Genomic DNA, 144179 nt, shown 5'->3' on the forward strand with positions numbered 1-144179 from the left:
CTAGAAAAGTCATCACTAAAATCAGCAGGAAATCCACGGACCTCAGCATTAAACAGGGTCGCCAAGTGGTCGGATTTATCCTAACCATGAGAAGGATTTATCTCGTACAATGGGGGGGCACCATGCAAATTAGCTGGATAAGACTAATGAATCAGATCCCCAGAAAGGATAATCTCCTTAAAGATTAAAAATCAGCTTTTAAGACTGATATTACTCAATCCTAGAGATTGACCTTAAAGATTGAGAATTACAAACTCATGGAATTCGATGATATCTAAACTCAAGCTTAAACGAGAAAATATTTTGATCAAAATTATAAACCGATTTGTTTTCTGAAAACCCTATTTTCAATGCGTTCATTACCATTGAACGTAAAATCCTAGGAATTCACCTGGAATTCATTAGGTCACCTGAACTAAATCGGGTGTCAACCGTAAGAACGGTGGTTGCATAGTGGTCAAAGACAGGACCTTGTGCCATACCGAAAAATTATAAGGGTGAGCTTTACTATTGCTCCTACCAAGGATAGTAATTGCGTCCGACACGTTATAGACCATAATCAAAAGCATGTCACGGGACATTGCCTTAACAGTTGCTTGTTCAACGCTTTCCTTTCAACCGGACGGTAGTTTGCCGAAAGGTAATATACGGAACAAGTAAACTGGACGTGTTGCTTTCCTAATACAAGGTTAGCAAGTGGGTGACACAAAACCATAAGTCTTGAGCTAAAATTTTCTCATCTGAAACCCACCAAACCCACAAAAATATTTTGCAAACACCGGAAAAGGGTTATCCCGGAAAACTTATCTAGGGTAAAAACTAGATTTAATTTTCAAAAGATCAAATGTTTTCATAAAGATCCAATTTCCTTAATGGATCTAAATTTTTATAGTCATGTGGGACTGTAAACCATATCGTTACTACCATTGTTTATACCGCCGTATAGAAATCACTGATGTACAAAGAGTGAAGAATAAAGAAGTGATTCTAGTATTTCAAGACAATATTGCTTGAGGACAAGCAACGCTCAAGTGTGGGAATATTTGATAATGCTAAAAACGAACATATATTTCATAGCATTATTCCTCAAGAAAGACAAGCTTTTAGTTGCAATTGTTCTATTTACAAGTGATATTCGTTTAGATAATAAAAAGTGAAGACAAAAGACAGATTCGACGAATTGAAGACGCAAACGACCAAAAAGCTCAAAAGTACAAAAGACAATCAAAAAGGTTCCAATTATTGATAAGAAACGTCTCGAAATTACAAGAGTACAAGATTCAAAACGCAAAGTACAAAATATAAAATTGTACGCAAGGACGTTCGAAAATCCGGAACCGGGACCAGAGTCAACTCTTAACGCTCGACGCAACGGACTAAAAATTACAAGTTAACTATGTATATAAATATAATATAATATATAATTAATTATATTAATTATATATATATTATATATATAATAAAAACCGTCGGCAGAGAAAGACTCCAAGATGTGAGCTGGAATTTCAAACTCCGCGACTCGCGGAGTTTGAAGGAAAAATTCACCGCGAGTCGCGGAGCCCCAAAAATCGAAATTCCCTATAAAGCCAACCGAATTCTGATCACAATTCATCATCTATTTCTCTCTTCTCTCATATATACGATATATATATATATATATATATATATATATATATATATAATTTATATTTTAATTTTAATTATAATTATAATTCTAATAATAAGGGTATGTTAGCGAATATTGTAAGGGTGTAAGTCGAAATTCTGTCCGTGTAACGCTACGCTATTTTTAATCATTGTAAGTTATGTTCAACCTTTTTATATTAATGTCTCGTAGCTAAGTTATTATTATGCTTATTTAAAACGAAGTAATCATGATGTTGGGCTAATTACTAAAATTGGGTAATTGGGCTTTGTACCATAATTGGGGTTTGGACAAAAGAACGACACTTGTGGAAATTAGACTATGGGCTATTAATGGGCTTTATATTTGTTTAACTAAATGAAAGTTTGTTAATGTTAATATAAAGATTTACAATTGGGCGTCCCTATAAATTACCATATACACTCAATCGGACACGATGGGCGGGGTATTTATATGTACGAATAATCGTTCATTTAACCGGACAAGGGAATGGATTAATAGCCACTAGAATAATTAAAACAGGGGTGAAATTACATTCAAGGGTAATTGGTGTAATTGTTAACAAAGTAGTAAAACCTTGGTTTACACGCAGTCGATAACCTGGTGTATTCATTAAACAAAGTATTAAAACCTTGTTACAATTCGAATCCCCAATTAGTTGGAATATTTAACTTCGGGTATAATAATAATTTGACGAGGACACTCGCACTTTATATTTATGACTGATGGACTGTTATGGACAAAAACCAGACGGACAGATTAAATAATCCAGGACAAAGGACAATTAACCCATGGGCATAAAACTAAAATCAACACGTCAAACATCATGATTACGGAAGTTTAAATAAGCATAATTCTTTTATTTCATATTTAATTTCCTTTATTTTATATTGCACTTCTAATTATCGCATTTTTTGTTATTTAATCGCACTTTTAATTATCGTACTTTTTAATTATCGCAATTTTATTTTATCGCACTTTTATTATTCGCAATTTCATTATCGTTATTTACTTTACGCTTTAATTTAAGTCTTGTATTTATTTTATATTTTACAATAGGTTTTAACTGCGACTAAAGTCTTAAAATCGACAAACCGGTCATTAAACGGTAAAAACCCCCCTTTATAATAATAATTATGGTAACCAAGTGTTTAAGATAAAAATTTTAAAATCCGAAAGAATTTAACCCCATCAATTGTGATTACAGTCCCGGTCATAAGCATTCAACTAGTAAAGCAGTAGTTGTATTAGAATCTAGTGCTCTCTGATAAAAAAGAACAGCCCTAGTCTTATATACTGACTACCCAATTCTAGTAAAATTTTTCAAAATTTTCAATTAAATGAATTCAAAATCATGTTTATACATATTTATGAACGGTAAAACTAGGTTTTAACACCGAAATTATTGTTACCTCGGAAAGGACATAAATTGAGAAACAAACCAAAATGTTAAAATTCATTTAAAATGGAATAGAGGACGATAAAAAGGAAAATAAAAGCCAAGTGTGGGAAAATTTACCAAGTTATCTTAAAAATATGTCACATATATCTGTAACAAATAACTGAAAATACTTTTGCTTTGGACTAAACTAAACTGTTTTTACCCGATGAAAGAAAAGAAGAGATGGATCTACACGATGAATCAATTCCATCATTAAAAGGAAGTAAAGTCTTCCGAAAAAGACACGCGCTTCTTGATTTAGGTCATGAAGTTGTCGTCCAGACCAGCTGTAGGTTGAAAAAAAATCTAGAAAAGTCATCACTAAAATCAGCAGGAAATCCACGGACCTCAGCATTAAACAGGGTCGCCAAGTGGTCGGATTTATCCTAACCATGAGAAGGATTTATCTCGTACAATGGGGGGGCACCATGCAAATTAGCTGGATAAGACTAATGAATCAGATCCCCAGAAAGGATAATCTCCTTAAAGATTAAAAATTAGCTTTTAAGACTGATATTACTCAATCCTAGAGATTGACCTTAAAGATTGAGAATTACAAACTCATGGAATTCGATGATATCTAAACTCAAGCTTAAACGAGAAAATATTTTGATCAAAATTATAAACCGATTTGTTTTCTGAAAACCCTATTTTCAATGCGTTCATTACCATTGAACGTAAAATCCTAGGAATTCACCTGGAATTCATTAGGTCACCTGAACTAAATCGGGTGTCAACCGTAAGAACGGTGGTTGCATAGTGGTCAAATACAGGACCTTGTGCCATACCGAAAAATTATAAGGGTGAGCTTTACTATTGCTCCTACCAAGGATAGTAATTGCGTCCGACACGTTATAGACCATAATCAAAAGCATGTCACGGGACATTGCCTTAACAGTTGCTTGTTCAACGCTTTCCTTTCAACCGGACGGTAGTTTGCCGAAAGGTAATATACGGAACAAGTAAACTGGACGTGTTGCTTTCCTAATACAAGGTTAGCAAGTGGGTGACACAAAACCATAAGTGTTGAGCTAAAATTTTCTCATCTGAAACCCACCAAACCCACAAAAATATTTTGCAAACACCGGAAAAGGGTTATCCCGGAAAACTTATCTAGGGTAAAAACTAGATTTAATTTTCAAAAGATCAAATGTTTTCATAAAGATCCAATTTCCTTAATGGATCTAAATTTTTATAGTCATGTGGGACTGTAAACCATATCGTTACTACCATTGTTTATACCGCCGTATAGAAATCACTGATGTACAAAGAGTGAAGAATAAAGAAGTGATTCTAGTATTTCAAGATAATATTGCTTGAGGACAAGCAACGCTCAAGTGTGGGAATATTTGATAATGCTAAAAACGAACATATATTTCATAGCATTATTCCTCAAGAAAGACAAGCTTTTAGTTGCAATTGTTCTATTTACAAGTGATATTCGTTTAGATAATAAAAAGTGAAGACAAAAGACAGATTTGACGAATTGAAGACGCAAACGACCAAAAAGCTCAAAAGTACAAAAGACAATCAAAAAGGTTCCAATTATTGATAAGAAACGTCTCGAAATTACAAGAGTACAAGATTCAAAACACAAAGTACAAAATATAAAATTGTACGCAAGGACGTTCGAAAATCCGGAACCGGGACCAGAGTCAACTCTTAACGCTCGACGCAACGGACTAAAAATTACAAGTTAACTATGTATATAAATATAATATAATATATAATTAATTATATTAATTATATATATATTATATATATAATAAAAACCGTCGGCAGAGAAAGACTCCAAGATGTGAGCTGGAATTTCAAACTCCGCGACTCGCGGAGTTTGAAGGCAAAATTCACCGCGAGTCGCGGAGCCCCAAAAATCGAAATTCCCTATAAAGCCAACCGAATTCTGATCACAATTCATCATCTATTTCTCTCTTCTCTCATATATACGATATATATATATATATATATATATATATATATATATATATATATATATAATTTATATTTTAATTTTAATTATAATTATAATTCTAATAATAAGGGTATGTTAGCGAATATTGTAAGGGTGTAAGTCGAAATTCTGTCCGTGTAACGCTACGCTATTTTTAATCATTGTAAGTTATGTTCAACCTTTTTATATTAATGTCTCGTAGCTAAGTTATTATTATGCTTATTTAAAACGAAGTAATCATGATGTTGGGCTAATTACTAAAATTGGGTAATTGGGCTTTGTACCATAATTGGGGTTTGGACAAAAGAACGACACTTGTGGAAATTAGACTATGGGCTATTAATGGGCTTTATATTTGTTTAACTAAATGAAAGTTTGTTAATGTTAATATAAAGATTTACAATTGGGCGTCCCTATAAATTACCATATACACTCAATCGGACACGATGGGCGGGGTATTTATATGTACGAATAATCATTCATTTAACCGGACACGGAAATGGATTAATAGCCACTAGAATAATTAAAACAGGGGTGAAATTACATTCAAGGGTAATTGGTGTAATTGTTAACAAAGTAGTAAAACCTTGGTTTACACGCAGTCGATAACCTGGTGTATTCATTAAACAAAGTATTAAAACCTTGTTACAATTCGAATCCCCAATTAGTTGGAATATTTAACTTCGGGTATAATAATAATTTGACGAGGACACTCGCACTTTATATTTATGACTGATGGACTGTTATGGACAAAAACCAGACGGACAGATTAAATAATCCAGGACAAAGGAGAATTTACCCATGGGCATAAAACTAAAATCAACACGTCAAACATCATGATTACGGAAGTTTAAATAAGCATAATTCTTTTATTTCATATTTAATTTCCTTTATTTTATATTGCACTTCTAATTATCGCATTTTTTTTATTTAATCGCACTTTTAATTATCGTACTTTTTAATTATCGCAATTTTATTTTATCGCACTTTTATTATTCGCAATTTCATTATCGTTATTTACTTTACGCTTTAATTTAAGTCTTGTATTTATTTTATATTTTACAATAGGTTTTAACTGCGACTAAAGTCTTAAAATCGATAAACCGGTCATTAAACGGTAAAAATCCCCCTTTATAATAATAATATTACTTATATATATATTTGTATTTTTATAAAAGTAAACTAATATAGCATTGAGCTTTGTTTAAAGATTTCCCTGTGGAACGAACCGGACTTACTAAAAACTACACTACTTTACGATTAGGTACACTGCCTATAAGTGTTGTAGCAAGGTTTAAGTATATCCATTCTATAAATAAATAAATATCTTGTGTAAAATTGTATCGTATTTAATAGTGTTTTCTGCTAAAATTAATAACTATTTTATATACACCTCGCATAACATCAAAATCCATGGTAATGTTTTCCCATTTCCATTCCGGGATTTCGGGTTGTTGAAGTAGACCTGATGGTTTCTGATGCTCAGCTTTAACCTTAGAACACGTCAAACATTCTCCTACGTATTTAGCAACGTTTTTCATACCTGGCCACCAAAAATGTTTCTTGAGATCCTTGTTCATCTTTCCCGTTCCAGGATGTATTGAGTATCTGGTTTTATGAGCTTCTCTAAGTACCATTTCTCTCATATCTCCAAATTTTGGTACCCAAATTTTTTCAGCCCTATACCGGGTTCCGTCTTTCCGAATATTAAGATGTTTCTCCGATCCTTTGGGTATTTCATCCTTTAAGTTTCCCTCTTTTAAAACTCCTTGTTGCGCCTCCTTTATTTGAGTAGTAAGGTTAGTGTGAATCATTATATTCATAGATTTTACACGAATGGGTTCTCTGTCCTTTCTGCTCAAGGCGTCGGCTACCACATTTGCCTTCCCTAGGTGGTAACGAATCTCAAAGTCGTAATCATTCAACAATTCAATCCACCTGCGCTGCCTCATGTTCAGTTGTTTCTGATTAAATATGTGTTGAAGACTTTTGTGGTCGGTATATATAATACTTTTGACCCCATATAAGTAGTGCCTCCAAGTTTTTAATGCAAAAACAACCGCGCCTAATTCTAAATCATGCATCGTATAATTCTGTTCGTGAATCTTCAATTGTCTAGATGCATAAGCAATTACTTTCGTTCGTTGCATTAATACACAACCGAGACCTTGCTTTGAGGCGTCACAATATATCACAAAATCATCATTCCCTTCAGGTAATGACAATATAGGTGCCGTAGTTAACTTTTTCTTCAACAATTGAAACGCTTTTTCTTGTTCATCCTTCCATTCAAATTTCCTCCCTTTATGCGTTAATGCAGTTAAGGGTTTTGCTATTCTGGAAAAGTCTTGGATGAACCTTCTGTAGTAACCAGCTAGTCCTAAAAACTGGCGTATGTGTTTCGGAGTTTTCGGGGTTTCCCACTTTTCAACGGTTTCAGTCTTTGCTGGATCCACCTGAATACCTTCTTTGTTCACTATGTGACCGAGGAATTGAACTTCTTCCAACCAAAATGCACACTTTGAAAACTTAGCGTACAGTTTTTCCTTTCTTAACAAATCTAGCACTTTTCTCAAATGTTCTTCGTGCTCTTGGTCATTCTTTGAGTAAATAAGTATGTCATTGATGAAAACAATGACAAACTTGTCAAGATATGGCCCACACACTCGGTTCATGAGGTCCATGAACACAGCTGGTGCATTAGTCAATCCAAACGGCATAACCATAAACTCGTAATGACCATAACGTGTCCTAAAAGCAGTCTTCGGAATGTCATCCTCTTTCACCCGCATTTGGTGATATCCGAAACGTAAATCGATCTTCGAATAAACCGACGAGCCTTGTAGCTGATCAAATAAGTCGTCGATTCTCGATAATGGGTAACGGTTCTTGATGGTAAGTTTGTTCAATTCTCGGTAGTCGATACACAACCTGAATGTACCATCTTTCTTCTTGACAAACAGAACAGGAGCTCCCCATGGTGATGTACTTGGTCAAATGAAACCACGCTCTAAAAGTTCCTGTAGCTGACTTTGTATAATTCTTTCATTTCGCTGGGTGCGAGTCTGTATGGAGCACGAGCTATTGGTGCAGTTCCTGGTACAAGGTCTATTTGAAATTAAACGGATCGATGTGGGGGTAATCTCGGTAATTCTTTCGGAAATACATCGAGAAATTCTTTTACAACGGGAACATCACTGATGTTCTTTTCTTCAGGTTTAACTTCCTCGATGTGTGCTAGAATGATGTAACAACCTTTTATTATTAGTTTTTGTGCCTTCAAACTACTAATAAGATTTAATTTCGCGTTTTTCTTTTCTCCGTACACAATTAAAGGTTTTCCTTTTTCACGCATAATGCGAATCGCATTTTTGTAACAAACGACCTCTGCTCTCACCTTTTTCAACCAGTCCATGACAATTATTACATCAAAACTTCCTAACTCGACTGGTATTAAATCAATTTTAAACATTTCCTCCCCCAGTTTAATTTCTCTCTCCCGACATATATTATCTGCTGAAATTAATTTACCGTTTGCTAATTCGAGTAAAAATTTACTATCCAAAGGCGTCAATGGGCAATTTAATTTAGCACAAAATTCTCTACTCATATAGCTTCTATCCGCACCCGAATCAAATAAAACATAAGAAGATTTATCGTCAATAAGAAACGTACCCGTAACAAGCTCCGGGTCTTCCTGTGCTTCTGCTGCATTAATATTGAAAACTCTTCCACGGCCCTGCCCATTAGTATTCCCCTGATTCGGGCAATTTCTAATAATGTGGCCCGGTTTTGCACATTTATAACAAACAGCGTTGGTATTACTTGCTCCGACACTATTCATTTCGGCATTACTTGTTCCGACATTATTTGTTCCTTTAGTTCTGTTAAACTTTGGTCCATATACCTCACACTTTGTCGTGCTATGACCATTTCTTTTACACCTGTTGCAAAATGTCGTGCAAAACCCCTGATGATTTTCTTCACACCTATGACATGGCTGTTTTTTGGTTTTTGTTGCCGTTGTTGTTATTGAGGTTGTTGTTGGGATTGTTATTGTTGTTGAAACGGTTGTTGTAGTTGTTGTTGTTGTTGGGATGTTTGTTGTAGTTATTGTTAGGATTGCGGTTATTGTTGCGATTGTTGTTGCGGTTGTTGGGATAGTTGTTGCGATTGTTGTTTTAATTGTTGTTGTTGTTGTACTGGTGACTCTTGTCACCGTTTTCCTCCCACTTCCTCTTGAGTTGTTTCGTGTTGGCTTCTTCGGTCGCCTGCTCTTTAATTCTTCCCTCAATCTGATTTATGAGTTTATGAGCCATTCGACTTGCCTTCTGTATAGAAGCGGGCTCGTGTGAACTTACATCTTCTTGAATCCTTACTGGTAACCGTTTTACAAACGTGTCGATCTTCTCTTCTTCATCTTCGAATGCTCCCGGACACAATAGGCACAACTCTGTGAATCGTCGTTCATATGTGGTAACGTCGAACCCTTGTGTTCGTAACTCTCTAAGTTCTGCCTTGAGTTTATTGACTTCGTTTCTAGGACATTACTGCACGTTCATCAATTGCTTGAATGCCGACCATGGTAGTGCGTAAGCAGCAGTTTGTCCTACCTGTTCAAGATAGGTGTTCCACCACGTTAACGCAGTACCTGTGAAGGTATGCGTAGCGTACTTAACTTTGTCCTCTTCAGTACACTTACTTATGGCAAACACCGATTCGACCTTCTCGGTCCACCGTTTTAATCCAGTTGGTCCTTCGGTTCCATCAAATTCCAAAGGTTTGCAGGCAGTGAATTCTTTGTAGGTGCATCCTACACGATTTCTTGCGCCGTTAGCTGCATTGCTAGATTTAGAGTTATTATTGGTATGTAGTGCAGCCTGTACTGCAGCTATGTTTGCAGCCAGAAAAGTACGAAATTCCTCTTCGCTCATATTCATGGTTTGTCAAGTAGTCGGTGCCATTTCCTTCAAAATAGTCAACTGAATCGAGTTAATCATACAGAATATTAAGAGTAGTCAATAGTATTTCGTAGCATAATATGAACTCATTTATAAAAGCTTTTTTTCATATTAGCGTTTTATAAGTTTAAATTCGGGTACTACCTACCCGTTAAGTTCATACTTAGTAGCTAATATACAATTCAACTACTACAATTCTATATGAAAAACTGATTATAATAATATATCACATACAAATATTCTTCAAACTTATAACTTCGCTATATTACATATAACATGAAATATATTACACTTTGATACAGGACAGTTTTGAAGATAAATCTAGTTAATATGCAAGTTGTTCAGCAAAGGAAATAAAGACACGTAATTCATAAGTCCAGAAACAAGTCATGCATTCCGGTTTTACTAAGACGACTTCCCATCCTTGGTCTTGTGGAAAATAACCGTTATGACCATTGGCTAGGCAGCATGTTGTAATGTCGTCAAAAGGACGAGGGTTTCGTAATGTCCAACAGCCCCGTAATAATCTAAAAACCTTGTTTCTCACCCCAACTACCGAATCCGTCACTTGTGGAAAGGTTTTATTTAAAAGTTGTAACCCGATATTCTTTTTCTCACTTTGGTAAGAAGCAAACATCACTAACCCGTAAGTATAACATGCTTCTTTATGTTGCATGTTAGAAGCTCTTTCTAACTCGCGAAATCCTATGTTGGGATATGTTGAGTCAAAATAGGTTCTTAACTCGTAGCGTAAAATTGCATTTGGGTTCCCCGCATTTAATGCTTTAAAGAAAACACGGCATAACTTACGGTCTCCCCAATGTGATATACCCCACCTACCAAAGGAAAGCCTTTTATAAACTAAGGCATTTCTGGAAAGTCTTTCAAATGTTTGACAAGTTAATTTCGCCATAACTAAATGTGCTGATGAACTCTGACCGACTCTAGACAAGATTTCCTCAATCATATCCTCTGGTAGGTCTTCTAAAATATTCGGTTGTCTACCCTTAACGTCCTTTTTGTTTATATACTGTAAAATAGACAAGGATTAGATTCATAAAAGATAATTAACAAACAATACAAGCAATTTTTACATAGAACATAAAAGTACAAGCACACTATAATACATATAATACACAACATGATTACAACTCCCTAATCTGAATCACTGGTTTCTTCTTCTTCGAACTTGGTTCGCTTTCCTAATTTTCCAGGGATATATGGTGTTCCTCTAATACGAACCATCGTTTTCCACAATGGTTTAGAAAAACCTGGTGGTTTAGAGGTTCCCGGGTTATTGTTACACTTTAAGAAATACGGATGTTGCCGATACATATAAAGCTCATCGGGGTTGGAATCGGGTTTCTCTATTTTTATACCTTTTCCCTTATTATTTTCTTTTTCTATATTAAATTGGGTCAAGGTGATTTCTATAACATCATCGGAATCCTCATCGGGATCCGATTCATCGGAAAATTGGTAATCTTACCAGTATTTTGCTTCCTCGGCAGAAACACCATTGACCATTTTTAACTTTAGTCCGTTGGTTGAGGATTTTCTTTTATTTGAATGATTTACTGTAGGTATCACTATTCCTTCCTCCGGAACCTCTTCTTCTTCAGTTTCCTCCTCTTCCGATTCATCCTCTTCTGGTTCCTCTTCTTCCGGTTCCTCCTCTTCCGGTTCCTCTTCGGGAATTCGTGAATCTTCCCAAAATATATTCGACTCTTCATTATTATTAGGTGAATCAATGGGATTTGTACTAGAGGTAGACATCTATCACACAATATCAAACACTTTAAGAGGTTAATATATCACATAATATTTACATGTTAATAATATATAGTTTCCAACAAAAGTGTTAAGCAATCGTTTTTAAAGAAAACACAGTCGAAGTCCAGACTCACTAATGTATCCTAACAAACTCGATAAGACATACTAATGCAAATTTCTGGTTCTCTAAGACCAATGCTTGGATACCAACTGAAATGTCCCGTTCATATTGATTATAAACGTTCCATATTAATTGATTTCGTCGCGAGGTTTTGACCTCTATATGAGACGTTTTTCAAAGACTGCATTCATTTTTAAAACAACCTTAACCTTTATTTTATCTATAAAGGTTTAAAAAGCATTACGTAGATTATCAAATAATGATAATCTAAAATATACTGTTTACACACGACCATTACATAATGGTTTACAATAAGAATATATTACATCAAAAATAAGTTTCTTGAATGCAGTTTTTACACAATATCATACAAGCATGGACTCCAAATCTTGTCTTTATTTTAGTATGCAACAGCGGAAGCTCTTAATAGTCACCTGAGAATAAACATGCTTAAAATGTCAACAAAAATGTTGGTGAGTTATAGGTTTAACCTATATATTTATCAAATCGTAATAATAGACCACAAGATTTCATATTTCAATATACATCCCATACATAGAGATAAAAATCATTCATATGGTGAACACCTGGTAATCGACATTAACAAGATGCATATAAGAATATCCCCTATCATTCCGGGAAATCCTTCGGACATGATAAAAATGAATTCGAAGTACTAAAGCATCCGGTACTTTGGATGGGGTTCGTTAGGCCCAATAGATCTATCTTTAGGTTTCGTGTCAATTAGTAGATCGGTTTACTAATTCTTAGGCTACCAAGCAAAAGGGGCATATTCGGCTTCGATCATTCACCCATATAATGTGGTTTCATTTACTTGTGTCTATTTCGTAAAACATTTATAAAACTGCATGTATTCTCATCCCAAAATATTAGATTTTAAAAGTGGGACTATAACTCACTTTCACAGATTTTTACTTCGTCGGGAAGTAAGACTTGGCCACTGGTCGATTCACGAACCTAAACAAATATGTACATATATATCAAAGTATGTTCAAAATATATTTACAACATTTTTTAATACGTTTTAATGTTTTAAGGTTATTAAGTCAGCTGTTGATGTCAAACGAGGTGTATATAAAATAGCTTATATTTTACTAGGAAAAACTATTAAATACGATACAATTTTACACAAGATATTTATTTATTTATAGAATGGATATACTTAAACCTTGCTACAACACTTATAGGCAGTGTACCTAATCGTACAGTAGTGTAGTTTTTAGTAAGTCCGGTTCGTTCCACAGGGAAATCTTTAAACAAAGCTCAACGCTATATTAGTTTACTTTTATAAAAATACAAATATATATATAGGTAATATTATTATTATAAAGGGGGGTTTTTACCGTTTAATGACCGGTTTGTCGATTTTAAGACTTTAGTCGCAGTTAAAACCTAATGTAAAATATAAATACAAGACTAAAATTAAATCGTAAAGTAAATAACGATAATGAAATTGCGAATAATAAAAATACGATAAAATAAAATTGCGATAATTAAAAAGTACGATAATTAAAAGTGCGATAAAATAAAATAAATAAAAGTGCGATAATTAGAAGTGCAATTAAATATAAAATAAAGGAAATTAAATATGAAATAAAAGAATTATGCTTATTTAAACTTCCGTAATCATGATGTTTGACGTGTTGATTTTAGTTTTATGCCCATGGGTTAATTGTCCTTTGTCCTGGATTATTCAATATGTCCGTCTGGTTTTTGTCCATAACAGTCCATCAGTCATAAATATAAAGTGCGAGTGTCCTCATCAAATTATTCTTATACCCGAAGTTAAATATTCCAACTAATTGGGGATTCGAATTGTAACAAGGTTTTAATACTTTGTTTAATGAATACACCAGGTTATCGACTGCGTGTAAACCAAGGTTTTACTACTTTGTTAACAATTACACCAATTACCCTTGAATGTAATTTCACCCCTGTTTTAATTATTCTAGTGGCTATTAATCCATTCCCGTGTCCGGTTAAATGAACGATTATTCGTACATATAAATACCCCGCCCATCGTGTCCGATCGAGTGTATATGGTAATTTATAGGGACGCCCAATTGTAAATCTTTATATTAACATTAACAAACTTTCATTTAGTTAAACAAATATAAAGCCCATTAATAGCCCATAGTCTAGTTTCCACAAGTGTCGTTCTTTTGTCCAAACCCCAATTATGGTACAAAGCCCAATTACCCAATTTTAGTAATTAGCCCAACATCATGATTACTTCGTTTTAAATAAGCATAATAATAACTTAGCTACGAGACATTAATGTAAAAAGGTTAAACATAACTTACAATGATTAAAAATAGCGTAGCGTTACACGGACAGAATTTCGACTTACACCCTTACAACATTCGCTAACATACCGTTATTATTAGAATTATAATTAAAATTAAAATATAAATTATAAATATAAATATATTTACGTATGAAGAGGAAGAGAAAAAAAGATATGAAATTTGATCAGAATTCGGTTGGCTTTATAGCCAGAGTTGAAAATTGGGGCTCCGCGACTCGCGGCAAAATGCCCTTAAAACTCCGCGAGTCGCGGAGAGGTATTTACAGCTCACACCCTTGGAGTTTCTTGCTGCCGACGGTTTTTAATATACATATATAATATATATATAATTAATATAATTAATTATATATTATATTATATTTATATACATAGTTAACTTGTAATTTTTAGTCCGTTGCGTCGAGCGTTAAGAGTTGACTCTGGTCCCGGTTCCGGATTTTCGAACGTCCTCGCGTACAATTTAATATCTTGTACTTTGTGTTTTGAATCTTGTACTTTTGTAATTTCAAGACGTTTCTTATCAATAATTGGAACCTTTTTGATTGTCTTTTGTAGTTTTGAGCTTTTTGGTCGTTTGCGTCTTCAAATCGTCGAATCTGTCTTTTGTCTTCACCTTTTATTATTTAAACGAATATCACTTGTAAATAGAACAATTGCAACTAAAAGCTTGTCTTTCTTGAGGAATAATGCTATGAAATATATGTTCGTTTTTAGCATTATCAAATATTCCCACACTTGAGCGTTGCTTGTCCTCAAGCAATATTGTCTTGAAATACTAGAATCACTTCTTTATTCTTCACACTTTGTACATCAGTGATTTCTATACGGCGGTATAAACAATGGTAGTAACGATATGGTTTACAGTCCCACATGACTATAAAAATTTAGATCCATTAAGGAAATTGGATCTTTATGAAAACATTTGATCTTTTGAAATCTAGTTTTTACCCTAGATTAGTTTTCCGGAATAACCCTTTACCGGTATTTGCAAAATATTTTTGTGGGTTTGGTGGGTTTCAGATTCGAAAATTTTAGCTCAAACCTTGCGGTTTTGTGTCACCCACTTGCTAACCTTGTATTTGGAAAGCAACACGTCCAGTTTACTTGTCCCGTATATTACCTTTCGGCAAACTACCGTCCGGTTGTAAAGGAAAGCGTTGAACAAGCAACTGTTAAGGCAATGTCCTGTGACATGCTTTTGATTATGGTCTATAACGTGTTGGACGCAATTACTATCCTTGGTAGGAGCAATAGTAAAGCTCACCCTTATAATTTTTCGGTCTGGCACAAGGTCCTGTCTTTGACCATGCTATGCAACCACCGTTCTTACGGTTGACACCCGATTTGGTTCAGGTGACCTAATGAATTCCAGGTGAATTCCTAGGATTTTACGTTCAATGGTAATGAACGCATTGAAAATAGGGTTTTCAGAAAACAAATCGGTTTATAATTTTGATCAAAATATTTTCTCGTTTAAGCTCGAGTTTAGATATCATTGAATTCCATGAGTTTGAATTCTCAATCTTTAAGGTCAATCTCTAGGATTGAGTAATATCAGTCTTAAAAGCTGATTTTTAATCTTTAAGGAGATTATCCTTTCTGGGGATCTGATTCATTAGTCTTATCCAGCTAATTTGCATGGTGCCCCCCCATTGTACGAGATAAATCCTTCTCATGGTTAGGATAAATCTGACCACTTGGCGACCCTGTTTAATGCTGAGGTCCGTGGATTTCCTGCTGATTTTAGTGATGACTTTTCTAGATTTTTCGTCAACCTACAGCTGGTCTGGACGACAACTTCATGACCTAAATCAAGAAGCGCGTTTCTTTTTCGGAAGACTTTACTTCCTTTTAATGATGGAATTGATTCATCGTGTAGATCCATCTCTTCTTTTCTTTCATCGGGTAAAACAGTTTAGTTTAGTCCAAAGCAAAAGTATTTTCAGTTATTTGTTACAAATATATGTGACATATGTTTAAAATAACTTGGTAAATTTTCCCACACTTGGCATTTTATTTTTCTTTTTATCGTCCTCTATTCCATTTTAAATGAATTTTAACGTTTTAGTTTGTTTCTCAATTTATGTCCTTTCCAAGGTAACAATAATTTCGGTGTTAAAACCTAGTTTTATCGTTCATAAATATGTATAAACATGATTTTGAATTCATTTAATTGAAAATTTTGAAAAATTTTACTAGAATTGGGTAGTCAGTATATAAGACTAGGGCTGTTCTTTTTTTATCAGAGAGCACTAGATTCTAATACAACTACTGCTTTACTAGTATTTTTAATGGTAACCAAGTGTATAAAGTAAAAATTTGTTAAAATCCGAAAGAATTTAACCCCTTCCCACACTTAAGATCTTGCAATGCCCTCATTTGCAAGAAATCAGTAACAATTTAAATTATTGAGGGTGATTTGTGTGAAAATGATTAAATTTTTACCAAAGTTTCCAAATATATTGGCGTTTGTTTGCTGAATGATAAATGGTGCACATCATTTGTTCATTCCGTCTTGTTGTTATTTCACATATATTTTGCATCTTGTCGTCAAAATTAGTTGCTTTTGCTGAACTTAATGCCAGTCTTTGAAAATGCGTTGTTTTACCCTGTTGTGTACATAAGATAAACTGCAAACATATATACATATTTTTGAAGTTTGGTTTATTACCCCACATTCAAAAATTATTAAAATCTAAGAATAAAAGTTAGATAATTATAAAAATGATTACAATATTAACAAAAAATATTAAATGTATCAATAATTACAAATTACAAAATAATAAAAAAAATAATAAGTAAACTAAGGATGATATTGGTACCAATAGGGGTTCCACGCATAACCATAAGTGCTATAGAATGCTTCGGCAGGGTCATACGTAGGATATGGTGGCTGCATCTCTATCGACCAAGGAGGGAAGACGGGTTTCGGTGTAGGAATATAGTTTCTACCTATATGTTGGCAATGCGCTATGATCTGGTTCTGATGAACTTGCCAATCTTCAAATGCTCTCTGTCTAGCATTTTCGTATTCCTGAGAAGCTATAAACCTATGCATTTCTTGCATCTCATTCCCCCCTCCTACATTACCTTGTTCCTGGTTTCTCTCTACCTGTGGATGTCTACCATTGTATCGTACTGCGGCGTTATTTCGCCGCTTCAAAACTTTCGCACCATGGTATACATTTAAACCTATAGTGTCGCGGGGTTCCGGCACTTCTAGTAATAATCCCCCCCGACTTATATCCACACCGAGATATTTACCAATCAAAGTAATAAAAATACCACCTCCTATTATGCTATGTGGACGCATCCCCCGAACCATAGCTGATAAATAATAACCCACACAATATGGTATACTTACAGCGCTCTGTGGGTCTCGAATACACATATGGTAAAACAAATCTTGTTCATTTACCTTTTCTTTGTTTTTACCCCTTTGTGTAATCGAATTAGCTAAAAACCTATGTATTACTCTTAATTCGGCTCTATCTATATCCAAATAAGAGTAGTTTCCCCCTTTGAAACGGTGATGGCTTGTCATTTGACTCCACACACCGTGTGTATCAAAATTTTCATCTATCTTTCTACCGTTTAGTATCAATCCTCTACAATCGGCAGACGCTAACTCCTCAGGCGTATATATACGTAAAGCCTGAGCCATGTCCAGTAAAGACATGTGGCGCATCGAACCGCCTAACAAAAATCTAATAAAAGAACGATCGGTTAAACTAGCTACCCGATCATTCAACTCTATACTACATAACAACTCTTCACACCATACTTTATATACAGGTCTGCGTATGGTGAATAAACATATCCAGTCATTAAAAGAAGAATTACCATACCTCTGTACCAGTAATTCCCTAATTGGCCCGGCCAATTCTACAGCTTCTAAGGGTCCCCATTCTATGACCCTCGGTACCTCAACAACCTTGGAATGAAGAGTATGCAAACCCCGTTGATATTTTGGATAATCTATCCAAAGTCTGTCAAATCTCAGGTTCGGGTGCAACTGTTCCAAGTGCATATCTGAAAAGGTCATGACTGGATGAGGTACATCCTGCTTGTAGTAGTTATCTACCTCCTGTTGTTCCAAATTCTCAGCAGGAGCATGGCGGGCTTGGGATGAAGATTCACCCCTTTCATTCTGCAAAACACATCAAACACAAATTTTGTGCATCCAAATATGCATTAGTGTCAGCAAAATCATCAATCAAAATAATTACAATGACATTATCAATTTATATCAAACTTAAGCTTATTTTCACATTTTTATCAAATCTATACTTTTTCAAATAAGCATATACGAAAATTTTCGCCAAGTTCATAAGCATTCAACTCAAATAACATGTCAAAATAATCATTACTAGCAAATAAACAAGTCTCAAATGGCATTATCTTTCAAAAATCAAGTTCATGAATTTTAGACTTGAAAAAGTTCACTTTAATTCTCAAAATCATGTTTAGGCTCAAAGTTTGGATCATTTAACTACCTAGACATGTTACACTACTCAATTTAGCAATAATTCATGACAAAAATCGGCCATAACCTGTTTATATCAAAAAGCCCCAAATTGCTCAAGAACACAAACCCTAGATTATTCAAAATTTGAAGTTTAAGGCTTCTAATCATGTTAAACAGCATCAATCTAGGTTATACAAGCATAATACATAAACAATTTAAGTCTAATTACACTAAAAAGCATCAAAATCAAATTGGGGAAAAATAGCTCAAGAACACTAAAATTCGAATTAAATGGTGTTTAGGTGTAGAAATTTACCGTTTTTCTTGAGTAGTTCTTAGATATCATCCTTCTCAACATGATTTTAGCAAAAAATTTGGTGATTAACGGTTAAAAATTGAGATTTTTGGAGGTGATTTTCGGTGGTTTTCGGGTTCTTTTTTCGCAGTATTTGGGTGTTTATGTGTGTGGGAGAGTGAACTGATCGTTCAGCTATTTTTTTTTTTTTTTTCTGGGTTTTGATCCCTCCGCGAGTCGCGGAGGTTTGCACTTAAAACTCCGCGAGTCGCGGAGTTTTTTTTTTTTTTTTTTTTTTTTATATATAATCTTTAACTTATAAAACAATTAAGTATTTAATTTTAAAATTTTGTTTCCCTTGTTATTTAGGACGAGGTCGTTTCGGATCGATGTCCTAGTCCGTCCCTCGACAAAATTTTAAAATTTGTCTTTTTGTAGCGATTGTTTTAAAAGCTAAGATTTTTGGGTTTTTTTGTTTTTGTTTTTGGCATACTTTAAATCAATAAGATTAAAAATAATGATAATAAAAGTTCTCGTCCCTCCCTCGGGTAAAGCAATTTCGGTTCAAAGACCTAGTCTTCAACTTACGACGAATTTTAAAAATCATATTCTTAACTTAATGAGATAAAGTAAATTTTTGTTTTTAAATTCACACAACTTAAATATAAAATTCAAAATTAAAAATTTAAAAATTAAAAATTCACACCAAACTTAAAATTTGAAATGCATAAAAATTAAAATTTCATATTTTAAAATTAAAAATTCACACCAAACTTAATTTAAAAATTTATAAATTCATATCAAACTTATATTAATTTTTTTTCAAATATTTATAATTTTAAATATATTGTTTTTATAAAGTTTACAATATTAATTTAAGGTTTAAATATTAAGATTAAAAACATGGTAAAAATAAAATTAAAAATCTTTTTGTCTTTTTATCCCACTTTAATCAATCAAATATTATCAAAAATATGCGCCCCTCTTTTCGGTAAAGTAATTTCGGTTCCAAGACCTAATTTAACTCATGACGAATTTTTGAAATATTTTGGGTTGATTGATTAAAGATATTTATACCTTAAGAATAAACGTTAAATTTCGCAGTGATGTAATAAATTTTTGAATGATATCAATAATTTCGGTCGCCAAACCTAATTTTATTTAATACCAATTTAATACTTTTTAGCGAACAAATTAGCGTTTATTATCAAAAGGTTAAAAATAAATAAAAATAAAAACTGTACAGACATACCTGTGAAATAGATTTCTTAGTTATATGATCTATTATATTCATAAGATAGTCGGTTTAATTGGTTTTCCATGGCTGCATAGGCGTAACCTCGAGCATTCATTGTCTTTTCTTCTAAACATATGAACGGTCCGTCTCTGCATAAAGTAACAAATTCGGTATTTGAATAGGTTTGATTATTTGAACATTTACCTCCATGTGACCATTTTCCGCATTTATGACATCGTTCTAGGTGTCGTGCTCTTCTTTTCGCTGCGGATTTTGATTTTCCTTTACCAAATTGTAACTTATTATCTTCGCATCTGGATCCTTTTCTAACTCCGTCCATTCTTTCTCTGATTACCGATACTAATTCGCTCGGGAGTATGTCATTATTTCTTTTAGTGATCAAAGCGTGTAGCATTAGACCATGGTTTAGTTCACAGGCAGTCTTCATTTCGTAAAAACCTAAAAAAAATAAAAATTCAGAATGGGGGGAGAAGACTAGTTCTTTAGGGTCTGCTAGGGAAAGACCATACGTGTTCCATTTTCTAGAACTACACGAAAACAGACAATCTAACTCTAACAGAAATACATATTATCCTTTAAAGACTTGATTCTCCCCACACTTAGTTAGCCGTGGTGTCGAAATTGTGATTAACTTCGTTGTCGACTTCCATCGGACCATGTATGTAATGTTTAACTCTGTGACCATTAACTTTAAATTCAATCCCATTTGAATTTATTAATTCTATCGTTCCGTATGGGAAAACTCTTTTGACTATGAATGGTCCAGACCATCTTGATTTCAATTTTCCAGGAAATAGCTTGAATCGTGAATTGAAAAGAAGAACTCTGTCTCCTTCTTTAAATTCTTTTGAACTTCTGATTCTTTTATCATGCCATTTCTTCGTTCTTTCTTTATAGATTAACGAATTCTCGTATGCTTCATGTCTTAATTCTTCTAATTCGTTTAGTTGACTTAATCGTAGACGTCCGGCTTCATGTAAATCAAGGTTACATGTCTTCAAAGCCCAAAATGCTTTGTGTTCAATTTCTACTGGAAGATGACATGCTTTTCCATAAACAAGTCTAAAAGGTGTGGTTCCAATTGGAGTTTTGTAGGCTGTTCTAAAAGCCCAGAGTGCATCCTCCAATTTAATGGACCATTCCTTCGGATTTGATCCTACGGTTTTCTCTAGAATACGTTTTAAAGCTCGGTTGGTATTTTCAACTTGTCCACTTGTTTGTGGATGATATGCGGTGGAGATTTTATGAGTTACTCCATATCTTTTAAGAACTTTCTCAAGTTGATTATTACAGAAATGAGTACCCCGATCACTTATTAAAGCTTTCGGTGTTCCAAACCTTGCAAAAAGACGTTTTAAAAAGTTGACTACAACTCGTGCATCGTTAGTTGGGAGAGCTTGTGCTTCCGCCCATTTAGATACATAATCAATGGCTACGAGTATATATAGATTATTATGAGATTTTGGAAATGGACCCATAAAGTCAATACCCCAAATGTCAAATACTTCACATACTTGGATGACATTTTGTGGCATTTCATCACGTTGACTTATTTTTCTGGCCCTTTGACATGCATCACAGGATTTGCAAAGAAGGTGTGCGTCTTTGTAAATTGTAGGCCAATAGAATCCAGCTTCATAAACTTTTCTTGCTGTTAGTTGAGGCCCATAATGCCCTCCTGTTGGTCCTGTGTGACAATGGTTTAAAATTTTACTAGCTTCATTTCCAAATACACATCGGCGTATTATTCCATCGGGACAACTTTTAAACAGATGTGGATCTTCCCAGAAATAGTGTTTTATATCACTGAAGAATTTCTTTCGTCTTTGGTACGATAATCCTTTTTCAAGGAATCCACAAACTAAGTAGTTTGCATAGTCTGCAAACCATGGGATTTCTTTATAATCTATCTTCAATAGATATTCATCAGGAAAGTTGTCTTGTATGGCCGATTCATTTAGAACTTCTAACTCAGGATTTTCAAGACGAGAAAGATGATCAGCGGCGAGATTTTCTGCTCCTCTTTTATCTCGGATTTCAATATCAAACTCTTGTAAGAGTAAGATCCAACGGATTAATCTTGGTTTAGCATCTTGTTTTGAAAATAGGTATCTAAGAGCAGAATGGTCGGTATAGACCACCGTTTTTGCTAGAACGAGATATGATCGAAATTTGTCAAAAGCAAAGACAATAGCAAGGAGTTCTTTTTCAGTAGTTGTATAGTTCGTTTGTGCTCCTTGTAATGTCTTACTAGCATAATATATAGGTTGAAATCGTTTTTCAATCCTTTGTCCTAAAACGGCTCCCATTGCAAAATCACTTGCATCGCACATTAGTTCAAATGGTAGATTCCAATTTGGTGTTATCATGATCGGTGCATTAGTGAGTTTTTCTTTAAGAATATTAAAAGATTTGATACACTCATCTGAAAAGATGAATGGCGCATCCTTTTCTAGGAGTTTATTCATAGGAGTGGCAATTTTAGAAAAATCTTTTATGAAATGTCGGTAAAAACCGGCATGCCCTAGAAAACTCCTAACTCCTCTAACATTTGTGGGATGTGGAAGTTTAGCAATTACATCTACTTTAGCTCTATCCACTTCAATTCCTTCTTTTGAAATTTTATGTCCAAGAACGATGCCTTCTTTAACCATGAAATGGCATTTCTCCCAATTAAGTACTAGATTTGATTTTTCGCATCTAATTAGCATTCGTTCCAGATTAACTAGACATGATTTAAATGTATCACCGAAGACTGAAAAGTCATCCATGAATACTTCCATGCATTCTTCTATCATGTCGTGAAAAATCGCCATCATACACCTTTGAAAGGTTGCAGGGGCGTTACAAAGTCCAAATGGCATGCGTTTGTAAGCAAAAGTACCATAAGGGCACGTGAATGTGGTTTTCTCTTGGTCTTCGGGTGCTATTGGAATTTGAAAATATCCGGAAAATCCATCTAGAAAACAATAGTAACTATTTCCGGCTAATCTTTCCAACATTTGATCAATGAAAGGTAAGGGAAAGTGATATTTTCTGGTGGCGTCATTTAATTTTCTATAATCAATACATACACGCCATCCTGTTACAGTCCTAGTAGGAATAAGCTCATTTTTCTCATTTGTGATGACAGTCATGCCACCCTTCTTAGGTACGCATTGAACTGGGCTTACCCATGGACTATCAGAAATTGGATATATCAAACCTGCATCTAGCAGTTTAATAATCTCTTTCTTAACTACATCTTGCATATTAGGATTTAGTCTTCGTTGGCGTTGCACATACGTTTTATGACCTTCTTCCATAAGGATTTTATGTGTGCAATACGAAGGACTTATTCCTTTAATATCATGAATCTTCCATGCAATGGCTGGTTTATGAGCTTTCAACACAGAAATGAGTTGTGATTTCTCATTTTCAGTAAGAGAAGACGATATTATTACAGGTAATTCAGATTCACCATGTAAATAAGCGTATTCCAAATGGTTTGGAAGTGGCTTTAATTCTAATTTCGGAGGTTCTTCTATCGATGATTTATATCGATATCTGTCTTCTTCTTTTAGCATTTGAATTTCTTCTGTTGTTGGTTCATATCCATTAGCTATAAGTGTAGCTAACATTTCAGCTTCATCAATTGGTTCATTACCTTCTCCTAAAGAACATTCTCCTGTTCCTTGTAATTCTGGAAATTCTTCTAATAATTCTGCATGTGCATCTATAGTTTGAATATAATAACATGTATCATCTGCAGATTGTGGTTGTTGCATTGCTCTATCAACTGAAAAGGTAACACTCTCATCCTCTATACTTAGGGTCAGTTTCTTACCGAACACGTCTATCATTGCTTTAGCCGTGTTTAAAAATGGTCTTCCTAATATGAGAGGAACTTGAGAATCTTCTTCCATGTCCAAAACAACAAAATCTACTGGAAATACTAAAGTACCAACTTTAACTAGCATGTTCTCCATTATCCCTCTAGGATATTTTATTGATCTATCGGCTAGTTGTATGCTTATTCTGGTTGGTTTCAATTCTCCAAGGTCTAGTTTAGCGTATAGTGAATACGGCATTAAATTTATACTAGCACCTAAGTCTGCCAATGCTTCTATTGAACTAAGACTACCCAGAAAACATGGAATTGTGAAACTTCCTGGATCAGATAGTTTTTCTGGTATCTTATTCAACAGCACTGCTGAACAATTAGCATTCATAGTGACAGCCGAGAGTTCTTCCATTTTCTTTCTATTCGTGATTAGATCTTTCAAGAATTTAGCATATCTAGGCATTCCTGAAATCACATCAATGAAAGGAAGATTTACATTTATCTGTTTAAACATATCCAAGAATTTGGATTGCTCGGCTTCAAGTTTTTCTTTCTTCATTTTACTTGGGTAAGGAAGCGGTGGTTGGTATGGTTTAACATAAGGTTTATCCTTAACTTTGTTATCTTCATTAACCTTTTCAACTACCGGTTCTTTTTCCTTATCTTGATCAGGTTGTGGTTCTTGTAGAGTAGGAATAGTTTCATCAGAAGTTACAGGTATTTCAGGTGGTTTAAGTGTTGTACCACTTCTTGTGGTAATGGCTTTAGCTGTTTCATTCCGGGGGTTAGCATTTGTATCACTAGGTAAACTTCCCGGTTTTCTTTCACCTATTAACCTTGCTAGGTTACTTACTTCTTGTTCCAGATTTTGAATAGAAGCTTGTTGATTTCTAAATGCTTGAGCATTTTGTTCATTGGTTTGTTTTTGAGATGTGAAAAACTGCGTTTGAGTTTCAACTAGCTTCGTCATCATATCTTCTAAATTCGGCTTTTTATCATCGGTTTGTTGTGGTGGTTTGTTTTGAAAATTAGGTCTTTGTTGATTATAAGTATTATTGGATACTTGTTGATTGCTAGGACCTTGTTGGTTGTTGTATGGAATATTTCGGTTATAATTCTGGTTTTGATTGTAAATCGGTCTTGGCGGTTGATAATTATTCTGATAATTATTTCCAGGCCTTTGGTTTATGTATGAAATATTCTCTCTTTGTTCCATTGTTAATTCAATACTGAGACAATCTTTTGTCAAATGTGGTCCTCCACACTGCTCACAACTAATTCGTATAGCATGAATATCCTTAGTCATCTTTTCCATTCGTCTCTCGAAAGCATCTATCTTTGCGGAAATGGAATCTAAGTCATGGCTAGAATCGGCTCTAGCTGCTTTAGATGATCTAATGATATCTTTTTCTTGGTGCCACTCATGTGAGTGGGAAGCAGTATTATCAATAATTTTGTAAGCATCAGTTTCGGTTTTCTTCATAATAGAACCACCAGCTGCTATATCTATGTCTTTTCTTGTAGTGATGTCGCATCCTCGGTAGAATATTTGTACTATTTGACAGGTGTCTAAACCATGTTGCGGACATCCTCTTAACAACTTTCCATATCTTGTCCACGCCTCATATAGAGTTTCATTTGACTTCTGTGTGAACGTAACAATTTCTGCTTGAAGTCTTACGGCTTTAGATGCAGGAAAGAATTGTTTAAGAAATTTGTCAACTAAAACATCCCATGTATCAATCGCCCCTTCAGGTAACGATTCCAACCAATCTTTGGCTTCTCCCTTTAAAGTCCAGGGAAATAACATGAGATATATCTGTTCATCCTCCACTTCTCGTATTTTAAATAGTGTGCAGATCCTATTAAAGGTACGTAGATGTTCATTTGGATCTTCTTTCGGCGCACCACTAAATTGGCATTGATTAGTCACCATGTGTAGAATTTGTCCTTTGATTTCATAATCTGGCGCATTAATGTCTGGATGAGTAATTGCGTGACCTTGGCCAGTGCGTTTAGCTCTCATTCGGTCTTCCATACTTAAAGGTTCCAGATTCTCCATAATTGAATTTGTTGAATCGGTATCACTAGATGATTCTGATTTAATGGTTCGTTCCTCAATAATCTCTGTTTGAATGATTGGTGGTTCCGGAGGAAAGTTTAATGGTTCAGGATCTACGAACCGTTCCTGAATATTCTCTGGATTCTCAATTGTGAGGTTTGTTTCAAAAACTGGATTATCGGAAATTTGAACTGAAGTACTTGGTCGACTGGATGACGATTCTAAAGAAAAATCAACGGCGGTTATATTTGTTAAACGATGTCTTGATCGAGTTACAGGTGGTGAACGTACAAAAGGTGATGAACGTCTTGCTCGGTGCATTCACTGAATATCCTATTAGTTTTAAAAAGGAAAGAAAAATTATAATAAGTTATCCAATCAATAGACTTTTCTGATTTTGCCCACGTTTCGAATAGCCAAAAGATGCAGCAGAGGGGCAGGATTCGTTTGGTCTCAATATAATTGAGGACTGTTTGGCTCCAATAACCCGGTCCACGTACAAATCCAACTATTACTACGAACCAGAAAATTTTGATGTCTATTAATTTAACTACTTAAAATAAATTTTCGTAATTTTAAGAAATTTAGATAAGAAGTAGAAAAAATTCTAAGTCCTAAAAACTAGAATGGCGAGAAATAAGAGAGAAAAAGAGTTCGTCGAAAAAGGTTGAAAAAGAAAAAATGGTTGAAAAATAAAAGGTGACGGAAAAATAAAAGAAACTTATCAAAACTTAAAAATACTTAACTAACCTAACCTTATTACTACAACTAACTTAAAATTATAATCGCAAATTGAAATTACTAATTGGAATGATAATTGATACATAGTAAAAGGTCTAAAAATATTAAAGCTTACAGGAAAAACTAAATCCCAAATGGAAATAACTTAAAAAGAAACTAAAACTTAAAAAGGCGTCGCAAAATTCTAAAGCACTTAAATCTTAATCTAAAGAAAAAGCACTTAAGGAATTCTACGGCAAAGCCTAAAAATATAGGAGTAAAAATAACTATAGCAAAAACTAAGTTTAAAATTAAATATGAGCTAAAAATACAAATATTACGCTACAACGATTAAAAAGGTACAAAATATAAAAATATACAAAAAGTTGTAAAAAGTACAATTTTTATAAAAATATTATTTTTATATTATTTATTTTATAAAACTATTAATTTTACAATTTTAATAAAACTAATTTAACTAAAATATATAAATAAAAAGTAAAAGTAAAATTAAAACTAATAATAATAATAATAATAATTAGGTTTAATTAATAATTAATATTAATAATATCCCGTAATTAATGCTTGATTAGGGCTTCCTTGTCGCCTGTCAGAAACCCTCCGCGAGTCGCGGCAATTAAAGAAGAAAACCCCGCGAGTCGCGGGGTTCAGGAATTCAGTTGACAGCTTTGTGTTTTTACGCGTTTTTTTTTTATTTATTTTTTTTTTGTTTTTAATTTAAATAAACGATTTTAAAATAAAACTTATATTTTTATAAACTAAAATAGAAATAAAGAAACTTATAAAACTTAAATATTTAACAAAATCTTAAAAATGCTTATATTTTTGTTTTTCTTTTTATATTTTCGAATATTTAAAACGTATTTTTACAAAAACTACTTTTAATAAAAGTAACTAAAAATCTTTTTTTTTTTTTTTATATTAGCGTTGCGCTTCCGGCTTTTAAGATATTCCCCGGCAGCGGCGCCAAAAATTACTTGATGTCGAACGAGGTGTATATAAAATAGCTTATATTTTACTAGGAAAAACTATTAAATACGATACAATTTTACACAAGATATTTATTTATTTATAGAATGGATATACTTAAACCTTGCTACAACACTTATAGGCAGTGTACCTAATCGTACAGTAGTGTAGTTTTTAGTAAGTCCGGTTCGTTCCACAGGGAAATCTTTAAACAAAGCTCAACGCTATATTAGTTTACTTTTATAAAAATACAAATATATATATAGGTAATATTATTATTATAAAGGGGGGTTTTTACCGTTTAATGACCGGTTTGTCGATTTTAAGACTTTAGTCGCAGTTAAAACCTAATGTAAAATATAAATACAAGACTAAAATTAAATCGTAAAGTAAATAACGATAATGAAATTGCGAATAATAAAAATACGATAAAATAAAATTGCGATAATTAAAAAGTACGATAATTAAAAGTGCGATAAAATAAAATAAATAAAAGTGCGATAATTAGAAGTGCAATTAAATATAAAATAAAGGAAATTAAATATGAAATAAAAGAATTATGCTTATTTAAACTTCCGTAATCATGATGTTTGACGTGTTGATTTTAGTTTTATGCCCATGGGTTAATTGTCCTTTGTCCTGGATTATTCAATATGTCCGTCTGGTTTTTGTCCATAACAGTCCATCAGTCATAAATATAAAGTGCGAGTGTCCTCATCAAATTATTCTTATACCCGAAGTTAAATATTCCAACTAATTGGGGATTCGAATTGTAACAAGGTTTTAATACTTTGTTTAATGAATACACCAGGTTATCGACTGCGTGTAAACCAAGGTTTTACTACTTTGTTAACAATTACACCAATTACCCTTGAATGTAATTTCACCCCTGTTTTAATTATTCTAGTGGCTATTAATCCATTCCCGTGTCCGGTTAAATGAACGATTATTCGTACATATAAATACCCCGCCCATCGTGTCCGATCGAGTGTATATGGTAATTTATAGGGACGCCCAATTGTAAATCTTTATATTAACATTAACAAACTTTCATTTAGTTAAACAAATATAAAGCCCATTAATAGCCCATAGTCTAGTTTCCACAAGTGTCGTTCTTTTGTCCAAACCCCAATTATGGTACAAAGCCCAATTACCCAATTTTAGTAATTAGCCCAACATCATGATTACTTCGTTTTAAATAAGCATAATAATAACTTAGCTACGAGACATTAATGTAAAAAGGTTGAACATAACTTACAATGATTAAAAATAGCGTAGCGTTACACGGACAGAATTTCGACTTACACCCTTACAACATTCGCTAACATACCGTTATTATTAGAATTATAATTAAAATTAAAATATAAATTATAAATATAAATATATTTACGTATGAAGAGGAAGAGAAAAAAAGATATGAAATTTGATCAGAATTCGGTTGGCTTTATAGCCAGAGTTGAAAATTGGGGCTCCGCGACTCGCGGCAAAATGCCCTAAAAACTCCGCGAGTCGCGGAGAGGTATTTACAGCTCACACCCTTGGAGTTTCTTGCTGCCGACGGTTTTTAATATATATATATAATATATATAATATATATATAATTAATATAATTAATTATATATTATATTATATTTATATACATAGTTAACTTGTAATTTTTAGTCCGTTGCGTCGAGCGTTAAGAGTTGACTCTGGTCCCGGTTCCGGATTTTCGAACGTCCTCGCGTACAATTTAATATCTTGTACTTTGTGTTTTGAATCTTGTACTTTTGTAATTTTAAGACGTTTCTTATCAATAATTGGAACCTTTTTGATTGTCTTTTGTACTTTTGAGCTTTTTGGTCGTTTGCGTCTTCAAATCGTCGAATCTGTCTTTTGTCTTCACCTTTTATTATTTAAACGAATATCACTTGTAAATAGAACAATTGCAACTAAAAGCTTGTCTTTCTTGAGGAATAATGCTATGAAATATATGTTCGTTTTTAGCATTATCAGCTGTCCTCGTTAATAACCTACAACTAGTTGTCCATAGTTAGATGTACAGAAATAAATAAATATAAATTATCTTGGATCAATCCACGACCCAGTGTATACAAGCCTCGGGCTAGATCACAACTCAAACTATATATATTATTTTGGAATCAACCTCAACCCTGTATAGCTAACTCCAACATTACTGCATATAGAGTGTCTATGGTTGTTCCAAAATATATTATATAGATGGGTCGATATGATACGTCAAAACATTGTATACGTGTCTATGGTATCCCAAGATTACATAATATATATTAGAATACATGAATAATACAATATATGGTTTGTTAAGTTATGATTTGTATAGAATTGTTACAATATTTCCCGTAGCTACAACAATCAAAAAATATCCAATCTTGTTTTACCCATAACTTCTTCGTTTTAAATCCGTTTTGAGTGAATCAAATTGCTATGGTTTCATATTGAACTCAATTTTATGAATCTATACAGAAAAAGTATAGGTTTATAGTCGGAAATATAAGTTACAAGTCGTTTTTGTAAGAGGTAGTCATTTCAGTCGAAATAACGACGTCTTGATGACCATTTTGAAAAACATACTTCCACTTTGAGTTTAACCATGATTTTTGTATATAGTTTCATGTTCATAAGAAAAATCATTTTCTCAGAAGAACAACTTTTAAATCAAAGTTTATCATAGTTTTTAATTAACTAACCCAAAACAGCCCGATGTGTTACTACGACGGCGTATATCCGGTTTTACGGTGCTTTTCGTGTTTTCAGGTTTTAAATCATTAAGTTAGCATATCATATAGATATAGAACATGTGTTTAGTTGATTTTAAAAGTCAAGTTAGAAGGATTAAATTTTGTTTGCGAACAAGTTTAGAATTAACTAAACTATGTTCTAGTGATTACAAGTTTAAACCTTCGAATAAGGTAGTTTTATATATATGAATCGAATGATGTTATGAACATCATTACTATCTCAAGTTTAGTAGGTAAACCTACTGGAAGTAACAAGAAATGATCTAGCTTCAAAGGATCTTGGATGGCTTGAAAGTTCTTGAAGTAGGATCATGACACAAAAACAAGTTCAAGTAAGATTTTTACTCGAATTAAGATAGTTTATAGTTATAGAAATTGAATCAAAGTTTGAATATGATTATTACCTTGATAAGAAAGATAAAGTACTGTAAATAACAAAGGTTTCTTGATCTTAGATTATTACTTGGAATGGATTAGAAAGCTTGGATGTAAACTAGTAAACTTGAAAGGATTTTCGAAGTGTTCTTGAAGTGTTCTTCATAAGATGATTATAGCTTGATTCTTGAAGTAATTTTTGATTAAGATGATGATTAACTACTGAAAAAATTCGTTCATAAGTGTGTGTGTGTGTGTGTGTGTGTGTGTTGAGAGAGAATTAGAAAGAGAATTTGAAGTGAAATGGAATGAATGATGAGTGATAAGTGGTGAGTGATGAGTGGGGTTAAAAGGAGTTCTAGTTAGTTGACTAGTTCATGGTAGAAGTTAAAATTGATTAGTCATACATGACATAATCAAAAGTGGAATCTCATGCTAGTTCCTATTGGTATATACCCACAGTAAGTACGTCTAGAAGTTGTGTATAATACGGATATGAATACGACTAGAATTCTTGATGAAAAAAGAATGGGAATGTAATTGTACCCATTTTCGTTAAGTATTAGTGTTTTGATATATGTCTTGAAGTCTTCCAAAAGTATATTAATACATCTAAATACACTACATATATATACATTTTAACTGAGTCGTTAAGTCATCGTTAGTCGTTACATGTAAGTGTTGTTTTGAAACCTTTAAGTTAACGATCTTATTTAATGTTGTTAACCCATTGTTTATTATATCTAATGAGATGTTAAATTCTTATATTATCATGATATTATGATATATTAATATCTCTTAATATGATATATATACATTTAAATGTCGTTACAACTATAATCGTTACATTTATGTCTCGTTTCGAAATCCTTAAGTTAGTAGTCTTGTTTTTACATATGTAGTTCACTGTTAACATACTTAATGATATATATAATTATCATTTTATCATGTTAAATATAGTGTAACATTATCTTAATATGATACATATGTATTTAGTAAGACGTTGTAATAACGATAATCGTTATATATATCGTTTCGAGTTTCTTAACTTAGTAGTCTCATTTTTATGTATATAACTCATTGTTAATATACTTATGGAGATACTTACTTATCATAATCTCATGTTAACTATATGTATATCCATATATATCGTCATGTCATTTTTACAAGTTTTAACGTTCGTGAATCGCCGGTCAACTTGGGTGGTCAATTGTCTACATGAAACTCATTTCAAATAATCAATTCTTAACAAGTTTGATTGCTTAACATGTTGAAAACACTTAACCATGTAAAAATCAATTTCATTTAATATATAAAAACATGGAAAAGTTCGGGTCACTACAAGTGGTTCATCCGGAACTACTAAGTTAACTTTTGGAGGAATCCGGGATTTGATTCTTAGCGAAGGTATTCGTAGGAAAGATTCGAATGGGAGTTCGAGTTCGGTTCTAAGTGTTAGTCGGGGAAGAGCTAGGTCAAGAAGTCCATCAAGGAGCAAGAACGTGGTGTGTTGAAATTGTCAACAAGTTGGTCACTATAAGTCAAAGTGCCCGAATCATAAGTCGGGTGGGAGCGTATCGACTATGGTGATCAAAGATGCGTTGATGTGCCAAAAAGAGTTTCTTGACGAATCTTGGGTTTTAGATTCGGGTGCCTCGTATCATGTTACCCCATACATGAACGAGATAGTGAACTTTAAAGAATACTTCGGTAAGGTTCGAGTTGCGAATGGAAGTACACTTGATATTGAGGGGTATTGGTGATCTCGTGGTTAGACACTTGAATTATGCTTGGATCTTGAGGGATGTGCGGTTCGTTCCAAAGCTCAAGAGTCGGTTGATCTCGGTTGGGCAATTGGATGACGATAATTGTCATGTCCTATTTGGAGATCAAAAGTGAGTAGTGTTTAAGGGAGATTATGTAGTCGCTCGCGGATTTAAAAGGGGAACCATGTATATGGTTGAAGTTCCTAAGGAGGAATGGCTAAGTGATTTTGTGGGTGTTAAAATTCCTAACGTGCTAATGCTTTCCGGTATTGTTGAGAGGTCTTGTTTGAGTGGGAGCTCAAAGGAAGTTGAAGCTAGTGGAAATTCGGGTCGAATTGGGTATACTAGAGTCTTCGTTACTTCGGGTAGATCTTCTCCAATGACAACTTTGTTGCGGTCGGCCGAAGAAGATGAACAAGGGATTTTCATGAGAGTCACTGTTAAAGATACATCCGTACAGTGGGAGTTGGCTCGGGATGAAAAATTGGGTTTGTCAAAAGACGTGCGCACGTATGTGGTCAGTGTTCCAACGGTGAAAGCTAAGGCGGTTATGTGGAAGATCAAGGGTGTGATTGCGTTCTCACACTGCTGCCTTGATGGTATTATCCACATGTTCGTTCTACCAGCGGGTTTATTCTTTGTTGGAAAGATAAATCGGGTGGATGGAGTTTTGTACGGGTGGATCGCTTGGGCGATGGGGTTGATTGGGTCGGCTCGGACTCAAACGACCCGTGATCTCCTAAACTAAGGAGACAGATGTTGTATCCAAAGAGAAGTTCTTGGTCCCAAGCTAGTAACATAAAGATCGAATTATAGTTCAGCGGTTTTTTTTTGTGTCAAAAGACTTCACTTACTCGTGGGTTAACGAGTGAAGTGCGGCGTGATTCGGATGTCTCATCCGACGGTATCAAAAGGAGGTGTAATTAGCGGGTCGGGTTGTTGCTGTGGGATGAAGTCAGGTTAAAATGGGTTTGTTTAAATGTTCCTTTAAGTGGGAGATTGTTGAAGGTAAAGTAAATTTAAACAAGAATAAAATAAAAGGAGAAAAAAGAAAATACGGATTCTTGAGCATGGTTACAAACGTGAAGGTTTTTGTCACCACGTGAGAATTAAGATCGAGGCATTTGAAGTTCAAGAAAATTAACAAGTCACGTATGGGACTTGAATGTCACCATTGGTGACATTATCTTTAATTATAAAGTCTTTACGTACATGATGTGTTTTACTTCCACGGCCTTATTTATGAATTATAATAGGAATTAGGATCCGTATACGATTTGGAGATGGTTCTAGAATATCTTAGCTTGCTCCATAAGATATTGTTTTCTCCTATAAATACTCCCATATGTAATCTGTAAATTATTACCTACAAAAATAATAAGAACTTCTCTTTGGTTGGCCGTGGATTAAACCAATAGCAATATTGGATATAACCGCGTTATATTCTCGTGTTTTTCGTTCTTGCAATTTATTTTCTTTGTTCACTTATATTATTCGTTTATTGTCTCGTGGGTTGATAACTTGGGGTTATCAAGTTCTTGTTGGGCCTCACTCAAATTCCTAACATATGTGAGGGAAATAGCATTAAGTGTGAAATATTTGTTTGGAAACCAAAGTTTCCATTTCCATACACCATTGAAGGCATCTTGCAGGCATTGCAATAGCGCACACTGGAGGTGCAATTGCAACATACCCTCCAACCCAAGGCATGACATCCGTTCAAGTTTTCCAAGTCATACTTCTAAAAATGGAATTAATATATGTGAAGATTTGGCTTAGTTAATATAGGAATTTAAGGTTACAATTGGTTGCTTGCAAGTTCTTTAAAGGAGTGATCAAGATTTTGTTTACTCTACTTCTTATAAAGTGCAGAAAATTGAAATGTTAAAATAAATGATTGCTTAAAACACAACATTTTCTGTCATTTAATGAATTGTAACATTTATAAATGCTTTACTTATATACATTTGACGCTTATATATTTCACTTGACTTAACTCGGTCACCCACGTGTTAAGCTCTACCTCCGTGCTTGAATTCATCTGATCCAAACACTCTTTTTGACTTTTTGTGCTATTGAAACAATGAAGCTGCTTCCAAATTCTAAACGAAAACCTACAATTTGCCTAAGAAACTATGATGGTTCCTTCATAAATTCAACAAGAAAACTGTTATATCCCACTAATCATCAACGTTATTCTTCACCATAGTCCCTAAAAATAGGGTATATTATATATTTGTACAGTTATTCATCGAGCATCTAATTTCTTCTTACGTATTACATTTATGATCATGTATAGTATTATACTTCTTTGGTGCAGCGACTTTGTTTATATGTACGGGAAGAATAATTAATATGTTAAACGCGTTACATCCCATTTTCTGGCAGCAGTGATGCGTGCCACGCAGTTGGCCTAAATTTTGGACAGTTTTGACAACTTTGATTATGAAGGGATTAAAGGTGTAAAATCATTATAAACGTAATTTAACCCCTATTTTGGTCTGGAAGCTTCTCATATATCTTCAATCCATTTTCAGCAATGCTCTCCAGGATAGAGAAAGATTCTAGAGAAAGGAAGTCATGCTCATGTTGGAGAATGAGCAATTTCGACTCAAAAGGAGTGTGTTCTTGTTCTTGTTCTTGCAAGCTAGGCTTTCCGTTCTTCTCATGTGATAAGTCTTGAATCCAATTTTTTATGATTTTGATTCTTTGATTAGGAGTGGGTTAGTGTTTGTATGTGTTATAGACCCCATTTCTATGATTTGTGGGTTTAGATTGTTAGTAGATAGTACAAAGCAAGCACCAAAGTATGGGTTCTAGATTGGGTGATTGTTTTGACTTGAAATGTGGAATTAGAAGGTGAACTAAGTTGTGTATTAATTTAATAAAGGGCTGTGATTTTGTAAGATTGTGTCAAAATTAGTAATTTTGGTTAGGGTTTTGAAAGGTGGTTTTAACTAGATGTCTCTATGTGATTAAAGATAGGCATGGGATGATTTGGGATTGAATCTTCCGTGAATTTGTTAGACAAATTTGAAATATGACTTTTAATTGGTGGAATTAAGGTTTGAGTCTAACTTGATAATGTAAGTGTTGAATTGGTGCATAATCACTGTCTAGTTAGTGATCGTGGGTCAAAACCCTAAGTTGGTCAAATGTGGTCTCAGGTACAATTTGATAAAGGGTGTGTTTGGCACACAATATTTTAGGAGCTGATGGGAGCTTAAACTTCTTTTTTTTTTATAAGCTCCAGCTTCTAGCTTTGTTTGGTAGAAAAATATTCCAGAGCTTATAAAAAAAATAAGCTCTGAAAAAATAAGCTAGTTGAAGTAGCTTACGAAGTTAAGCTAGGAAACTTATGGAAATAAAATTACATTATTAGCCCCTAAATCATTATTTATCATTTATTTTTTGTCCTTTTATGTCATTTTACATACATAAGCTCTAAATAATTTACTAAACACTTATAAAACATAAGCTCCAGCTTTTAGCTTAAAAAATAAGCTATGGCTTCAGCTACAAGCTAGTTTCATCCAAACACACCTAAAAATTGGTACTTGCAAATGTGCGTTTGAATTACCACTCGAAATGGTAATGATTATGTCCATTTAGTGTATAACGGGCGGGTTTTGGTGAATGTGATCCCTTGGTTAAGGAATGGTAATGACAGATCCTTTCTTGGGGAATAGGTTTCTATGTATATGTTATGCCCATGTGTTATATAGGTGATTGCTGTCTCAAATATGTTGACAGTGGTTGTGCTTTCATGTCACTTGTTGCGCGTTACGGAGGTGAGTTTAATAATTGTATGTGTGTGTGCATAAATGTGTGACTTTTCGGTTAAACACGCAGGTTTGACCATTTAGTGTGGTGACTAACTAAGTATAGTTAGTTCACTTGGCATTAAATGGCTAACTAAGTATAGTTAGTCCATTTGGTGTTTGACTAACTAATTAGGGTTGATCATTCAGGGATTATGGTTAGACAAAGTAGGGTTGTCCATGAAAATTTGTGATTAATTCAAGTAGGTTTTAATCATAAGGTGTGGTGTGATTTTGGTTCAATATGGGACTTTGTGATTAAACCAAGTAGAAAGTGGCTTATGCTTATGTGATAAAACATGTTGTACTTGCATTTACATGTTTTTTTGGTGGCATGCTTTTGTGATTGAGGTGACATGTATACTTTATGTGTGTATGCATATTATTAACATACTCACTAAGCTTTGTAAGCTTACTCGTTGTTGTTTATATCGTTTTATAGAATTTGGTGCGGACAAGGAAGAATGTAAGCTCGGTGGATAGCTTACTAGTGTGAAGTTGCTTTTGGGATGTAGGAAGACTTGCTGTTTTGGTGGATGATTTTAGTTGGGTGGTTATTCTCATTAATCATGCTCTTGTACTTGTGTCGAAAACGTTCGGTTTGTAATTTGGGTCATTTGAAAATGGATTAGAGTTGTTTCAGCAAGTGCAAGACTACTCTGCGCGGTATAAAGTATTTTTGAAACAGTCAGTAAAACTATTACAGATGTCCGTTTTCAGTTGTACTACGCACCGTTCCATTTCTTGAGTGCCGCGTAGTATAAGGTAAAAAAACAATTTGGTCGTTTTTCGAGTCGAGATTCGTTTCATAAATTGTTTATCATGCATATTTGATTTCGACAGCAATTATGTTTAGAAGTTCATAATTGATTTTAAAAACCGCCATTTTAACCCTGTCTGTGGATTCAAAAATTGAAATAGTAAAATTAAAGAGTATAAGTTGAAAGAAGAGAAAAGGAGAATGAAAGAAATAAAGAAAGATGATACAAATTAAATTTTAAATTATGAATTTTGGAAGGAAAAAAAAATGTGAAAAATGAAGAAAAAGATAGTCAAAAGGAAAGAAAAAAATGAGAAAAATAATAAAAGGCAAGTGAAGAAAAAAAGAAAAAAAAAAGAAAAAAACAACGTGTGAATGAAAGATAAAAATAAAAGGTTGAAAGAGTAAGAATTAAAAATATTAAAAAAGGAAAAATGAGTGGGAGGATAGAACCTGCGCCTCTCCATTTGATAATACTCGTCCGTCTCATAAAAAAATCATTATTACTATTAATATCTTTTTCAAAATAAATATCATTTACTCAAACAACACTAAAAATTCACTGAAATTCTAATTTTACTATAAGTTTATATATGAAAGTCATGAAAACATTTACTTACAATTTCTTTTCTCACTTATGTTTTAAAGGAAACTAATTAATTATAAGAAACCGGTTCAGGGCAGGAGCCAAGCGACATCGTCTCATATTCCAAAAGTTGTTCCTAGTCCCATAAAAGCTACTGTTAACGAGGGTTAAATGTATGCAACCAAAATTTCGGGGACTAAGCCGACATCTAAGAAGCTTAAAATTATGGAGTCTGATTTGGTTTCTGTTAAAGAAGAAAATAACATCTTAATGGCAAAGGTTAACGATTTTGGCTTGCTTTACACGGTGTATCGATTATGTTCGGCTGAAGGTTCCTTGGATTTTAAAATCCAATATGTTGGAGGCTATTGGGTGTGGATTAAATTCCCTTCGGCTGCGAGTTTACTAGCGTTTAAAGGTAATGCTAATCTTATGTCTTTATTCTCCAATGTAATTGAAGCTTCTGGTGATTTTATAGTGGACGAGAGGATCGTTTGGATTGAAATTACAGGACTTCCAACAAGTGCGTGGGGAACTAAAGCTTTTCAGAAAGTTACTTCACTGTTTGGACGCTTTCTGTTTTTCGAAGCTAATAGTAAAATGCCTATATCTTCAGGTCGAGTGTGTATTGAATCCTATGTCAAAGCTCCAATTACTTCTAGTGAGGTTGTTAATATCAATAGGAATGATGTGGAGGTGTTTGCTCATGAAGTTGGTATGTGGTCTTTTGATATCGAGTCGACTGTTGTGGATGTTAATAATGGTGATTCGGGTTCGATCCAAGATGATATCACAAGTAATCTTTCTGATTCTGTGGACGAAGAACAGTCTAACTCTTACCCGCTCAAAGAATTTGAGGGTGTTAGTCTAGGGTCTTAATCTTGAGTTAAAGAAACGTTGCAGTCTGATATTAACTTGAACGAAGGGTCTTATAGTGTCGGTAACAATAGTGTAACAAAGCAGGTGGAAGTTATGAGTTCCAGTTTACCACACCCTCCGACTTTCACCTGTATGTATAATGCGCAAAATGGCATTTTATTATCAGGGGGTCAGTTAATTGCCAGACCCCTTTTATGGCTATAAATCATGATAATTTAAAGGGTATTAGATCTTCTAGTCCCAATCTAGATGACGATATTTTCGGTTGGGGTGAACTACTTGCCTTTAATATGAAAGGTTTTCACAATATGGTGTATCGATTAGGTGGCCATAACAGGTTTCAATGAAGATTATGTCCATCAATAGTTGTGGGTCCAAGGTATCTTCAAAACGTCAATGGATACGCGAATTATGTTTTTCCTCGAAGGTCCAATTCTTAGGCCATTAAGAATCTAAGATGACTATCTTACTTATTCACAGGTTGAAATCTATGTGGGGCAATCACTATTTTGATTATGCTATTAGCTTGGCCCGTTGTAACGACCCGACTTTTTTGACTTGCTTTTGTGCTTGTTACTTTCTGCGAAACTGCGTATTTGTGCGTACTGAGCTATATTATATTCTGGGATCTTATTTCATGATTAATTACCTTCGTTTATACCATACAACGTGCCATTAAGTACTTAGTTACTTAACTTGATCCTCGAATGCTTTTACGACCATTAGTGTCACTTGACGTTGAACGAGCTATACGTTTTGGTACACGTTTAACTTTGGTCGTAATTGGATTATTACGACTACGAAATACTAATTGTTATTTTCTAATAACAATTACTTGGGCTTTTGGTTGCTTAATTACGCTTAGTAATTTATTTATGCTCACTACTTAGTCTTGTTGGACTTTCTACCTTGTTGGACTTTAGCCCACCTTACTCTAGCTAATGGACTATTTAATTAGCCCAATTTTAATAAGTTTATGACCCAAATAAATGTAAGACAAATGCCCATTTATTAGAGGGAACATACTAGCATTTTTGTTAACCATAATCACAATTGTTGCATGGGATCCCAACATAAGCACCAACTTTAGACAACCATTAACCAAAAAGCAAAAGTTTGCCCCCTTGTCCCCCCCTAAACCCCACGGCCACCACCACCATACCACTCCATCACCTCCTATAAATACCATGCTAATTCCTCACATTTCACACTTGATTTCATTCACAAATTACACACACTTACTCACTAATTCTCTCTCTAGTCTTTCTCACTCTAAAAAGTGTAAGTTTTAAATTTTCTTTCTCTTCTTCTTCCCTTCATATCCACGACATCATCATCATCATTTAAAGGATCTAGCTTTTTAGCTTTTGATTTTGTTATATCTTGTAGATTCAAACTTGGGTTTGAATCCTTCAAGAACATAAAAGATTCAAGCTTTCTAGCTTTGAATCTTCATTTATTTGTTAGATCTAGCTTATGATTTCTTTATTTTGTTATAAAGATCAAAACTTGTGTTTATGATCTTCATGTAACTTGAAGATCTAGTCTTTTGCTTTAAGGATCTTCAAGAACACTAAAGATCCAAGCTTTCTAGCTTAGGGTTTCCTTATTTTGTTAAAGATCTTAGCTTTTTAGCTTATGGTCTCATTACTTTCATTAGATCTTAGCTTTCTAGCTTATGGTCTCATTAATCTTGTAAAGATCCAAGCTTTCTAGCTTATGATTTTCTTAATACTTGAGATCTAAGTTATTATTGTAGATCTCACTTACTTGGAACCTTTTTGTGTTGTTGTGATGATAAAGATCAAGTCTTCATCATCACATATGATGGAGATGCATAAACTTGTGTAAAAAGGACAAAGGTTGAAGTTTTATTGGGTTTATGCAATAAAGAGGCAATCTTGATGTTCAAAACTTGTAGAATAATAGATTTTACTCTTAGTTGTGTGTTGATGGTTGAAGCTTGGTCAAAGTGATGCTAAAACATCAAAGAGTTGTACACTTGAAGCTTACACGCATCAAGGATGAGAACCGTGATGAGCATCAAGCACCAAGAAACCCACCGGAGCACTTGTTTGCTGTTTTTCGGGGTCTGATCAGACTCCTGGACTTCTGGAAAATTAATTTTCAGATATTTCGTTTCGAGTAGATGACTTTTCATTTAGGCCTTGCCTAAATCCGATATACGGTTTAGGATTTATAGCCTTCCGAAAGTCACTACGCCTTTGTAACGACGTGCTTAAAATTCTGACCTACTCGCACTTAAACCGTCGCCACTGTCAAACGAAGATGATTTAGGTTCTGAAAATTGGACAGCGGTTAGAGGACTCACATACGGAGCCTTGGCCACTGACCACACGTCTTTTCTTTTTGTATAGAGGTCGTAGCAGCTGTCCGAAGTCAGCCTTTTGTTTCGATCTCTATTCTTGTTGAAAACTTACTTTATCTTTTACGAATGATGATGACGATGATGATGTTTAGGACTTTACTTACGTACTTTTAAACCTTTTGGGACAACATACTGGCTTAGTGACCTTTGACTTAGGTTGACGACCTTTCGGACCGACTTACTACCTGCGTACTTTTCATATCGACTTTTACTGCTTATTCACTGTGAGTTATAGCTTCCCTTTTTACTTTACTATTTTTGGGACTGAGAATACATGCGCTTTTTATGTTTTACATACTAGACAAGAGAACTTAAACTTTATATATGTGTGGGTGATATAACGGCACAAAGATTCTGTGACGACCCGGAAAATTTCGACTAATTTTAAACCAAACTCTCGATACGATTTAATATTTCTGACACGATAAGCGAAGTTTGTAATGTTGGGTCTCAAAAATTTTGAACTGTTTTCATATATTCAATTACCCTTTGACTATTTCTGACGATTCACGAACAACTATTGGTAAATAGATATGTATGTATATATATATGTAATAACTTGAAACAATATTATACGAGTTAATTGTTAAGATTAAATAAGTAGAATAATTTACGATATAATAAAACTTGATATTAAAACGTATTGATATATATATAAATTATATCGAATATGATTACACGTATAATTTAATGATATGAACTTATTAATTTTCATAAAATATATATTTAACATCGTTATAAGAAATATTATTGCAACGCATTTATATATAGTATGTTAAGAAAAGAAAAATGGTTTCGAAGACAGTTATTAAAGACTGTAACTATCATTTTCTCTTTCAAGTCTATCAAACGTGCTGTATATAACAAACTTATTTTTATTTCGCGGATTAATTTATATGTAGATTATTAAAAATATATATGTATATATAAAATCTCACTACTTCTATTACTTGTTTCTTTTCTTTACTCGATTGACATCTAAACCACCCGTGAAGTTATGTTTCTTATTTGTTTCCGCTTTATTTCTTTTGACAAAGCATATAGAACCAAAAGTACCATATTTCCTTTAATTACTTAATTCTTTGTTGTTTTCTTTTCTTTATATATAAGAAGCACATCCTTATACTACGTAGACATTATTTAACTCTTGCGTTTTTGTTTTAGTGAAGGACCACCACAATTCGTTAAAATCAAAACACACTTGTTTAAGATGTTGACAAAGAATAATTCAATTATATAGCTACTACCCATTCTTTTAATTGATGTAGTTGATTCCCTGTCCTTGAGTTGTTTTAAATCACTATCTGATATATATTTATATATATGCTTGTAAACACCAGAATCCAAAACCATCATCATCTCTTTATTTCTCTATTATTAATTATATTATTCATATATATTTACATATGTGGAATAGTTATTGTGCATCCGTGATAACTTGAATTATCAACTAGTAATACTGTGTTTGTTATATTAACTTAATATCTTTTACTTTATCTTTATATATATATATATATATATATATATATATATATATATATATATATATATATACATATACATATAACATATAGATGACAGATAAAATTATCAACCATCACCACCACATGAACTCTCCTCCTCCGGTTCCTTCACAGCCCACAACCATTCAATCATCACCCTCAACCCACCATTCCAACCATCGACAACACCACCACTAGAACACCTTCACACGAAATCAACATACTACTATATCCTATTTTCTTTCTTAATGAACAACACCATGTAACAGCCACCCACATCCACTTCACCACCGTCGTTTTCCTTTTTCTTTCTTCCTTCTGCAGTCTACAACCGAAGCCACTACAGCTCCTTCTCTCCCTCTCTTGTTCAATCACAACCCAACACCACCCTAAAACGTTTCCACTTTCCACCCTACAAACAACCAACACCGCCACCTCAGCTGTAAATATCTTAAACTCATATCACCACCAATGAACCATGGTCTACTGTTATAGTTTCGATTTTCTGTCATTGTTGGAACTGATGACCATCACCATCATCGTCTTTTATGTTTTTCTATTTCTCGTTCGAAATCCATCACCTTCATCAAAAACACCACACCACAATTATCAACATGATTAACGAGAAACCTACATTTGCCGGTAATTATTTTCTTTTCTTTCTTTTCTTTTTCTCTTACACCTGTTACGATTCCGTTGATGATTCCTCTTGTTCGAACTAAACCTTGCTACTATTACTCTCCTCTATTTTCTTCTTAACTCAAATCACCATCACTATTATCATTTTTTTCCCTTCTTCGTTAACTGTTTCTGCCCCAAACGAACTCATCTGTGACTCATGTTTCTATTTCCAATAACTTTTAACATAACAAGAAAACCTCACTTGGAATATATAGATAAAGAAATGAAAGAGTGGGAAACATGCTAGGAAAGTGGGATCTTATTTTATATTTCCTTTGGTATGGAGACAACTACAACTTGTCTTTGCTTTTCTGTTTCAATTTCAAAAGAAAAACGAATCCTATAAATCAGATTGGGGCCGTGATTTTATTTCTTGGTTGGGCCGAGAGCATCTAAATTCGGTTGGGTTGAAAGCTTTTAAATTCAGTTGGGCTGCGTTTGTTTTACAATTGGGCCAAGGAGTTTGCTTTTGATTTGGGCCAAGTCTATATCAAATATCATAGGAAAAATTGCCACTTATGTTCTGTTAGGATTAAAACGCGTTAATAATAATGATTACATGTCGATGATGCATGGTAACGCATGATGATGATACGGTATAAGGATGATGATGATGATGATGATGACCTGATGATGATGTTAAGATGGAAATGTTTATGATTAAGAAGTTAAAAGCATGTCATGAAGTGCATCTGGTTCACTACTTACAACTTGTAGCCGAGATAAAAGTGTTTACATACGGGTTATATATATATATATATATATATATATATATATATATATATATATATATATATATATATATATATATATATATATATATATATATATATATATATATATATATATATATATATATATAGTGGGTATATAATTTCAGAAAAACAATAATGGAAGGGTGGTTAGGAGTGTTGTGGTGTCAGCTAGAGGTCGTGAGTTCAATTCCAGGATGTGACATTTTTTTAGAAAAAGAAGGAAATCTGTCAAGATAGATATACAGATTATATAGTAGTTTATCCGGTTTATAATAGATAAAATTATTTAGATGAATGGTTAAGTGGTGTTTCGGGTTAACGGGAGGTCTTGGGTTCCAGCCCTGGCCGGGGCGCTTATTTTTTAAAGCTTGCTTCATTAAGGTAGCACCTTTGTTATTTTTTTTATTATTATTATCATTATTATTATTATTATTAATATTATTATCATTATTATTAATTAAAAATTGTCATCTTACTAAGATTAACATTATTAGTAAAATTATTATTTTATTATTATTATTATTATTATTATTATTATTATTATTATTATTATTATTATTATTATTATTATTATTATTATTATTATTATCAATATTATCATTATCAAGATTTTTATATGAATTATCCCGTTCATATTGATTATAAACGTTCCATATAAATTGATTTCGTTGCGAGGTTTTGACCTCTATATGAGACGTTTTTCAAAGACTGCATTCATTTTTAAAACAACCATAACCTTTATTTTATCAATAAAGGTTTTAAAAGCATTACGTAGATTATCAAATAATGATAATCTAAAATATACTGTTTACACATGACCATTACATAATGGTTTACAGTAGATATATATTACATCGACATATGTTTCTTGAATGCAGTTTTTACACAATATCATACAAACATGGACTCCAAATTTTGTCCTTATTTTAGTATGCAACAGTGGAAGCTCTTAGTATTCACCTGAGAATAAACATGCTTTAAACGTCAACAAAAATGTTGGTGAGTTATATGTTTAACCTATATATATCAAATCGTAACAATAGACCACAAGATTTCATATTTCAATACACATCCCATACATAGAGATAAAAATAATTCATATGGTGAACACCTGGTAACCGATATTAACAAGATGCATATATAAGAATATCCCCATCATTCCGGGACACCCTTCGGATATGATATAAATTTCGAAGTACTAAAGCATCCGGTACTTTGGATGGGGTTTGTTAGGCCCAATAGATCTATCTTTAGGATTCGCGTCAATTAGGTTGTCTGTTCCCTAATTCTTAGATTACCAGACTTAATAAAAAGGGGCATATTCGATTTCGATAATTCAACCATAGAATGTAGTTTCACGTACTTGTGTCTATTTTATAAATCATTTATAAAACCTGCATGTATACTCATCCCAAAAATATTAGATTTTAAAAGTGGGACTATAACTCACTTTCACAGATATTTCCTTCCTCGAAAATAAGACTTGGCCACGGATCGATTCACGAACCTATAAAAATATGTACATATATATCAAAGTATGATCAAAATATAATTACAACCATTTTTATTATGTTTTAAAGACTTGAGTGTATTAAGTCAGCTGTCCTCGTTAATAACCTACAACTAGTTGTCCACAGTTAGATGTACAGAAATAAATCGATATATATTATCTTGAATCAATCCATGACCCAGTGTATACACGTCTCAGGCTAGATCACAACTCAAAGTATATACATTTTTGGAATCAACCTCAACCCTGTATAGCTAACTCCAATATTACTGCATATAGAGTGTCTATGGTTGTTCCAAATAATATATATACATGGGTCGATATGATATGTCAAAATATTTGCATACGTGTCTATGGTATCCCAAGATTACATAATATATTAGAATACACGTATAATACAATATAAGTTAGCTAGGATATGATTTGTGTAGATTTGTTAAACATTTCCCGTAGCTAAAAAGATCAAAAATATCCAACGTTGTTTTACCCATAACTTCTTTATTTTAAATCCGTTTTGAGTGAATCAAATTGCTATGGTTTCATATTGAACTCTAATTTAAGAATCCAAATAGAAAAAGTATAGGTTTATAGTCAGAAATTTAAGTTACATGTCAATTACTAAAGAGATAGTCATTTCCGTCGAAAGAACGACATCTTGATGACCATTTTGAAAAACATACTTTCACTTTGAGTTTAACCAAGTTTTTTGGATATAGTTTCATGTTCATATGAAAAATCATTTTCCCAGAAGAACAACTTTTAAATCAAAGTTTATCATAGTTTTTAATTATCCAAACCAAAACAGCCCCCGGTTTCACTACGACGGCGTATATCCGATTTTATGGTGTTCATCGTGTTTCCAGGTTTTAAATCATTAAGTTAGCATATCACATAGATATAAAACATGTGTTTAGTTGATTTTAAAAGTCAAGTTAGAAGGATTAACTTTTGTTTGCGAACAAGTTTAGAATTAACTAAACTATGTTCTAGTGATTACAAGTTTAAACCTTCGAATAAGATAGCTTTATATGTATGAATCGAATGATGTTATGAACATCATTACTACCTCAATTTTTCTGGATAAAACTACTAGAAATGAGAAAAATGGATCTAGCTTTAAAGGATCCTTGGATGGCTTAAAAGTTCTTGAAGCAGAATCATGACACGAAAACAGTTCAAGTAAGATTTTCACTCGAAATAAGATTGTTATAGTTGTAGAAATTGAATCAAAGTTTGAATATAAATATTACCTTGAATTAGAAAGATAACCTACTGTAATAACAAAGGTTCCTTGATCTTAGATGATTACTTGGAATGGATTAGAAAGCTTGGAAATAGACTTGCAAACTTGGAAGTATTCTTGATTTTTATGAAACTATACTTATGGAATTTATGAAGAACACTAAGAACTTGAAGATGGAATTTGAGAGAGATCAATTAGATGAAGAAAATTGAAGAATGAAAGTGTTTTTAGGTATTTTTGGTATATGGATTAGATATAAAGGATATGTAATTTTGTTTTCATGTAAATAAGTCATGAATGATTACTAATATTTTTGTAATTTTATGAGATATTTCATGCTAGTTGCCAAATAATGGTTCCCACATGTGTTAGGTGACTCACATGGGCTACTAAGAGCTGATCATTGGAGTGTATATACCAATAGTACATACATCTAAAAGCTGTGTATTGTACTAGTACGAATACGGGTGCATACGAGTAGAATTGTTGATGAAACTGAACGAGGATGTAATTGTAAGCATTTTTGTTAAGTAGAAGTACTTTGATATGTGTCTTGAAGTCTTTCAAAAGTGTAAGAATACATATCAAAACACAACATGTATATACATTTTAATGGAGTCGTTAAGTCTTCGTTAGTCGTTACATGCAAGTGTTGTTTTGAAACCTTTAAGTTAACGATCTCAATTAATGTTGTTAACCCAATGTTTATTATATCAAATGAGATGTTAAATTATTATGTTATCATGATATTATGATGTATGAATATCTCTTAATATGATATATAAATTAAAATATCGTTACAACGATAATCGTTACATATAAGTCTCGTTTCGTAATTCTTGAGTTAGTAGTATTGTTTTTACATATATTGTTCATTGTTAACACACTTAATGATATATTTAAATATCATTTTATCATGTTAAATATAGTGTATCAATATCTTAATATGATACATATGTATTTAGTAGACGTTATCATAACGATAATCGTTATATATATCATTTCGAGTTTCTTAACTTAGTAATCTCATTTCTTATGTATATCACACATTGTTAATATACTTAGTGAGATACTTACTCATCATAATCTCATGTCAACCATATGTATATGTCTATATATACCACAACATGTAGTTTTTACAAATTTGTAACGTTCGTGAATCGCCGGTCAACTTGGGTGATCAATTGTCTATAAGAAACTTATTTCATTTAATCAAGTCTTAACAAGTTTGATTGCTTAACACGTTGGAAACATTTAGTCATGTAAATATCAATCTCCGTTAATATATATAAACATGGAAAAGTTCGGGTCACTACAGTACCTACCCGTTAAATAAATTTCGTCCCGAAATTTTAAGCTGTTGAAGGTGTTGACGAATCTTCTGGAAATAGATGTGGGTATTTCTTCTTCATCTGATCTTCACGCTCCCAGGTGAACTTGGGTCCTCTACGAGCATTCCATCGAACCTTAACAATCGGTATCTTGTTTTGCTTAAGTCTCGTAACCTCACGATCCATTATTTCGACGGGTTCTTCAATGAATTGAAGTTTTTCATTGATTTGGATTTCGTCCAACGGAATAGTGAGATCTTCTTTAGCAAAACATTTCTTCAAATTCGAGACGTGGAAAGTGTTATGTACAGCCACGAGTTGTTGAGGTAGCTCCAGTTGGTAAGCTACTGGTCCGACACCATCTATAATCTTGAATGGTCCAATGTACCTTGGATTTAGTTTCCCCTGTTTACCAAATCGAACAATGCCTTTCCAAGGTGAAACCTTAAGCATGACCATTTCTCCAATTTCAAACTCTATATCTTTTCTTTTACTGTCCGCGTAGCTCTTTTGTCGACTCTGGGCGGTTTTCAATCGTTGTTGAATTTGGATGATTTTCTCGGTAGTTTCTTGTATTATCTTCGGACCCGTAATCTGTCTATCCCCCACTTCATTCCAACAAATTGGAGACCTGCACTTTCTACCGTAAAGTGCCTCAAATGGCGCCATCTCAATACTAGAATGATAACTGTTGTTGTAGGAAAATTCTGCTAACAGTAGGTGTCGATCCCAACTGTTTCCGAAATCAATAACACATGCTCGTAGCATGTCTTCAAGCGTTTGTATTGTCCTTTCGCTCTGCCCATCAGTTTGTAGATGATAGGCAGTACTCATGTCTAGACGAGTCCCCAATGCTTGTTGCAACGTCTGCCAGAACCTTGAAACAAATCTACCATCCGTATCAGAGATAATAGAGGCGGGTATTCCATGTCTGGAGACAACCTCCTTAAAATACCATCGCGCCAACTTCTCAATTTTGTCATCTTCTCTCATTGGCAGGAAGTGTGCTGACTTGGTGAGACGATCAACTGTTACCCAAATAGTATCATAACCACTTGCAGTCCTTGGCAATTTAGTAATGAAATCCATGGTAATGTTTTCCCATTTCCATTCCGGGATTTCAGGCTGTTGTATTAGACCTGATGGTTTTTGATGTTCAGCTTTGACCTTAGAACACGTCAAATATTCTCCTGCATATTTAGCAATATCGGCTTTCATACCCGGCCACCAAAAATGTTTCTTGAGATCTTTATACATCTTCCCCGCTCCGGGATGTATTGAATATCTGGTTTTATGTGCTTCCTTAAGTACCATTTCTCTCACATCTCCAAACCTTGGTACCCAAATTCTATCAGCCCTATATCGGGTTCCGTCTTCCCGAATATTAAGATGTTTCTTTGATCCTTTGGGTATCTCATTCTTCAACTTTCCTTCTTTTACAAACCCTGTTGCGCCTCCTTTATTTGAGTAGTAAGGTTATTAAGAATAATTATATTTATAGCTTTTACCTGTATAGGTTCTCTGTCCTTTCTACTCAAAGCGTCAGCTACCACATTCGCCTTCCCCGGGTGGTATCGAATCTCAAAATCATAATCATTCAACAGTTCAATCCACCTGCATTGTCTCATATTCAGTTGCTTCTGATTAAATATATGTTGGAGACTTTTGTGGTCGGTATATATAATACTTTTGACCCCATATAAATAATGCCTCCAAGTCTTTAATGCAAAAACAACAGCACCCAATTCCAAATCGTGAGTCGTATAATTTTGCTCGTGAATCTTCAATTGTCTAGACGCATAAGCAATCACCTTCGTTCGTTGCATTAATACACAACCGAGACCTTGCTTTGATGCGTCACAATAAATCACAAAATCATCATTCCCTTCAGGCAATGACAATATAGGTGCCGTAGTTAGATTTTTCTTCAATAACTGAAACGCCTTCTCTTGTTCATCCTTCCATTCAAATTTCTTCCCTTTATGCGTTAATGCAGTCAAGGGTTTTGCTATTTTGGAGAAATCTTGGATGAATCTTTTGTAGTAACCAGCCAATTCTAAAAATTGACGTATATGATTCGGAGTTTTTGGGGTTTCCCACTTTTCAACGGTTTCGATCTTTGCCGGGTCCACCTGGATACCTTCTTTGTTCACTATGTGATCGAGAAATTGAACTTCTTCCAACCAAAATGCACACTTTAAAAACTTAGCTTTCAGTTTTTCTTTCCTCAATACTTCTAGCACTTTTCTCAAATGTTCTTCGTGCTCTTGATCATTCTTTGAGTAAATAAGTATGTCATCGATGAAAATAATGACAAACTTGACAAGATATGGCCCACACACTCGGTTCATAAGGTCCATGAACACAGCTGGTGCGTTAGTCAATCCAAACGGCATAACCATAAACTCGTAATGACCATAACGCGTCCTAAAAGCAGTTTTTGGAATATCATCCTCCTTTACTCGCATTTGATGATATCCAGAACGTAAATCGATTTTCGAATAAACCGACGAGCCTTGTAGTTGATCAAATAAGTCGTCAATTCTCGGCAGTGGATAACGGTTTTTGATGGTAAGTTTATTCAACTCTCTGTAGTCAATACACAACCTAAATGTACCATCCTTCTTCTTGACAAACAAAACAGGAGCTACCCATGGTGATGTGCTTGGTCGAATGAAACCACGTTCTAATAGTTCTTGCAGTTGGTTTTGCAGTTCTTTCATCTCGCTGGGTATGAGTCTGTAAGGAGCACGAGCTATTGGTGCAGCTCCTGGTACAAGATCTATTTGAAATTCAACAGATCGATGTGGAGGTAGTCCCAGTAATTCTTTCGAAAATACATCGGGAAATTCTTTTGCGACGGGAACATCATTGATGCTCTTTTCTTCAGTTTGTACTTTCTCGACGTGTGCTAGAACAGCATAGCAACCTTTTCTTATTAGTTTTTGTGCCTTCAAATTACTTATAAGATGTAGCTTCGTGTTGCCCTTTTCTCCGTACACCATTAAGGGTTCTCCTTCTTCTCGTACAATGCGAATTGCATTTTTGTAACATACGATCTCTGCTTTCCTCTCCTTCAGCCAGTCCATGCCAACTATTACATCAAAACTCCCTAACTCTACTGGTATCAAATCAATCTTAAATATTTCGCTATCCAGTTTAATTTCTCGATTTCGGCATATATAATCTGCTGAAATTAATTTACCGTTTGCTAATTCGAGTAAAAATTTACTATCCAACGGCGTCAATGGACAACTTAATTTAGCACAAAAATCTCTACTCATATAGCTTCTATCCGCAATAAAACGTAAGCAGATTTATTGTCAATAAGAAACGTACCCGTAACAAGCTCCAGGTCTTCCTGTGCCTCTGCCGCATTAATATTGAAAACTCTTCCGCTGCCTTGTCCATTCGTGTTCTCCTGGTTGCAATTTCTAATAATGTGGCCCGTTTTTCCACATTTATAACAAACTACATTGGCATAATTTGCTCCGACACTACTTGCTCCGCCATTACTCATTCCGACACCATTTGTTCCTTTCGTTCTGTTAAACCCTGGTATGTAGACCTCACACTTCGCCGTGCTATGACCATTTCTTTTACACTTGTTGCAAAATTTGGTGCAGAACCCCGAGTGATACTTTTCACACCTTTGGCATAGCTGCTTCTGATTGTTGTTGTTGTTGTGATTGTTATTGTTGTTGGGATGATTGTTGTAGTTGTTGTTGTTGTTGTTGTTGTTGTTGTGCCATTTGTTGTAGTTGCGATTGATGTTGCGATTGTTGGGATAGTTGTTGTTGTTTTGGTGTCTCTTATCACCATTTTCCTCCCACTTTCTTTTGACTAGCTTCACGTTGGCCTCTTCGGCTGCCTGTTCTTTAATTCTTCCCTCAATCTGGTTCACTAGTTTGTGAGCCATTCTACATGCCTTTTATATGGAGGCAGACTCGTGTGAACTTATATCTTCTTGGATTCTCTCCGGTAACCCTTTCACAAACGCGTCGATCTTCAAAGCTCTCGGACACAATAGGCACAATTCTGTGAATCGTCTTTCGTACGAAGTAATATCGAATCCCTGTGTTCGTAACCCTCTAAGTTCTGACTTGAGCTTATTGACCTCCGTTCTGGGACGGTACTTCTCGTTCATCAAGTGCTTGAATGCTGACCACGGTAGCGCGTAAGCAGAATCTTCTCCCACTTGCTCTAGATAGGTATTCCACCATGTCAACGCAATACATGTGAAGGTATGCGTAGCGTACTTCACTTTGTCTCCTTCAGCCACTTACTTATGGCAAACACCGATTCAACTTTCTCGGTCCACCATTTCAATTCGATTGGTCCTTCGATCCCATCAAATTCTGAAGGTTTGCAGGCAGTGAATTCCTTGTAGGAGCATCCTACATGATTTCTTGCGCCGTTAGCTGTATTGCTAGATTCAGAATTATTGTTGGTATGTAGCGTGGCCTGTACTGCGGCTATGTTTGAAGCAAGAAAGGCACGAAATTCCTCTTCGCTCATATTCAAAGTGTGTCGAGTAGTCGGTGCCATTTCCTTCAAAATAGTCAAATGAAACAAGTTAATCATACAGAATATTAAGAGTAGTCGATAGTATCTCGTAGCATAATATGAACTCATTTATAAAATCTTTTTCTTCATATTAGCGTTTTATAAGTTTAAATTCGGGTACTACTTACCCGTTAAGTTCATACTTAGTAGCTAATATACAATTCAACTACTACAATTCCATATGAAAAACTGATTATAATAATATATCACATATAAATATTCTTCAAACTTACAACTTCGCTATATTACATATAACATGAAATATAGTACACTATGATACAGGACAGTTTTGAAGATAAATCTAGTTAATACGCAAGTTGTTCAGCAAAGGAAATAAAGACACGTAATTCATAAGTCCAGAAACAAGTCGTGCATTCTGGTTTTACTAAGACGACTTTCCATCCTTGGTCTTGTGGAAAATAACCGTTATGACCATTGGCTAGGCAGCATGTTGTAATGTCGTCAAAAGGACGAGGGTTTCGTAATGTCCAACAGCCCCGTAATAATCTAAAAACCTTGTTTCTCACCCCAAATACTGAATCTGTCACTTGTGGGAAAGTTTTATTTAAAAGCTGCAATCCGATGTTCTTTTTCTCACTTTGGTAAGAAGCGAACATCACTAACCCGTAAGCATAACATGCTTCTTTATGTTGCATGTTAGAAGCTCTTTCTAATTCACGAAATCTTATGTTGGGATATGTTGAGTCAAAATAGGTTCTTAACCCGTAGCGTAAAATTGCATTTGGGTTCCCCGCATTTAACGCTTTAAAGAAAACACGGCGTAACTTAAAGTCTCCCCAATGTGATATACCCCACCTATCAAAGGAAAGCCTTTATAAACTAAGGCATTTCTGGAAAGTCTTTCAAATGTTTGACAAGTTAATTTTGCCATAACTAAATGTGCTGATGAATTCTGACCGACTCTAGACAAGATTTCCTCAATCATATCCTCTGGTAGGTCTTCTAAAATATTCGGTTGTCTACCCTTAACGTCCATTTTGTTTTATACTGTAAAATAGACAAGGATTAGATTCGTAATAACAAACAATACAAGCAATTTTTACATAGAACATAAAAGTACAAGCACACTACAATACATTTATTACACAACATGCTCACACCCCTCTAATCTGAATCACTGGTTTCTTCTTCTTCGAACTTGGTTCTTTTTCCTAATTTTCTAGGGATATATGATGTTCCTCTAATACGAGCCGTCGTTTTCCACATTGGTTTAGAAAAACCTGGTGGTTTAGAGGTTCTCGGGTTATTGTCACAATATTGAAAATACGGGTGTTGACGGTACATATAAAGTTCATCGGGGTCGGAATCAGATTTCTCTATTTTGATGCCTTTTCCCTTATTATTTTCTTTTGCCTCATTAAATTAGGTCGGGGTAATTTCTATAACATCATCGGAATCCTCATCAGGATCCAATTCATTGGAAAATTGGCAATTTTCCCCATATTTTACTTCCTTAGCGGAAACACCATTGACCATTATTAACTTTGGTCCATTGGTTGAGGATTTTCTTTTATTTGACCGGTTTTCTGTGGTTCCTACTATTCCCCCCTCCGGAACCTCTTCTTCTTCCGGTTCCGCTTCTTCTGGTTCCTCTTCTTCCGGTTCCTCTTCTTCCGGTTCCGTTTCCTCTTCTTCCGGTTCTTCGGGAACTTGTGAATCTTGCCAATATATATTCGACTCTTCGTTATTATTAGGTGAGTCAATGGGATTTGTGCTAGAGGTAGACATCTATCACACAATATCAAACATGTTAAGAGATTAATATATCACATAATATTTACATGTTAATAATATATAGTTTCCAACAAAAATGTTAAGCAATCATTTTTAAAGAAAACACGGTCGAAGTCCAGACTCACTAATGCATCCTAACAAACTCGATAAGACACACTAATGCAAATTTTCTGGTTCTCTAAGACCAACGCTCGGATACCAATTGAAATGTCCCGTTCATATTGATTATAAACGTTCCATATTAATTGATTTCGTTGCGAGGTTTTGACCTCTATATGAGACGTTTTTCAAAGACTGCATTCATTTTTAAAACAACCATAACCTTTATTTTATCAATAAAGGTTTTAAAAGCATTACGTAGATTATCAAATAATGATAATCTAAAATTTACTGTTTACACATGACCATTACATAATGGTTTACAATAGAAATATATTACATCGACATATTTTTCTTGAATGCAGTTTTTACACAATATCATACAAACATAGACTCCAAATATTGTCCTTATTTTAGTATACAACAGCGGAAGCCCTTAGTATTCACCCGAGAATAAACATGTGTAACAACCCAAACCAACCCGCGAACAAACCACGTGAAAATACAAAATAAAAAAAAAAATTTGCTGCACAGTGAACTGGCGCGGCGCGCCAGGATGGCCGCGCGGCGCGCCATTCGGGTCTGTCCGGAAAGTCTCAAAATGCGAAAAAGATTGACTAGTTCCCGACACTTTTAGACGAAACGCTTTTTACCATACATCCAAATATGTAAAACTAACCTGTTTCAAATATAAAATCAAGTTTTACATAATGGGGCCCACATTGGCCGTTTTACGACTTTCGTACAAAATACAAGTTTCCATCACAATTTACATTTAGACGAGTTAGGACTCTATAACCCAACCCGATACCAAGAGCATAATCCCGGGGACTACCAAATCCCCAATCCGCGTCCGCATATTCAAAAGCTACCCCATCGAGCCCAAGCGCTCCTACGCAACTAGTCTAACAACTATCTAGTTTCATAACGCAATACCTGTAAAAAGGTAAACAACGAGAGGGGTAAGCTAAAAGCTTAGTGAATGCAATAATTATACGAATACATATATAATTATACCTACTTGCAAACACTTACACAAACCGCAAACACGCTAGCGAACATAATTAGCTTATCGTCACAATAACAAGCTATAAATCTCCAATACCACAAGCTAGCATAACAACCGCATATAAATATAACTCGAATAATATAATATGCTTACAACACAAATAACCATGGTCGACCAATAGTACAAGGGAACGGCGCTCACGAAAACGCCATCGGTGTTCATAACATCCGTTAGGGCACTTAACACCTCGCACCACTAACCCCTAGGGTGGCACCTTAACATCTCGGCACTTCACCCTGAGTGGCATCTTAACACCTCGATGCTTCACTCATTATTTTACGGAGTGGTGTCTTAACACCTCGACACTACACTCCTAGGTGGCATCTTAACACCTCGATGCTACACCCGAGTGGCATCTTAACACCTCGATGCTACACTCTTCACGTGAAACGTGGTGTCTTAACACCTCGACACTACACATTTCACGCTACAACAAATAGATACATTATATACCTACACATATAATTATTCCACTCACCTTGGAATGCCCGCATAAGTCATGTACAACATGATCTTCGTCCTCAAATCCGAGCAAGTAATCACCTATAATACACATAGGCACAATATACACATAAATTACACATTCTCTAAAAGAGAACCCGACACAAACATCCCTTAACCGAGGGATTACACCTTGCTCGCCAAAACCCGCCCATTTAAAACCTAATGGACACTAACACATCACCACTTCGGGTGGTAATTCAAACCAACACAACAAAGTACGATTTAACCTTAAATCATACTTTACACCCATTAGAACAAACCTTGGTCTTAAAACTAAATTACTACTTAGGTAGTAGTCATTTCAAACGCCAATTACACAAAAAACCCCAACACGTGCAATATTGACCCATAACAAGGTTGACCACGTTTGACTAAATCTTAAAATATCATTTTAACTCAAAATTACTTATTGCGAGTAATTCATTCCAAAAACATCATTTAACACTTACCAAAATCGTTTAACATACATTTAATCCAAATTAGTGTCATCCTTAATTTTGACCCAATTCAAATTACCCATTTTGACCAAAGTCATAAAACGCCCCAAAATCACTAACGACTAGTGATTATATTTCCAAGACACCCACTAACACTTAAATCAAGTATTTACCTACTTGACTTACCAAAACTTGACTTGAAACTTAATTTAACACCGAATCAAGCTTACTTGTCCCAAAATACCCATTCGACCCGTTTTGACCTAAATTAGGGTTTACACCCAAAAACCAAGTCAACACAAGTGTTCTAAGGTTTAACCAACACACGCAAGATCCAAACTTACAATTTAATCAATCGAAACCCTAAGTCACCCATCTAGGCTTACTTACATGAATTTTACCCAAAACCCCCAAATTTCACAATAAAATGGGTTTATAACTCTAACTAACACAAACCCTAACTCAAACAAGAAATCAAACACTACAATTCGGATTAGGGTTTACCTCAAGCACCAAAACGAGCTCTAGTAGCTACAAACACCAAGGAGAACCAAAACCCGCTTCCAATTTGGGCAAAAATCACCATCTTCATCATAACTCAAGCTTCCTCTCTCTAGAAACTCATCTCTCTCTCTCTCTAAGATTGGGAGTGTTTGAATGGATGTCAAAATGATCCAAAAGTGGATCTAAAACTGATATTAAAGCCACAAATCCGTCCATAAGTGAAAGGACCAAAGTACCCCTCATTTGACCCTTTAAAATGCTGAAAAAACGCATCAGGCACTTTCGGCGCGCCGCGCCATATGGTGGGGCGCCGCTCCACCCTACAGGTCAGATTTCAGAAACTTGTTTTGGCCATAACTTTTTGACCGTAGCTCCGTTTTTGATGAATCAAATATCGTTGGAAACGTAATGAGATTTACTATCCAATGGTAAGGTTTTAGAACATCAACTCCAATTTTATTTGGGATCCAAATATACACTTACAAGTCTCGTATTGCGAATGACGCTCGAAATAACGTGTAACTGAAAAACGGGTGTTACAACTCTCCCCCACTTAAATTGGATCACGTCCTCGTGATCCGCACAAACACTAGAAGTTAAGCACTTCTCCCACGAACATTTCCGCTTCCAACGCGAAGTCACACAAGTAGTAAACTCATCCGAATCCTCGCTTCGTGCACTAACGCATCATAATACCACAATATTGGGTAATCAACCCACGAGTCGAAACAACCGTAACCGTTGCTCCTACGCCGAGTATCCAAACTCATACCATACACTTCACAATCGTCCTAAGAGTAGAACAATTTACCGACAAACATCGTCGTCACGCCTCACGATCTTACGAAACACAACCAAGCCCGACATCCATAACATCTTCTACAAATCCGAAGATCTAACCACACGCTAATAATCACTAGCGTGCACTACCGCAATAAACGATATCTCATACACTCAACGTCCAGAATTTCCATTTAGGAAAATACGAAAATCACTACATATACCTTCAAGTTCTCTCGGCTACAACTCGCCACAAGCTACGTCCGTAACCATATCACTCAATCAGTCAATCCGCACACGACCAATCCGTCACTGGATTAATCCAGGACAACAATAATACACCACGAATTAGACGAAGCATCAACACATCGTCATAGGGTTTCTCCTCTGAACCATACAATACGGCTTCCTAGTACTAGCATAGAAGCTATTCGTATACCAAAATCCCGTCAACGGCGAATCATCATCACAAAATTTCCGCAATTCGCCACACGACTCACAAAAATATTCACCACGCCGTGTGAACTTTCCTACCTATTAAGGATGGTCTCAACATTTCAATGCAACTAACAGTCGCATCACTAGGGAGCACACTCTCGTAAACAAACAACATCTGCGTGTCTCGATGTGAGACAGTCAAAATCGACACTCTCCGCCTCACATTCGTCGATAAAGTGGAATAATCCACTGACAATCTTCACGATTGCGTTTCCCGACAGGGGAAATACGATATTCGCCATGATATCGAACTCGTTCTCATTCAATTATACTGTCCGGGTTTCATGACAACCCAGATTTTTCACTACGGGAGCACTCGCAACAACACTTCATTCTCTCACTCCGGGATCTCAAACTTCACATTTGGTCTCATACCGCACATTGGTACTACACGACCACCTTACATAGGAAGTCTTACACTTCCTTCGATCCCATCCTCACAATCTTCACGCATAACATTCCAGAGTTGTAACTCACAATCGTAAAGCAGGATCTCGAGTCGACATTAGCAACCCGTCACTCTTCCTCGTTAGGAACTCCGAATACCTATTGAGGCTTGGCACGGTACGCTCCGACATTTCACTATACATAACACCACTGGAGTTTTCCTCGGGCGACAGTAAAAACTCCCCCACTTAGGATTTATCTCCCTATTCTCACCGCCAAGATGATAACATCCCGCGGAATTGAAATTCCACGTCACACCTGACCATTGTCACTGTTGGTCATAAACATCAATTCACCGCAAATTCACTTTAAGCTCTCAGAGCCGACAGGCACAATCATTTGAGACGTCGTACACGCGATGACACCGCACATTCATACCACAATTCACAACTAACTACCTTAATTGTTTGAAAAGTAAACTCCACCAAAGTCCTACATATGCCTCTAAGCCTAGGCATATGTCACTCCGCTTACTCAGTCGTGCATCTCAGTCGAGATCACCCGCCCTTCCACGCAACGAGCTTTTTCAACAATTGCTCACTCTCATGGAGAAGAGTGACCAATTCTGACACATAATTGCGTCCACCACAATGTCAACACTTCATCATATCTTTCGGACTAACCGACCATTAAGTCCGTCACCGGCTCACCGGTCATCTCTACCCGTCTATCACTTAAGAGCAACAAGATTCGCTCACCCGTCAATTCATAAGAAATATTCGTCACAATGCTCTTAAACTTCGACTTTCGCAACAGTCGAATTACCATCACCCGTCGATCACTATTATAATCTCTGATGCTCCCAAGGGTATCTCACGGGCACCCTAAGCACAAAGTGATCACACCACTACCGGAGTTGAACATTACACTAGCAGGTATAAAAAGGCACCTGACGCAGTGTCATGCAGACTCCCACCACAATCAAATGAATCTTAGAAAATCGATCTTTAGGTTCCATACACCCGATGTCACCCATCTCTCAATAATAATGACCCGAAGTCATACCTACCCGACAACCTTACGGTTTATTGTCTTATCGAAAGTTCCTAGCGATCACACGCTACCCGCAATTTTCAAAAGGCCAAAACGATATAGCCTAACAAAACCCTTCATGTAACACTAAGGAGATGCTTGAGAACACCAAGTCTTACACCCTTCCACCTATCGGCACAGTCACAACGATGGGGGTATTCCATTAGGAATGTTACCCTATAATCCACAACACACCAACACACTATCTTAAACATCATCATATGGGTCCCACTCCCATGAGTTTAATGACCCGAATACTCCTCGATTTGCCAATTCCAAGGTGACTCACAATTAGAATCCTAACACGATTCTCTACCCACACACTCTACCGAGTGTAACTCAAAACTACAATCATTAGACTTGTCGTATTCCATTACGGAATTCAAGTCCTCGTCGCACACACACAAGCGTAAATCGGCCATCCTAGTTACGATGGGTAACTAAAACTAATTACAATCTCAATAATGCACCCACTACTTAGGGTGGCTAAGCACGCACCAAACTCGTGAGTTGGCTCACTCACTTAACTAACCGAATCCATCGTACACTTCCCGACTCTTAACGAACTTGATGTGCCAACAAGCACATCACCCGAGACCACTATAAACTAGGAACCAATAAAAGATTCCAAATACGTCCCGTTCTACCCCAACCATGCCACGTTTCCTCCGTTCGGTACTTGTCATGTCATGCTTAGTGTCAAGATACGGTTTCGTAATAATGGTGATCATTCACTATTACAAATGCGTACCTTCCCATTTCCACATGGTCACGCAAAGTACTTTATCCGGACTGACGCAACATTCACACAAAACAACACACGATAACTCCTAGTACCCGTATGACCAAAGTCCTTATCGTGAACTTGATCACTCAAAACCGCCAAACATACGAATCTCTCCAATAGATTCATCCCTAGGATACCGCACAAAAGATACCTGTATATATATACACATATATACAATATAATAATAGATATACACAAGTACACCGCAACAAGTCAACCTACAACCTAGGTGACTATTACTGAAACAACGTCCAAGTTCGCCTACTTACATTAGGCACTATCTGTCTAAGGCACTAATTTACACACGAAATAAGGCCCCCACATAATCACACTTTGGACAAAAACAAGTCCTAGTTAGTCACCTACTCTAAGGCACTAACAAATCTCAATCCGACCCGTATTCCTACAAGTCCCGCAAATAACGCACCACGGCCAATAAGTCTAAGACTAGGCACCTATTCCAAGGTCACCTAATTCCCTTAGACTATGCTCTGATACCACTTGTAACAACCCAAACCAACCCGCGAACAAACCACGTGAAAATACAAAATAAAAAAAAAATTTGCTGCACAGTGAACTGGCGCGGCGCGCCATTCGGGTCTGTCAGGAAAGTCTCAAAATGCGAAAAAGATTGACTAGTTCCCGACACTTTTAGACGAAACGCTTTTTACCATACATCCAAATATGTAAAACTAACCTGTTTCAAATATAAAATCAAGTTTTACATAATGGGGCCCACATTGGCCGTTTTACGACTTTCGTACAAAATACAAGTTTCCATCACAATTTACATTTAGACGAGTTAGGACTCTATAACCCAACCCGATACCAAGAGCATAATCCCGGGGACTACCAAATCCCCAATCCGAGTCCGCATATTCAAAAGCTACCCCATCGAGCCCAAGCGCTCCTACGCAACTAGTCTAACAACTAGCTAGTTTCATAACGCAATACTTGTAAAAAGGTAAACAACGAGAGGGGTAAGCTAAAAGCTTAGTGAATGCAATAATTATACGAATACATATATAATTATACCTACTTGCAAACACTTACACAAACCGCAAACACGCTAGCGAACATAATTAGCTTATCGTCACAATAACAAGCTATAAATCTCCAATACCACAAGCTAGCATAACAACCGCATATAAATATAACTCGAATAATATAATATGCTTACAACACAAATAACCATGGTCGACCAATAGTACAAGGGAACGGCGCTCGCGAAAACGCCATCGGTGTTCATAACATCCGTTAGGGCACTTAACACCTCGCACCACTAACCCCTAGGGTGGCACCTTAACACCTCGGCACTTCACCCCGAGTGGCATCTTAACACCTCGATGCTTCACTCATTATTTTACGGAGTGGTGTCTTAACACCTCGACACTACACTCCTAGGTGGCATCTTAACACCTCGATGCTACACCCGAGTGGCATCTTAACACCTCGATCCTACACTCTTCACGTGAAACGTGGTGTCTTAACACCTCGACACTACACATTTCACGCTACAACAAATAGATACATTATATACCTACACATATAATTATTCCACTCACCTTGGAATGCCCGCATAAGTCATGTACAACATGATCTTCGTCCTCAAATCCGAGCAAGTAATCACCTATAATACACATAGGCACAATATACACATAAATTACACATTCTCTAAAAGAGAACCCGACACAAACATCCCTTAACCGAGGGATTACACCTTGCTCGCCAAAACCCGCCCATTTAAAACCTAATGGACACTAACACATCACCACTTCGGGTGGTAATTCAAACCAACACAACAAAGTACGATTTAACCTTAAATCATACTTTACACCCATTAGAACAAACCTTGGTCTTAAAACTAAATTACTACTTAGGTAGTAGTCATTTCAAACGCCAATTACACAAAAAACCCCAACACGTGCAATATTGACCCATAACAAGGTTGACCACGTTTGACTAAATCTTAAAATATCATTTTAACTCAAAATTACTTATTGCGAGTAATTCATTCCAAAAACATCATTTAACACTTACCAAAATCGTTTAACATCCATTTAATCCAAATTAGTGTCATCCTTAATTTTGACCCAATTCAAATTACCCATTTTGACCAAAGTCATAAAACGCCCCAAAATCACTAACGACTAGTGATTATATTTCTAAGACACCCACTAACACTTAAATCAAGTATTTACCTACTTGACTTACCAAAACTTGACTTGAAACTTAATTTAACACCGAATCAAGCTTACTTGTCCCAAAATACCCATTCGACCAGTTTTGACCTAAATTAGGGTTTACACCCAAAAACCAAGTCAACACAAGTGTTCTAAGGTTTAACCAACACACGCAAGATCCAAACTTACAATTTAATCAATCGAAACCCTAAGTCACCCATCTAGGCTTACTTACATGAATTTTACCCAAAACCCCCAAATTTCACAATAAAATGGGTTTATAACTCTAACTAACACAAACCCTAACTCAAACAAGAAATCAAACACTACAATTCGGATTAGGGTTTACCTCAAGCACCAAAACGAGCTCTAGTAGCTAGAAACACCAAGGAGAACCAAAACCCGCTTCCAATTTGGGCAAAAATCACCATCTTCATCATAACTCAAGCTTCCTCTCTCTAGAAACTCATCTCTCTCTCTCTCTAAGATTGGGAGTGTTTGAATGGATGTCAAAATGATCCAAAAGTGGATCTAAAACTGATATTAAAGCCACAAATCCGTCCATAAGTGAAAGGACCAAAGTACCCCTCATTTGACCCTTTAAAATGCTGAAAAAACGCATCAGGCACTTTCGGCGCGCCGCGCCATATGGTGGGGCGCTGCTCCACCCTACAGGTCAGATTTCAGAAACTTGTTTTGGCCATAACTTTTTGACCGTAGCTCCGTTTTTGATGAATCAAATATCGTTGAAAACGTAATGAGATTTACTATCCAATGGTAAGGTTTTAGAACATCAACTCCAACTTTATTTGGGATCCAAATATACACTTACAAGTCTCGTATTTCGAATGACGCTCGAAATAACGTGTAACTGAAAAACGGGTGTTACAACATGCTTTAAACGTCAACAAAAATGTTGGTGAGTTATAGGTTTAGCCTATATATATCAAATCGTGACAATAGACCACAAGATTTCATATTTCAATACACATCACATACATAGAGATAAAAATCATTCATATGGTGAACACCTAGTAACTGACATTAACAAGATGCATATATAAGATTATCCCCATCATTCCGGGACACCCTTCGGATATGATATAAATTTCGAAGTACTAAAGCATCTGGTACTTTGGATGGGGTTTGTTAGGCGCAATAGATCTATCTTTAGGATTCGCGTCAATTAGGGTGTCTGTTCCCTAATTCTTAGATTACCAGACTTAATAAAAAGGGGCATATTCGATTTCGATAATTCAACCATAGAATGTAGTTTCACGTACTTGTGTCTATTTTATAAATCATTTATAAAACCTGCATGTATACTCATCCCAAAAATATTAGATTTTAAAAGTGAGACTATAACTCACTTTCACAGATATTTCCTTCCTCGGAAATAAGACTTGGCCACGGATCGATTCACGAACCTATAAAAATATGTACATATATATCAAAGTATGATCAAAATATAATTACAACCATTTTTATTATGTTTTAAAGACTTGAGTGTATTAAGTCAGCTGTCCTCGTTAATAACCTACAACTAGTTGTCCACAGTTAGATGTACAAAAATAAATCGATATATATTATCTTGAATCAATCCATGACCCAGTGTATACACGTCTCAGGCTAGATCACAACTCAAAGTATATACATTTTTGGAATCAACCTCAACCCTGTATAGCTAACTCCAATATTACTGCATATAGAGTGTCTATGGTTGTTGCAAATAATATATATACATGGGTCGATATGATATGTCAAAACATTTGTATACGTGTCTATGGTATCCCAAGATTACATAATATATTAGAATACATGTATAATACAATATAAGTTAGCTAGGATATGATTTGTGTAGATTTGTTAAACATTTCCCGTAGCTAAAAAGATCAAAAATATCCAATCTTGTTTTACCCATAACTTCTTTATTTTAAATCCGTTTTGAGTGAATCAAATTGCTATGGTTTCATATTGAACTCTAATTTAAGAATCCAAATAGAAAAAATATAGGTTTATTGTCGGAAATTTAAGTTACATGTCAATTACTAAAGAGATAGTCATTTTCGTCGAAAGAACGACATTTTGATGACCATTTTGAAAAACATACTTTCACTTTGAGTTTAACCAAGTTTTTTGGATATAGTTTCATGTTCATATGAAAAATCATTTTCCCAGAAGGACAACTTTTAAATCAAAGTTTATCGTTGTTTTTAATTATCCAAACCAAAACAGCCCCCGGTTTCACTACGACGGCGTATATCCGATTTTATGGTGTTCATCATGTTTCCAGGTTTTAAATCATTAAGTTAGCATATCATATAGATATATAACATGTGTTTAGTTGATTTTAAAAGTCAAGTTAGAAGGATTAACTTTTGTTTGCGAACAAGTTTAGAATTAACTAAACTATGTTCTAGTGATTACAAGTTTAAACCTTCGAATAAGATAGCTTTATATGTATGAATCGAATGATGTTATGAACATCATTACTACCTCAATTTTTCTGGATAAAACTACTGGAAATGAGAAAAATGGATCTAGCTTCAAAGGATCCTTGGATGGCTTGAAAGTTCTTGAAGCAGAATCATGACACGAAAACAGTTCAAGTAAGATTTTCACTCGAAATAAGATTGTTATAGTTGTAGAAATTGAATCAAAGTTTGAATATGAATATTACCTTGAATTAGAAAGATAACCTACTGTAAATAACAAAGGTTCCTTGATCTTAGATGATTACTTAGAATGGATTAGAAAGCTTGGAAGTAGACTTGCAAACTTGGAAGTATTCTTGATTTTTATGAAACTATACTTATGGAATTTATGAAGAACACTTAGAACTTGAAGATGGAATTTGAGAGAGATCAATTAGATGAAGAAAATTGAAGAATGAAAGTGTTTGTAGGTGTTTTTGGTCGTTGGTATATGGATTAGATATAAAGGATATGTAATTTTGTTTTCATGTAAATAAGTCATGAATGATTACTAATATTTTTGTAATTTTATGAGATATTTCATGCTAGTTGTCAAATAATGGTTCCCACATATGTTAGGTGACTCACATATGCTACTCTGATCATTGGAGTGTATATAGCAATAGTACATACATCTAAAAGCTGTGTATTGTACCAGTACGAATACGGGTGCATACGAGTAGAATTGTTGATGAAACTGAACGAGGATGTAATTGTAAGCATTTTTGTTAAGTAGAAGTACTTTGATATGTGTCTTGAAGTATTTCAAAAGTTTAAGAATACATATCAAAACACAACATGTATATACATTTTAATGGAGTCGTTAAGTCTTCGTTAGTCGTTACATGTAAGTGTTGTTTTGAAACCTTTAAGTTAACGATCTCAATTAATGTTGTTAATCCAATGTTTATTATATCAAATGAGATGTTAAATTATTATGTTATCATGATATTATGATGTATGAATATCTCTTAATATGATATATACATTAAAATATCGTTACAACGATAATCGTTACATATAAGTCTCGTTTAGTAATTCTTGAGTTAGTAGTATTGTTTTTACATATATAGTTCATTGTTAACACACTTAATGATATATTTAAATATCATTTTATCATGTTAAATATAGTGTATCAATATCTTAATATGATACATATGTATTTAGTAGATGTTATCATAACGATAATCGTTATATATATTATTTCGAGTTTCTTAACTTAGTAATCTCATTTCTTATGTATATCACACATTGTTAATATACTTAGTGAGATACTTACTCATCATAATCTCATGTCAACCATATATATGTCTATATATACCATAACATGTAGTTTTTACAAATTTGTAACGTTCGTGAATCGCCGGTCAACTTGGGTGATCAATTGCCTATAAGAAACTTATTTCATTTAATCAAGTCTTAACAAGTTTGATTGCTTAACACGTTGGAAACATTTAGTCATGTAAATATCAATCTCAATTAATATATATAAACATGGAAAAGTTCGGGTCACTACAGTACCTACCCGTTAAATAAATTTCGTCCCGAAATTTTAAGCTGTTGAAGGTGTTGACGAATCTTCTGGAAATAGATGTGGGTATTTCTTCTTCATCTGATCTTCACGCTCCCAGGTGAACTTGGGTCCTCTACGAGAATTCCATCGAACCTTAACAATCGGTATCTTGTTTTGCTTAAGTCTCGTAATCTCACGATCCATTATTTCGACGGGTTCTTCAATGAATTGAAGTTTTTCATTGATTTGGATTTCGTCCAACGGAATAGTGAGATCTTCTTTAGCAAAACATTTCTTCAAATTCGAGACGTATAAAGTGTTATGTACAGCCACGAGTTGTTGAGGTAGCTCCAGTTGGTAAGCTACTGGTCCGACACGATCTATAATCTTGAATGGTTCAATGTACCTTGGATTTAGTTTCCCCTGTTTACCAAATCGAACAACGCCTTTCCAAGGTGAAACCTTAAGCATGACCATTTCTCCAATTTCAAACTCTATATCTTTTCTTTTACTGTCCGCGTAGCTCTTTTGTCGACTCTGGGCGGTTTTCAATCGTTTTTGAACTTGGATGATTTTCTCGGTAGTTTCTTGTATTATCTCCGGACCCGTAATCTGTCTATCCCCCACTTCATTCCAACAAATTGGAGACCTGCACTTTCTACCGTAAAGTGCCTCAAACGGCGCCATCTCAATACTAGAATGATAACTGTTGTTGTAGGAAAATTCTGCTAACAGTAGGTATCGATCCCAACTGCTTCCGAAATCAATAACACATGCTCGTAGCATGTCTTCAAGCATTTGTATCGTCCTTTCGCTCTGCCCATCAGTTTGTGGATGATAGGCTGTATCATGTCTAGACGAGTCCCCAATGCTTGTTGCAATGTCTGCCAGAACCTTGAAACAAATCTACCATCCCTATCAGAGATAATAGAGGCGGGTATTCCATGTCTGGAGACAACCTCCTTAAAATACAATCGCGCCAACTTCTCCATTTTGTCATCTTCTCTCATTGGCAGGAAGTGTGCTGACTTGGTGAGAAGATCAACTATTACCCAAATAGTATCATAACCACTTGCAGTCCTTGGCAATTTAGTAATGAAATCCATGGTAATGTTTTCCCATTTCCATTCTGGGATTTCAGGCTGTTGTAGTAGACCTGATGGTTTCTGATGTTCAGCTTTGACCTTAGTACACGTCAATTATTCTCCTACATATTTAGCAATATCGGCTTTTATACCCGGCCACCAAAAATGTTTCTTGAGATCTTTATACATCTTCCCCGCTCCGGGATATATTGAATATCTAGTTTTATGTGCTTCCTTAAGTACCATTTCTCTCACATCTCCAAACCTTGGTACCCAAATTCTATCAGCCCTATATCGGGTTCCATCTTCCCGAATATTAAGATGTTTCTTTGATCCTTTGGGTATCTCATTCTTCAACTTTCCTTCTTTTACAACCCCTGTTGCGCCTCCTTTATTTGAGTAGTAAGGTTAGTACGAATAATTATATTCATAGCTTTTACCCGTATAGGTTCTCTGTCCTTTCTACTAAAAGCGTCAGCTACCACATTCGCCTTCCCCGGGTGGTATCGAATCTCAAAATCATAATCATTCAACAGTTCAATCCACCTACGTTGTCTCATATTCAGTTGCTTCTGATTAAATATATGTTGGAGACTTTTGTGGTCGGTATATATAATACTTTTGACCCCATATAAATAATGCCTCCAAGTCTTTAATGCGAAAACAACAGCACCCAATTCCAAACCGTGAGTCGTATAATTTTACTTGTGAATCTTCAATTGTCTAGACGCATAAGCAATCACCTTCGTTCGTTGCATTAATACACAACCGAGACCTTGCTTTGATGCGTCACAATAAATCACAAAATCATCATTCCCTTCAGGTAATGACAATATAGGTGCCGTAGTTAGCTTTTTCTTCAATAACTGAAACGCCTTCTCTTGTTTATCCTTCCATTCAAATTTCTTCCCTTTATGCGTTAATGCAGTCAAGGGTTTTGCTATTTTGGATAAATCTTGGATGAATCTTCTGTAGTAACCATCCAATCCTAAAAATTGACGTATATGCTTCGGAGTTTTTGGGGTTTCCCACTTTTCAACGGTTTCGATCTTTGCCGGGCCCACCTGGATACCTTCTTTGTTCACTATGTGACCAAGGAATTGAACTTCTTCCAACCAAAATGCACACTTTAAAAACTTAGCGTTCAGTTTTTCTTTCCTCAATACTTCTAGCACTTTTCTCAAATGTTCTTCGTGCTCTTGATCATTCTTTGAGTAAATAAGTATGTCATCGATGAAAACAATGGCAAACTTGTCAAGATATAGCCCACACACTCGGTTCATAAGGTCCATGAACACAGCTGGTGCGTTAGTCAATCCAAACGGCATAACCATAAACTCGTAATGACCATAACGTGTCCTAAAAGCAGTTTTTGGAATATCATCCTCCTTTACTCGCATTTGATGATATCCAGAACGTAAATCGATTTTCGAATAAACCGACGAGCCTTGTAGTTGATCAAATAAGTCGTTAATTCTCGGCAGTGGATAACGGTTTTTGATGGTAAGTTTATTCAACTCTCTGTAGTCAATACACAACCTAAATGTACCATCCTTCTTCTTGACAAACAAAACAGGAGCTCCCCATGTTGATGTGCTTGGTCGAATGAAACCACGTTCTAATAGTTCTTGCAGTTGGTTTTGCAGTTCTTTCATCTCGCTGGGTACGAGTCTGTAAGGAGCACGAGCTATTGGTGCAGCTCCTGGTACAAGATCTATTTGAAATTCAATAGATCGATGTGGAGGTAGTCCCGGTAATTCTTTCAGAAATACATCGGGAAATTCTTTTGCGACGGGAACATCATTGATGCTCTTTTCTTCAGTTTGTACTTTCTCGACGTGTGCTAGAACAGCATAGAAACCTTTTCTTATTAGTTTTTGTGCCTTCAAATTACTAATAAGATGTAGCTTCGTGTTTCCCTTTTCTCCGTACACCATTAAGGGTTCTCCTTCTTCTCGTACAATGCGAATTTCATTTTTGTAACATACGATCTCTGCTTTCATCTCCTTCAGCCAGTCCATGCCAACTATTACCTCAAAACTCCCTAACTCTACTGGTATCAAATCAATCTTAAATATTTCGCTACCGAGTTTAATTTCTCGATTCCGGCATATATAATCTGCTGAAATTCATTTACCGTTTGCTAATTGGAGTAAAAATTTACTATCCAACGGCGTCAATGGACAACTTAATTTAGCACAAAAATCTCTACTCATATAGCTTCTATTCGCAATAAAACGTAAGCAGATTTATTGTCAATAAGAAACGTACCCGTAACAAGCTCCGGGTCTTCCTGTGCCTCTGCCACATTAATATTGAAAACTCTTCCGCGGCCTTGTCCATTCGTGTTCTCCTGGTTCGGGCAATTTCTAATAATGTGGCCCGTTTTTCCACATTTATGACAAACTACATTGGCATAACTTGCTCCGACACTACTTGCTCCGCCATTACTCGTTCCGACACCATTTGTTCCTTTCGTTCTGTTAACCCCTGGTCTGTAGACCTCACACTTCGCCGTGCTATGACCATTTCTTTTACACTTGTTGCAAAATTTGGTGCAGAACCCCGAGTGATACTTTTCACACCTTTGGCATAGCTGCTTCTGATTGTTGTTGTTGTTGCGGTTGTTATTGTTGTTGGGATGATTGTTGTAGTTGTTGTTGTTGTTGTTGTTGTTGTTGTGCCATTTGTTGTAGTTGCGATTGATGTTGCGATTGTTGGGATAGTTGTTGTTGTTTTGGTGTCTCTTATCACTGTTTTCCTCCCACTTTCTTTTGACTAGCTTCACGTTGGCCTCTTCGGCCACCTGTTCTTTAATTCTTCCCTCAATCTGGTTCACTAGTTTGTGAGCCATTCTACATGCCTTTTATATAGAGGCAGACTCGTGTGAACTTATATCTTCTTGGATTCTCTCCGGTAACGCTTTCACAAACGCGTCGATCTTCTCTTCCTCATCTTCGAACGCTCTCGAACACAATAGGCACAATTCTGTGAATCGTCTTTCGTACAAAGTAATATCGAATCCCTGTGTTCGTAACCCTCTAAGTTCTGACTTGAGCTTATTGACCTCGGTTATGGGACGGTACTTCTCGTTCATCAAGTGCTTGAATGCTGACCACGTTAGCGCGTAAGCAGCATCTTGTCCCACTTGCTCTAGATAGGTATTCCACCATGTTAACGCAATACCTGTGAACGTATGCGTAGCATACTTCACTTTGTCTCCTTCAGCCACTTACTTATGACAAACACCGATTCAACTTTCTCGGTCCACCATTTCAATCCGATTGGTCCTTCGATCCCATCAAATTCTGAAGGTTTGCAGGCAGTGAATTCCTTGTAGGAGCATCCTATACGATTTCTTGCACCGTTAGCTGTATTGCTAAATTCAGAGTTATTGTTGGTATGTAGCGCGGCCTGTACTGCGGCTATGTTTGAAGCAAGAAAGGCACGAAATTCCTCTTCGCTCATATTCAAGGTGTGTCGAGTAGTCGGTGCCATTTCCTTCAAAATAGTCAAATGAAACAAGTTAATCATACAGAATATTAAGAGTAGTCAACAGTATCTCGTAGCATAATATGAACTCATTTATAAAAGCTTTTTCTTCATATTAGCGTTTTATAAGTATAAATTCGGGTACTACTTACCCGTTAAGTTCATACTTAGTAGCTAATATACAATTCAACTACTACAATTCCATATGAAAAACTGATTATAATAATATATCACATACAAATATTCTTCAAACTTACAACTTCGCTATATTACATATAACATGAAATATAGTACACTATGATACAGGACAGTTTTGAAGATAAATCTAGTTAATACGCAAGTTGTTCAGCAAAGGAAATAAAGACACGTAATTCATAAGTCCAGAAATAAGTCATGCATTCTGGTTTTACTAAGACGACTTTCCATCATTGGTCTTGTGGAAAATAACTGTTATGACTATTGGCTAGGCAGCATGTTGTAATGTCGTCAAAAGGACGAGGGTTTCGTAATGTCCAATAGCCCCGTAATAATCTAAAAACCTTGTTTCTCACCCCAACTACTGAATCCGTCACTTGTGGGAAAGTTTTATTTAAAAGCTGCAATCCGATGTTCTTTTTCTCACTTTGGTAAGAAGCGAACATCACTAACCCGTAAGCATAACATGCTTCTTTATGTTGCATGTTAGAAGCTCTTTCTAATTCACGAAATCTTATGTTGGGATATGTTGAGTCAAAATAGGTTCTTAACCCGTAGCGTAAAATTGCATTTGGGTTTCCCGCATTTAACTCTTTAAAGAAAACACGGCGTAACTTAAAGTCTCCCCAATGTGATATACCCCACCTATCAAAGGAAAGCCTTTTATAAACTAAGGCATTTCTGGAAAGTCTTTCAAATGTTTGACAAGTTAATTTCGCCATAACTAAATGTGCTGATGAATTCTGACCGACTCTAGACAAGATTTCCTCAATCATATCCTCTGGTAGGTCTTCTAAAATATTCGGTTGTCTACCCTTAACGTCCATTTTGTTTTATACTATAAAATAGACAAGGATTAGATTCGTAATAACAAACAATACAAGCAATTTTTACATAGAACATAAAAGTACAAGCACACTACAATACATTTATTACACAACATGCTCACACCCCTCTAATCTGAATCACTGGTTTCTTCTTCTTCGGACTTGGTTCTTTTTCCTAATTTTCTAGGGATATATGATGTTCCTCTAATACGAGCCATCGTTTTCCACATTGGTTTAGAAAAACCTGGTGGTTTAGAGGTTCTCGGGTTATTGTCACAATATTGAAAATACGGGTGTTGACGGTACATATAAAGTTCATCGGGGTCGGAATCAGATTTCTCTATTTTGATGCCTTTTCCCTTATTATTTTCTTTTGCCTCATTAAATTGGGTCCGGGTAATTTCTATAACATCATCGGAATCCTCATCAGGATCCGATTCATTGGAAAATTGGTAATTTTCCCCATATTTTGCTTCCTTAGCGGAAACACCATTGACCATTATTAACTTTGGTCCATTGGTTGAGGATTTTCTTTTATTTGACCGGTTTTCTGTGGTTCCTACTATTCCCCTCTCCGGCACCTCTTCTTCTTCCGGTTCCTCTTCTTCTGGTTCCTCTTCTTCCGGTTCCTCTTCTTCCGGTTCCGTTTCCTCTTCTTCCGGTTCTTCGGGAACTTGTGAATCTTGCCAATATATATTCGACTCTTCGTTATTATTAGGTGAGTCAATGGGATTTGTGCTAGAGGTAGACATCTATCACACAATATCAAACATGTTAAGAGATTAATATATCACATAATATTTACATGTTAATAATATATAGTTTCCAACAAAAATGTTAAGCAATCATTTTTAAAGAAAACACGGTCGAAGTCTAGAATCACTAATGCATCCTAACAAACTCAATAAGACACAATAATGCAAATTTTCTAGTTCTCTAAGACCAACGCTCGGATACCAACTGAAATATCCCGTTCATATTGATTATAAATGTTCCATATTAATTGATTTCGTTGTGAGGTTTTGACCTCTATATGAGACGTTTTTCAAAGACTGCATTCATTTTTAAAACAACCATAACCTTTATTTTATCAATAAAGGTTTTAAAAGCATTACGTAGATTATCAAATAATGATAATCTAAAATATACTGTTTACACATGACCATTACATAATGGTTTACAATAGAAATATATTACATCGACATATGTTTCTTGAATGCAGTTTTTACACAATATCATACAAACATAGACTCGAAATCTTGTCCTTATTTTAGTATACAACAGCGGAAGCTCTTAGTATTCACCTGAGAATAAACATGCTTTAAACGTCAACAAAAATGTTGGTGAGTTAGGCCTAATAGAGATAAAAATCATTCATATGGTGAACACCTAGTAACCGACATTAACAAGATGCATATATAAGAATATCCCCATCATTCCGGGACACCCTTTGGATATGATATAAATTACGAAGTACTAAAGCATATGGTACATTGGATGGGTTTTGTTAGGCCCAATAGATCTATCTTTAGGATTCGCGTCAATTAGGGTGTCTGTTCCCTAATTCTTAGATTACCAGACTTAATAAAAAGGGGCATATTCGATTTAGATAATTCAACCATAGAATGTAGTTTCACGTACTTGTGTCTATTTTGTAAATCATTTATAAAACCTGCATGTATTCTCATCCCAAAAATATTAGATTTTAAAAGTGAGACTATAACTCACTTTCACAGATATTTACTTCCTCGAAAATAAGACTTGGCCACGGATCGATTCACGAACCTATACAAATATGTACATATATATCAAAGTATGATCAAAATATAATTACAACCATTTTTATTATGTTTTAAAGACTTGAGTGTATTAAGTCAGCTGTTGATAATGCTAAAAACGAACATATATTTCATAGCATTATTCCTCAAGAAAGACAAGCTTTTAGTTGCAATTGTTCTATTTACAAGTGATATTCGTTTAAATAATAAAAGGTGAAGACAAAAGACAGATTCGACGAATTGAAGACGCAAACGACCAAAAAGCTCAAAAGTACAAAAGACAATCAAAAAGGTTCCAATTATTGATAAGAAACGTCTCGAAATTACAAGAGTACAAGATTCAAAACGCAAAGTACAAAATATAAAATTGTACGCAAGGACGTTCGAAAATCCGGAACCGGGACCAGAGTCAACTCTTAACGCTCGACGCAACGGACTAAAAATTACAAGTTAACTATGTATATAAATATAATATAATATATAATTAATTATATTAATTATATATATATTATATATATATTATAAAACCGTCGGCAGAGAAAGACTCCAAGGGTGTGAGCTGTAAATTCATTCTCCGCGACTCGCGGAGTTTGAAGAGGATTTTGCCGCGAGTCGCGGAGCCCCAAATTTCAACTTTTCCTATAAAAGCAACCGAATTCTGATCGCAATTAATAATCTATTTTCTCTCTTCTCTCATATATACGTAAAATATATATATAATTTATATTTTAATTTTAATTATAATTCTAATAATAAGGGTATGTTAGCGAATGTTGTAAGGGTGTAAGTCGAAATTCTGTCCGTGTAACGCTACGCTATTTTTAAATCATTGTAAGTTATGTTCAACCTTTTTATATTAATGTCTCGTAGCTAAGTTATTATTATGCTTATTTAAAACGAAGTAATCATGATGTTGGGCTAATTACTAAAATTGGGTAATTGGGCTTTGTACCATAATTGGGGTTTGGACAAAAGAACGACACTTGTGGAAATTAGACTATGGGCTATTAATGGGCTTTATATTTGTTTAACTAAATGATAGTTTGTTAATGTTAATATAAGGATTTACAATTGGGCGTCCCTATAAATTACCATATACACTCGATCGGACACGATGGGCGGGGTATTTATATGTACGAATAATCGTTCATTTAACTGGACACGGGAATGGATTAATAGCCACTAGAATAATTAAAACATGGGTGAAATTACATTCAAGGGTAATTGGTGTAATTGTTAACAAAGTAGTAAAACCTTGGTTTACACGCAGTCGATAACCTGGTGTATTCATTAAACAAAGTATTAAAACCTTGTTACAATTCGAATCCCCAATTAGTTGGAATATTTAACTTCGGGTATAATAATAATTTGACGAGGACACTCACACTTTATATTTATGACTGATGGACTGTTATGGACAAAAACCAGACGGACATATTAAATAATCCAGGACAAAGGACAATTAACCCATGGGCATAAAACTAAAATCAACATGTCAAACATTATGATTACGGAAGTTTAAATAAGCATAATTCTTTTATTTCATATTTAATTTCCTTTATTTTATATTTAATTGCACTTCTAATTATCGCACTTTTATTTATTGTTATTTAATCGCACTTTTAATTATTGTACTTTTTAATTATCGCAATTTTATTTTATAGCATTTTTATTATTCGCAATTTCATTATCGTTATTTATTTTACGCTTTAACTTAAGTCTTTTATTTATTAGGTTTTAACTGCGACTAAAGTTTTAAAATCGACAAACCGGTCATTAAACGGTAAAAACCCCCCTTTATAATAATAATATTACTTATATATATATTTGTATTTTTATAAAAGTAAACTAATATAGCGTTGAGCTTTGTTTAAAGATTTCCCTGTGGAACGAACCGGACTTACTAAAAACTACACTACTGTACGATTAGGTACACTGCCTATAAGTGTTGTAGCAAGGTTTAAGTATATCCATTCTATAAATAAATAAATATATTGTGTAAAATTGTATCGTATTTAATAGTTTTTTTTCTAGTAAAATATAAACTATTTCGTATACACCTCGCATTACATCAAGTATTTTTGGCACCGCTGTCGGGGACATCTCTTAAAAGCCGGAAGCGGAACGCTAATATAAAAAAAAAAGATTTTTAGTTAACTTTTATTAAAATTCGTTTTTATAAAAATACGTTTTAATTATTCAAAAATATAAAAAGAAAAACAAAAATATAAGTATTTTTAAGATTTTGTTAAATATTTAAGTTTTATAAGTTTCTTTATCTTTATTTTAGTTTATAATAATATAAATTTTATTAAATATCTTTTATTTATAGAAAAAACAGAAAACAGAAAATAGAAAAAAAAAATAAATAAATAAATAAAAAAAAAACGCGTCGATTCAAACTGTGCCAGAATAGAATTTCTGAACCCCGCGACTCGCTGGGTTTTCTTCATTAATTACTGCGACTCGCGGAGACTTTCTGACACGCCGACAGAAGCCCTAATTCAGCATTTATTACGGATTATTATTAATTATTATTAATATAAACCCTAATTATGTATTATTATTATAATTAAGTTTTATTTTAAAATTTCTTTTTATTTAATTTGTTTTATTTTGTTTAAATTAGTTTTATTAAATTGTAAAATTAGTAGTTTTATTAAAAAAAAAATAATATAAAAATAATATTTTTATAAAAATTGTACTTTTTACAACTTTTTGTATATTTTTATATTTTGTCCCTTTTTAATCGTTGTAGCGTAATATTTGTATTTTTAGCTCATATTTAATTTTAAACTTAGTTTTTGCCATAGTCATTTTTACTCCTATATTTTTAGGCTTTGCCGTAGAATTCCTTAAGTGCTTTTTCTTTAGACTAAGATTTAGGTGCTTTAGAATTTTGCGACGCCATTTTAAGTTTTAGTTTCTTTTTAAGTTATTTCCATTTGGGATTCAGTTTTTCCTGTAAGCTTTAATATTTTTAGACCTTTTACTATGTATCAATTATCATTCCAATTAGTAATTTCAATTTGCGATTATAATTTTAAGTTAGTTGTAGTAATAAGGTTAGGTTAATTAAGTATTTTTTTTTTTTAAGTTTTGATAAGTTTCTTTTATTTTTTTTTCCGTCACCTTTTATTTTTCAACCATTTTTTTTTCTTTCGACCTTTTTCGACGAACTATTTTTCTCTCTTATTTCTCGCCATTCTAGTTTTTAGGACTTAGAATTTTTTCTACTTCTTATCTAAATTTCTTAAAATTACGAAAATTTATTTTGAGTGGTTAAATTGATAGACATCAAAATTTTCTGGTTCGTAGTAATAGTTGGATTTGTACGTGGACCGGGTTATTGGAGCCAAACAGTCCTCAATTATATTGAGACCAAACGAATCCTGCCCCTCTGCTGCATCTTTTGGCTATTCGAAACGTGGGCAAAATCAGAAAAGTCTATTGATTGGATAACTTATTATAATTTTTCTTTCCTTTTTAAAAACTAATAGGATATTCAGTGAATGCACCGAGCAAGACGTTCACCACCTTTTGTACGTTCACCACCTGTAACTAGATCAAGACATTTAGCAAATATAACCGCCGTTGATTTTTCTTTGGAATCGTCATCCAGTAGACCAAGTACTTCAGTTCAAATTTCCGATAATCCATTTTTTGAACCCAACCTCACAATTGAGAATCCGGAGAATATTCAGGAACGGTTCATAGATCCTGAACCATTAAACTTTCCTCCGGAGCCACCAATCATTCAAACAGAGATTGTTGAGGAACGAACCATTAAATCAGAATCATCTAGTGATACCGATTCAACAAATTCAATTATGGAAAATCTGGAACCTTTAAGTATGGAAGACCGAATGAGAGCTAAACGCACTGGCCAAGGTCACGCAATTACTCATCCAGACATTAATGCGCCAGATTATGAAATCAAAGGACAAATTCTACACATGGTGACTAATCAATGCCAATTTAGTGGTGCGCCGAAGGAAGATCCAAATGAACATCTACGTACCTTTAATAGGATCTGCACACTATTTAAAATACGAGAAGTGGAGGATGAACAGATATATCTCATGTTATTTCCCTGGACTTTAAAGGGAGAAGCCAAAGATTGGTTGGAATCGTTACCTGAAGGGGCGATTGATACATGGGACGTTTTAGTTGACAAATTTCTTAAACAATTCTTTCCTGCATCTAAAACCGTAAGACTTCAAGCAGAAATTGTTACGTTCACACAGAAACCAAATGAAACTCTATATGAGGCGTGGACAAGATATGGAAAGTTGTTAAGAGGATGTCCGCAACATGGTTTAGACACCTGTCAAATAGTACAAATATTCTACCAAGGATGCGACATCACTACAAGGAAAGACATAGATATAGCAGCTGGTGGTTCTATTATGAAGAAAACCGAAACTAATGCTTACAAAATTATTGATAACACTGCTTCCCACTCACATGAGTGGCACCAAGAAAAAGACATCATTAGATCATCTAAAGCAGCTAGAGCCGATTCTAGCCATGACTTAGATTCCATTTCCGCAAAGATAGATGCTGTGGAGAGACGAATGGAAAAGATGACTAAAGATATTCACTCAATACGAATTAGTTGTGAGCAGTGTGGAGGACCACATTTGACAAAAGATTGTCTCAGTATTGAATTAACAATGGAACAAAGAGAGAATATTTCATACATAAACCAAAGGCCTGGAAATAATTATCAGAATAATTATCAACTGCCAAGACCGATTTACAATCATAACCAGAATTATAACCGAAATATTCCATACAATAACCAACAAGGTCCTAGCAATCAACAAGTATCCAATAATACTTACAATCAGCAAAGACCTAATTTTCAAAACAAACCACCACAACAAACCGATGATAAAAAGCCGAATTTAGAAGATATGATGACGAAGCTAGTTGAAACTCAAACACAGTTTTTCACATCTCAAAAACAAACTAATGAACAAAATGCTCAAGCATTTAGAAATCAACAAGCTTCTATTCAAAATCTGGAACAAGAAGTAAGTAACCTAGCAAGGTTAATAGGTGAAAGAAAACCGGGAAGTTTACCGAGCGATACAAATGCTAACCCCCGGAATGAAACAGCTAAAGCTATTACCACAAGAAGTGATACAACACTTAAACCACCTGAAATACCTGTAACTTCTGATGAAGCTATTCCTACTCCACAAGAACCACAACCTGATCAAGATAAGGAAAAAGAACCGGTAGTTGAAAAGGTTAATGAAAATAACACAGTTAAGGATAAACCTTATGTTAAACCATACCAACCACCACTTCCTTACCCGAGTAAAATGAAGAAAGAAAAACTTGAAGCCGAGCAATCCAAATTTTTGGATATGTTTAAACAGATAAATGTAAATCTTCCTTTCATTGATGTGATTTCAGGAATGCCAAGATATGCTAAATTCTTGAAAGATCTAATCTCAAATAGAATGAAAATGGAAGAACTCTCGGCTGTTACTATGAATGCTAATTGTTCAGCAGTGCTGTTGAATAAGATACCAGAAAAATTATCTGATCCAGGAAGTTTCACAATTCCATGTTTTCTGGGTAGTCTTAGTTCAATAGAAGCATTGGCAGACTTAGGTGCTAGTATAAATCTAATGCCGTATTCACTATACGCTAAACTAGACCTTGGAGAATTGAAACCAACCAGAATAAGCATACAACTAGCCGATAGATCAATAAAATATCCTAGAGGGATAATGGAGAACATGCTAGTTAAAGTTGGTACTTTAGTATTTCCAGTAGATTATGTTGTTTTGGACATGGAAGAAGATTCTCAAGTTCCTCTCATATTAGGAAGACCATTCTTAAACACGGCTAAAGCAATGATAGACGTGTTCGGTAAGAAACTGACCCTAAGTATAGAGGATGAGAGTGTTACCTTTTCAGTTGATAGAGCAATGCAACAACCACAATCTGCAGATGATACATGTTATTATATTCAAACTATAGATGCACATGCAGAATTATTAGAAGAATTTCCAGAATTACAAGGAACAGGAGAATGTTCTTTAGGAGAAGGTAATGAACCAATTGATGAAGCTGAAATGTTAGCTACACTTATAGCTAATGGATATGAACCAACAACAGAAGAAATTCAAATGCTAAAAGAAGAAGACAGATATCGATATAAATCATCGATAGAAGAACCTCCGAAATTAGAGTTAAAGCCACTTCCAAACCATTTGGAATACGCTTATTTACATGGTGAATCTGAATTACCTGTAATAATATCGTCTTCTCTTACTGAAAATGAGAAATCACAACTCATTTCTGTGTTGAAAGCCCATAAACCAGCCATTGCATGGAAGATTCATGATATTAAAGGAATAAGTCCTTCGTATTGCACACATAAAATTCTTATGGAAGAAGGTCATAAAACGTATGTGCAACGCCAATGAAGACTAAATCCTAATATGCAAGATGTAGTTAAGAAGGAGATTATTAAACTGCTAGATGCAGGTTTGATATATCCAATTTCTGATAGTCCATGGGTAAGCCCAGTTCAATGCGTACCTAAGAAGGGTGGCATGACTGTCATTACAAATGAGAAAAATGAGCTTATTCCTACTAGGACTGTAACAGGATGGCGTGTATGTATTGATTATAGAAAATTAAATGACGCCACCAGAAAAGATCACTTTCCCTTACCCTTCATAGATCAAATGTTGGAAAGATTAGCCGGAAATAGTTATTATTGTTTTCTAGATGGATTTTCCGGATATTTTCAAATTCCAATAGCACCCGAAGATCAAGAGAAAACCACATTCACGTGCCCTTATGGTACTTTTGCTTACAAACGCATGCCATTTGGACTTTGTAACGCCCCTGCAACCTTTCAAAGGTGTATGATGGCGATTTTTCACGACATGATAGAAGAATGCATGGAAGTATTCATGGATGACTTTTCAGTCTTCGGTGATACATTTAAATCATGTCTAGTTAATCTGGAACGAATGCTAATTAGATGCGAAAAATCAAATCTAGTACTTAATTGGGAGAAATGCCATTTCATGGTTAAAGAAGGCATCGTTCTTGGACATAAAATTTCAAAAGAAGGAATTGAAGTGGATAGAGCTAAAGTAGATGTAATTGCTAAACTTCCACATCCCACCAATGTTAGAGGAGTTAGGAGTTTTCTAGGGCATGCCGGTTTTTACCGACGTTTCATAAAAGATTTTTCAAAAATTGCCACTCCTATGAATAAACTCCTAGAAAAGGATGCTCCATTCATCTTTTCAGATGAGTGTATCAAATCTTTTAATATTCTTAAAGAGAAACTCACTAATGCACCGATCATGATAACACCAAATTGGAATCTACCATTTGAACTAATGTGCGATGCAAGTGATTTTGCAATGGGAGCCGTTTTAGGACAAAGGATTGAAAAACGATTTCAACCTATATATTATGCTAGTAAGACATTACAAGGAGCACAAACGAACTATACAACTACTGAAAAAGAACTCCTTGCTATTGTCTTTGCTTTTGACAAATTTCAATCATATCTCGTTCTAGCAAAAACGGTGGTCTATACCGACCATTCTGCTCTTAGATACCTATTTTCAAAACAAGATGCTAAACCAAGATTAATCCGTTGGATCTTACTCTTACAAGAGTTTGATATTGAAATCCGAGATAAAAGAGGAGCAGAAAATCTCGCCGCTGATCATCTTTCTCGTCTTGAAAATCCTGAGTTAGAAGTTCTAAATGAATCGGCCATACAAGACAACTTTCCTGATGAATATCTATTGAAGATAGATTATAAAGAAATTCCATGGTTTGCAGACTATGCAAATTATTTAGTATGTGGATTCCTTGAAAAGGGATTATCGTACCAAAGACGAAAGAAATTCTTCAGTGATATAAAACACTATTTTTGGGAAGATCCACATCTGTTTAAAAGTTGTCCCGATGGAATAATACGCCGATGTGTATTTGGAGATGAAGCTAGTAAAATATTAAACCATTGTCACACAGGACCAACAGGAGGGCATTATGGGCCTCAACTAACAGCAAGAAAAGTTTATGATGCTGGATTCTATTGGCCTACAATTTACAAAGACGCACACTTTCTTTGCAAATCCTGTGATGCTTGTCAAAGGGCCGGAAAAATAAGTCAACGTGATGAAATGCCGCAAAATGTCATCCAAGTATGTGAAGTATTTGACATTTGGGGTATTGACTTTATGGGTCCATTTCCAAAATCTCATAATAATCTATATATACTCGTAGCCATTGATTATGTATCTAAATGGGCGGAAGCACAAGCTCTCCCAACTAACGATGCACGAGTTGTAGTCAACTTTTTAAAACGTCTTTTTGCAAGGTTTAGAACACCGAAAGCTTTAATAAGTGATCGGGGAACTCATTTTTGTAATAATCAACTTGAGAAAGTTCTCAAACGTTATGGAGTAACTCATAAAATCTCAACCGCATATCATCCACAAACAAGTGGACAAGTTGAAAATACCAACCGAGCTTTAAAATGTATTCTAGAGAAAACCGTAGGATCAAATCCGAAGGAATGGTCCATTAAATTGGAGGATGCACTCTGAGCTTTTAGAACAGCCTACAAAACTCCAATTGGAACCACACCTTTTAGACTTGTTTATGGAAAAGCATGTCATCTTCCAGTAGAAATTGAACACAAAGCATTTTGGGCTTTGAAAACATGTAATCTTGATTTACATAAAGCTGGACGTCTACGATTAAGTCAACTAAACGAATTAGAAGAATTAAGACATAAAGCATACGAAAATTCGTTAATCTATAAGGAAAGAACGAAGAAATGGCATGATAAAAGAATCAGAAGTTCAAAAGAATTTAAAGAAGGAGACAGAGTTCTTCTTTTCAATTCACGATTCAAGCTATTTCCTGGAAAATTGAAATCAAGATGGTCTGGACCATTCATAGTCAAAAGAGTTTTCCCATACGGAACGATAGAATTAATAAATTCAAATGGAATTGAATTTAAAGTTAATGGTCACAGAGTTAAACATTACATACATGGTCCGATGGAAGTCGACAATGAAGTTAATCACAATTTCGACAACACAGCTAATTAAGTGTGGGGAGAATCAAGTCTTTAAAGAATAATAAGTATTTCTGTTAGAGTTAGATTGTCTGTTTTCGTGTAGTTCTCGAAAATGGAACCCGAATGGTCTTTCCCTAGCAGACCCTAAAGAACTAGTCTTCTCCCCCCATTCTGAATTTTTATTTTTTTTAGGTTTTTACGAAATGAAGACTGCCTGTGAACTAAACCATGGTCTAATGCTACACGCTTTGATCACTAAACGTAATAATGACATACTCCCGAGTGAAATAGTATCAGTAATCAGAGAAAGAATGGACAGAGTTAGAAAAGAATCCAGATGCGAAGATAATAAGTTACAATTTGGTAAAGGAAAATCAAAATCCGCAGCGAAAAGAAGAGCACGACACCTAGAACGATGTCACAAATGCGGAAAATGGTCACATGGAGGTAAATGTTCAAATAATCAAACCTATTCAAATACCGAATTTGTTACTTTATGCAGAGACGGACCGTTCATATGTTTAGAAGAAAAGATACTGAATGCTCGAGGTTACGCCTATGTAGCCATGGAAAATCAATTAAACCGACTATCTTATGAATGGGATAGATCATATAACTAAGAAATCTATTTCACAGGTATGTCTGTACAGTTTTTATTTTTATTTTTATTTTTAACCTTTTGATAATAAACGCTAATTTGTTCGCTAAAAAGTATTAAATTGGTATTGAATAAAATTAGGTTTGGCGACCGAAATTATTGATATCATTCAAAAATTTATTACATCACTGCGAAATTTAACGTTTATTCTTAAGGTATAAATATCTTTAAACAATCAACCCAAAATATTTCAAAAATTCGTCATGAGTTAAATTAGGTCTTGGAACCGAAATTACTTTACCGAAAAGAGGGGCGCATATTTTTGATAATATTTGATTGATTAAAGTGGGATAAAAAGACAAAAAGATTTTTAATTTTATTTTTACCATATTTTTAAAATTAATATTTAAATCTTAAATTAATATTGTAAACTTTGTAAAAACAATATATTTAAAATTGTAAATATTTGAAAAATTAATATAAGTTTGATATGAATTTATAAATTTTTAAATTAAGTTTGGTGTGAATTTTTAATTTTTAAAATATTAATTTTTAATTTTATGCATTTCAAATTTTAAGTTTGGTGTGAATTTTTAATATTAATTTTGAATTTTATATTTAAGTTGTGTGAATTTAAAAACAAAAATTTACTTTATCTCATTAAGTTAAGAATATGATTTTTAAAATTCGTCGTAAGTTGAAGACTAGGTCTTTGAACCGAAATTGCTTTACCCAAGGGAGGGACGAGAACTTTTATTATCATTATTTTTAATCTTATTGATTTAAAGTATGCCAAAAACATTAAAAAACCCAAAAATCTTAGCTTTTAAAACAATCGCTACAAAAAGACAAATTTTAAAATTTTGTCGAGAGACGAACTAGGACATCGATCCGAAACGACCTCGTCCTAAATAATAAGGGAAACAAAATTTTAAAATTAATTTCTTAATTGTTTTCAAAAGTTAAAAAAAAAAAAAACAAACTCCGCGAGTCGCGGAGTTTGAAGTGTATTTCGCCGCGACTCGCGGAGAGGCCGGATTACAGAAAAAAATAAAAAGAGCTGAACGATCAGTTTCAGTCCCCAACCCAAAAACTCAAAAACAAACTGCGAAAACCCACGAAAAACCCCGCAAAATACACCCCAAAATCACAATTTTTAACCGTTAATCACCAAATCTTTTGCTAAAATCATGTTGAGAAGGATGCTATCTAAGAATTACTCAAGAAAAACGGTAAATTTCTACACCTAAACACCATTTAATCCGAAATTTGGTGTTCTTGAGCTATTTTTTCCCCAAATTGATTTTGATGTTTTTTAGTGTAATTAGACTTAAATTGTTTATGTATTATGCTTGTATAACCTAAATTGATGCTGTTTAACATGATTAGAAGCCTTAAACTTCAAATTTTGAATAATCTAGGGTTTGTGTTCTTGAGCAAATTTGGGGCTTTTTGATATAAACAGGTTATAGCCGATTTTTGTCATGAATTGTTGCTAAATTAAGTAGTGTAACATGTCTAGGTAGTTAAATGATCCAAACTTTGAGCCTAAACATGATTTTGAGAATTAAAGTGGACTTTTTCAAGTCTAAAATTCATGAACTTGATTTTTGAAAGATAATGCCATTTGAGACTTGTTTGATTGCTAGTAATGATTATTTTGACATGTTATTTGAGTTGAATGCTTATGAACTTGGCGAAAATTTTCGTATATGCTTATTTGAAAAAGTGTAGATTTGATAAAAATGTGAAAATAAGTTTAAGTTTGATATAAATTGATAATGTCATTGTAATTATTTTGATTGATGATTTTGCTGACACTAATGCATATTTGGATGCACAAAAAAATTGTGTTTGATGTGTTTTGCAGAATGAAAGGGGTGAATCTTCATCCCAAGCCCGCAATGCTCCTGCTGAGAATTTGGAACAACAGGAGGTGGATAACTACTACAAGCAGGATATACCTCATCCAGTCATGACCTTTTCCGATATGCACTTGGAAGAGTTGCACCCGAACCTGAGATTTGACAGACTTTGGATAGATTATCCAAAATATCAACGGGGTTTGCATACTCTTCATTCTAAGGTTGTTGAGGTACCGAGGGTCATAGAATGGGGACCCTTAGAAGTTGTAGAATTGGCCGGGCCAATTAGGGAATTACTTGTACAGAGGTATGGTAATTCTTCTTTTAATGACTGGGTACATTTATTCACCATACGTAGACCTGTATATAAAGTATGGTGTGAAGAATTGTTATGTAGTATAGAGTTGAATGATCGGGTAGCTAGTTTAACCGATCGTTCTTTTATTAGATTTTTGTTAGGCGGTTCGATGCGCCACATGTCTTTACTGGACATGGCTCAGGCTTTACGTATATATACGCCTGAGGAGTTAGCGTCTGCCGATTGTAGAGGATTGATACTAAACGGTAGAAAGATAGATGAAAATTTTGATACACACGGTGTGTGGAGTCAAATAACAAGCCATCACCGTTTCAAAGGGGGAAATTACTCTTATTTGGATATAGATAGAGCCGAATTAAGAGTGATACATAGGTTTTTAGCTAATTCGATTACACAAAGGGGTAAAAACAAGGAAAAAGTAAATGAACAGGATTTGTTTTACCATATGTGTATTCGAGAACCACAAAGCGCTGTAAGTATACCATATTGTGTGGGTTATTATTTATCAGCTATGGTTCGGGGGATGCGACCACATAGCATAATAGGAGGTGGTATTTTTATTACTTTGATTGGTGAATATCTCGGTGTGGATATAAGTCGGGGGGATTATTAGTAGAAGAACCGGAACCCCGCGATACTATAGGTTTAAATGTATACCATGGTGCGAAAGTTTTGAAGAGGCGAAATAACGCCGCAGTACGATACCATGGTAGACATCCACGGGTGGAGAGAAACCAACAACAAGGTAATGTAGGAGGGGGGAATGAGATGCAAGAAATGCATAGGTTTATAGCTTCTCAGGAATACGAAAATGCTAGACAGAGAGCATTTGAAGATTGGCAAGTTCATCAGAACCAAATCATAGCTCATTGCCAACATATAGGTAGAAACTATATTCCTACACCGAAACCCATCTTCCCTCCTTGGTCTATAGAGATGCAGCCACCATATCCTACGTATGACCCTGCCGAAGCATTCTATAGCACTTATGGTTATGCTTGGAACCCCTATTGGTACCAATATCATCCTTAGTTTACTTATTTTTTTTTTTTTATTTTGTAATTTGTAATTATTGATATGTTTAATACTTTTGTTAATATTGTAATCATTTTTATAATTATCTAACTTTTATTCTTAGATTTTAATAATTTTTGAATGTGGGGTAATATACCAAACTTCAAAAATATGTATATATGTTTGCAGTTTATCTTATGTACACAACAGGGTAAAACAACGCATTTTCAAAGACTGGCATTAAGTTCAGCAAAAGCAACTAATTTTGACGACAAGATGCAAAATATATGTGAAATAACAACAAGACGGAATGAACAAATGATGTGCACCATTTATCATTCAGCAAACAAACGCCAATATATTTGGAAACATTGGTAAAATTTAATCATTTTCACACAAATCACCTTCAATAATTTAAATTGTTACTGATTCCTTGCAAATGAGGGCATTGCAAGATCTTAAGTGTTGGAAGGGGTTAAATTCTTTCGGATTTTAAAAATACTAGTAAAGCAGTAGTTGTATTAGAATCTAGTGCTCTCTGATAAAAAAGAACAGCCCTAGTCTTATATACTGACTACCCAATTCTAGTAAAAATTTTCAATTAAATGAATTCAAAATCATGTTTATACATATTTATGAACGATAAAACTAGGTTTTAACACCGAAATTATTGTAACCTCGGAAAGGACATAAATTGAGAAACAAACCAAAATGTTAAAATTCATTTAAGATGGAATAGAGGACAATAAAAAGGAAAATAAAAGCCAAGTGTGGGAAAATTTACCAAGTTATCTTAAACATATGTCACATATATCTGTAACAAATAACTGAAAATACTTTTGCTTTGGACTAAACTAAACTGTTTTTACCCGATGAAAGAAAAGAAGAGATGGATCTACACGATGAATCAATTCCATCATTAAAAGGAAGTAAAGTCTTCCGAAAAAGACACGCGCTTCTTGATTTAGGTCATGAAGTTGTCGTCCAGACCAGCTGTAGGTTGACGAAAAATCTAGAAAAGTCATCACTAAAATCAGCAGGAAATCCACGGACCTCAGCATTAAACAGGGTCGCCATGTGGTCAGATTTATCCTAACCATGAGAAGGATTTATCTCGTACAATGGGGGGTCACCGTGCAAATTAGCTTGATAAGACTAATGAATCAGATCCCCAGAAAGGATAATCTCCTTAAAGATTAAAAATCAGCTTTTAAGACTGATATTACTCAATCCTAGAGATTGACCTTAAAGATTGAGAATTACAAACTCATGAAATTCAATGATATCTAAACTCGAGCTTGAACGAGAAAATATTTTGATCAAAATTACAAACCGATTTGTTTTCTGAAAACCCTATTTTCAATACGTTCATTACCATTGAACGTAAAATCCTAGGAATTCACCTAGAATTCATTAGGTCACCTGAACTAAATCGGGTGTCAACCGTAAGAACGGTGGTTGCATAGTGGTCAAAGACAGGACCTTGTGCCATACCGAAAAATTATAAGGGTGAGCTTTACTATTGCTCCTACCAAGGATAGTAATTGCGTCCGACACGTTATAGACCATAATTAAAAGCATGTCAGGGGACATTGCCTTAACAGTTGCTTGTTCAACGCTTTCCATTCAACCGGACGGTAGTTTACCGAAAGGTAATATACGGGACAAGTAAACTGGACGTGTTGCTTTCCAAATACAAGGTTAGCAAGTGGGTGACACAAAACCGCAAGTTTTGAGCTAAAATTTTCAAATCTAAAACCCACCAAACCCACAAAAATATTTTGCAAACACCGGTAAAGGGTTATTCCGGAAAACTTGTCTAGGGTAAAAACTAGATTTAATTTTCAAAAGATCAAATGTTTTCATAAAGATCCAATTTCCTTAATGGATCTAAATTTTTATAGTCATGTGGGACTGTAAACCATATCGTTACTACCATTGTTTATACCGCCGTATAGAAATCACTAATGTACAAAGTGTGAAGAATAAAGAAGTGATTCTTGTATTTCAAGACGATATTGCTTGAGGACAAGCAACGCTCAAGTGTGGGAATATTTGATAATGCTAAAAACGAACATATATTTCATAGCATTATTCCTCAAGAAAGACAAGCTTTTAGTTGCAATTGTTCTATTTACAAGTGATATTCGTTTAAATAATAAAAGGTGAAGACAAAAGACAGATTCGACGAATTGAAGACGCAAACGACCAAAAAGCTCAAAAGTACAAAAGACAATAAAAAAGGTTCCAATTATTGATAAGAAACGTCTCGAAATTACAAGAGTACAAGATTCAAAACGTAAAGTACAAAATATAAAATTGTACGCAAGGACGTTCGAAAATCCGGAACCGGGACCAGAGTCAACTCTTAACGCTCGACGCAACGGACTAAAAATTACAAGTTAACTATGTATATAAATATAATATAATATATAATTAATTATATTAATTATATATATATTATATATATATTATAAAACCGTCGGCAGAGAAAGACTCCAAGGGTGTGAGCTGTAAATTCATTCTCCGCGACTCGCGGAGTTTGAAGAGGATTTTGCCGCGAGTCGCGGAGCCCCAAATTTCAACTTTTCCTATAAAAGCAACCGAATTCTGATCGCAATTAATAATCTATTTTCTCTCTTCTCTCATATATACGTAAAATATATATATATATATAATTTATATTTTAATTTTAATTTTAATTATAATTCTAATAATAAGGGTATGTTAGCGAATGTTGTAAGGGTGTAAGTCGAAATTCTGTCCGTGTAACGCTACGCTATTTTTAAATCATTGTAAGTTATGTTCAACCTTTTTATATTAATGTCTCGTAGCTAAGTTATTATTATGCTTATTTAAAACGAAGTAATCATAATGGTGGGCTAATTACTAAAATTGGGTAATTGGGCTTTGTACCATAATTGGGGTTTGGACAAAAGAACGACACTTGTGGAAATTAGACTATGGGCTATTAATGGGCTTTATATTTGTTTAACTAAATGATAGTTTGTTAATGTTAATATAAAGATTTACAATTGGGCGTCCCTATAAATTACCATATACACTCGATCGGACACGATGGGCGGGGTATTTATATGTACGAATAATCGTTCATTTAACCGGACACGGGAATGGATTAATAGCCACTAGAATAATTAAAACAGGGGTGAAATTACATTCAAGGGTAATTGGTGTAATTGTTAACAAAGTAGTAAAACCTTGGTTTACACGCAGTCGATAACCTGGTGTATTCATTAAACAAAGTATTAAAACCTTGTTACAATTCGAATCCCCAATTAGTTGGAATATTTAACTTCGGGTATAATAATAATTTGACGAGGACACTCACACTTTATATTTATGACTGATGGACTGTTATGGAAAAAAACCAGACGGACATATTAAATAATCCAGGACAAAGGACAATTAACCCATGGGCATAAAACTAAAATCAACATGTCAAACATTATGATTACGGAAGTTTAAATAAGCATAATTCTTTTATTTCATATTTAATTTCCTTTATTTTATATTTAATTGCACTTCTAATTATCGCACTTTTATTTATTGTTATTTAATCGCACTTTTAATTATTGTACTTTTTAATTATTGCAATTTTATTTTATAGCATTTTTATTATTCGCAATTTCATTATCGTTATTTATTTTACGCTTTAACTTAAGTCTTTTATTTATTAGGTTTTAACTGCGACTAAAGTTTTAAAATCGACAAACCGGTCATTAAACGGTAAAAACCCCCCTTTATAATAATAATATTACTTATATATATATTTGTATTTTTATAAAAGTAAACTAATATAGCGTTGAGCTTTGTTTAAAGATTTCCCTGTGGAACGAACCGGACTTACTAAAAACTACACTACTGTACGATTAGGTACACTGCCTATAAGTGTTGTAGCAAGGTTTAAGTATATCCATTCTATAAATAAATAAATATCTTGTGTAAAATTGTATCGTATTTAATAGTTTTTTTTTTCTAGTAAAATATAAACTATTTCGTATACACCTCGCATAACATCAGCTGTCCTCGTTAATAACCTACAACTAGTTGTCCACAGTTAGATGTACAGAAATAAATCGATATATATTATCTTGAATCAATCCACGACCCAGTGTATACACATCTCAGACTAGATCACAACTCAGAGTATATATATTCCTCAACCCTGTATAGCTAACTCCAACATTACTGCATATAGAGTGTCTATGGTTGTTCCAAATAATATATATACATGGGTCGATATGATATGTCAAAACATTTGCATACGTGTCTATGGTATTCCAAGATTACATAATATATTAGAATACATGTATAATACAATATAAGTTAGCTAGAATATGATTTGTATAGATTTGTTAAACATTTCCCGTAGCTAAAAAGATCAAAAATATCCAATCTTGTTTTACCCATAATTTTTTCATTTTAAATCCGTTTTGAGTGAATCAAATTGCTATGGTTTTATATTGAACTCTAATTTAAGAATCCAAATAGAAAAAGTATAGGTTTATAGTCGGAAATTTAAGTTACATGTCAATTATTAAAGAGGTAGTCATTTCCGTCGAAAGAACGACATCTTGATGACCATTTTGAAAAACATACTTTCACTTTGAGTTTAACCAAGATTTTTGGATATAGTTTCATGTTCATATGAAAAATCATTTTCCCAGAAGAACAACTTTTAAATCAAATTTTATCATAGTTATTAATTATCCAAACCAAAACATCCCCCGGTTTCACTACGACGGCGTATATCCGATTTTATGGTGTTCATCGTGTTTCCAGGTTTTAAATCATTAAGTTAGCATATCATATAGATTTAGAACATGTGTTTAGTTGATTTTAAAAGTCAAGTTAGAAGGATTAACTTTTGTTTGCGAACAAGTTTAGAATTAACTAAACTATGTTCTAGTGATTACAAGTTTAAACCTTCGAATAAGATAGCTTTATATGTATGAATCGAATGATGTTATGAACATCATTACTACCTTAATTTTTCTGGATAAAACTACTGAAAATGAGAAAAATGGATCTAGCTTCAAAGGATCCTTGGATGGCTTGAAAGTTCTTGAAGCAGAATCATGACACGAAAACAGTTCAAGTAAGATTTTCACTCGAAATAAGATTGTTATAGTTGTAGAAATTGAATCAAAGTTTGAATATGAATATTACCTTGAATTAGAAAGATACCCTACTATAAATAATAAAGGTTCCTTGATCTTAGATGATTACTTGGAATGGATTAGAAAGCTTGGAAATAGACTTGCAAACTTGGAAGTATTTATGATTTTTATGAAACTATACTTATGGAATTTATGAAGAACAGTTAGAAATTGAAGATGGAACTTGAGAGAGATCAATTAAATGAAGAAAATTGAAGAATGAAAGTGTTTGTAGGTGTTTTTGGTCATTGGTATATGGATTAGATATAAAGGATATGTAATTTTGTTTTCATGTAAATAAGTCATGAATGATTACTAATATTTTTGTAATTTTATGAGATATTTCATGCTAGTTGCCAAATGATGGTTCCCACATGTATTAGGTGACTCAAATGGGCTGCTAAGAGCTGATCATTGGAGTGTATATACCAATAGTACATAGATCTAAAAGCTGTGTATTGTACGAGTACGAATACGGGTGCATACGAGTAGAATTGTTGATGAAACTGAACGAGGATGTAATTGTAAGCATTTTTGTTAAGTAGAAGTACTTTGATATGTATCTTGAAGTTTTTCAAAAGTGTAAGAATACATATCAAAACACAACATGTATATACATTCTAATGGAGTCGTTAAGTCTTCGTTAGTCGTTACATGTAAGTGTTGTTTTGAAACCTTTAAGTTAACGATCTCAATTAATGTTGTTAACCCAATGTTTATTATATCAAATGAGATGTTAAATTATTATGTTATCATGATATTATGATGTATGAATATCTCTTAATAGGATATATACATTAAAATATCGTTACAACGATAATCGTTACATATAAGTCTCGTTTCGTAATTCTTGAGTTAGTAGTCTTGTTTTTACATATGTAGTTTGTTGTTAACACACTTAATGATATATTTAAATATCATTTTATCATGTTAAATATAGTGTATCAATATCTTAATATGATACATATGTATTTAGTAGACGTTATCTTAACGATAATCGTTATATATATCATTTCGAGTTTCTTAACTTAGTAATCTCATTTCTTATGTATATCACACATTGTTAATATACTTAGTGAGATACTTACTCATCATAATCTCATGTCAACCATATATATATGTCTATATATACCACAACATGTAGTTTTTACAAATTTGTAACGTTCGTGAATCGCCGGTCAACTTGGGTGATCAATTGTCTATATGAAACTTATTTCATTTAATCAAGTCTTAACAAGTTTGATTGCTTAACACGTTGGAAACATTTAGTCATGTAAATATTAATCTCAATTAATATATATAAACATGAAAAAGTTCGGGTCACTACATTATATATTATTATCATCATTTTTACTAACACTATTATTATTTATTATTATTATTATTAGTATCCTTATTTTTATAAAAATATTACAACTTTCTATTATAAATATTATTTTACCAAATAAATTAGTAGTTATACAAAAACATATCTTAATATAATCCTATATATATAAAGATATTAATCTTAATACATTACATAATATAAATAAACTTAGTCGAATAAATGTGATATGTGTTAATATATATAAATGATATAGGTTCGTGAATCCGAAGCCAACCCTACACTTGTTTAATGCCGTCATATGTATTTTTACTACAAAATACAGTATGGTGAGTTTCATTTGCTCCTTTTTTAAATGCTTTTGCAATATATATTTTTGGGACTGAGAATACATGCGCTGCTTTTATAAATGTTTTACGAAATAGACACAAGTACTTAAAACTACATTCTATGGCTAGATTATTAAACCGAATATGCCCCTTTTTAGTCTGGTAATCTAAGAATTAGGGAACAGACATCCTAATTGACGCGAATCCTAAAGATAGATCTATTGGGCCCAACAAGCCCCATCCAAAGTACCGGATGCTTTAGTACTTCGAATTTATCATGTCCGAAGGGAGTCCCGGAATGATGGGGATATTCTATATGAATCTTGTTAAGGTCGGTTACCAGGTGTTCACCATATGAATGATTTTTATCTCTATGTATGAGATGTATATTGAAATATGAAATCTTGTGGTCTATTAAAATGATGAAAATGATTGATTATGATAAACTAATGAACTCACCAACCTTTTGATTGACACTTGAAAGCATGTTTATTCTCAGGTATGAAAGAAATCTTCCGCTGTGCATTTGCTCATTTTAGAGATATTACTTGGAGTCGTTCATGAAATATTTCAAAAGACGTTGCATTAGAGTCATTGAGTTCATCAAGATTATTATTAAGTCAATTATAGTTGGATATATTATGAAATGGTATGCATGCCATCAGTTTTCGATGTAATGAAAGTTTGTCTTTTAAAAACGAATGCAATGTTTGTAAAATGTATCATATAGAGGTCAAGTACCTCGCGATGTAACCAAATGTAATGTATTCGTCCTGATGGATTAGGACGGGTCATGAAAGTTGGTATCAAAGCGGTGGTCTTAGCGAACCAGGTCTTGCATTAGTGTGTCTAATTGATAATTGTTTAGATGCATTAGTGAGTCTGGACTTCGACCGTGTCTGCATGTCAAAAGTTTTGCTTATCATTTCGTGTAGAAAATTTCCTACTTATCATCCTTAGGAAATTACCTGCTTATCATTCTTAGTCTAGACACATCTTACTGCATTGATTGCATGAATAGTGTATAGACAAAATTCATATCTTAGCGTATCTGCTAATTCATACCTTAGCGTATATGTTACTGTAAACTTTGCCTGACATATTCCATAAATTTCTCCGTAATCTACGAAGTCTTTTGTTCTATATATACGGATATTCTATGTAATTAGAATACCAGTCGATAGCCGAAAATCATTTCATATCGAAAAATCCTTTATTCAATCGTACGAAATGGAACTCGCCACTAGTTCAAGTTCTTCGGAATCCGACAGCTATTCCGACATGGATGTTCACCTAAGCTCCGAAAGCAGCGTCACCAGAATGAATCAACCAATTCATCTGATGGGTTATTAGCCGACATAATCAATGGAGACGCGAAGAAGGCGATCCTTTTCACCAACCGAATTCACCTCTTGGTGAAGAACCTGAGGCACTTACCGGCGAACCTGTTTGTAATACCATTTTCTTTCTCATTTCCAGAGTATCTCGTCACGATTATATACTATCTCAAATTCTAGATCTTATTCATCCACTCGTCCGAACCGACAATCACCTCGGTGTAATAGAAGAAGTCAACGAACTTCGCGCTCGAGTAATAAATTTGGAGAATATGTTTCAAAACTTACCAGCTTCAACAACATCACCGGCACCAACAGTACCACCAACATCAACACCAGTACCATCAACAAACCATGCCTCAACATCTCATTTTATACCTCGAGCATGATCATCGTTCTACGTATCGTTCTATCTACTTTATCTTCGTTCTACATATCGTTCTACATCGATTATCTTCGCTCGACATGGTGATTATGTAATTTCTAAAGTTTTGGAGATTATGTAATCTAGTTCTAACGATAAATCAAATGAGTTTAATATCTTATTGACTCATTAAATCCATGATTACATCTGAAGAAAATATATATGTAAGTATATTTTCATAAAGATTGTAATTAAAAAAAAATTTCTTTTGTACAAACTGTTAATGGTTAAAATATTTTAACGGGTAGGTAATACCCAAGGAATATTTAGATTTCACTTTAATAAATTACATTGTACATTCTTTGAATCTGAATTCAACGGTCAATTACTATCCTACTTATAACCACCGATATACGTATCCGTTCACCACAGAATAACCATTTTCATTCAATTTCATATTTGGATTTTGACCTATCAGAATCTAACAAGTGGCATAATGAAGAAAATATTGGACAAAATAAAATTTGTTAGAAACAAACAAATTAACTATGAGAAATTTTATTAAGAATCCACGCTAACTGTTCCTAGCTAACTGATTACATTTTATTTATCGCAATTTAATTATCGCAATTTTATTTATCGTCATTTAATTTCTATTATTTATTTTACGCACTTTATTTATCGTCATTTAAATACTGTTATTTACGCATTTAAATATCAGGACACGTATACGAGGTTTTGACATATCATATCGACGCATCTATATATATTATTTGGAATAACCATAGACACTCTATATGCAGTAATGCTGGAGTTAGCTATACAGGGTTGAGGTTAATTCTATAATAATATATATACTTTGAGTTGTGATCGAGTCTGAGACATGTACACGGGTCACGATACGTAATAATTAATTCGAATATTATAAACTATATATGAATTATTGTGTTAGTGACTGTGGACTGCTAACTGTGGACTACCAAGATTGGACAATTAAAATATTGATTATAACATATGAAACTAAACAATTCTTCAAGTTTGTCACTTGATTTCATCTTAAACCTCATTTGTATCTTGACGATTACAATATGCGTTCAAACCTTTCGTAATTCTTGAAAGGGAAAATTATATAAAAATGCATTGAACTTTCACCAAATTCCTATTGTATGCATCCAACTTTAAAATCTCCTATTGTATGCATTTAACTTTCTAAATTGTTCTATTGTATGTATTTAACCTGTTATAATAGGTAACCTTCCATTAGATATTTACATTATTAGTCCCTCATTTTTGTAAATTCTAATTTCATTGGTCCCCTCATCATGTTTGTTAAATCTTCATCTTCCTTCCATTAGATGGATCTTTACTTGTATGCTTGTTATCTTCGCTTGCTTGAGAAGTTATTTAACAATAGCAAATAACAAATGTGCGTGTTTTGCTAAATTTATCTTATGTTGGTTTTGGTCTATACCTCCGAATCTGTAAATTAATTTGAAGCAATCAATGATAACGATTGAGTAGGGTACTCGGATAGTTAGACATTGGTTTGGAATGAAAAGAGAAATACTAATCTCACTCAATTTAGTTCACACACTTATTTGGCATCTGACATGGCTCTCAAGTAAGTAACTGCCCCATTTTATTTTGGTATTGCTATCTCTATTTTTAATTAATTATTACTATCTTTTTCACTTTAAATACACCGTAATACTTAACAGGCTAACATCATGTTATAGTATCACCTCTCACTTATTTGGCCTGAAAAAAACCACCATGTTAACTCAATTGATTAACACCACTGAAGGAACTGTGTTGCTTTCTCAATCCAAGTATTTAACATCACCATGTTATAATAAATATTGTTAAACAGTTATATTGTAAATTGTTATTATTATTATTCATTAATTGTTAATGTTATTGTTATGATCCATTAATGTTGAATCTCAGGGTTTCGATTTCTGATTTCTGAGAGTCGTGTAATCACTTTCAGATCAAAGTATTTCGATGGTACAATCGAAATCTTCAATCGGATAAAACTCAGAAAATATAGAACAGAGAATATGTTTTTGTGTATGAATTAATTAAACGTACCAATAAATTAAATAACCAAAAACGGGTTGGGGTTTATAACTGCCGAATGGCAGTTCCTTCTCCAACTGCCGATGCAGTTTCATAACTGCAAAAAGAGGCTCAAAAACCGGGCTTTTATTTTGGGTCAAAATCAGCCAGGGGCTCTGCCCCTTGGACCCCGCCAGGGGTTGCCACCCCTTGGACCCCGCTATCGGGGGCGCTGCCCCCGAACCCCCGTCATAATCAAGATAAGTTCAAACAAGTGTGCACTCCATACTTTCCCAAATTTGTCCGATATTTATCAAGATTATTTTGGTTAACAAATTAATCCCATTACATTTAAATCATATTGGTGACACAAATCACCAACATTCCTCCCCCATTTAAGTGTAATCTTGATTAACTTAAAGTAAATTCATAACAAACAAACTGATGCATAAATGAAATGTCGTGACGATTGAATTTCATATTAGTATAAATTCAATTCATATAATCGAATATCAAGGGTGTTACTAAGAATTGAACCCTTTCTATCCATAGCAAATATAATGAAGAAAATATACACAACAGTTTACACATTCATGTTCTAACTTGACACAATATTTTACTAGCCTATGTCCTATCCTTCAATAAGCATATCAAAGTAAAGTCCCAAACTTCTTGAAGCAGCTAAACTTCATGCTTATATAGGTAGTTCTTTATTCTCGCACCTGCACATGCAATTTTTCAAAGAACTATTAAGAAATATAATTTCAACCTAACTCACTTGCAGTACTGAACACATACCTCGGGATGTAATGAATAATGTGTTCCAATCTTTAGATATCAAGCTTTCCACATTGAATTCAGCATCAAATACTATATTAGATGGGAATTGGGTATCTTAATATGAAAGATTTCAAATGGACTTTAAACCCATCCCTTTAGCCGCCTTGTGCACAAGATCTCTAGCTAACCCTTTGGTTAAATGATCGGCTAAATTTAAATTAGTTTTCACAAACTCCACAGATATCACACCATTCATAATGAGCTCACGAATTATGCCATGTCTAACACCTAAATGTCTAGACTTCCCATTGTACACCTGACTATAAGCTTTAGCCAAGGTAGCAGCACTATCACATCTGATAGATATGGTGGATATCGGTTTGGGCCATAACGGAATTTCATAAATCAAATCTCTAAGCCACTCAGCTTCCTTACCAGCTGCAGCTAACGCTACAAATTCAGACTCCATCGTTGAATTCGTAATACACGTTTGTTTCTTGGATGCCCAAGATATGGCACCTCCTCCAAGAAGAAAAACCCAACCACTTGTAGAGGAGTGATCCTCCATATTAGTGATCCAACTAGCATCCGAATAACCTTCTATCACCAAAGGAAATCCACTGTAAAACAAACCATAATCCATAGTTCCTTTCAAATACTTAAATACTCGATTTAAAGCTTGCCAATGAACTGAGCAAGGATTACTAGTATATCTACTAAGCTTTCCTACAGCAAATGCTATATCAGGCCTAGTACTTATCATAACATACATAAGAGATCCTATAGCTCTTGAGTATTCAAGCTGAGACACTGGATGTCCTTTATTAGGCAATAGCTTAATAGTAGGATCCATAGGAGTACTAACCGGTGAACAATTTTCAAAATGAAACTTCTTCAAGATCTTCTCAATATAATGAGATTGAGAAACTAAAATTCCATTGTTTCCTCGTTTGATTCTAATACCAAGAATCACCTCAGCCTCCCCCATGTCTTTCATTTCAAAACTAGATGATAAAAACTTTTTGGTTGTATCAACTTGGTGTTGATCAGTACCAAAAATCAACATGTCATCTACATATAGACAAATTATAACTCCTTTACCGGAATTATCAAATTTGCTATATACACACTTGTTAGCTTGGTTTATTGCAAAACCATTAGACAAAATCACATCATCAAACTTTTGATGCCACTGTTTAGGTGCTTGTTTCAAACCATACAATGACTTCTTCAGTTTGCACACCTTATTTTCATTTCCAGGCATCACAAACCCTTTAGGTTGTTTCATGTAAATCTCCTCATCCAAATCACCATTCAAGAATGCAGTTTGCACATCCATTTGATGAATTACAAGATTATGTATAGTTGCAAGAACTAACAACAATCTAATAGTGGAAATTCTAGCAACAGGAGCATAGGTATCAAAAAGGTCAATACCTTCCTTTTGCCTAAATCCTTGGATTACCAATCTAGTTTTGTACATATCTGTAGTACCATCCACTTTCATCTTCCTTTTGAGGATCCATTTACAACCTAAAGCTTTACAGCCAGGAGGTAAATCAACCAAAACCCAGGTATCATTATGAAAGATTGAATCAATCTCATCATTAATCGCTTCTTTCCAGAAATTTGCATCCCTAGATGTCATGGCTTCACTAAAAGTCCTTGGATCCCCTTCAGCAATAAAACAATATTGATGTTGAGACATAGTCCCATCTCTTTTTCCTTCAACTAAATATAGATGAAAATCAGATCTAAAAGACTTAGCTTTCTTAGGTCTAGAACTCCTTTTAGGTACTGATGATTTAGGAACATCACTCGCTTGATTTGAATCGTTGGTGAGGGATTTCTGAATCATATCCCTAGGTCTAGGTATAGACGTAAATCTATTTTCATCAAATATTGCATCTCTAGACTCTATCACATTGTTAATTGATACAGAGTCATTAGATTCTATAACATAGAATCTATATGCCTTGGAATGCTCAGCATACCCAATGAATATACAATCTATACCTTTTTCACCCAAGTTTTTCCTTTTGGGTTCAGTGAGTCTCATAACCACTCGACAACCCCAAACTTTGAGATAACTCAAATTTGGTACCTTTTTATGCCATATTTCATAAGGGGTATTTTTACTCTTTTTATTTGGAGTTCTATTCAATAAATAATAGGCTGTCAACATAGCCTCACCCCAAAATCCTTCACTTAAACTAGAATAGGATAACAATGAATTAACCATTTCCTTCAACGTCCTATTCTTCCTTTCAGCCACACCATTTTGCTGTGGTGTGTAAGGAGCCGTGGCCTGATGTATTATACCAGTAGATTAAAAATAAACTGGATCATAATACTCACCACCTCTCTCAGTGCGCAAAACTTTTATTAATTCATTTTTATGTAGCTCTACTTCTTGTTTATAAATTTTAAATTTATCGAGAGCTTCATCTTTTATATGCACTAAATACACATAACAATATCTAGATGCATCATCAATAAAAGTCATTACATACTTTTTGTTTCCAAGTGAAGGTGTTGCATGAAAATCACATAAATCACTATGAATAAGTTGTAAAACTTTACTTTCTCTATTAACTTCCTTAAAAGGTTGTCTAGTTATCTTAGTAAGCATACAAGTTTTAAACTTTTTATTATTTGTGTCAAATGCGGGAATTAAACTCATTTTGGACATATCTTTTAATCTTTTATGATGTATATGTCCTAACTGAAAGGACCGGTCCTAATCCATCTGGACGAAGTCACCAACAACTGGTTCCATTGCGATGATCGACTCCAAATAATGTCTTTAAAATGAGCAAATGCACAGCGGAATATTTCTTTCGTACATGAGAATAAACATGCTTTCAAGTGTCAACCAAAAGGTTGGTGAGTTCATTAGTTTAACATAAATAATCATTTTATAATTTTAATAAACCACAAGATTTCATATTTCCATTTCTCATAAACATACGTCCCATGCATAGAGACAAAAATATCATTAATATGGATTGAACATCTGGTAACCGACATTCACAATGTGCATATAAGAATATCCCCATCATTCCGGGATCCTCCTTCGGACATGATATAAATTTCGAAGTACTAAAGCATCCGGTACTTTGGATGGGGCTTGTTGGGCCCAATAGATCTATCTTTAGAGTTCGCGTCAATTAGGGTGACTGTTCCCTAATTCTTAGATTACCAGACTTAATAAAAAGGGGCATATTCGATTTCGATCATTCAACCATATAATGTAGTTTCGATTACTTGTGTCTATTTCGTAAAACTGTTATAAAAACATCGCATGTATTCTCAGAACAAAAATATAAAGGGTAAAAAGGCAATGAAAACTCACACATATAAATATTGTAAAACAGTTAATAAAGCATTTGCATGTATTCTCAGCCCAAAAATGTAATGAGTAAAAAGGGAGCAAATGAAACTCACACATATAATTATTGTAAAACAGTTAAAAAGCATTTGCATGTATTCTCAGCTCCAAAAATGTAAAGAGTAAAAGGGGAGCAAATGAAACTCACCTAATATATTTTGTAGTAAAAATACATATGACTATATTGAACAATGCAGGGTTGGCCTCGGATTCACGAACCTATATCGAGTATATATATTAACACATATAATTATCATGTAATAATAATCAAACCAGTTTATATATATTAATTATATAATATATCACTTATTATAATGTATTTGTTATTTCAATGTTATAAATATCTTTCGTTTATAAAATTAATAATTTGTAGTAATACTCGCTTAAGGATAATTAAAATAGTGAAGTGATAGTAATACTGGTAATAATAAAAATGTAAATTTTAAAAATGATAATTTTAATAAGGATAATAACTTTAATAATAATGTTATATGATAGTTTTAATAAATAAATAAAAAATATAATAATATTAATGCTAATAAAATAATAATAATAATTTACTACCTTAAGAGTATAAGCTCAAAAAGATATAAAACTGTCTCTGCCAGGACTCGAACCTGCAACCTCCCGCTCACCCACAAACACCTCAAACCATCATAATGTTACCTACTTTCTTGATTTACTCTGCACTTGAATTCATTTAAACCAAAATTTGGGTTTTGTGAGTTATGCCAATAGCCCAACGAAATTTTTGGCCTAACTGCTCATAATACACGGCCCAATTCTAACCAGAAATTTAACGGCCCAAAATGCAGCACCTTAACAGCCTGTTTGGTTATTTCGTGAAGTTTGGCTCCACAGATTAGAAAAACGATAGTAGCAGCACCCTTTATAGCTCATGTAAATATTATCATCATCATCCTCATCATCGAACATAAATATAATCATTACAGCATCATCGTGATCATCATAATTATCGGGTATCATCATCATCCCTTTTATTCTAACATTGATATCAATATCATCATCTATATTTGTTCATCCTAAAAAAAAAATACTGCCCATGTTACAACTAGCGGCCCAACCTCACTAATCACAGCCCTAGTATCAAATAATCCAGCCTAGTACTATAAACCCCTTACTGATTTACATAGGGTCGATTAGCTCACTTTTAATGGCGAGTTCTGTCATCCGAGATGTAGGGATAAAAGCAATACCGCATCATATCAAACTATTATTATCAATCATCCATCATCTTCCACCATCTCTATAACTTCATCATAAAAAAAAATATATTACAACGTCATCTAGGTGACTCTTTTGGGTCGACCATTTCAAGTACTAGTCCCACTAACCCACAAATCCACTAGTACATCATGACATCAACTTTGAAGAAGAAAAAAATAAAAAATAATAAATAAATGATACTTAACATGTAAAGTGTCGGCCATGTTTATAAACTCGTCCCACCATAATATTTATATCATATTTTCGGTCCAGTTTTCATGTATCATTATTTGATTAGTTGAATTTAAAAGTTCACCCACATGTCCCTTTATACCCACTAATGAATCATGGGGTTGAAGTTTGAGGACTGTCGGCCAACATAAAAAAAATATGCCATGCAATAGAGAAAGCGAGAGAGAAGGAATACTTAAAAGGTAATGACGTTTATTTATATCCGAGAGCAGAAGTGAAGTAAAAAAAAATACGGCCATAGTACACATATGAGAGTGTTGTGGTGATGGCTGTCGAGTTGAGTAGAGATAGATAGTATACCGCACAGTAGTAGCAATAACTATAATGAAGTGATGAAGGATGTTGCTTGCGAAGGTTTTGGTTTATTTGCAAGTAGGATTTTAGAATTCAAGAAAAAAATCTTGCAAGTGGTTTATGAGGTGGTGTTACATGCTGGTGGAATGTCGACCATAATAGAGAAAAAGAAAAGAAGAGCATACGTAATTATCAAAAAGGCTTGGTCTTGGGTGGTTGTGTTGATTGATCTGAAAATATATATATATATATATATATATATATATATATATATATATATATATATATATATATATATATATATATATATATATATATATATATTAGTCGTGAAGTTGTGGTAGTGTATTTATTCGACTCCAACAAAAATAGAAATCAGATATTTAAATTTGCAATGGCAGCATAATAGTGATGGCGAAAGTTGGGTGACCTCGTTCAATAAGAAGAAACAGAAGGAAGAAACATAACAGTAGATGCCTGCTATTTCTCGTTTGATTCTAACCTCCAACAGAAGGAGAATTTATAAAAGTATGAAGGTTTGTTAGATTGATTGTAAAAATGGAAACTCATTTTGTAGCAGCTGTTGTGGTGTCGGTGTTGGTGAGGAGAGTTCAATGGATGTGATGATTGGAGAAATAATGAAAATGGTGGTTTGAGATGAGCCAGGAAGTAAAGAACAAATTTTGTAAAGCAGATAAGAATATATAAATATAAAATAACTTTGATATCGATCCATAATTGAATTTGGATAGTTCCTGTGGCTGATTTATGGATTCTAAGAAATTATAGATTGAAGAATCAATTAAGAATAGTTTGAAAGCTATGCTAAACAGAATCGTACATATCTTCCTATAATTCATGACATCAAATATACTAATCTATAATAGATTATAATTCATATAATAGATTGTGATTTATAAATAATATAGATATAGATATAGATATAGTATTAATAATAATAATAATAATAATAATAATAATAATAATAATACTAATTAATAATAATTATACTAATACTAATAATACAGATTATTAATAATAGAAATAATAATAATAATAATATTAGAAGTATTAATATTATTAATGATATTTATAATAATAATAATATAATAACTTTTACTTATCAAATTTTATTTATATCTCATATTAGAATTAGTAATATTAATAACACAAATATTAATATCAATATTAATATTAATATTAGTAATAATAATGAAAGTGATAATAATATTATTGATATATCATTTATATTTTAACTTGTAATTAAAAATAATTTATTTATTTTACACTATATTATATAGTAATATTTATTAAATAATATATATCACAATATATTAATAACTATTATTAGAATTCATATAGAACTCATAATAATATATATGTATAATGGAAATTTATTTATTCTATTTATTATTTTACATTTTTAATTCCTAATGTTTAAAGTATACTTTATGGATTCAAAATATAATATATGTCCATATATTTATATTTATATATACCTATTTATTTACAAACTAATGTTCGTGAATCGTCGGGAGTAGTCAAAGGTTAAATGCATTCATGTAAAAAGTTCAAAAATTTCGGAGACTCAACATTATAGACTTTGCTTATCGTGTCGAAATCATATAAAGATTAAGTTTAAATTTAGTCGGAAATTCCCGGGTCATCACAGTACCTACCCGTTAAAGAAATTTCGTCCCGAAATTTGAGTGAGGTCGTCATGGCTAACAATAAATATGTTTTCCTGACAATATGAGCTGATCAAAAGAGTTTTATCATCATTGAGTAATATGGATAAAACAATTTGATTATTTGAAGAGTACGAATGAAGCTATCACAAAAGATTGAGATAGAGATTTAACTTTTGACGTAGTCATGATTGAATTTAGAAAATAAGGTGTTTCTTTACTTTTGACGTTGTCTTGGTGGAATTCCGGAATTCCAGGGATTTAAAAGAAAATCTTTGAAATCTATAAGATTTGATTCTTCGGCGAATAAGGAAATTAGGATCTTTCTAATTAAATGCGGAGTTCTTTCTTGCTTCCTTTATCAGACATTTTACTATAAATTAACTTCTCCCGTTCCATTACTTTTACCATTCCTATACTCAATTCCCAAATTCAAAAGATTGAACAAATGCTTAATCCAGTTCAAATCCTTGTTCTCACCCTTACTGTCGTAACAATCATTCTCCTTTTTCCAACTTCTACCTGATGAATCTGTTTACTTCTACTTTTACCTTGGGGGGATACTATTCTTAATTCTACCGTGTCTTTATATTGCTATTCGTATTAATATCCCCGGTTTGAAACCTCCGTGTTGTTATTGGGTTTTATATTTTCTCTTATATTTTAGAATACCTGTTTCTGTCTTCTGTAATCATTGTCATTCACAGTTAATGCTCTCTCTTATTTGCTGCGATTTATACCCCCTTTCTATCTCGGAGCTTCATGCTTTTGTTTACTTTTCGCAAGTAACAGTCCAGAATTCATAGGTATGGAGTTTCGAATAAACATAATGTTCTAAATAAGGAAGAATGTATTGGCACGACTTGATTTGTCAAATTACCAGAATCACTGAGAATAGAACTATCAAAAATATATTTTCTTGATATGTTCATAAGTTAAGCAGAATGAAAGAGTTATGTATCATGGCACATGATGATGTTATGATCTGTGAATCATCACGTTCCATTGGAAACTCAGCATGACTTACTGTAATATAATCACGTTGATCAAGTGTCATTATATTATACTAACTCATGCATCAGTTCCCAACATTACTTCAATAACATTCATATTTTAAGCTCGAAAGTTTACAGAATATAGAAACTAACAGTTTTTATATGATGTAATACTGATAGCACGAAGAGATTAATGATTTCAGATAAGAATAGTTATAAAAATATCTCCAGAAATATGGAGGATATTTATAATGAAGATACGATAATATCTCGGAATATCTAAGATCTGAGGATGATAGAAACTATTATCTGTAAGGGTTTAGAGTAAGGAGCAAGATATTCACCAAAGACTTTAGCAGACATTGAATCATTTGAATTCTTTGAAGTCAAACTTATTCTTTGTGATTTGTCCACGGCTTTCTTCCTAGTTTCGCATAATCTGCTTTTTGGTACTAAATTTTCTATTGAATGTTTCCAATATAATGATACACAGGAAGCACGAGGAGGTATATAATTTCGGGCGAGAATATTTATGAAAATATCCTCAGAAATATCGAAGATATTGATGATGATATTTTGGAATTTCTAAGTTCGATGGTTGATGGAGAAAGATTTTCCGCAAGATTTTAACATGACTTCGGAGCAAGATATTCTCTAAAGATTTCAACGGATCCAGAATTACTTGAATCCTTTGAATATAGGGTTTGGTCCTTGTATTTGTCCTTCGTCTCCTTCATGGGTAGCTCAATCTGTTTTACAATACCCAATTTTCTATCAAGCGTTCCTAACACTCCTTTCTTTATCATCAACTTTTGGTCATTTAGACCATCTACCATTTTTCTATTTCCTCTGCATTTAATGCTATGATATCTGAATCATCGGTTATTAATCCGAGGTGGTTTCCAGAAAATTGTGTTTTTAGATGATTAAACGCTGATGGTAATATGGTGGAATATGAAAGGTTCCCTGGTAACAATAAAAGAGCACGCGTATATATCAACGTTATAATAAGGTTGTTTCGTACGAAAAGTCGAAGTTGTCTTGCTGGAGCTGTGACAAAACTGGCTATCTCGAACAGCAGATACAAAGTTATTTTTGGTAATAATAACGCTAAAGGAATTAAACGTTTACTCAGGTTTCGAGTGTTTTCAGGTGCATAACTATATGCATCAATCTTTTCTCCCGTAAATGAAGTGCGGTTGGTTCATCCTCTCGATTGAGGTGTTTTCAAGAATCATGAAAGGTTTGAATGCAGAATGTAATCGTGAAGATACAAATGATGTTTAAGACGAAATCAAGTGGCAACTTGAAGAATTGTTTAGTTTCATATGTTATAATCAATATTTTAATTCATTTTAATTGTCCAATGTTATTAGTCCATAGTCGATAGTCCACAGTTGACAGTCCAATAATTCATATGGAGTTTAATATATAATATTCAAATTAATTAATACGTGTCGTGACCCGTATACGTCTCAGACTCGATCACAACTCAAAGTATATATATTATTTGAGAATCAACCACAACTCTGTATAGAGAACTCGATCATTACTGCATATAGAGTGTCTATGGTAATTCCAAATAATATATATAGATGTGTCGATATGATATGTCAAAACCTTGTATACGTGTCCCGATATTTAAAGTGCGTAAAATAAATACAGAAATTAAATGACGATAAATAAAATGCGTAAAGTAAATAACAGAAATTAAATGATGATAAATAAAATTGCGATAATTAAATTGCGATAAACAAACTGCGATAAATAAAATGTAATCAGTTAGCTAGGAACAGTTAGCTGGAACAGTTAACGTGGATTCTTAACAAAAATTTTCGTAGTTAATTTGTTTGTTTCTATCAAATTTTTATTTCGTCAAATGTTTTCTTCATTATGCCACTTGTTGGATTCTGATAGGTCAAAATCCAAATATAAAATTGAATGAAAATGGTTATTCTGCGGTGAACGGATACGTATATCGGTGGTTGTAAGTAGGATAGTAAATGACTGTTGAATCAGCTTTGTCGAATGTACAATGTAACTTATTAAAGTGAAATCTAAATATTCCTAGGGTATTACCTACCCGTTAAAATATTTTCACCATTAACAGTTTGTACGAAAGAATATTTAATTACAATCTTTATGAAAATATACTTGTATATATATTTTCTTCAGATGCAATCATGGATTTAATGAGTTAATATGATATTAAACTCATTTGATTTACGTTAGAACAAGAATATATAATCCCTAAAACATTAGAGATTTCATATTCGCCATGTTGAACGAAGATAAATGATGCAGAACGTCATGTAGAACAATGATTATGTTCGGGGTACCGATTGTGATGTTGAGGTGTGTGTTGTTGTGGTTTGTGTTGTTGCTGGTGGTATAGTTGATGCCGTTGATGTTGCTGAAGCTGGTACATTTTGCAAGGCCACAACTCGGGCGCGAAACTCATTGACTTTATTACTCCGGGATGATTGTTGGTATGAACAAGCGAATGAATAAGGTTTAGAATTGTGGATAGAATATAATCGTGTCGAGCTATTATGGAAATGAGTGTGAAAATGATGTTTCGGATAGGTTCACCGGTAAGTACTTCAGATTCTTCACCAAGAGGGAACTGTGGTGGATGGAAGGGATCTTCTTCTTCTTATCTCCAATGATTAAGTAAGCTACGAACCCATCAGATGAATTGGGGATGGCTGATTGATTGATTCATTCTGGTTGTAACATCCCGCCTTTTTCCGTTAAATTTATTTTTAACACCGTCTTTTTTTTTTTTAATAATACCTTTCGTTATTTAAATTCGTAGTTTCCGTTGACTAACGTTCATAATAATTCCGTCATTTAATTATAACATCTCTCGTTAACTTGCGTTTTAAAAATATTCGATCGGTTAAATCCCGCACCCGCTTCTAAACTCGAGGGACTAAAATTGACACGGGGCAAACTAGTTGACTAGGTCAACTAGTCCACCCCAATCACCACCATTCAATCACCTCCATCTCTCTCTCTTTCTCTCTAGCAAGAACACACACACAAACACCCAATTTAATCATTCATCATCTAAATTCGATCTAGGAGGCTTACAACAAAACAAATTACATATTTGGAATCCTCTCTTCATCCTCTACAATTTGATACCAACTTCATCTCGTTTGGGTAACATTTCTAAAACTCTAGATTTCTCTAAATTCGTGTTTTCGACTTGAAATTGTGTTAGTTAGTGTCTATGGCTCGTGTCTAGCATGAATATATGATTTACTTTTTGTTGTTTTGAGTAACTAGTTTGAACATTTGAAATGGGTTTGCTTAATCTTGCATTTTGGAAGATTAAATGTTGTTTGATTGTTAAAGTTCATGTTTTAATTGTGTTACTAGTATCACTAGCTTCGTTTTGATGTATAGGTTGATTAAGGAAACTCCAAGAACATGATTAGTGATTTTGTGATTCTTGATTACGGTTTGATAGCTCTTAAGATGAACTTTTGATGCTTGAATGCCATGAAATGTTAATTGTTAGTGTTTAGTAGTAATGTATGCTTCATTACCTTCAAAACAGCATATCATATGTGTGAAATGGATTCCCGAAACTTAAAATGCATTTGATGAACTTGAAACTTTGAAAATGGATTCTTAATGATCACTTGACGGAAAATCGATTATTGAAATTGATGTTTTTGTTTGATGAAACGTGTTTAGTTGTTTTCCTTGTCAAATTACCTTTCCAACGATATATAGTATGCATTTTGGATGTTTTCGGTTCATAAAATATGTTAATTTGAGTTTTGGTTCGTGACTTGGACCATTTTTCTGCAAACTGCATGTTTCCCAGGTATTGCGCGCCGCGCATATACCCGCGCGCCGCGCATATACCCGCGCGCCGCGCAGAATTAGAAATCCCAGATGTTTGCCTTCGTGGTTAAGTTCTGACCAGGATTTACACTTGGGTGCGCGCCGCGCAACCCATAGCGCGCCGCGCATATGCCCAGCTCATTTTTGTTTTTATTTTTCCTTTCACAAAATGTTTCCCGCTTAACCGTAACTCCGATTAACATGAAACTTGGCCATTCTGCTCATAAATGATTTCTCATCATGGGAAAATTGTCGGATACCCGACCCGACCCCGTTGACCTTGACTTTGACCAAGTTTGACCTTTAGTCAAACTTAACCAAACAATTATACGATCGTTCTAACATGCTTAGTTACTTGTATCGTGCATGAAACTTGACTAATTGATTCACATGCTACATAATCGAGTCGTAACGAGCCATAGGACTAATTGAACATCTTTGACCGTTTGTGTTTACCGTTATTGATATAACCTATATGTTTAGGTCAAGACTAGCATTGTTCTTTGCACACATTTACTTGTTGAAGTACTTTACTACTCGTGCATTCAAGGTGAGATCATAGTCCCATTTTTACTCTTTTTGAACTTACATTTGGGATGAGAAAACATAAACATTTCTTCACTAAGTGAACACAAGTACAGGAAAACAAACATTCTACATACGAGTTTAGAACAAAATCCTCAATTCGATTATCATTAGTTACACTTGCCGGGTGTAAGCGAGAACTTATGTTGTATGGATCCATATGGGTTTGACAAACCCTCATTCAAACGGTTCGCTACCGTTTACGAATGAAATATATTTTCGAGAAACAGTGTATGTTCTAGCACTAAGTGATGGGGTTCAATGGAAGGAAATGTTAAGCATTGATAATTGGGTGCTCGTGAAACAAACTTTTGGAATGTATTACTATTATTTCATTGATGCAAATCTTGTGGTTCACTTGTACTTACTTACTTAAACCTATGATTTCACCAACGTTTTCGTTGACAGATTTCTATGTTTTTCTCAGGTCCTTGAACGATACATGATACATGCTTCCGCTCATTATTTGATACTTGCATTGGATGTCGTGTATACATGCATTTCATGGAGCGTCTTATGACTTTACTTTAAACCGTGTCGCCTAGATTTCATTTGTACTTATAACCTTGTAACTTAACTTTTGGTTGAACAATTCTTTTAAACTTTGGAAACAATCTTTATTTTGAAATGAAGGCGACATATTTTGGTCAACGTTATCTTAAAGACTTATAATCAGGTAATGGGACCCACGTAGCCGACGCCGTCACTTGACGATTTGTCGGGGTCGCTACAAGTGGTATCAGAGCCTTGGTTGTAGGGATTTAGAGTTCATTTGTGTCCACCCCGAGTCATAGGGTACATAGGTGAATCTAGACTACAACCGGCATATAGACTGAAGTAGGAATTATTTGACTAATTGTGCATTTATACTCGAACTCTTCTATCATATCTAACTCGTATTCGATCTTGATCTTACGTTGATAAATTTTGTTGATGTGCCACCTTGACTTTATGAAGTAATGTTAAATGCACATGAGAATCAGGGTAATATAATTTCCGGGATTATATTACGGTGATTCACATGGACGTTCCGACATTATGACATAGAGAATTTAAGGCGAGTCAAGGAAAATTTTCTCTCTATCCTTATTCCATGCCACGGTTAGTATTGTTGAAAATACTAACCAACGATATTCTTGTCTCATGAAGGAACAATGGCTCACCAAGGTCAACACAACACTCCTCTCGAAACTCTAGAACAAGCTCTTCAACGAATGATAACCACCGCCGTGGGTACGGCCGTGGCCAATCACTTTTCTAACAACAACAATCATGGAGCCGGTAATTCAATCGAAGGTTGCTCCTACAAGAACTTCATGGAGTACAATCCTCCCACTTTCGATGGAACCGGGGGACCGGTTACTCTCACCCGATGGTTTGAACAAATGGAGACCGTCTTTGACACAAGCGGTTGTCGAGACCTAGACAAGGTCAAGTTTTCTACCCTCACCCTTACCGGTATTGCTCTCTCATGGTGGAACACGTATGTACAATCAGTGGGTATCGATGAAGCCCACACACTCTCTTGGACCGAATTAAGAGAAAGAATGATCACCGAATATTTTCTGCGCGACGAGACTCGAAGGCTCGAACAGGGTCTAAGGAATTTAAAAACGGTCGGGAATGACCTCGAAGCTTATAATCAACGGTTTACCGAACTAGTCACAATGTGTCCAAATATCATGACTCCCGAATCCCTAAGAGTCGAACTTTACATGGATGGCCTCCCTAAGAGCATTCAACACAGGGTAATGACACCTCGACCCACTAACCTACAAGAGGCTTTAACAATGGCCCGCCATACTTTAGACACGGCGAATGAAATGGAAACGCCGGCACCAATGGTCGAGAACCAATCGAGCGGCAATAAAAGAAAATGGGAAGCCCCCCAATCGAGTAACTACAACAACAACTTTTCCAAGGAACCTCTCACCCCCGTCGGCAAGAAAAGTTATGCCGGGACACGACCTTTTTGCAACAAATGCCACAAGCATCATTTTGGTGAATGTGGCAAGCTAATTTGCCATCGGTGCCAAGGTAGTGGTCATATTGCCAAGTATTGTGGAAGTACCGCCCCCGTCACTCAAAAGGGGCCCGACGCACCAAAGCCGAGTATTTGCTACAAATGTGGCCAATCGGGTCATTTTAGGAATGAATGCCCAAAGAATAAAGCAAAAACCAACGCGCGCCGTTGAACTTACAACATCGACACCTAGGATGCCCGAGACGATGATGGACTAGTCACGGGTACGTTTCTTCACAACAAACCGTATATTTCATACTTATTCGATTCGAGTACCGTTAGACGTTTTATAACCAAGGATTTGACTCGTGCTCTTTATATTCCACCTCGTTCCCCCAGATACTACTTAGACGATTTAAGTGACCAACGGAAAATATTGTGTGGCTAAAAAAAAAAAAAAAAATTTTATCGGAAGATATACGTTAAGAATTTTGACTTGACACCTATAGAACTAGGGAGCTCGGAACCTATTCGTTAAGGAGACATTATTTTTCCCTACAATTATGTATAGAATACTGTGAACTAAGTAATTTTCGATTGGAAACCGATACCCTCTTCCTCGTATCCATGACCACCTGATTACTTGCATGAATCCCGTGTGCATTCCAAAACGACCTCCGTTCCGGTTATCATCAATTGGGGGTTAAGGGAGACGATGTCTCCTAAGCCATTTCCGAACTCGCAACGTTAGTTGTAAATCTCTCTTAGTACCGTTTGATTTATTTAGGACTCCGTCCGTATTCATGAACCTCCTAAACCACGTATGCAACTTATCTAGACAAATCTGTTATCGTATTTATAGATGACATCTTAACTTATTTAAGTAAAGAAGGAAAACGAACAACATCACCATCTTACGCTCGAACTTTTGAGAAAAGAGCAACTCTATACCAAAGTCTCTGAGTGAGAATTTCTGTTGAACGAAGTCCAATTTTCTAGACCATGATGTTTATGGTCAGGTCGTTACAATCAATCTCGAAATCAAGCCACATGTAATCAGGAAACTCTCCCAACTCAGACTTGTATTCGTAAAATCTTAGAACTCGCTGTTATTACCGAAGATTCATTTCTGACTTTTCTCGTGTTACACGACTTTTAAACTCGTTAACTCACTAAGGAAAACTTTAAACCTCTCCGTGTTCGAACCTTGAGCGTGATTCTTCACACCAACATTACTAGCTAAATTTGTATAGCACCAGATGGAACTCAAATATGAAAATGTTTCTACTTGAACGCCGAAAGGCATACTCTCTCGACTCAAAAATCAATGTAACTGAAATTTGTTATTTTGCACGAAGAATCCGAATCCTAAATTGTGGATCCGATAAATTTTATCGTCATAACGTACCACACTACATACCTCTGTTATTTCACCGTTACCGTCTGATATTACTGGAATCTAAGGTAACACAATCCAGGGATGCTCCTTTCTTCTTTAACCTAACGCCCTTGTGTTTCTGATAATCGGCCAACTATTATTCAACCCCGAACTATACAACTACGTGTACTATCTCGTTTCTCTTTCAGACTTCAACTTTTGACAACTAGAGGCACGTTATGGCGACCTCGAGATGTAAACTCACCATATTCTAAGTCCTCATTCCGCTCCTATCTTTACCGCTCGCACTTCCGTATAAGGAAACTTTTTGTAAAACTTCTCAATGGATAAAGAAACTCCTCATATTACATTAATATTCGCCACGAGGGTGAGTAGTCCTAACGAACATTTTCGAACCCTAACTAACCTGTTCAAACATATCTTAAGAGATTCTATTCCAACACGGTGCATCCTTGTCAATTATCACGTATCGAAATACTCGTTTCACTTCTAGTTTTACAAGAAACCTTGGAGACCCGCTTAGACATGAGTACCGCGTACCACCCACAAACCGACGAACCGAGCAAACGAACGATCTACGTCTTGGAAAGGCATGTCACAAACTCGTATTGTCACCTTTAGTAGATCACTCTTACAACAGTAGTTACCACTCGTGTCTTCACACGCACTTTCCGAAACCCTATATGACCGCTAATGTCATACCCCTATTCATTTAACCAAAGCATCAACCACCGAAATCTGAACTCCATCAAGAAACAACAATTGAGATCGTTCAAGTCCGAGAAGGGCTCGAGACAACCCATTGTCGCCAGAAGAGTTATACCAAACTTAGATGAAAACCTCACCAAACCCCGTGTGTAACCGCGTAATATTGAGAAACCGCACCTTGGAAGGGTGTGATCCATTTTGAGAAATCAAGAAAGGCTATATCCGCGATATTGAACCTTTTGAAACCTTGGGGCGCATTGGAACCGCTTCCTACCGTTTAGAACTTCCGACTCAATTAAGTTTCCGTTTACCCTACATTTTTCGTGTGACAAACTTAGAAACGTGTCCTGCGGAACAGGAACGTGCAATCCTGCTAGGTACATCAACTATCGATGACAAACTACTCTTCATAAGAAAACCAGTTGAAACCGGGTGTGGAATCCCGACGATTCGAAATCGTGAAAATGTCCAAGGACGTATCCTCACTTACTTATAACATTGTCAACAAAAGGTCTCGAGCAAGAGACATCGACTATTACTTCCAACTAAATTTCGGGACGAAATTTCTTTTAAGGTGTAGGTAATGTAACATCCCGCCTTTTTCCGTTAAATTTATTTTTAACACCGTCTTTTTTTTTTTTAATAATACCTTTCGTTATTTAAATTCGTAGTTTTCGTTGACTAACGTTCATAATAATTCCGTCATTTAATTATAACATCTCTCGTTAACTTGCGTTTTAAAAATATTCGATCGGTTAAATCCCGCACTCGCTTCTAAACTCGAGGGACTAAAATTGACACGGGGCAAACTAGTTGACTAGGTCAACTAGTCCACCCCAATCACCACCATTCAATCACCTCCATCTCTCTCTCTTTCTCTCTAGCAAGAACACACACACAAACACCCAATTCAATCATTCATCATCTAAATTCGATCTAGGAGGCTTACAACAAAACAAATTACATATTTGGAATCCTCTCTTCATCCTCTACAATTTGATACCAACTTCATCTCGTTTGGGTAACATTTCTAAAACTCTAGATTTCTCTAAATTCGTGTTTTCAACTTGAAATTGTGTTAGTTAGTGTCTATGGCTCGTGTCTAGCATGAATATATGATTTACTTGCTCGATTTGTTGTTTTGAGTAACTAGTTTGAACATTTGAAATGGGTTTGCTTAATCTTGCATTTTGGAAGATTAAATGTTGTTTGATTGTTAAAGTTCATGTTTTAATTGTGTTACTAGTATCACTAGCTTCGTTTTGATGTATAGGTTGATTAAGGAAACTCCAAGAACATGATTAGTGATTTTGTGATTCTTGATTAGGGTTTGATAGCTCTTAAGATGAACTTTTGATGCTTGAATGCCATGCAATGTTAATTGTTAGTGTTTAGTAGTAATGTATGCTTCATTACCTTCAAAACGGCATATCATATGTGTGAATTGGATTCCCGAAACTTAAAATGCATTTGATGAACTTGAAACTTTGAAAATGGATTCTTAATGATCACTTGACGGAAAATCGGTTATTGAAATTGATGTTTTTGTTTGATGAAACGTGTTTAGTTTTTTTCCTTGTCAAATTACCTTTCCAACGATATATAGTATGCATTTTGGATGTTTTCGGTTCATAAAATATGTTAATTTGAGTTTTGGTTCGTGACTTGGACCATTTTTCTGCAAACTGCATGTTTCCCAGGTATTGCGCGCCGCGCATATACCCGCGCGCCGCGCAGAATTAGAAATCCCAGATGTTTGCCTTCGTGGTTAAGTTCTGACCAGGATTTACACTTGGGTGCGCGCCGCGCAACCCATAGCGCGCCGCGCATATGCCCAGCTCATTTTTGTTTTTATTTTTCCTTTCACAAAATGTTTCCCGCTTAACCGTAACTCCGATTAACATGAAACTTGGCCATTCTGCTCATAAATGATTTCTCATCATGGGAAAATTGTCGGATACCTGACCCGACCCCGTTGACCTTGACTTTGACCAAGTTTGACTTTTAGTCAAACTTAACCAAACAATTATACGATCGTTCTAACATGCTTAGTTACTTGTATCGTGCATGAAACTTGACTAATTGATTCACATGCTACATAATCGAGTCGTAACGAGCCATATGACTAATTGAACATCTTTGACCGTTTGTGTTTACCGTTATTGATATAACCTATATGTTTAGGTCAAGACTAGCATTGTTCTTTGCACACATTTACTTGTTGAAGTACTTTACTACTCGTGCATTCAAGGTGAGATCATAGTCCCATTTTTACTCTTTTTGAACTTACATTTGGGATGAGAAAACATAAACATTTCTTTACTAAGTGAACACAAGTACAGGAAAACAAACATTCTACATACGAGTTTAGAACAAAATCCTCAATTCGATTATCATTAGTTACACTTGCCGGGTGTAAGCGAGAACTTATGTTGTATGGATCCATATGGGTTTGACAAACCCTCATTCAAACGGTTCGCTACCGTTTACGAATGAAATATATTTTCGAGAAACAGTGTATGTTCTAGCACTAAGTGATGGGGTTCAATGGAAGGAAATGTTAAGCATTGATAATTGGGTGCTCGTGAAACAAACTTTTGGAATGTATTACTATTATTTCATTGATGCAAATCTTGTGGTTCACTTGTACTTACTTACTTAAACCTATGATTTCACCAACGTTTTCGTTGACAGATTTCTATGTTTTTCTCAGGTCCTTGAACGATACATGATACATGCTTCCGCTCATTATTTGATACTTGCATTGGATGTCGTGTATACATGCATTTCATGGAGCGTCTTATGACTTTACTTTAAACCGTGTCGCCTAGATTTCATTTGTACTTATAACCTTGTAACTTAACTTTTGGTTGAACAATTCTTTTAAACTTTGGAAACAATCTTTATTTTGAAATGAAGGCGACATATTTTGGTCAACGTTATCTTAAAGACTTATAATCAGGTAATGGGACCCACGTAGCCGACGCCGTCACTTGACGATTTGTCGGGGTCGCTACACTGGTGACACCGCTTTCGAAGCTTAGGTGAATATCCATGTCGGAATAGTTGTCAGAATAACTATCGGAATAGCTATCGAAATCTGAGGGACTCGAACTGGTTGAGGGATTCATCCCGTACAATCAGATGAAGGATTTCGATAAGAAGTAGATTATAGTATGTAGATTAGTACCCTGCAATACATAATTTACATATGCATCAATATAATACTAAAATCCCATAAGTTACGGAGGAATCTACGGAAGCTGTCAGACAAAGGTAACAATAATAGATACGCTAAGATATGAATTCATCTATACACTGTCTATGCAATAGAGGTAGTAAGACATGTCTAGACTAAGAATGATAAGCAGGTAATTTCCTAAGGATGATAAGCAGATGATTTCCGACTAGAAATGATAAGCAAAACTTTTGACATGAAGACACGGTCGAAGTCCAGACTCACTAAAGCATCTAAACAACTATCAGTTAGACACACTAATGCAAGACCTGGTTCGCTAAGACCACTGCTCTGATACCAACTGAAAGGACCCGTCCTAATGCATCTGGACGAAGTCACCAACAACTGGTTCCATTGCGATGATCGACTCCAAATAATGTCTTTAAAATGAGCAAATGCACAGTGGAATGTTTCTTTCGTACCTGAGAATAAACATGCTTTCAAGTGTCAACCAAAAGGTTGGTGAGTTCATTAGTTTAACATAAATAATCATTTTATAATTTTAATAGACCACAAGATTTCATATTTTCATTTCTCATAAACATACGTCCCATGCATAGAGACAAAAATATCATTCATATGGATTGAACACCTGGTAACCGAGATTCACAATGTGCATATAAGAATATCCCCATCATTCCGGGATCCTCCTTCGGACATGATATAAATTTCGAAGTACTAAAGCATCTGGTACTTTGGATGGGGCTTGTTGGGCCCAATAGATCTATCTTTAGAGTTCTCGTCAATTAGGGTGTCTGTTCCATAATTCTTAGATTACCAGACTTAATAAAAAGGGGCATATTCGATTTCGATCATTCAACCATATAATGTAGTTTCGATTACTTGTGTCTATTTCGTAAAACTGTTATAAAAACATTGCATGTATTCTCAGCCCAAAAATATAAAGGGTAAAAATGCAATGAAAACTCACACATATAAATATTGTAAAACAGTTAATAAAGCATTTGCATGTATTCTCAGCCCAAAAATGTAATGAGTAAAAAGGAAGCAAATGAAACTCACACATATAATTATTGTAAAACAGTTAATAAAACATTTTCATGTATTCTCAGCCCCAAAAATGTAAAGAGTAAAAGGGGAGCAAATGAAACTCACCTAATGTATTTTGTAGTAAAAATACATATGACTCTATTGAACAATGCAGGGTTGGCCTCGGATTCACGAACCTATATCGAGTATATATATTAACACATATAATTATCATGTAATAATAATCAAACCAGTTTATATATATTAATTATATAATATATCACTTATTCTAATGTATTTGTTATTTCAATGTTATAAATATCTTTCGTTTATAAAATTAATAATTTGTAGTAATACTCGCTTAAGGATAATGAAAATAGTGAAGTGATAGTAATACCGGTAATAATAAAAATGTAAATTTTAAAAATGATAATTTTAATAAGGATAATAACTTTAATAATAATGTTATATGATAGTTTTAATAAATAAAAAAAAATATAATAATATTAATGCTAATAAAATAATAATAATAATTTACTACCTTAAGAGTATAAGCTCAAAAAGATATAAAACTGTCTCTGCCAGGACTCAAACCCGCAACCTCCCGCTCACCCACAAACACCTCAAACCATCCTACTGTTACCTACTTTCTTGATTTACTCTGCACTTGAATTCATTTAAACCAAAATTTGGGTTTTGGGAGTTATGCCAATAGCCCAACGAAATTTTTGGCCCAACTGCTCATAATACACGGCCCAATTCTAACCAGAAATTTAACGGCCCAAAATGCAGCACCTTAACAGCCTGTTTAGTTATTTCGTGAAGTTTGGCTCCACAGATTAGAAAAACGATAGTAGCAGCACCCTTTACAGCTCATCTAAATATTATCATCATCATCATCCTCATCATCGAACATAAATATAATCATTACAGCATCATCGTGATCATCATAATTATCGGGTATCATCATCATCCCTTTTATTCTAACATTGATATCAATATCATCATCTATATTTGTTCATCCTAATAAAAAAAATACTGCCCATGTTACAACTAGCGGCCCAACCTCACTAATCACAGCCCTAGTATCAAATAATCCAGCCTAGTACTATAAACCCCTTACTGATTTACACAGGGTCGATTAGCTCACTTTTAATGGCGAGTTCTGTCGTTCGAGATGTAGGGATAAAAGCAATACCGCATCATATCAAACTATTATTATCAATCATCCATCATCTTCCACCATCTCTATAACTTCATCATAAAAAAAAAATATATTACAACGTCATCTAGGTGACTCTTTTGGGTCGGCCATTTCAAGTACTAGTCCTACTAACCCACAAATCCACTAGTACATCATGACATCAACTTTGAATAAAAAAAATAAATAAATGATACTTAACATGTAAAGTGTCGGCCATGTTTATAAACTCGTCCCACCATAATATTTATATCATATTTTCGGTCCAGTTTTCATGTATCATTATTTGATTAGTTGAATTCAAAAGTTCACCCACATGTCCCTTTATACCCACTAATGAATCATGGGGTTGAAGTTTGAGGACTGTCGGCCAACAGAAAAAAAATATGCCATGCAATAGAGAAAGCGAGAGAGAAGGAATACTTAAAAGGTAATGACGTTTATTTATATCCGAGAGCAGAAGTGAAGTAAAAAAAATACGGCCATAGTACACATATGAGAGTGTTGTGGTGATGGCTGTTGAGTTGAGTAGAGATAGATAGTATACCGCACAGTAGTAGCAATAACTATAATGAAGTGATGAAGGATGTTGCTTGCGAAGGTTTTGGTTTATTTGCAAGTAGGATTTTAGAATTCAAGAAAAAAATCTTGCAAGTGGTTTATGAGGTGGTGTTACATGATGGTGGAATGTCGACCATAATAGAGAAAAAGAAAAGAAGAGCATACGTAATTATCAAAAAGGCTTGGTCTTGGGTGGTTGTGTTGATTAATCCGAAAATATATACATATATATATATATATATATTAGTCGTGAAGTTGTGGTAGTGTATTTATTCGACTCCAACAAAAATAGAAATCAGATATTTAAATTTGCAATGGCAGCATAATAGTGATGGAGAAAGTTGGGTGACCTCGTTCAATAAGAAGAAACAGAAGGAAGAAACATAACAGTAGATGCCTGCTATTTCTCGTTTGATTCTAACCTCCAACAGAAGGAGAATTTATAATAGTATGAAGGTTTGTTAGATTGATTGTAAAAATGGAAACTCATTTTGTAGCAGCTGTTGTGGTGTCGGTGTTGGTGAGGAGAGTTCAATGGATGTGATGATTGGAGAAATAATGAAAATGGTGGTTTGAGATGAGCCAGGAAGTAAAGAACAAATTTTGTAAAGCAGATAAGAATATATAAATATAAAATAACTTTGATATCGATCCATAATTGAATTTGGATAGTTCCTGTGGCTGATTTATGGATTGTACGAAATTATAGATTGAAGCATACAAACAGAATTAACATCAAAAGGATAAACAAGATTCAACCTAATCATACCATTACAAACATAACCAAATCCAACAAAAGTACCATGTCTTGACAAGATATACTTGTCACTTTCTAACACTTGTTTGTAACCAAACTCATTCAACACAATTTCAGACAAGATATTCTTTCGAATCCCGGGAATATACAAAACATTATCCAAACATAAAACATTTCTAGAAGTGAAATTAAGTAAAACACGTCCTATTCCTTTGATTGGTTCAGTTGCAACGTTACCCATCTTCACACTCCATCTTCAATTGGTTGACATTCTTCAAACCAACGAAGATCTTTGCAAACATGACACGTCGCGCCCAAATCAACCCACCAAGCAACATCATCAGCCTGAACATAAAATGCATCAGAAATCACAGAAATATAATTCTGAATATTATTAAATTTACATAACATATTCTGACCTTGTTGCTTTTCCGGATCCTTAGACCCACTAGGACTAGCGCCATCCTTTTTTCCTTTTCTAACCTTGCAATCCTTCTTCATATGACCGGGTTTGCCACACTTCCAACATTCAAGTTTTGACTTTTTAAAATGACCAGACTTGTCATCACCGCCTTTGTTTTTGCATTTGTTGTTCTTAAACTTGTTGAACTTCTTAGAAGATTCACCTTCCACCATGTTAACAGAAGAATTCCCAACTTGATTCTTACCTTTCGGATTGTTGTCAAGTTCTTGATTATTCAAAGCCTCTTCAATTCGAAAATGACTTCCAAGTTGAAGTAAAGTTAATTCTTCCTTGTTGTGTTTCAACATGTGTTTAAACTCTTTCCATGATGGAGGCAGTTTGTCAATAATCATTGCAACCGAAATGGCTTCATCTATTTTCAGATTATGATGAACAAACTGTCCCAAAATCCTTAACAATTCATGAAATTGTTCCATAACAGGCCTGGTATCAACCATCTTGTAATTCATGAAATTACCAACCAGAAAGTTCTTACTAGAAGCATCTTCTGCCATGTACTTGGATTCCAGTGAATCCCATAGTTCTTTTGCGGATTCGACATTTTGGTAAACATCAAATAGAGAATCAGACATACCATTCAAGATGTATCCACGGCATATGTAATCGTCGTTATCCCATTTTGATCTCTTCCTAGTAACCTCCAGTGTTTCTTGTTCATCAAATTCAGGCCTGGGAGTACTCAGAACGTACACCACTTTCAGGGTTGTGAGAAGAAAATGCATCTTCTTCTGCCATCTACGAAAATCCTGCCCTTCAAACTTCGCCAATTTGTCAAACTTGCTTGTCATATCTTTCACAGATTCTCCGTTCTTCATCTTCACAGAATACTTTGATCTTTGTTGTATCTCAGGGTTTCGATTTCAGATTTCTAAGAGTCATGTAATCACTTTCAGATCAAAGTATTTCGATGGTACAATCGAAATCTTCAATCGGATAAAACTCAGAAAATATAGAATAGAGAATATTTTTTTGTGTATGAATTAATTAAACGTACCAATAAATTAAATAACCAAAAACGGGTTGGGGTTTATAACTGCCGAATGGCAGTTCCATCTCCAACTGCCGATGCAGTTTTATAACTGCAAAAAGAGGCTCAAAAACCGGGCTTTTATTTTTGCTCTGCCCCTTGGACCCCGCCAGGGGTTGCCACCCCTTGGACCCCGCTATCGGGGGCGCTGCCCCCGAACCCGCGTCATAATCAAGATAAGTTCAAACAAGTGTGCACTCCATACTTTCCCAAACTTGTTCAATATTTATCAAGATTATTTTGGTTAACAAATTAATCCCATTACACTTAAATCATATTGGTGACACAAATCACCAACAATTAATATAGAAGACTGATTACGAGCTTTACTAGGAAGGTAATATGGACAAGTGAGGATATAATGAAAGAAAATCTATATAAGAAATGGTGACGATCTTGTTAGGAAGAGAGGATCGCCTGGACGTTGGGAGATACAAATTTGAGAGAAAAATAACTCTATTACTCACAAGAATAGATTACACGAGTATTTACAAAACTCAAACAAAAACTCTCAAACTCACATACACTCTCAAGGTTGTGATTACACTTCTCTGAGTGATTTTGGGATGATTTACAATTGAGGTTTCAACCTCTATTTATACTAAACTTTGGTGGCGGTGGAATAGTGTGAACGAGGAAGGTGTCGTGTGAACGGAGAAGGTTAGCGGCCGTCATCATTATCAACTTTGCTACTTCCATATGACTTGTCAAGGTTGCCTACTTTGAATATCTAGAAACAAATCTTGATTACGGTATCTAGAAGGTGAAGTTGGTGTATGGCTGGAAACCATCAATTCTCCCCCTCCAGCCGAATCCACGAACATTCCAGTTATGTCTTTGCATAACTCCAATTTCTCTCGAGTCACCACCTTTGTCAACATATCCGCAGGATTCTCCTTTGTATGGATCTTCACTAGTCTCAACAGTTGTCGATCAATTACCTCGCGTATCCAATGATAGCGAATATCAATATATTTTGTACGAGAATGGTACATGGAGTTCTTGCTCAAATCTAGAGCACTCTGACTGTCACAATATACCTTGTACTCCTTTTGCTTGATTCCAAATTCTTGAAGATAACGCTTTAACCACAACATTTCTTTTTCAGCTTCTGCAGCAGCAATATACTCTGCTTCAGTTGTAGATAATGCAACACACTTCTGTAGTCTTGACTGCCATGAAACAGCTCCCCCTGCAAAAGTGTAAATGAATCCTGAAGTAGATTTCCTACTGATAAGGCTAAAAAGGAACATATATTTTATAGCATTATTTCCCAAGAAAGACAAGATTTTAGTTGGTATTGTTCGATTTACAAGCAATATTCGTTTAAATATTAAAAAGTGAAGACAAAAGGCAGATTCGACAAATTGAAGACAAAAAGGTCCAAAGAGCTAAAAAGTACAAGATACAACTAAAAAGGTTCAAAATATTGATGAGGAACGTCTCAAAATGACAAGAGTACAAGTTACAAGACGCAAAGTACACGATATAAAATAATACGCGAAGACGTCCGAAAATCCGGAACCGGGACCTGAGCCAAGAAGAAACGCCCGACGCAACGGACCAAAAATATCTAGTCTACTATGCACAAGAATATAATATAATATATATATAATTATATATAATTATATATTATATTATATATTATTATTATATTACGTCGGCAAGAAGAAAACAAACCAATTTGGCTGGATCCAGGGTGGCCATGCGACTCGCATGGCCAGAGGCACAAAATCCATGCGAGTCGAATGGAGTGAAAATGCTGGTCAGGTCCTATATAAAGCCAGTTTTCTGCCGAGTTTTAAACACCAACAAAAACACAAAAAAATATTCTATTTTCTCTCTTCTCTCATATATATACGATATATATATATATATATATATATATATATATATAATTTATATTTTAATTTTAATTTTAATTATAATTCTAATAATAAGGGTATGTTAGCGAATATTGTAAGGGTGTAAGTCGAAATTCTGCCCGTGTAACGCTACGCTATTTTTAATCATTGTAAGTTATGTTCAACCTTTTTATATTAATGTCTCGTAGCTAAGTTATTATTATGCTTATTTAAAACGAAGTAATCATGATGTTGGGCTAATTACTAAAATTGGGTAATTGGGCTTTGTACCATAATTGGGGTTTGGACAAAAGAACGACACTTGTGGAAATTAGACTATGGGCTATTAATGGGCTTTATATTTGTTTAACTAAATGAAAGTTTGTTAATGTTAATATAAAGATTTACAATTGGGCGTCCCTATAAATTACCATATACACTCAATCGGACACGATGGGCGGGGTATTTATATGTACGAATAATCGTTCATTTAACCGGACACGGGAATGGATTAATAGCCACTAGAATAATTAAAACATGGGTGAAATTACATTCAAGGGTAATTGGTGTAATTGTTAACAAAGTAGTAAAACCTTGGTTTACACGCAGTTGATAACCTGGTGTATTCATTAAACAAAGTATTAAAACCTTGTTACAATTCGAATCCCCAATTAGTTGGAATATTTAACTTCGGGTATAATAATAATTTGACGAGGACACTCGCACTTTATATTTATGACTGATGGACTGTTATGGACAAAAACCAGACGGACATATTGAATAATCCAGGACAAAGGACAATTAACCCATGGGCATAAAACTAAAATCAACACGTCAAACATCATGATTACGGAAGTTTAAATAAGCATAATTCTTTTATTTCATATTTAATTTCCTTTATTTTATATTTAATTGCACTTCTAATTATCGCACTTTTATTTATTGTTATTTAATCGCACTTTTAATTATCGTACTTTTTAATTATCGTAAATTTATTTTATCGCACTTTTATTATTCGCAATTTCATTATCGTTATTTACTTTACGCTTTAATTTAAGTCTTGTATTTATTTTATATTTTACATTAGGTTTTAACTGCGACTAAAGTTTTAAAATCGACAAACCGGTCATTAAATGGTAAAAACCCCCCTTTATAATAATAATATTACTTATATATACGTTTGTATTTTTATAAAAGTAAACTAATATAGCGTTGAGCTTTGTTTAAAGATTTCCCTGTGGAACGAACCGGACTTACTAAAAACTACACTACTGTACGATTAGGTACACTGCCTATAAGTGTTGTAGCAAGGTTTAAGTATATCCATTCTATAAATAAATAAATATCTTGTGTAAAATTGTATCGTATTTAATAGTTTTTCCTAGTAAAATATAAACTATTTTGTATACACCTCGTACGACATCAAGTAATTTTTGGCGCCGCTGCCGGGGAACACTCTTAAACGCCGGAAGCGCAACGCTAATATAAAAAAAAATGATTTTTATTTTACTTTTATTAAAAGTCGCTTTTGTAAAAATACGTTTTAAAAATTCGAAAATATAAAAAGAAAAACAAAAATATAAGTATTTTTTTTTTAAGATTTTGTTAAATATTTAAGTTTTATAAGTTTCTTTATTTTTATTTTAGTTTATAAAAATATAAGTTTAATTTTAATATCTTTTATTTATATAAAAATTAAAAACAGAAAATAAAATAAATAAATAAATAAAGAAAAACGCGTTGAAGATAAAACCTGTCAGCTGAAATTCTGAACCCCGCGACTCGCGGGGTTTTCTTTATAAATTGTCGCGACTCACGGAGGGTATCTGACAGGCGACAGGAAGCCCTAATCGAGCATTAATTACGGGTTATTTTTAATTATTATTATTATTTAAACTTAATTATTATTATTATTATTATTAGTTTTATTTTTACTTTTTATTTAATTTATGTATTTAGTATTAATTAGTTTTATTAAATTGTAAAATTAGTAGTTTTATTAAATAAATAATATAAAAATAATATTTTTATAAAAATTGTACTTTTTACAACTTTTTATATATTTTTATATTTTGTCCCTTTTTAATCATTGTAGCGTAATATTTGTATTTTTCTCTCATATTTAATTTTAAACTTAGTTTTTGCTATAGTTATTTTTACTCCTAGATTTTTAGGCTTTGCCGTAGAATTCCTTAAGTGCTTTTTCTTTAGACTAAGATTTAGGTGCTTTAGAATTTTGCGACGCCATTTTAAGTTTTAGTTTCTTTTTAAGTTATTTCCATTTGGGATTTAGTTTTTCCTGTAAGCTTTAATATTTTTAGACACCTTTTACTATGTATCAATTATCATTCCAATTAGTAATTTCAATTTGCGATTATAATTTTAAGTTAGTTGTAGTAATAAGGTTAGGTTAGTTAAGTATTTTTAAGTTTTTATAAGTTTCTTTTATTTTTCCGTCACCTTTTATTTTTCAACCATTTTTTCTTTTTCAACCTTTTTCGACGAACTCTTTTTCTCTCTTATTTCTCGCTATTCTAGTTTTTAGGACATAGATTTTTATTCTACTTCTTATCTAAATTTCTTAAAATTACGAAAATTTATTTTAAGTGGTTAAATTAATAGACATCAAAATTTTCTGGTTCGTAGTAATAGTTGGATTTGTACGTGGACCGGGTTATTGGAGCCAAACAGTCCTCAATTATATTGAGACCAAACGAATCCTGCCCCTCTGCTGCATCTTTTGGCTATTCGAAACGTGGGCAAAATCAGAAAAGTCTATTGATTGGATAACTTATTATAATTTTTCTTTCCTTTTTAAAACTAATAGGATATTCAGTGAATGCACCGAGCAAGACGTTCATCACCTTTTGTACGTTCACCACCTGTAACTAGATCAAGACATTTAGCAAATATAACCACCGTTGATTTTTCTTTAGAATCGTCATCCAGTCGACCAAGTACTTCAGTTCAAATTTCCGATAATCCATTTTTTGAACCCAACCTCACAATTGAGAATCCGGGGAATATTCAGGAACGGTTCGTAGATCCTGAACCACTAAACTTTCCTCCGGAACCACCAATCATTCAAACAGAGATTGTTGAGGAACGAACCATTAAATCAGAATCATCTAGTGATACCGATTCAACAAATTCAATTATGGAGAATCTGGAACCTTTAAGTATGGAAGGCCGAATGAGAGCTAAACGCACTGGCCAAGGTCACGCAATTACTCATCCAGACATTAATGCGCCAGATTATGAAATCAAAGGACAAATTCTACACATGGTGACTAATCAATGCCAATTTAGTGGTGCGCCGAAGGAAGATCCAAATGAACATCTACGTACCTTTAATAGGATCTGCACACTATTTAAAATCCGAGAAGTGGAGGATGAACAGATATATCTCATGTTATTTCCCTGGACTTTAAAGGGAGAAGCCAAAGATTGGTTGGAATCGTTACCTGAAGGGGCGATCGATACATGGGACGTTTTAATTGACAAATTTCTTAAACAATTCTTTCCTGCATCTAAAGCCGTAAGACTTCAAGCAGAAATTGTTACGTTCACACAGAAGCCAAATGAAACTCTATATGAGGCGTGGACAAGATATGGAAAGTTATTAAGAGGATGTCCGCAACATGGTTTAGACACCTGTCAAATAGTACAAATATTCTACCAAGGATGCGACATCACTACAAGAAAAGACATAGATATAGCAGCTGGTGGTTCTATTATGAAGAAAACCGAAACTGATGCTTACAAAATTATTGATAACACTGCTTCCCACTCACATGAGTGGCACCAAGAAAAAGATATCATTAGATCATCTAAAGCAGCTAGAGCCGATTCTAGCCATGACTTAGATTCCATTTCCGCAAAGATAGATGCTTTCGAGAGACGAATGGAAAAGATGACTAAAGATATTCATGCTATACGAATTAGTTGTGAGCAGTGTGGAGGACCACATTTGACAAAAGATTGTCTCAGTATTGAATTAACAATGGAACAAAGAGAGAATATTTCATACATAAACCAAAGGCCTGGAAATAATTATCAGAATAATTATCAACCGCCAAGACCGATTTACAATCAAAACCAGAATTATAACCGAAATATTCCATACAACAACCAACAAGGTCCTAGCAATCAACAAGTATCCAATAATACTTATAATCAGCAAAGACCGAATTTTCAAAACAAACCACCACAACAAACCGATGATAAAAAACCAAATTTAGAAGATATGATGACAAAGCTAGTTGAAACTCAAACGCAGTTTTTCACATCTCAAAAACAAACCAATGAACAAAATGCTCAAGCATTTAGAAATCAACAAGCTTCTATTCAAAATCTGGAACAAGAAGTAAGTAACCTAGCAAGGTTAATAGGTGAAAGAAAACCGGGAAGTCTACCTAGTGATACAAATGCTAACCCCCGGAATGAAACAGCTAAAGCTATTACCACAAGAAGTGGTACAACACTTAAACCACCTGAAATACCTGTAACTTCTGATGAAACTATTCCTACTCCACAAGAACCACAACCTGATCAAGATAAGGAAAAAGAACCGGTAGTTGAAAAGGATAATGAAGATAACACAGTTAAGGATAAACCTTATGTTAAACCATACCAACCACCACTTCCTTACCCGAGTAAAATGAAGAAAGAAAAACTTGAAGCCGAGCAATCCAAATTCTTGGATATGTTTAAACAGATAAATGTAAATCTTCCTTTCATTGATGTGATTTCAGGAATGCCAAGATATGCTAAATTCTTGAAAGATCTAATCTCAAATAGAAAGAAAATGGAAGAACTCTCGGCTGTTACTATGAATGCTAATTGTTCAGCAGTGCTGTTGAATAAGATACCAGAAAAACTATCTGATCCAGGAAGTTTCACAATTCCATGTTTTCTGGGTAGTCTTAGTTCAATAGAAGCATTGGCAGACTTAGGTGCTAGTATAAATCTAATGCCGTATTCACTATACGCTAAACTAGACCTTGGAGAATTGAAACTAACCAGAATAAGCATACAACTAGCCGATAGATCAATAAAATATCCTAGAGGGATAATGGAGAACATGCTAGTTAAATTTGGTACTTTAGTATTTCCAGTAGATTTTGTTGTTTTGGACATGGAAGAAGATTCTCAAGTTCCTCTCATTTTAGGAAGACCATTCTTAAACACGGCTAAAGCAATGATAGACGTGTTCGGTAAGAAACTGACCCTAAGTATAGAGGATGAGAGTGTTACCTTTTCAGTTGATAGAGCAATGCAACAACCACAATCTGCAGATGATACATGTTATTATATTCAAACTATAGATGCACATGCAGAATTATTAGAAGAATTTCCAGAATTACAAGGAATAGGAGAATGTTCTTTAGGAGAAGGTAATGAACCAATTGATGAAGCTGAAATGTTAGCTACACTTATAGCTAATGGATATGAACCAACAACAGAAGAAATTCAAATGCTTAAAGAAGAAGACAGATATCGATATAAATCATCGATAGAAGAACCTCCGAAATTAGAGTTAAAGCCACTTCCAAACCATTTGGAATACGCTTATTTACATGGTGAATCTGAATTACCTGTAATAATATCGTCTTCTCTTACTGAAAATGAGAAATCACAACTCATTTCTGTGTTGAAAGCTCATAAACCAGCCATTGCATGGAAGATTCATGATATTAAAGGAATAAGTCCTTCGTATTGCACACATAAAATCCTTATGGAAGAAGGTCATAAAACGTATGTGCAACGCCAATGAAGACTAAATCCTAATATGCAAGATGTAGTTAAGAAAGAGATTATTAAACTGCTAGATGCAGGTTTGATATATCCAATCTCTGATAGTCCATGGGTAAGCCCAGTTCAATGCGTACCTAAGAAGGGTGGCATGACTGTCATTACAAATGAGAAAAATGAGCTTATTCCTACTAGGACTGTAACAGGATGGCGTGTATGTATTGATTATAGAAAATTAAATGACGCCACCAGAAAAGATCACTTTCCCTTACCTTTCATAGATCAAATGTTGGAAAGATTAGCCAGAAATAGTTACTATTGTTTTCTAGATGGATTTTCCGGATATTTTCAAATTCCAATAGCACCCGAAGATCAAGAGAAAACCACATTCACGTGCCCTTATGGTACTTTTGCTTACAAACGCATGCCATTTGGACTTTGTAACGCCCCTGCAACCTTTCAAAGGTGTATGATGGCGATTTTTCACGACATGATAGAAGAATGCATGGAAGTTTTCATGGATGACTTTTCAGTCTTCGGTGATACATTTAAATCATGTCTAGTTAATCTGGAACGAATGCTAATTAGATGCGAAAAATCAAATCTAGTACTTAATTGGGAGAAATGCCATTTCATGGTTAAAGAAGGCATCGTTCTTGGACATAAAATTTCAAAAGAAGGAATTGAAGTGGATAGAGCTAAAGTAGATGTAATTGCTAAACTTCCACATCCCACAAATGTTAGAGGAGTTAGGAGTTTTCTAGGGCATGCCGGTTTTTACCGACGTTTCATAAAAGATTTTTCTAAAATTGCCACTCCTATGAATAAACTCCTAGAAAAGGATGCTCCATTCATCTTTTCAGATGAGTGTATCAAATCTTTTAATATTCTTAAAGAGAAACTCACTAATGCACCGATCATGATAACACCAAATTGGAATCTACCATTTGAACTAATGTGCGATGCAAGTGATTTTGCAATGGGAGCCGTTTTAGGACAAAGGATTGAAAAACGATTTCAACCTATATATTATGCTAGTAAGACATTACAAGGAGCACAAACGAACTATACAACTGCTGAAAAAGAACTCCTTGCTATTGTCTTTGCTTTTGACAAATTTCGATCATATCTCGTTCTAGCAAAAACGGTGGTCTATACCGACCATTCTGCTCTTAGATACCTATTTTCAAAACAAGATGCTAAACCAAGATTAATCCGTTGGATCTTACTCTTACAAGAGTTTGATATTGAAATCCGAGATAAAAGAGGAGCAGAAAATCTCGCCGCTGATCATATTTCTCGTCTTGAAAATCCCGAATTAGAAGTTCTAAATGAATCGGCCATACAAGACAACTTTCCTGATGAATATCTATTGAAGATAGATTATAAAGAAATCCCATGGTTTGCAGACTATGCAAACTACTTAGTTTGTGGATTCCTTGAAAAAGGATTATCGTACCAAAGACGAAAGAAATTCTTCAGTGATATAAAACACTATTTCTGGGAAGATCCACATCTGTTTAAAAGTTGTCCCGATGGAATAATACGCCGATGTGTATTTGGAGATGAAGCTAGTAAAATTTTAAACCATTGTCACACAGGACCAACATGAGGGCATTATGGGCCTCAACTAACAGCAAGAAAAGTTTATGAAGCTGGATTCTATTGGCCTACAATTTACAAAGACGCACACCTTCTTTGCAAATCCTGTGATGCATGTCAAAGGGTCGGAAAAATAAGTCAACGTGATGAAATGCCACAAAATGTCATCCAAGTATGTGAAGTATTTGACATTTGGGGTATTGACTTTATGGGTCCATTTCCAAAATCTCATAATAATTTATATATACTCGTAGCCATTGATTATGTATCTAAATGGGCGGAAGCACAAGCTCTCCCAACTAACGATGCACGAGTTGTAGTCAACTTTTTAAAACGTCTTTTTGCAAGGTTTGGAACACCGAAAGCTTTAATAAGTGATCGGGGTACTCATTTCTGTAATAATCAACTTGAGAAAGTTCTTAAAAGATATGGAGTAACTCATAAAATCTCCACCGCATATCATCCACAAACAAGTGGACAAGTTGAAAATACCAACCGAGCTTTAAAACGTATTCTAGAGAAAACCGTAGGATCAAATCCAAAGGAATGGTCCATTAAATTGGAGGATGCACTCTGGGCTTTTAGAACAGCCTACAAAACTCCAATTGGAACCACACCTTCTAGACTTGTTTATGGAAAAGCATGTCATCTTCCAGTAGAAATTGAACACAAAGCATTTTGGGCTTTGAAGACATGTAATCTTGATTTACATGAAGCCGGACGTCTACGATTAAGTCAACTAAACGAATTAGAAGAATTAAGACATGAAGCATATGAAAATTCGTTAATCTATAAAGAAAGAACGAAGAAATGGCATGATAAAAGAATCAGAAGTTCAAAAGAATTTAAAGAAGGAGACAGAGTTCTTCTTTTCAATTCACGATTCAAGCTATTTCCTGGAAAATTGAAATCAAGATGGTCTGGACCATTCATAGTCAAAAGAGTTTTCCCATACGGAACGATAGAATTGATAAATTCAAATGGGATTGAATTTAAAGTTAATGGTCACATAGTTAAACATTACATACATGGTCCGATGGAAGTCGACAACGAAGTTAATCACAATTTCGACACCACAGCTAACTAAGTGTGGGGAGAATCAAGTCTTTAAAGGATAATATATATTTCTGTTAGAGTTAGATTTTCTGTTTTCGTGTAGTCCTCGAAAATGGAACACGTATGGTCTTTCCCTAGCAGACCCTAAAGAACTAGTCTTCTCCCCCCATTCTGAATTTTTATTTTTTTTTAGGTTTTTACGAAATGAAGACTGCCTGTGAACTAAACCATGGTCTAATGCTACACGCTTTGATCACTAAACGTAATAATGACATACTACCGAGCGAATTAGTATCAGTAATCAGAGAAAGAATGGACGGAGTTAGAAAAGAATCCAGATGCGAAGATAATAAGTTACAATTTGGTAAAGGAAAATCAAAATCCGCAGCGAAAAGAAGAGCACGACACCTAGAAAGATGTCACAAATGCGGAAAATGGTCACATGGAGCCATGGAAAACCAATTAAACCGTCTATCTTATGAATGGAATAGATCATATAACTAAGAAATCTATTTCACAGGTATGTCTGTACAGTTTTTATTTTTATTTTTATTTTTAACCTTTTGATAATAAACGCTAATTTGTTCGCTAAAAAGTATTAAATTGGTATTGAATAAAATTAGGTTTGGCGACCGAAATTATTGATATCATTCAAAAATTTATTACATCACTGCGAAATTTAACGTTTATTCTTAAGGTATAAATATCTTTAATCAATCAACCCAAAATATTTCAAAAAATTCGTCATGAGTTAAATTAGGTCTTGGAACCGAAATTACTTTACCGAAAAGAGGGGCGCATATTTTTGATAATATTTGATTGATTAAAGTGGGATAAAAAGACAAAAAGATTTTTAATTTTATTTTTACCATGTTTTTAAAATTAATATTTAAATCTTAAATTAATATTGTAAACTTTGTAAAAACAATATATTTAAAATTGTAAATATTTGAAAAATTAATATAAGTTTGGTGTGAATTTATAATATGAATTTTTAAAATAAGTTTGGTGTGAATTTATAATATGAATTTTTAATTTTATGCATTTCAAATTTTAAGTTTGGTGTGATTTTTTTTAATATTAATTTTGAATTTTATATTTAAATTGTGTGAATTTAAAAACAAAAATTTACTCTATCTCATTAAGTTAAAAATATGATTTTTAAAATTCGTCGTAAGTTGAAGACTAGGTCTTTGAACCGAAATTGCTTTACCCAAGGGAGGGACGAGAACTTTTATTATCATTATTTTTAATCTTATTGATTTAAAGTATGCCAAAAAAATTAAAAAAATCCAAAAATCTAAGCTTGAAAATGACAAAATTTTAAAATTTTGTCGAGGGACGGACTAGGGCATCGTCCCGAAACGACCTCGTCTTAAAAAGAAACAAAATTTTTAAAATTTTATTTAATTTATGTTTTAAAAGTTTAAGGTTTTATAGTTAAAAAAAAAAAAAAAAAATTTTAAAATCCAGAAAATACACCCCATGCGAGTCGCATGGGGATAGGCACAAAGTCATGCGACTCGCATGGCTACAAAAAACTGGCCAGGATCATTTATCCAGCGAATCTGCTTCTGTCTCTCACAATACACATACACAAACACGAAAATCTCTCAAAACTCTCTCAATTTTTCACCAAAATTCACCAAATTTCTTGCAAAACTTCACAACAATCATGCCTAGATTCAGTAGTCTCAACCCCTTTAGGAGAACGGTAAAGATTTCACCCCTAATCTCTTTAAATTCGAATTATGTGTGTTCTTGAGCCATTTTACCTAATTTAATTTTTGTTAATTTTTAGTGATATTAGTGTTAAATTGATGTTATATTATGAATGTATATCCTAGATAGAAGCTATTTAACATGAATTGAAGCTAAAAACTTCAAATTTTTAAGAATCTAGGGTTTGTGTTCTTGAGCAATTTGGGGCTTTTTGATATAAACAGGTTATGGCCGATTTTTGTCATGAATTGTTACTAAATTAAGTAGTGTAACATGTTTAGGTAGTTAATTGATCCAAACTTTGAGCCTAAACATGTTTTTGAGAATTAAAGTGGACTTTTTAAGTCTAAAAATTCATGAACTTGGATAATTTGATATAAAGGCCATTTGAAACTTGTTTCATTGCTAGTAGTGATTATTTTGGCATGTTATTTGAGATAAATGCTTATGAACTTGATGTACATTTTTCGTATATGCTTATTTGACAAAGTGTAGACTTGACAAAAATATGAAAATGAGCACTAGTTTGATTTGAATGCCATGTAACAAGTGTTTAATTGCTATAATGATTATTGTTGACATGTTTAAGAGTTTAAATGTGATAAAACATTGTACACATTTTCGTATGTAAAAGTGTATAAAATGTGTTATGAATTGAACATGTCATCATAATTGTTTCAAGTTATTATTTTCCTAACACTAATGCATATTTAGATGCACAAATTTTGTATTTAATGTGTTTTGCAGAGAAATACAGATACGGACGGTGCATCATCGTCCAGACAACCAGAGCCCGAACCGGAAATGTTTTATGAACAAGAACAACATATGCAACAAGAAGAAGAACAACATGAGGATCAACATATTCCATATCACGATCAAGATCAATTATTCATGAATCAGTTTCGTCAATTCGCTCCACATCAAATGATTCTGAGCTTAGACATTAATGAAGATCAGTTACACCCAAATCTGAGATTTGATCGATGTTGGATAGAGTATCCAGATTATCAAAAGAACATGCACATTCTCTACTTTAAGGTTGTTGAAATGCCAAGGGCAATTGACTGGGTACCTTTGGAAACAGTTGACCTTGCCGAAGCGATTCGGGAATTATTGGTGCAAAGGTATGGTAATTCTCAGTTTAACGATTGGATGCGCCTATTTTCCATTCGTAGAACCATATATAGGGAATGGTGTATAGAATTACTTAGTACTATTAAGTTAAACAGTGATGTTAGGAGGATAGATGATAGAAGCTTTATTAGATTTCTGTTAGGTGGACGCATGTACAGAATGTCCATGATAGATTTAGCCAGGGCCTTACAGATTTACACCCTTGCTGAACTTTTGAGCCCCGACTGTAATAGCCTGATTGCCCAAGGAGAAAGGATAGATAGGGAATTTGATATTAACGCCGTCTGGAGGCGTATGTCCCACTTTAATGAATTTCACGCCAGTGGAAATCATACATACTTAGATATAGATAGAGCTGAACTCCGGGTGATTCATAGATTCTTAGCAAACACAATTACACAAAGGGGTAAGAATAAGGAGAAATTGACCGTAAACGATTTGTTCTACCTCAAGTGTATTAGAGACCCGAGGAGTTTCGTTAACATTCCCTATTGTGTTGGTTATTATCTCGCTAATGTAGTTTCGGGGATGAAATCGGGGAGTATTATAGGTGGTGGTATTTTCATTACTCTCATTGGAGAGTATTTAGGTGTGGATAAGCACCAAGGGGGTCCAATGAACGAAATAGAGGACGAAGGTGAAACTATAAGTTCAAACCTTTATCACGGTGCAAGGGTATTATTGATGAGACGTGGTCGGGTATATCGATACGAGGGACCTCAGCGACAGGTAGAGAGAGGTTCAGATGACGAAATGGAAGAGGCGAACAACATTATAGGAGTTGTTCAGGAGACTGCTCTTGATTTAGGCGTTCATATGGAGGATGAATACATGACGAACTATGATAGGCATATGCAGTACGAGGCATGGCAACGTCGGAATGACTACGAGCATTCCCGTCAACGAGAGCATGGCCGATGGGATTATCATCAGTGCCAAATTATAAGCCAGTTGCAGCCTGGCGAGATGTATTATCCGACCCGACCCGCATACTATCCCGCACATCAGCCAGAAATGAGACCACCCTATGATTTATATGATTATGACGCAGCATACCAGTTCACCTATAATCAGCCATGGAACCCGGACGCGAACATGAATTGGGATCCATATCCTAATTTTTCTCCTAACCCACCTCCTGATCAGTAGAGATAAGTTGGTAATTTATAATTTTTATTTTTATTTTAAACACTTAACATTTTATTACGTTTATGTAATGTTTGATATTCTTATTATTATTATGTACTAATATTTTTCTTATAGTTTGAAAGTGCGATGCCAAAGTTCCATTTCAAATTGCATGTATGATTATATTTGTATTGTATGTATTTTATGTTATGCACAAAACAGGATAAAACAACGCGTTTTCAAAGACTAGCATTAAGTTCAGCAAAAGCAAGTAATTTTGACGACAATGATGCAAAATATATGTGAAATAACAACAAGACGGAATGAACAAATGACGTGCACCATTTATCATTCAAACAATCAAACGACAATATGTTTGAAACTTTGGTAAAATTTAATCATTTTTCTGCGATAATCACCCTCAATAATTTAAATTATTTCTGATTTCTTGCAAATGAGGGCATTGTAAGATCTTAAGTGTGGGAAGGGGTTAAATTCTTTCGGATTTTAAAATTTTTTTTTAAACACTTGGTTACCATTAAAAATGCTAGTAACGCAGTAGTTGTGTTAGAATCTAGTGCTCTCCGATAACAAGGAACAGCCCTAGTCTTATATACTGACTACCCACTTCTAGTAAATTTTTCAAAATTTTTAACAAAATGGATTCAAAATCATGTTTATACATATTTATGAACGATTAAAACTAGGTCATTGAGCCGAAATTATCGTTACCTCGGAAAGGACATAAATTGAGAAACAACCAAAACGTTAGAATTCATTTAATAAGAATGGAATAGAAGAGAAAAAGGCAAAGAAAAATATAAATAAAAGCCAAGTGTGGGAAAAGTTTGCCAAGTTATTCAAAACATATCACATATTTTTGTACAAACAATTGAAAATACTTTTGTTTTGAACAATAATCAAATGTTTTACCCGATGAAAGAAAAGAAGAGATGGATCTACACGATGAATCAATTCCATCATTAGAAGGAAGTAAAGTCTTCCGAAAAAGACACGGGCTTCTTAATTTAGGTCATGAAGTTGTCGTCCAGACCAGCTGTAGGTTGACGAAAAATCTAGAAAAGTCATCACTAAAATCGGCTGGAAATCCACGGACCTCAGCATCAAACAGGGTCGCCAAGTGGTCAGATTTATCCTAACCATGAGAAGGATTTATCTCGTACAATGGAGAGGCATCGTGCAAATTAGCTTAATAAGACTAATGAATCAGATCCCCAGAAAGGATAATCTCCTTAAAGATTAAAAATCAGCTTTTAAGCCTGATATTACTCAATCCTTGAGATTGACCTTAAAGATTGAGAATTCAAACTCATGGAATTCAATGATATCTAAACTCGAGCTTGAACGAGAAAATATTTTGATCAAAAATACAAACCGATTTGTTTTCTGAAAACCCATTTTCAATGCGTTCATTACCATTGAACGTAAAATCCTAGGAATTCACCTGGAATTCATTAGGTCACCTGAACCAAATCAGGTGTCAACCGTAAGAACGGTGGTTGCATAGCATGGTCGGAGACAGGACCTTGTGCCAGACCGAAAAATCATAGGATGATCTTTACTATTGCTCCTACCAAGGATAGTTCTAGCATCCGACACGTTAAAAGACCATAATCATCTGCATGTCACTGGACATTGCCTTAACAGTTTCTTGTACATCGCTTTCCTTTACAACCGGACGGTAGTTTACCGAAAGTTAATATACGGAACAAGTAAACTGGATGTGTGCTTTCCGATACAGGGATAGCAGTGGATTACACAAACCTAAAAGTTTTAGCCAAAATATTGATCCACAAATATATTTTGCAACACCAAAGAATGGATTAAATCAGAAAACTTGTCTAGGATAAAATCTAGCTTGAATTTTCAAAAGATCAAATGTTTTCATAAAGATCCAATTTCCTTAAGGATCTACATTTTTATAAGTCATGTGGGACTGTAAACCACCTTTCAAATGTGCACTTTGCTTTGGAAACCGAAAGTAAATCGGCTATTTGATTGCCAGTGTCGTTGACCAAAACCCGAGGCAACTATAAAAGACACACCCACCTTAACCACATCGTTACTATCATTGTTTATACCGCCATATCAAAATCACTGATGTATAAAGTGTGAAGAATAAAGAAGTGATTTGTATGTTTTTATTTCAAGACTGTATTGCTTGAGGACAAGCAACGCTCAAGTGTGGGGATATTGATAAGGCTAAAAAGGAACATATATTTTATAGCATTATTCCCCAAGAAAGACAAGATTTTAGTTGGTATTGTTCGATTTACAAGCAATATTCGTTTAAATATTAAAAAGTGAAGACAAAAGGCAGATTCGACAAATTGAAGACAAAAAGGTCCAAAGAGCTAAAAAGTACAAGATACAACTAAAAAGGTTCAAAATATTGATGAGGAACGTCTCAAAATGACAAGAGTACAAGTTACAAGACGCAAAGTACACGATATAAAATAATACGCGAAGACGTCTGAAAATCCGGAACCGGGACCTGAGCCAAGAAGAAACGCCCGACGCAACGGACCAAAAATATCTAGTCTACTATGCACAAGAATATAATATAATATATATATAATTATATATAATTATATATTATATTATATATTATTATTATATTACGTCGGCAAGAAGAAAACAAACCAATTTGGCTGGATCCAGGGTGGCCATGTGACTCGCATGGCCAGAGGCACAAAATCCATGCGAGTCGCATGGAGTGAAAATGCTGGTCAGGTCCTATATAAAGCCAGTTTTCTGCCGAGTTTTAAACACCAACAAAAACACAAAAAAATATTCTATTTTCTCTCTTCTCTCATATATATACGATATATATATATATATATATAATTTATATTTTAATTTTAATTTTAATTATAATTCTAATAATAAGGGTATGTTAGCGAATATTGTAAGGGTGTAAGTCGAAATTCTGTCCGTGTAACGCTACGCTATTTTTAATCATTGTAAGTTATGTTCAACCTTTTTATATTAATGTCTCGTAGCTAAGTTATTATTATGCTTATTTAAAACGAAGTAATCATGATGTTGGGCTAATTACTAAAATTGGGTAATTGGGCTTTGTACCATAATTGGGGTTTGGACAAAAGAACGACACTTGTGGAAATTAGACTATGGGCTATTAATGGGCTTTATATTTGTTTAACTAAATGAAAGTTTGTTAATGTTAATATAAAGATTTACAATTGGGCGTCCCTATAAATTACCATATACACTCAATCGGACACGATGGGCGGGGTATTTATATGTACGAATAATCGTTCATTTAACCGGACATGGGAATGGATTAATAGCCACTAGAATAATTAAAACAGGGGTGAAATTACATTCAAGGGTAATTGGTGTAATTGTTAACAAAGTAGTAAAACCTTGGTTTACACGCAGTCGATAACCTGGTGTATTCATTAAACAAAGTATTAAAACCTTGTTACAATTCGAATCCCCAATTAGTTGGAATATTTAACTTCGGGTATAATAATAATTTGACGAGGACACTCGCACTTTATATTTATGACTGATGGACTGTTATGGACAAAAACCAGACGGACATATTGAATAATCCAGGACAAAGGACAATTAACCCATGGGCATAAAACTAAAATCAACACGTCAAACATCATGATTACGGAAGTTTAAATAAGCATAATTCTTTTATTTCATATTTAATTTCCTTTATTTTATATTTAATTGCACTTCTAATTATCGCACTTTTATTTATTGTTATTTAATCGCACTTTTAATTATCGTACTTTTTAATTATCGTAAATTTATTTTATCGCACTTTTATTATTCGCAATTTCATTATCGTTATTTACTTTACGCTTTAATTTAAGTCTTGTATTTATTTTATATTTTACATTAGGTTTTAACTGCGACTAAAGTTTTAAAATCGATAAACCGGTCATTAAACGGTAAAAACCCCCCTTTATAATAATAATATTACTTATATATACGTTTGTATTTTTATAAAAGTAAACTAATATAGCGTTGAGCTTTGTTTAAAGATTTCCCTGTGGAACGAACCGGACTTACTAAAAACTACACTACTGTACGATTAGGTACACTGCCTATAAGTGTTGTAGCAAGGTTTAAGTATATCCATTCTATAAATAAATAAATATCTTGTGTAAAATTGTATCGTATTTAATAGTTTTTCCTAGTAAAATATAAACTATTTTGTATACACCTCGTACGACATCACCTACTATCAGGATCTCCGGCCATATCCGCATCTGTATTGCCTTCCAAGATTGGATCAGCTCCCCCATAACAAAGAAATATCTTCGTTGTACCTTTAAGATATCTGAGAATCCATTTTACCACATTCCAATGCTCTTTCCCAGGTTTAGAGAGAAAACGACTCACTGTTCCCACTGCGTGAGCAATATCGGGCCTTGTACACACCATTGCATACATCAAACTTCCAACTACTGAAGAATATGGTACTGAAGACATCTCCCCGATCTCTTCCTTGGATGAGGGACAAGAACTCTTGCTTAACTTGAAATGGTTGGCTAATGGAATTCTAATAGGTTTGGCATTGTTCATATTGAAATGTGAAAGCACTCGTTCAATATACTTCTCCTGAGATAGCGATAACCTTTTATTCTTCCTATCTCGGGTAATCTGCATTCCCAAAATTTGTTGAGCCTGTCCTAAGTCTTTCATGTCAAAAGACTTAGAGAGTTCCTTCTTCAGCTGGTTATCTTTGTTGCATCTTTCCCTACGATCAAAATATCGTCTATATATAGTAGAAGAGCAACGAAATCTCCTTTAGAAAACTTATGAATGTAGACACACTCATCTGCTGCAGTTTTCTTGTACCCTAGACTCACCATGCACGAGTCAAACTTCTTGTACCACTGCCTAGGTGCCTGCTTCAAACCATACAAGCTTTTCTTCAGCTTACATACGAGGTTATCTCCTGAAACCTCAAAACCTTCCGGCTACTCCATGTAAATGTCTTCATGTAAATCTCCATGAAGAAAAGCTGTCTTTACAGACATTTGTTCAAGCTCCAAGTTCATACTTGCGACCAATCCAAGTATGACTCTAATTGAAGTCATCTTGACTACTGGTGAAAATATCGCATCAAAATCAATCCCTTTCTACTGTTGGAATCCTTTGACTACAAGCCGTGCTTTGTATTTCACCACTTTTCCACTACAATCCCTTTTCAGCTTGAACACCCATTTGTTTTTCAGTGCCTTCTTCCCGCGTGGAAGTTCTACAATCTCATAAGTTTGATTTTTCTGCAGAGAATCCATCTCATCCTGCATTGCGAGCAACCATTTTTCTTTATCCTTATCAGTTACTGCTTCATGAAAACTCTCTGGTTCTCCATCTTCAGTAAGTAGAAGGTATTCGGATTCAGGATATCTACTCGATGGAATCCGACTTCGTTCAGAACTACGAACTTCTGGAATATTCTGAGGAGATCCACCATCATCTTGGCCTTGTGATGGTTCTGGAACGTCTGGCAGATGGGGTTGTGGCTCCCCCTGCTCAGCACCATCATTTTCCTCATTATCTTCTACTTCTGGCATTTCTTCTTGCACTGAAAATTCATTTCTCATTAATGATTCCGTTGTTGCCTCTGGCACATGAGCAGCAACATTTTTCTTCTGAGATATTGTGGGCTTTTCAATATCTTCTATTGTATGGCTTTCATGGGACACTACGTCCCTACTTCTGATCACCTTTTTCTCCTTTGGATCCCATAATCTGTATCCAAATTCTTCATCTCCATAGCCTATGAATATGCATGGAGTGGTCCTTGCATCCAGCTTCTGCCTGAGCTCCTTGGAGACATGTGCGTACGCCAAACATCCAAATACTCTTAAGTGAGAGTACGATGGATCCTTTCCAGACCAAATTTTCTCCGGAACTTCAAAATTCAGTGGTACTGATGGAGATCGATTGATCAAGTAACATGCGGCTCTGACTGCTTCTCCCCAGAATGGCTTTGGCAGCTTAGTCATACTGAGCATGCTCCGTGTGACGACTCGGAAATTTTCGACTAAATTTAAACTTAATCTTTAAATGATTCCGACACGATAAGCAAAGTATGTTAGGTTGAGTCAAAAATTTTGAACTGTTTCATTTATGCAATTGACCTTCGACTGTCTCCGACGATTCACGAACAAACTAATAGATACATATATATATTTAAATATGTATATATATATATAATATATATAATATAAACATGAAAATAAGTATATATAATAATGTAAAATAATAACATACAAATGTAATCATTTGAATTAAGAATATAAAATAATATACAAGATAGTTAAATTGCTGTATATATTGTAATATATTAAGATATATAAACATTCAATATTCAATATATGCTATATAATTATTAAATATTATAAAATTAATAAATTGTAATATTAATAGATGTAATTACAAGTTAAAATATAATTATATTATTATTTTTCCTTTCATCATCATTATTAAGATGGATATTAACATTGATATTACTATCAACATTAGAACTATTAGTATCTTAATATAATTTATAGATATGAAATTTGATACATATTATTTGTTATATAAATATTATTATTAGTAAAATTATTATCTAAAGTTATTATTATTATTATTATTATATTTTTTTATTAGTTTGTTATTATTAATATTATCATTATTATTATTATTATTTTAATCAATAATGTTATTGTCATTATTAACATTATTAATTATTATTGGTAAATAACATTATACTTGTTATTTGTATTATTATTATTACTCTTATTATTATTATTAATATTTAAAAGAATTATTATCAATAATGAA

The sequence above is a fragment of the Rutidosis leptorrhynchoides genome, chromosome 11 (assembly GCF_046630445.1).
Source record: "Rutidosis leptorrhynchoides isolate AG116_Rl617_1_P2 chromosome 11, CSIRO_AGI_Rlap_v1, whole genome shotgun sequence".
In the NCBI taxonomy this organism is placed as follows: Eukaryota; Viridiplantae; Streptophyta; class Magnoliopsida; order Asterales; family Asteraceae; genus Rutidosis; species Rutidosis leptorrhynchoides.